This window comes from Plectropomus leopardus, chromosome 18, assembly GCF_026936395.1.
Source record: "Plectropomus leopardus strain MGB_pleo_1.0 chromosome 18, ASM2693639v1, whole genome shotgun sequence".
Taxonomy (NCBI): domain Eukaryota; kingdom Metazoa; phylum Chordata; class Actinopteri; order Perciformes; family Serranidae; genus Plectropomus; species Plectropomus leopardus.
In genome coordinates, this window is record NC_142193.1 from 5,957,613 (window position 1) to 6,076,578 (window position 118,966).

At 39.2% G+C, this 118,966-nt stretch overlaps 8 protein-coding genes and 1 pseudogene across 10 annotated transcripts; 6 read left to right on the forward strand and 3 right to left on the reverse strand.

The window, feature by feature from the left end:
• Positions 1 to 5,596: 5,596 nt before the first annotated feature.
• fus (FUS RNA binding protein) lies at positions 5,597 to 26,177 on the reverse strand. Its single transcript, XM_042505530.2, has 15 exons — positions 26,017 to 26,177; positions 24,660 to 24,684; positions 24,066 to 24,235; positions 23,788 to 23,965; positions 23,238 to 23,458; positions 21,639 to 21,831; positions 16,847 to 16,881; positions 11,751 to 11,786; positions 10,732 to 10,841; positions 10,011 to 10,140; positions 9,619 to 9,717; positions 8,902 to 9,034; positions 8,598 to 8,695; positions 7,839 to 7,971; positions 5,597 to 6,585 (listed from the first exon to the last, which is right to left on the reverse strand). Exons 1-15 carry the CDS (start codon positions 26,027 to 26,029, stop codon positions 6,546 to 6,548), a joined length of 1,614 nt encoding a protein of 537 aa, XP_042361464.1. The 5' UTR covers positions 26,030 to 26,177; the 3' UTR covers positions 5,597 to 6,545.
• Positions 26,178 to 27,351: 1,174 nt separating this feature from the next.
• LOC121956205 (uncharacterized) lies at positions 27,352 to 31,170 on the forward strand. Its single transcript, XM_042504340.2, has 4 exons — positions 27,352 to 27,794; positions 27,884 to 28,054; positions 28,870 to 29,062; positions 29,759 to 31,170. Exons 1-4 carry the CDS (start codon positions 27,645 to 27,647, stop codon positions 29,869 to 29,871), a joined length of 627 nt encoding a protein of 208 aa, XP_042360274.2. The 5' UTR covers positions 27,352 to 27,644; the 3' UTR covers positions 29,872 to 31,170.
• Positions 31,171 to 31,280: 110 nt separating this feature from the next.
• arl6ip1 (ARL6 interacting reticulophagy regulator 1) lies at positions 31,281 to 39,105 on the reverse strand. The gene is made up of 6 exons (XM_042505648.2): positions 38,943 to 39,105; positions 37,828 to 37,961; positions 36,757 to 36,876; positions 35,068 to 35,185; positions 34,486 to 34,570; positions 31,281 to 32,362 (listed from the first exon to the last, which is right to left on the reverse strand). Exons 1-6 carry the CDS (start codon positions 38,976 to 38,978, stop codon positions 32,244 to 32,246), a joined length of 612 nt encoding a protein of 203 aa, XP_042361582.1. The 5' UTR covers positions 38,979 to 39,105; the 3' UTR covers positions 31,281 to 32,243.
• A 2,353-nt stretch (positions 39,106 to 41,458) lies between these two features.
• On the forward strand, positions 41,459 to 55,658 carry srrm2 (serine/arginine repetitive matrix 2). Of its 3 annotated transcripts, none has more exons than XM_088091015.1 (14): positions 41,459 to 41,667; positions 43,085 to 43,336; positions 43,512 to 43,607; positions 44,267 to 44,452; positions 46,067 to 46,150; positions 46,230 to 46,298; positions 46,380 to 46,412; positions 46,775 to 46,891; positions 48,016 to 48,154; positions 48,319 to 50,450; positions 52,231 to 52,917; positions 53,207 to 53,281; positions 54,746 to 54,853; positions 55,142 to 55,658. In XM_088091015.1, exons 2-14 carry the CDS (start codon positions 43,089 to 43,091, stop codon positions 55,194 to 55,196), a joined length of 4,029 nt encoding a protein of 1,342 aa, XP_087947141.1. In that variant the 5' UTR covers positions 41,459 to 41,667; positions 43,085 to 43,088; the 3' UTR covers positions 55,197 to 55,658. The 3 variants fall into 3 exon arrangements, with proteins under 3 accessions (XP_087947141.1, XP_087947142.1, XP_042360678.2); XM_088091016.1 differs by having other exon boundaries at positions 54,746 to 54,817; XM_042504744.2 differs by having other exon boundaries at positions 46,233 to 46,298.
• A 1,967-nt stretch (positions 55,659 to 57,625) lies between these two features.
• LOC121956514 (ras-related protein Rab-35) lies at positions 57,626 to 71,870 on the forward strand. Its single transcript, XM_042504775.2, has 7 exons — positions 57,626 to 57,788; positions 60,516 to 61,433; positions 65,815 to 65,865; positions 67,785 to 67,908; positions 68,019 to 68,143; positions 68,521 to 68,645; positions 69,862 to 71,870. Exons 2-7 carry the CDS (start codon positions 61,379 to 61,381, stop codon positions 70,009 to 70,011), a joined length of 630 nt encoding a protein of 209 aa, XP_042360709.1. The 5' UTR covers positions 57,626 to 57,788; positions 60,516 to 61,378; the 3' UTR covers positions 70,012 to 71,870.
• Positions 71,871 to 74,883: 3,013 nt separating this feature from the next.
• Positions 74,884 to 78,220, forward strand: LOC148186425 (uncharacterized; annotated as a pseudogene).
• A 9,767-nt stretch (positions 78,221 to 87,987) lies between these two features.
• Positions 87,988 to 98,154, reverse strand: anapc2 (anaphase promoting complex subunit 2). Its single transcript, XM_042505132.2, has 14 exons — positions 97,757 to 98,154; positions 96,602 to 96,851; positions 96,208 to 96,529; positions 94,997 to 95,129; positions 94,621 to 94,903; positions 93,944 to 94,063; positions 93,255 to 93,372; positions 92,510 to 92,688; positions 92,283 to 92,424; positions 90,934 to 91,009; positions 90,460 to 90,663; positions 89,725 to 89,857; positions 88,525 to 88,766; positions 87,988 to 88,355 (listed from the first exon to the last, which is right to left on the reverse strand). The coding sequence occupies exons 1-14, from the start codon at positions 97,853 to 97,855 to the stop codon at positions 88,146 to 88,148; spliced, it is 2,511 nt and encodes an 836-aa protein (XP_042361066.1). The 5' UTR covers positions 97,856 to 98,154; the 3' UTR covers positions 87,988 to 88,145.
• A 738-nt stretch (positions 98,155 to 98,892) lies between these two features.
• Positions 98,893 to 105,234, forward strand: rnf25 (ring finger protein 25). The gene is made up of 10 exons (XM_042505201.2): positions 98,893 to 99,020; positions 99,298 to 99,369; positions 100,807 to 100,903; positions 101,787 to 101,854; positions 101,961 to 102,030; positions 102,167 to 102,238; positions 102,458 to 102,604; positions 102,679 to 102,768; positions 102,893 to 103,030; positions 104,304 to 105,234. The coding sequence occupies exons 1-10, from the start codon at positions 99,004 to 99,006 to the stop codon at positions 104,985 to 104,987; spliced, it is 1,455 nt and encodes a 484-aa protein (XP_042361135.2). The 5' UTR covers positions 98,893 to 99,003; the 3' UTR covers positions 104,988 to 105,234.
• Positions 105,235 to 106,000: 766 nt separating this feature from the next.
• On the forward strand, positions 106,001 to 112,579 carry kat8 (K(lysine) acetyltransferase 8). The gene is made up of 11 exons (XM_042505202.2): positions 106,001 to 106,440; positions 106,837 to 106,911; positions 107,120 to 107,298; positions 107,396 to 107,449; positions 107,694 to 107,858; positions 108,251 to 108,340; positions 108,511 to 108,651; positions 108,772 to 108,865; positions 110,050 to 110,200; positions 110,332 to 110,486; positions 112,353 to 112,579. Exons 1-11 carry the CDS (start codon positions 106,119 to 106,121, stop codon positions 112,415 to 112,417), a joined length of 1,491 nt encoding a protein of 496 aa, XP_042361136.1. The 5' UTR covers positions 106,001 to 106,118; the 3' UTR covers positions 112,418 to 112,579.
• The last annotated feature ends 6,387 nt before the right edge of the window (positions 112,580 to 118,966 follow it).

Genomic DNA, 118,966 nt, shown 5'->3' on the forward strand with positions numbered 1-118,966 from the left:
TCGAAACCTGCCGTCACTCCCAAATTAAAAATTATGACCAAAAAAAAAAAAAATCTCATGACAGCTGTTGATAACGTTGCCAGAGATGTAAATTAAAATCAGATCAAACCACACTAACTGTTTCCAAACTACTTTTCTTAATAAACTATTTCATGCTTTGTTTGCTGTGCTCATTAACATTTTTGAAAATTTCTGAGATCAAGTTTCAAGGTTTTGTAAACAAGAAAACAGGCTGATATTTTCAACAGTGATGACTTGAGAGACACACAAAAATATAAAGTCAAACTCGACAAGGAAATGCTCAAATCTAAGAAAAAAAGAGGAAGAAAAAAGAGGTTTTATATTCAGAACCAGCTCTTATTTCTTGGTTCACCATGAGGGAAAGACACACAGATCTGTCCCTGGAGGTAGATTGGTTCACCTTTGACCTTCATCCACTGATAGCTGGACAGAGACACTGAGGTGTGTCAAACAACAGACCTGCCGACTGCTAAAGAAATCACGTGGTCAAACTGCACCAGACTTCCAGAGAAAAAAAACAAACAAACCCTTGCCATTGTAAGTTTCATCAGTTAGTGACTGTTTGGGAACAGGAGGAACCGGTAAAAATTGTCAACAAAACTAAGACCAGATGCCACAGATAACGTCACTTCAAAAGTGAGGCGTGTTTTTCTGGTGAGGAAACTAAAGTTTGATGAGATTTTACTGATAAAAACAAACAGCTGCATAAATGATTTACTACACGATGACGTCAATTTAATATGAAATATAAAACCATCATTCAGAAAGGTCAGACATATTTCACTCAGCCATGATTGTAGACCGACCTCACTTTGGTTTTAATAAGTAAAAGTAAATGTTCATTCAGTCGCTATTTCAACATGTAGTCATTTAAACCTCCAACAGAATGCTGTTTTAACACATAAATGTCCTCTCACCTAATATCCTGCTGAGTAAATTAATATTAGATATTGATATGAAGCACACACCATGAACACAATATTAACTTCCTTCGTGGGACTGAGAATTACTATGATGACTGTGTATTAGATTGTGGTGCATATGTGGGGATAGTACTTTTATTTATTTAACTGATATTTGATTATTGATTTTATTTATTTATTTTGTTTCATGTTGGTATGTTAGCCTGTTGGATGCCTTTTAAATTTAATTTATAATTGGAGGTTTGTTTTATTTATTGTTTTTAATGAATTAAGTTTATATTTTATTTTTTTATTTTAATTTTAATTTATTCATACATACTGGGGTAATTGATTTGTAGACTAAAACATTGGTGTTGTGTATATGAAAATTCAATAAAATACTAATTTTAAAAAAAACATTTGAGTTTTACTCAGCCAACAGAAAGGCGGTGTGTGAGATTGGATATGTGCGGCCGGAGAATGTTATTAAGATGAATGACTGAGTGTAATGAAAAACTGTGCCATTATAACAAATATTCCTCTGGGAATGGGAGCACATCCAATCGAAGTCTGGAAAATCCTCTCCTGACATAAGGCACTGCATAATACTGCCTCGATATCTATCAGATTGCAAAACTACGGACAATTTGTGTCTGACAGCTTGTTTCAGGTGTGAGGAGACAGGTAGAAACCCTGTGTTTCTTACAGAAAACCTGCCAGCGAGCAGGTTATGTTCACAGAGTCAGTTACCATGGTGACTGACTCAGAGTTTGACTTAACTTTCTTTCTGGAAAAGATAACACAGAGTTTCCCTCATCTCAGGGTTAACATACTTTCACATAACCTGCTTTCTGGAATACCCCCCTGCTGTCTCTTTGCAGTGGTGGAAGAAATGCTCAAATCCTTCAATTAGTGTATCACCACAAAGAACAGGCGGGGAGCTGACTGGCTGGGAGAAAGTGAGGGGCAGGAAGGAGTAACCAGGCTGATGCAGGACAGCTGTGTAGATGGTAAACGAGGCAGCACAGGAACACAGGAGAGGAAGAACGCCACAAACTGAAACCAAAAAACCAAGAATACACAATCGTCCTCAATAAAAGAGCCACCCAAGTGAAAACAAAGACAGCCTAACCAAAGAAGGCAACTTCAATGACTTAAACTCTTAGTCCAGTCTTCCCAAAAGTCCAAAAGAATCAGGACACGGACTGTAAAAAGGTAAAGGCCATTAAACACTTGAAACTTAAAATACAAGACTAAAATGAAGAAAACCTTAAATGCAGAGCTAAAAGTAATGTAAAAAAAAAACCTTGCAATACAAAGCTAAAAGTAATGAAGTAATGGGGAAAACCTTTGAATAACCAAAGCTTTACATAACAGATAAATTCTTAAAATGCATAGATAAAAGCATCTAAAAGAAACAACTGAAATATAAAGCTAAAGGTAATTAAGTAATGTAAAAAAAAACAACAACTTTAAAAACAAAGCTTAAAAGTAATGACGTAATGTAAAAAAAAACAAAACTTGAAATACAAAAAAAATGAAGAAAACCTTAGAATATAAAGCTAAAAGCAATGAAGTGGAGAAAACTGAAAATTTAACTTAGGTTTTTACTTTGCATAGCAGGAAAAGGACAGGTGTATTTAGTGACATTAATGATGGCTGCATTCCACTTAGGGGACGTCCCGGTACGAAGTGTGCTGGCTCTCTGGAGTTCCTTACTGGGAAACTCAGTGGAATTAAGTCTTAAGAATTATTAATGTTATTTATTACCCCTGTGTTTTTCCTCCTATGACGCACTAAAACATCTGTGTAAGAAAGGTGATTTAGGTTTTGCTTGTGTACATCTAACGGCTGAAAAAAAGGTTGGGAAGCACCAACATGGACTGTTCCTTTGCCGTCATTGTTTACAGACTCACCAAAAGCTCCCAAATACAGTACGGGTATATTTATAATGCAAACAACTGAGACCCAATGATAGTACACAGGTGATTCCCATTGCACAAATGATGTCGAATGACTTCAAAAACCAAATGGTATGTCACTTTGTAGAGATCTATCTCTCTATTTATATATCTATTTATCAATCAAACTAAGATAGACGTATAGATTTAGCCTTTAAAAGGGACGTCAGAGGAACACTCAGTATAGCTGAGTTATTTTTGGAAGCATGTTTAACGTGATGGTTAAGGGGACTTTTTAGAGGGAGCATTTTTTGTCAACAATGTGTTTTTTCCAGGAAAGCACATGATGTGTTGCGAGGGCAAACTGGATCTGCCAGTTAGAGACTGCAAACATTCGGACATGTTGAGCTCAACGAAGAAGGTTTATGTTCAGGAATGCAGAAGTGCAGAATCATTTTGGCAGACTCCACACAGTGCTGGTAAATGACCGAGCCGGATAAACTTGTGAGACGATTAATGAGAAATGATTTGAATGAATCTGATAAACAGAGAGAGTAAAGAGCCGAGCGGTTTGTTTAGAGGTGCTGCACCTCACGGGTTATTTAAGGCCGTGCATGTGTGCATGTAAAAGCAGACATTTGAACTTTCTGGTGGCGCTGGAGGAAAAGTCAGAGCATTAACAAAGACACAACAATTCATCCTCTGGGGAACATAAATGTGTATAAAAAAATCACAATACACCCAAGAGTTGGTGAGATATTTGAGTGTTTACCAAAGTGGTGGACAGCTAAAAAACTACGGACATGTGACATGTAACCCTGTGCTGTCACCACACTGACAATGAGAGGCCGATATTTTAACAGGAATTTCGAGAACAAGGGGTTAAAAACAGTAAAATGTTATCCCAATAACTTATGGGCTTACTTTTATTAGCATCAGATCTTTGGATCATTGTTTTCTTGTGTTAAATGTTTTAATTTAAAAAAGAAAAGAAAAGAAAGAAAGAAAATAGGCAGACGCCTATGTCGCCTACAGGAAGATCCACCACTGCCTCGATGTGAGAACATCAGTGAAACACAATGATGTGCAATATTAATATTAAGTGAACCTGAGGCCCCGTTCCATCCAGTAGCCAATGGACCGCTGTCAGACTGGCTTTTTAGGTGAAGCACTTCATTGTTCATTGTGATGTGGTGGCTCAGTGATCAGTGTGTCCTGGAGTCATGGACACACAAACATGCAATATGCAAATTCTGTGCAGCTTGGAGTTTGTTTGCTTCCCCAATGTTCGTGTTCCTGTGTCTGCAGCTGCTGCAGCTTCATCACAGTCAATACGTCGAGCACCTGCATGTTCTTTTTATGAGACTGGGATGGTAAAAATGAAATTTAAAAAATAGCAGCATTTGGGCAGATTAACCAAGTTAGGCTACACCTCCCCTCCTCTGATAGGTATAGTGAAGACTGACAGGGTGCAGAGTCAACATGTAGTGACTGAAAAAAAAAAAAAGTAATTTCCATCCATCACAATCAGGATGAAGTAAGTTATAATTTAGCCATAACTCTTTTATAAAAGCCTATGACAATAAATGTGTGCTTTTCAGTCAGTACTTTTAAATGAAATATTCCTAATTTTTGTAGCATGGTTTCGCATTTATCTGAACTCATAATTTATTATTATCATAATTTTTAATAATAAAAATTTTACACCGTGTTGTCAGAATGCCAAAGGCAGATTTCCAGTTCACGTAAGGTTGTTATTTTTTAATATTTTCGTAATGAAACAGAAGACCAGAGGTGCTGTCAGATGCTTTTATATTTCATGTATTACTTTAAAGTAATTGAACACAACAGGACAAACCCAAAAATGGCTGCGAAGTATGTCACACTTGGTAATGTTAATTGCTGTTTAGTGCAGGTGTATTTGTGAACCAGCTGTATGACATTTACTGAAATAGAAAAGAAAACCCTTTTCCTAAGTGCACATAAATAAAAATTGCTGGCACTTATTCAGTCAAAAACTAAAAATCTATAATGTGCACTTTGAAGACTTTTGGTAAACTGTAGATGACTTAATTTTTGTGCCAAAATTCAACACATAATAAATTTGACCCCTTGACTAAAGTAGATTTTGGACACGTTTGTCCTCAGGACAACAGCTGGACTCACTCGTTTAGCTGACCAAAGTCACACCTAATGACCTCGTTGATAAGGTTAATAAAATCTACATGCTGTCTGAGAAAAAGTCAGGACACTAAGATTTGGTAGAATTAAAATCAGTCTCATCGGTCATCTCTAACAGTGCGCCAAGTTTCAAACAGGAGTGGCAGTCAAATAAACAAGTTTATCCAAAGGTTATTACCCCAGGGCCCAATGCTTACAAGAAGGAAGTTGTTCTGTAAAGAAAATCATTCTTAAAGCTGCTGATTAAATGTCTAACCTTTAAAAGAATCAAGATCTTCAACATTTCTGAGAATTATGAGGATTTAAATTGACTGATTACAGTTTCAGAGGAAACACCTTTCAGATTTACCATGAGCTTAACAGACAACTACCTGAAGCATTGGGATTTAAAGGCTCGTCAGTTTGAAAGACAGCTGAAACAACGAAGTAATCACAGTCAAGCTCTTCATAACTGTTTGTAACTGCATCGCTTCCTTTTGAACCGCGTCTGCAGGTTCTGTCACCTGAGCTCCACCAGAAACTGTCTGTGAATGTTCAAAAGCTGCACAAAACATAAACAAGCCAAAGTTATCAAGAACCACAGGTGCATAGTTTGGTTTTATCAACACTTTCATTTGAAAACCAGCACATGCACAATACAAAAACGGCTCATAAATAATAAATACACTAGTGAGAGTTCTGTCTGAACAAAACATCTAGAATAAATCTGCAGAGACATGAGGCCTCGTTTACAAATTTTACTGCTTTTAGAACCAGAGAGTGAACAGTAATAAAACATTTGAGTTGGATGTTAGCATCTCAAATAAAATCATTCATGCAGTGAATGTGACAGGAGCTCAATTTGTGTCAGTAGCTGACAGTAAAAAGCAAAAATGAGTTTCTGGTTTTGCTTTCTTTACAGTGTATAACTGCAGGAGAGACTGGTTTTTACGCCGCCCGCCAATCGTTGACATCTGAGCACTCGGCAACAGTGGAAGCTACATGATTACAACATGAGCCGTCTGACAGCTTTTTAAACTCCCAGGCTGCTAAACATTAAAGTAAAGCCCAACACAAGGGCATTTAAAGTGTCAGTTATAACTGCACAATACACTGTAAAGTTATGTTCACAACAGGTCAGAGTACAGCAGTAGCTCTGATGTTAACAGCATATTCAACTTTGTCTTTACTTTAAAACTAGAAAAACTGCTTTGATCCTCTGGATTTATTTTAATGATAAATTTTCTAAATGCTAAAATTCACAAATATTCTCACTTATTAGATAAAAGTGCCTGATTAGATTTATTCATGCGAGTACAGCAGTTCAAGAGAAATTAAAAATAGGACACATTTGCCGTGAATCACTCTTTCATATATGTATATATATAAAAAAGATTTTCTAAACGAGGCCTCACTGAGCAGAAGAAGGGAGCATTGATTGAAGAGTCACATGAACAAGAGCAAACACAAAAAACAGGGACAGTCACAGTTTTCTACATACTCAACACTGATCATGAGGTGTGGGGGGGGGTTGCTTCTGAGAGTTTGATTGATGGAAGATTTAGTAGGGACGGCCCCGTCGATCCTGTCTGTGGTCAGCCCTGGAAGTAAAAACACACTGATTATATCATCAGCAGCCAACAAATGAGCCCCAGCTACAGCGCTGACAGGTGTGTGTGTGTGTGTGTGTGTGTGTGTGTGTGTGTGTGTGTGTGTGTGTGTGTGTGTGTGTGTGTGTGTGTGTGTGTGTGTGTGTGTGTGTGTGTGTGTGTGTTTGAACAGTGACCTCACAGTGATGGAAATAGTATTCAGACCTTCAGAAATGTGATGACTAGTGCTAATCCCAATAGCTCACTGAGTTTCGTTCTTTTTTTTCTCTGTTTACTTCTCTCTAACACTTTGTTTTTAGGATTGTTCATATAATTAAATAAAGAGAAACTGAAGAGCTTTCTAACTGACAGCTTGTCAGCTCAGTCATTTAGGGGACAATAAGTGTCCACAGTTTATTTAAAAACTCTGCTAGTATGATGTCCTCCTGTCTCCTAACTGTGTAAACCAGCTTATCTCTGACAGAGGACCTTAAATAAAACTGGATGATGACTCACAGCTAATGACCTACAACAGCTTTCATATGTGAGAGCTTAATGACATACATACACTGATGCTAAATAAAGACCTACAAAGGGTGTTGCAACTGGAAAACAATCATCAGTAAATAAGTAAAAGTAAAGCTCAGCTGATTTCCATTTGGGTTCCTTCCTTATTTTATTCCTTCATTTCAAATTGTTATTGAAATAGGGATAATAAGAGTTTTTAAATCTAAAGTCTTAAATCTTTTTAATACGTAACGTGGTACTTTAAACCTCCTGCTTGTGAACAGTAGCTGGTACATAATTTGTGACTGGTAATTTGGTAACAAAAAGAACTTGGGGCGGCGCCTGGTGGCTCAGTGGATAGAGCGGGCGCTCCATGTATAGAGGCTGTGTCCTCGCCACAGCGGCCGCAGGTTTGATTCTGGCCTCGGCCCTTTGCTGCATGTCCTCCCCTGTCCCTCTCACCTTTTGTGCTGTCCTATCAATTAAAGATTTCCTCTTTTTTTGTCTAATTCAGACAGCTCAGGCCTCATATTTGTGTACTTTCAGATGACATTGGAACATATTTTCACTGTGAGGAATAACACTAACCAAAAATGGTTTCATTCTACAAATGAACATGAGTGTTGTAAAGACAAAGTAACTTGGATGTGCATCCCAAGCATAGAAATGTGTGGGAAGCTCTGTTACTGACCTTTGATATTGAGTCACTTAAAAGACACTCTACTTGAAAGACAGCTGTTTGTTTGAGTGTGTCTGACCTTGCGTCCATCTTCCCTGGGCCGTATCCTCCCCGATCGCCTCCTCGGCCCCCTCTGAAGCCCCCACGGTCACCACCTCGGCCCCTGAAGCCACCTCGATCAAATCCCCCTCTGCGCTCACCTCCGTAACCTCCTGTAACCAAAATAAACTACTTGGTGACAATTTGCAGACAGAAAGTGTCACCAGGTGACGCTTTTCGCATCATCCAGCAGATTTTTGCTGGCTCAAGGTTAGCTTGAACTACAGACTGTACCAGCTGCCATATAGTTTTCTGTGGAACATTTTGTCACCCACCACTGGGAGTGTTTATTGGTCCGGTGTGGGGCAATGCATTCTGGTAGTTTTTTCTCCGATATCTCTGATCATGTAGCACAAGTATTTCTACTGCATCAACAGATTAGATACTGCTTTAATTGCTGCCATGTTCAAAAGCACGGTGCTTATTAACGTCTCACAGTAATTATACATTTCCCTTCAACTGGGTACAGTAGAAATTAGTGCAGTGATTCATGACAAAGCTATAAATGCAACAATGGAAAAGTGTAATTAAATACTCTTTGATTGTCTGGACTGTGTCTCGATAGAAATGCCTTCCAATAAAACTCTCAAAACCCGGACATATGAAAACAGAAGTATCTGCATGACTAGACAATGTCAGAAGTATGAAAATATGATTTTATCTAACTTGGGTGAATAAAAATAAAACCAAAAGCTATATCCAATGACGGGTAACAACACACAGACTGCACAGGTCTAACCTCTTTCCATTGGGGACATCCCACCAGCGTCCTCAGGTTTTGGGGCCTTGCACTGATTACACTCGTTACGCCACGAGAAGTTCAGGTTGCCGCAGTTGCTGGAGAGAAATGTGCAGAAAGGACAGAATTTTTTTATTTTTTTAATTAGCACAAAACAGCAATTATTATCATACCTTTGTCATGCGCATTCTTTAGAGTTTTAGCACATTAATCTACAGAATTATCTTAAAATGATCATTTTGTTGAGATTCAAGTTTATACAGTATATATTCTACCAAATTTTTTTAAAAAAATCCTGACTCACGGGTTCGAACACTTCCAGTCTCCAGCTCTCTGCTGTCCTCCACCTCCTCCTCCTCCACTGCCCCCATTGCCTCCATTGCCTCCTGGGAAACCTCCACCTCGACCACCTCCAAATCCACCACGACCCATCGGCCCTACGCGGAGCAAAGAACCAAACCAGTGAGATCTTCTGTCAGCACAACACGCGTGACTGGTTTTTGATGGTTTAACATCAGTGTTTATGTTTAATAAGCTTCTTTATTCTTCATACTATCAGCTATGAAATATCCTTCACATGTGATTATATGAGAGACTACAAACAGGATGGTACTGCAGATGTAGAAACAGCGATAAGAGAAACATTTTATCAAAGAACGAGACATAAAAATTCAGCTACAACATGGACCTTCTGGTGAGACTGTTTTGTCATTTGCTGAGTCTGAAGTTAAGAATGAACTTCTAATCTTAAGTGTTAACATAACACGAACAAGACGCCCTGAAAGTGCTTAGAAAATGGAAATGTAAACATCTACAACTGTGGGAAACTTTATAGTGTAAGAGATACTGAATGGCTACAAAATGGACCTTGCACTGAGATGGTTTTACAAACTCAGGAATGATTTTCTTAATCTCATTTTGTCTTAAATGAGACAGGACGTCTAATAAAAACATATCTCATACTAAAATAACAGAATGCCAACCTTCAAAAACTAACTTTAAGTTTATAAGACAGACTCACCTCCTCGTCCTCGGCCTCCCCTCATGCCACCTCGGCCTCCGAAGTCAGCTCTACGGGTGGCAAATGACACCTTGATAGGATTTCCATTGAAGTCCTTGCCTGTGGAGGAAAGACAGACATCAAAAAACATAAGGAGCTGAGAAAAAAAGTGCTTTTCTTTTAGGATCAAAAGACCCTAAAATAAACTTTTTCAAACTCTCCACTTCTCTGCTGTTCCCTTTTCTTAATATGTCCCACACTCTCATATGTCAACCAAAGTCCTGTTAAACACAATTCCTCCATTCAATTCTTCAACTGTAATGTTTCTGAAAATATAATGTTGTCTTGTTTGCCTTTCGAGAAAGCTCAAACTCAGAATTATGATTGAGCCACGATGACGAAAACCAACTTACCATCAAACCAGTCGATGGCAGCCTTAGCTGAGGGGGGGTCATCAAAGGACACTGTGGCCTCTCCCTTCAGCTTCCCAGTCTCTCTGTCTGTGTACAGGTTGATCATAGGTAGGCCTGTCTTCTTGTTGACCTAATATAATGGACGGCAGGAGACAGGAGCAATGCAGTGATTGAATTAGGTCAAACAATAGCCTTAATAGAGAGACAAAAATAAATTATCCACTTGCAAAGAGGTTAAAATATCAATGTCAGGAGGAACAGTTGCTGATATGGTTGTAAAAAATATGCGAATTTGCACTTTAAATCAAGTTTTGGAGTTGAATTTGATCAAAGTTTTTTGAGACACAACACTTTTCTAGATGTATATTTTCCTCACAGTTTATCTGGATTTGAAGACATGAATGAGGTAATAACTAATATAATTTGTGCTGTTATTTTATGAAGTTCCTCTGCTTGTTTTAATTCCACTTGTCAAATTGTCCAAAATCAACATCAAATGATTTTTAAAAAAAAGTTGATTTTGAAATGAAAATCCCAGGACCAAAGCTCCTTCATCAGTTAGCCAGAGAAGGGCCACCATAGCCCATTCTGCAGTCTGTTACTATAAATTCAATACATAACTTTATACAGTCACAAATTACTTAAAATACAGACAATAACTTGACACACACACGCGCACACACACACACACACACACACACACACAGCACTGGACAGTTACCTTGATGATGCCGATCTGCTTAAAAAAGTCTGCCACTGACTCAACAGTGTAGTCGTCTCCCAGGCCTTGTACGAAGATGGTGTTATTATCAGAGTTATCCTGGTCCTGCACTGTTGAAGGATAACGGGAGGAGATGTTAAAAAGCAACTCAAGGCTTACAGGACAATGAACAGATCACTCTATTTCCAACCTATATGGCCTGATGGGGACCAAATCAAAAGAAATGCAAACTGATTCTGGCTAATGGCAATCACTTAGTATTAATACAGCATCTGCAGATTTTTCTTGGCTAATTAGAGCAAAGGTAACAAGTTGAAAACAACATATGTCATCACCTTGAAGAAAATATAATGCAAACAATCTGTTTTCAGATTCAGCAGACACCAGAGAAACTCTATTGTCTCATTGGCAAGGTGTTTGTATTCATATGATACATGTTAGTCAAATATTTGTTCTTTTGTCCTGGTTTGGTTTCCACTAACTCCTGAGAACATTTCTCTGTCACTGCTGAATGTTTCACTGTTTTCACCAGCTCCTTTCTGACTAATTGCTAAAGGAAAGATCAATGAATGTTCATGAATAACTGTCTCACCAAAATAGCTCATCAGAGTTTGGAATGTGTAATGTCAATATGTAAAGGATGCGTTCAAGAAAACCTATCACTTTTGGTCAATTATTGTCCATGGGAGGTGGACAAGGAAAAACTTTTTTTTGGACAATCATTATTCATGAAAAGAGGGTTAAGAAGACATTGCTTTCTGACAATTACTATGGGTCAAGAGAACTGAAGACGTTCAAACAAACACCTCTTGTGGATGATTACTATACATAGAAGGGGGGTTGAAAGAACCATTTCTTTTGGAAAAGTAAAATCCATGGCAAATTTTACAAAAATGTGGTAAGTGGTTGTCAAGAACTTGCCTGACCAGTGTTGACATCTGCACTAGTTAAAGTCGCATAAATGGCTGTAAAATGTCGAGCATAGACCGAGAGCAAAAACAAAACAATGCAACACTTACTGAAGCCGGGTCCCCCATGTCCCGGGTCCCTTGGTCCTTGAGAGGGCAAAAAACAGTATTTAATTGTGGAAAATAATAAACAATAAACAACACATAAACACCTCATAAATAATGCCAGTTCTTTATTTTATATTCTCTTTTTGTTCACACCAAAACAGTCCCAGTATTAAGCTTCTAGTTTCCTTATGAGTTGAGATATAATCTAAGAGTTTACCATGAGAGCCTGCATATTTGTCACAAACAAAATGTGCATATAGCCATCCTGTCTTTCAACTGTGTCATCATTTCATACCATCTTTCAGGATTTCCACACAGCACTTGTGCGCAGAGGACAATAAGCTGCTGATGATATCTTGATGTCCAACAAACACGCGAGTGAAACAAGATTGCTCAAATTATTGAGATACTGACTTTTTGTGCATCGCAAAAAAACAGCACACCTCTCACAGAGTACCATTTCACTGGTTTGGTTGTTTGTTGATCCAACAAGTGAACACAGCCATGTGTAATTAATTTTCTGACACTTCATGAAGCGCCAAACAGGTCAGGCTCTTGGATTTGGTGTTTTAAAACAGTCCACAAGTCGGTGCATTTGTGTTGATGCATTTCTTGATGCTCTATAGATCATTTCCTTTAACACAAGCATTACTCTTGGAAACCAACGCCACCACGTTGCAACACAATTCCTTTTTTGTTGAGAACATACACCTTCCCCTGACACAGTGAACCATGTCATTTACTCATTCCATTCTTTGTCAACTTGTGTTTTCACACATCCTAACAAAGGTTTCTTTGAAATGACCCACCATACTTGTTGAAAGTAGCCATGTTTGTCATTCTGGGACAGATTCCAATACCTTTTGTTATTTGTGACCACGGTTACAAACACTTCACCCATTCATAAACCCAAATTCCAATGTTGAAGTTTTAAGTCCTGTGATCTTTTGGAAGATGGACTGCAGTCCGCATCATGAGCAGCTTCATTTACCAGATTGATTTACCAAGTTTCACCAGGTTCAGGGAGCTAAATGGTTCCTGCTTTAAAACAAACTTTGCATTGCAATAAGAAGCCAGAGCCAAACCCCCTTTCATCAACACAACATCTGAATGACTTCAGATCTGGCAAGCAGTGACTGTTAAACCAGGCTAACCCATTTTTCATACCAACACATAGATTATAAAACTCAAGACTGATGATTCATCCCTTACCTCAAAAAAAAATCACTTAGTTACCTGATTAGGCTGCACTTATCTCTGCACACGGAGATGACTCATCCTTGTTCTCAAAAGTGACACACCTTTTCCACAATAATGCCATGTCACTGTGACTAATGTGTACGGTATCAAAAGTAAAACTCTAAATTTTAAACCTACTTGAATGTCCTCAGATGTCAAGTCTTAATTTCACCTGTGACCGACAAGTGGAATAATTTTGTGCGCAAGAGCCGTAAATGAGGTACAGTGTGACTACTCAGAGGTACAGAAACTGATGAGATGCTTTCTCATTTGTGTGGCCTTGATTGTAAAAGACAAATATTTTTTCAAATCAACAATCTATGTGCAGAATTGTCCTTACAACAGCACCTTCCTCCCAGGATTTTAACAAATATTTTACACCGAACTATGTCTATCACTATTGTTCTATGATATGTTATTGTTACCATTATTGCTGTGCATCTCTCCCCTCTCTCTTTCTCTTTCCTTTATGTCAATACTGTAACTTAATTGTTATTTAGGACATCTGCTGCACGTCTGTCCGTCCTGGAAGAGGGATCCCTCCTCAGTCGCTCATCCTGAGGTTTCTACCATCCCCAGCGGTTACAGGGACAAGGACAGAGGGATGTCGTATGCTGTAAAGCCCTCTGAGGCAAACTGTGATTTGTCCTAATGGGCTTTATAAATAAAACTGATTTGACTAGAGCTGTTAATGTAAAACGTTATAATTCTTACAAGCAAAATGTCTTCATTTTTTTGTTCTGTTGCAGCTTTTTAGAATTGATGTTTAATGAGATTCATGTAAATATTGAAGCTAGAGTCTCTCTGGGGGTCCAAAAGGTTGTTGACTGTGGTGCCCTTGAAAAACGAAGCAGCACCAACTAGTCTGAGAACTGCTCTGCCCGTAGAGCCCTTCAGAGTGGTGGACCCACAGATCTACATCAGTGAGAGCAGAACCACAACACCCCAGCAACAGAACATACCAACTTTTACACTCTTGAGGCCTTTGCACATGACAGCCAGGGAGAGAGGCAAAGGAGTCTTGCTTTTTACTGCAAATTTTTACAGGTTCACCAACTAGAATTGACCACTTAACTGACAAATGACCTTTGAGAACCAAAACCTAATCAGCTCATTGCTGAGTTCAAGTGAATTTGAAATATTTCCCTCAAGGCATCGTTGAGATACTGCATGCACGGAAATGGGCCGCACAGAGTGCACATATGAAAAGACGGACAGTCCACCCTAAAATGTAATGCATTCAGCAACAGCTTGCCGGAGCATGATAAAACGCATCGGACTCGAGCGATTTTTATCAATGATGGATTAAAAAGCACATAATAACAGACACAGATTTGGTCTGCAAAGGCCTCATGGCTTGTTTCCACACAGTTTGTTTTGTGTCCGTATTTCCACACAGTTTATGGAGAATGCCCCGTGTACGACACAAGGAAATGCATCTCTTTGTGGATGGATAAAAACGCCACTGCAGAAATGGCAGAAAAGTGAATTTTGAGCATTTTTCATCCACTAGTCTTGTGAAATATGTGCACGGAGCAGTACAGAGACAAAAGCAGGACCAATAAATCATGGTCACAAGTAGGTGGAGAGGTTGGCCTCCAAGGTGTGAAGACAGATGTATGATTCCCTATGCGTGTTCTCTATATGTTCCACAGCTGGCATGATACGAATATTAGCTAGCTCCTCAGTCAGTTACGGTCCATCAAAAATCTGCCACAAAAGTTCTATTTTTTTAATGTACTTGAGGCAAATTCCAGACTGAAAAAAACAAAAAACAAAACAGAGGTTGTGCAAACACATTGTAGATCACAGATTTCTCATAGGAATGAATGGACTTCTGGTTGACTCACATGCGTGCACAGAGCTATGTGGAAACAAAGCGTTAACTGTAGCCAGAAGTCCAACAGAGAGACATGTTGCTCAGCGCACCAGGACAGTGAATTCTGACCTCTCAATATCCCCCGCATTGTTTTACACAGTTTCCTCTGTGAATCATTAGACAATTTATATTTGCACGAGTGTGTTCTTTTATGTTATATTTTGCTTTACAACTGTGACATACTGTGTAGTTTAGATTTTTATACATGGAAAAAAATGTGCGCCCCATCTATACAATGGGCTAATAGATACACTTTTTTACTTAAAATACATTAAGTTTTTCATAGTTTAAATTTTGTTGTTTATATTTCTTTCTTTTTTTAAAAAAAAATTCTACTGAGATTGTTATTCACTAAACTTATTTCTGTGTATGTAACAAATAAAACCCTTGAATCCGTATTGCTGTTGCAGTTTAGATCTGCAACTGCAGAGATTTTTTTTTATCTCCAACACTCAACATGCTGCACTTCAGCTGCATAATTATTTATTTTCACAAAATTACTTAAGTGTATTACTTACATACTGTAAGCAACCCATACATAACACACTGCTTTTGGCAAAAGTTGTGATTTTGATGGTTAAAGAAACTAAAATCTAAATGTAAATGCTGAGTATCACGCTGTCCTCCCACAGACCTAAAAGTAAGCCTTCAGTCACAATTAAACTTTCCTACAGTACACCTGTGACATACAAGCCTACTAATTAAACCAAATGTGAGATTAACAACTTTTCGATGCGGTTTACCAAAACAATAGAGGGAATCATGTGATCACGCTGCAATATCACCTGGTCAATAGTTCCACATGGATTACCTATATTACTGAGAAACTTTCCTTCCAATCACAGCCCAACATGTAACGTATCAAGTTCCCAGTGCTTCACAAGATTCCTCAGTTGTACAATGAAACCATTTTTTTTTTCCCATTTAACCCTCAAGTAAAACTGAAAACTTCCGTCATTCTGGTATGGAGCAAAGTTTCTTTTGTGGTATTTGACAATCTACCCCATCAAGCACGGCAGGTTTTCTGACTCAGATAAGACCTGACAAAGCTCTGAACACTCAACCATCAGATTTTAACACCTTCAATATTCCAGCGACAGCAACACAGCCTTGCGAAACTACATGGGAAGCCAAAATGTACCATTTAACTCTCTCTGCTGGACACTCTCAACCACTGTGTGTGAGTACACTTTCAGTACTGTAGATTGACACCCACACCAAAGCACACTGAGGGTTCTTACCTGTGAGGCTGTTTTATTGAAAACATTATGCATCAGACTCTACCTTGCATAGCATATTGAGTTGCAATGACATTTAAGTCTATAGAAAAAGTTTGACCTCCCCCCGACATATTTGTTTTTCCATCACATATAAGCCTCAATATACTACACATAATGCTTTTATCTGTTGACACTAGAGCTGCAACAAATAATGGATTAGTTGTCAACTTTTGAATTAATTGCCTGTTATTTGTTAACTGATAACTTCATTGGAGTAATAAAAAAAAAAATGTAAAAATTCTTTGATTCCAGCTTCTTAAATCTGAACATTCCCTGATTACTTTACTCCTCTGTGACAGTAAACTGAATATCTTTGGTTTATGGAAAAAAAGAAAGACTTTTGAGGATGGCATCTTAGGCTTGTTGGACATTTATTTTTTTTTTGCCATTATCTGACATTTTATTGACCAAACAATTTATGAATTAATCAAGAAAATTACCAACAGATTAATCAACAATAAAAAAAAAAATTGTTAGTTGCAGCCCTAGTATACACTACTTTGCAATAATCAGTGCAGTTGTTTGAATTTTCATTTTCCAAGTAGATTACTATTACTTACTTAAATATATTACTTCAAAAACCACACACCCACTTCATGCTTTAAGTATATTTTCTCTCCCCGCTTTTTAGCTTTGATTCCTCAAACTCAACAAACCTTTTTGCCCAAGTGTTTTGTCTTTTTGTTTTTTTTGTCACTTACCACCAAACTTATTGAATCCTCCACGATCGCCCATTCTGATGAGGAGGAAGAGAGAAACGACACGCATTGAAGGCTGGTGCTGACAGCGATTTCTCTCAATGGGTTGTGGGTAACCTTCACTCTCACAGTCTCTCACTTAAACCCACCCCTCTTCTGTTGGCACTTGTCCTACTGAACCCCTGCTTAATCTTGAGTCTCTTGAATGTACCTCGAGGACAAGAGGCCAGTTTAAAGACCTTGTCAATACATGTTCACAAGCAATTGAAAATTGCCATTTATATTCTGAAGTTCTATCAAGTCTGACTTAAATGCACCCATTTTATTTCATCATATAACTTGGTTTTGTGTCAATTTATCAACCCAAACATTAACACCGTTGATCCTTGGATGGGTGTTGGGTATTTTGTAGGTCTCAGACAACCTTTACTCTTGGAGCAAATCCTAAAACATATGTCTCTTATGATCTCCCAAACGATTGGTATTTTCAGTCTTTTCTTCCTCAAACTAAAAAGACTACTATTAACTTTCTGTAGACTTCCCCTTTATGACAATTTCCCAAATGATGGCTTAAGAGCAGAAAGCCAGCCTGGAGAGAAGGTAAAAGCCTAGGAGAAGATTCAAAGATTGATTAAAGCAGAGTATGACACAGTGGGGGGCTGGTTGGGAAGGTGGAGGTAACAGGTGGAAAAGCAGGTGATGGTAATGTTTTGTGGTGTGTTAGTGAGGGCCACATTTTAGCTGCCATTTTTGCAAGTTATTGGTGACAAAAAATACACTTGTGAGGAGTGAGAAACAACATGTTGGCCTTGGACTTTACAGATTGTGAAGGCAACTTTCAATGCGTCAGGTTAAAATCAAAAATATGAATTAATTAGTTGTTTTGGGAAAATGTGTCTTTCACAGTGTCTTTCAGAGTTATACCTCTGTCTTTTGTTTACACTGAAACATTTTTTTAGTCTGTGCCTTTTTCAAACAGTAGAAACACTTCATTATACCAAGATATCAAATCTAGTGTGAATAAAAGAGGTGTGGTGGGAAACAAGCACCAATCGCTTTTTTTTAACTCACATCCTCATTTTCCATTTTCTCAAATCTTAAACCACTATCACCCAAAAACCATTTTAACTTGGCTATATGTAAATATAATAATATATTATCATTTCAAGGGTAACTTCAATATTTTTCAACCTGGACCTTATATTCTGATGTTTTTGTGTTAAAGTGACTATTTGGAACAGCAATGTTTGAAATTGTTACAGTGTTGACTGGGAGGGCTGCAGCCAGCAGTGGGGAAAAAGGTTGCAATGTAACCTCTTCGGGTAATTTACTTCCACTAAAAGTGCTTATTTTGGCCACTCACAGACTCAGAGTAGACTTGGGTGGTATCTACTTTTTCATACCTTTCATACGTTCCTGGAATTTCACAGGGGTATACTGTATAAGTGTTAGTGTGTGACACTACTACTACCAGCTACCTGGCCCACCAGCAGAGACTGACCTCTAGGGGTGTAAGTTATGCACAACATGCAGTTAGTCAGATGTTATTTTTAGTGTCTGACAGTGATCTTGCAGAGATAGTCATTTTTGGAAGAGCAAGATAATTTTTGTTCACCCAGAAACAGTGTCAAAATTGCCATTGCCAAAGCCAGATTCCATTTAGACAGACAGTAACTTTAGTGTGCATAGAGCCAGCATATGTTCACTTCTAACTGGGTGAAACCAAAACAGATTAACCAAAGCGAGTTGATGATTATTGCAACAGTGGAAAGACAAACTAAGAGGGGTTTTTTTTGTTTCTGTGTACTGTAATCAAAGTGTGTTTCACAATGACAAAATCACTGTTAATTTAAGTGAAGGCTGTTCCTGGTTAAGCAACAAAGATCTAACTTTTTAACAAAAAGGCCTTTCTCAATAGGTATACTTTCCATGACATTTAAACACAATTGATGGAATGGTTACATTGCAGGCTGTTTCATGGCTACAGCCCTTTCGCTTCCCATTAGTCACTTAGACACAAAAACAGGAAAATAGGGTTCAGGTTGAATTACAACAAAGTTGCCTTTTAACGATGCTTTTGTTAGGAGGTTATCAGCTGATCCGCTCTCAGTGCCATCTGCCTACTTAAAGGAAACTGTTATGACGCATTGGGGACTGAGTTGTAAATATCGTAATGTTGGGGAAGGCAATTCAAATACAGTCTATGATGGGTGAGAGAACATACAATGAAATGGCAAACTGATTTATCTGGCAGTTCATCACCAACATAATGTCACAAGAAGAACATGAAATATTATGCAACCCCTACAACAAAAACATCAACTTACCATATCAGTTTCTGCTTCACAGCTTCACTATTGTTGGAAAATATTTGTTCTCTGATTTGTCTCTGTTCTTTAATGGGTTTGTACAGTTTTTGCCCAACCCATATTTTTTTAATAACATTTACACCTTCCTTTCACAAAAGATTCATTCTCAACCTGTGTTTAATGCAACGTTTAGTTTTAGAATTTTTGTGTTTAACCGAACTTCTTAACAGAAAAAATAAGATTTTAAAAATCACTTTGATTTGTTGTTTTTTTACCTGTCTTAATGTAATGCTGAGATTAAATGTCATCATACCATCATTGCTATAGTGATGATGGAATGAAAGTTTTGGACCAGAAATTTGTTTGGTGAAGTACAAGAGAGAACCTGGCACATTTTTTTTAACTCATGACAGCGGCAGTGGAGTCTGCATAGAGTCTGCTGTACACATGGTTTTTAGTTTTTGTAGTGATGTAAAAGACGGCAACAACACAACTAAAAAGAAGATTTTACAGCTGTAGAAGTGACTACAGCATCACCACCATGCACCATACACAGCCAAATCAGCATAAAAACCCAACAGCCCATGGTTATATGCATTCCAGTTTAAAGAGGGTGTTAGTAGCTGTTGAGATCTCTTTTAGTTGAACTTTAACAATGACACCCTGATCTGGAGGCCCAAATGTTTGCTACAAAAAGCTTTATATTTGTGCTGTTGACAATCAGAAATGTAGCTTACAGGCACGTGTGGTAAATCAGTTAAATTTTGGCTCGTTCCTTTTCACATTTTTCTGTTTCAGTTGTATGTGAAGAACCATTAAGCCAATGGCCTTTCCTGAAATGATTGATAGTGAGGAATGCTTTTGACAAAAAAACTGTCATTTGTAAGATTTTGAACAGAAACAGAGATAGAGGCAAAATCTGTTAGCCATGGTTGGCCTGTTTGTTATCTGTTAGCAAGCAAACACAGAGATTTAACCTGGTTCATACTGTAGTACTTTCATCCAAGGATCAGTTATTAACGTTTCAAACAAGACAGCAGCATTCACTGCAACCTCACACAAGTGCTTTCATGCTTTTGGTTACGTAGACTTTGCACATTCAGTCTTTGACCGGCCATCAGCCACAAGGACCTTAAATCCAAACCCCTATATGATATGAGGTGATATGAATTATACCCAGTTTGCAAGCTCAACTCATCATTTGCATCACAACCGTTATGTTGGTAACCGTGTTTTGAACATGTACAATTTCCTTTGGTAAGCACTTGGGATTTATGTTTTTTGATCTAACACATCTGAGACATACACCTTCAGTGGTGTAAGTTTATCACCGGTACCTTCATATCATGATGATATGATCATACTGTGTTGTCGTTTGACAAAATTCTGTGGTTTAAATGAATAATTCCAAGAAAACAATCATTCATATAATCCTAAAATTAGTTTCCGATGTTTCTACAGCGCACACATAAAGAGTTTTTCTTGATGAAATGCATAACAGTGGAGCACAGTTCATTGCATGAACATCAATTCCCTTTTTTTCATTTTACTGCATTATACTTAATATTGGGAAAATATTCGTATTAATATTATTATATCGATTTATACCATATCTCCCAGCAACAGGATGCCGGCAATGATGGGTTTGTGTTGGATGGATGGATTGACACCATACCACCAAAATGCCAAGTCATGTTTTGTTTTTGATTGATTTACGAACACGAACATTTTTCTTAGTGCATGCACTCTGCATTTGCATGCGTGCAGCGATCCCCGCATTAGTTCAGAGAATTCACACAATTAACTAATATCTCATTAAAAATGTTGTTGTGTTTCAGCATCTATGTCTTAAAGTAATTACGTAAAAAGGAACACCAGGTGTTACCTAATCTGCCTACTGATGATGCTTTCACAAAACAAATTAATGCCCAATGGTTCCCTTTGTCATAGTACAGAAGCAGAATTCATTATAAAAAGTATTTGGATTGATATTTGTGATTCTTGCCCTGGTTTATTTGGTAATAGACCAAAAATGATTTTATGTTATTGCACACCTCTAGCAGGCACAAAACCTAGAGATGCAGAACAAAACTGAGATTGACTCTTTTGGCAGTTTAACTCAGGGAGTTGCTACGACACAGGGATTAACTTTTAACATGTATGTGTTCACCTAAAAGACTTCATGTGTGGCTTATAGCTCCAAAAACAGCCCAAGATTTGCGCAGTCTTCAGACTGAAAATTTAATGATTTTCTTTGAAAGCAAGTATGAGGGGACACGGTGTCATGCACCTCTCATCTGCTTCAGCATATAGCTACAAATGTGGAACAGTACACTCTCTCCTGTGTTATTTTTCTCTTCACAGTTCCACATTTAACCAAAGGCGAGGAAACACTTACATACATCACTGCACTCAGATTTAGTGCATTTTCATTAGTCCAAGAGACCTACTAACACAGGACTGACAAAATAGACAAAAACACTCACCCCATGCCTCCTCGTCCTCTTGGTCCACCTCGGCCACCTCGGTCAAAACCACGATCATATCCGCCACCACCACGGCCTCCAAATCCACCCCCACGGCCCCGGCCACCACGGCCATCTTGACCTCCATAACCTCCATCAGGACCACCATATCCTCCACCTCCTCCACTCATCGGGGGGCTTTCATCTCCAAATCCTGAAAGAGAGTTACAACAATCAGACCTCAACAGATGTACCTGTTTGAGAGGGATTCACACACTCTAAATGCCAAAACTGAATTATTCCATCCATCCATTTTCTACCGATTATCCGGGGTCGAGTTGCGGGGGCAGCAGCCTAAGCAGGGAAGCCCAGACTTTCCTCTCCCTGGTCACTTCGTCCAGCTCTTCCCAGGGGATCCCGAGGCATTCCCAGGCCAGCTGAGAGACATAGTCTCTCCAGCGTGTCCTGGGTCTTCTCCAGGGTCTCCTACAGGTGTTATGTGCCCTGAACACCTCACCAGGGAGGCGTTCGGGCCACCTCTTCTAGCTCGAGCTCCTCCCGGATGACCGAGCTTCTCACCCTATCTCTAAGGGAGAGCCCAGCCACCCTTCGGAGGAAGCTCATTTCGGCTGCTTGTACCCGCGATCTTGTTCTTTCGGTCACTACCAAAAGCTCGTGACCATAGGTGAGGGTAGGAACGAAGATCGACCAGTAAATCGAGAGCTTTGCCTTTCAGCTCAGCTCCCTCTTCACCTCGACAGATTGGTGCAGAGTCCACATTACTGCAGACACTGCACCGATCCGCCTGTCGATCTCCCGCTCCATCCTTGCCTCACTCGTGAACAAGACCCCGAGGTACTTAAACTCTTCTACTTGGGGCACTACACCCCTTTTGATGAAACACGTAAATGGTTCAAAGTTTTCCTTGCCCGGACGCGGGTCACCGAGGCCCACCCCAGTGCCAGGCCTGGGGGTGGGGCTCTGTGGCGAGCGCCTGGTGGCCGGGCCTTTACCCATGGGGCCTGGCCGGGCACAGCCTGAAGAGGCAACGTGGGACCTCCTTCCTGTGAGCTCACCACCCATAGGAGGGGCCAGAGGGGTAGGGTGCGATGTGAGTTGGGCGGCTGCCGAAGGCCGGGACCTTGGCGGTCCGATCCTCGGCTGCAGAAGCCAAAACTGAATTATAAAAATAAAAACTGTGTAATTGCACAGTCTGCTTGATTTATTTATATCCAAGTCACTCTAAAACTGTGTGGCTATGGTACACTGTGCTCTGCGACGAGTTTTAGGGCCACGTTGAGGATGATTTTTTTAAATTTGTAATGTTTCGCGAATAAAGTTGTAATTTTACAAGAAAAAATTCTGAATTACGAGATTAAAGTTGTAATTTTATGAGGGGATATTGTATTACGGACATAAACTTATTGCCAGTAAACTATAAAGTAAGCAAGGGGACAGGCAGTCTCCTTGAGACAATTGTTACCCAGGAAGCTGTCAAATTTTCATCAGTACGTCATTTAAATTTTGTCCCCTGTTGGATTCATGTAAACTTCATTTCATTTGAAAAAAATAAAAAAATAAAACGTCAACGTAAAAAGTTGATGTATTCTGATTCCTTACCTCCACCTTGACCATACTGGCTCTGCTGGCTGTAGCTCTGTGGAGGGGGCGAGTTGTAGCTTGGCGGCTGATTGTAATGACCTCCTCCGTGTTGGGATGGTTGTTGGTGGCTCGCACTGCCCCCATAGCCACCAGTCTGACCTCCACTTCCACCGTAACCTCCACTCTGTCCACCACTGGGTGGCTGGTTGTAGCCAGAAGATTGTGAGTTACCTTCATAGCTGGTGAAGTTTGGGAAAGGAGATGCATTAAAAAACTGGTAAAACACCTCCATCAAGGCCACACAACTGTAGCACTAAAGCTTGTTGGAAGAGAAACCTAAACCAGTAGTTTCCAAGACAGCTTATCGTGAGACTATGGGCTCTTGTGATCAGTCACAACTGCAGCATAACTGCATATTTTAAAAGGCTTTTCTTGTGTTTATAACTTAACCCAGAATGAAGAGGTTGGTTACAAAGTAGCATTGCTCATATTTCACCCTCCAGTAATCTCTACTCCTGCCAAGATGGTGCAAAAGTCGGTGTAAAAAGTAGAGAAGCAGGCGTCTCACCCTGCAGAGGATGAAGGCGGAGGCTGCTGCTGGCTGTACCCAGAGAAGGAAGACTGAGGGTTGTAGCTCATGTTGGAGGGTTGGTTGCTGTTGTTATAGCCTCCAGAGCTATAGGATTGATTATAACCACCACCACCACCACCACCACCACCCTGATTAGACGGTGGAGATCCATATCCTACATGGAGAAGACAGGAGACAGGACATGGAGTTAACTAAACCACAAAGTGTGACTGAAAAACTGTGTAGTACTGGACAGTTAATGAGTCTTTCTCTACCTGACTGGGATTGACCATAGCTGCCATATCCTCCTTGGCTGTAGGAGCCAGGGCTACTGTCAGAGCCCTGGTTGTAGCCTCCGTAGCCCTGCTGGCTGTAGCTCTGGCCAGAAGACTGACCATAGCCCTGGTTAGCACCACCACTCCCACCTCCACCATAGGACCCATAGCTGCAACAGGTTAAACCATATTTTTTCTCAAATACCAAACACAAATACACCACTTAAGCACTGAGAGTACGCATTTTTGTATAACTTTACAGGAATATCACAATCTGATCAATACATATTCAATGTTCATTCCATAGTTTCACATACTTTTCTCCACATTACACAAATTTAGGACCTGGATTTCATGTCCACAAAAAGGAACTGACGATTTCTAATAAGAATTTGCCACTGATATATGTATCTATCCTCGGTGTTTATATGAAAATCACGGGAGCTTTTTGTTAAGCATTGTGTAGATAGTATTTATACAAAACATACAAGTATTAGAAATCCCCTGCCACCCAATATGCAAATCCAGTGACCCCAAGTAGAGCCCTGACACCAAGGCTGAGATACTGTAATTTATGATTGAGGAATTACTTACCCCTGGCCTGAAGTTTGGGAATAATCTATGAAAGAAACAAAATGGAGTTTTAATATCACAATAAAGATTTTAAACAATATCAATCAATTGGGACTGATCCAAATCCCACAAAGCTTTATTCACATTACAATCACCCTCAAAATATAATTATATTTTAATGATGGTTTTAAAAAAAGAGAATCAGTGGGATGCTGGTTTATGTTGTCCAACATGGGCTGCAATCTAACCCATCAGATATAAGACAAGTTTTATTGTATGTTATTTCTAAAATTACACCGTCATCTTTTAATACGATGATGCGATGATAAACCAGCAGTGTAAAGTTACAGCTGAAGCTTTTATAATATGTGTTTTTTTGTTTGTTTTTTGTTTTGTTTTTTTTCTACAGAAGTGGCTTTTAATAATTTAAAACATTCTGTTTTGTTACATTCATTCAATAATTAAAAAAAAAAAACATTTACAAAGTGTAAAGTAATATCTCACCAGTGTTGGAATTAAAATAAGTACATTTAAAGTACTTATACTTGAGTATTTCCATTTAATGCAGCTTTACACTCGTTACTGTTCTGTAATCATGACATCTTTTGCAGAGCTGTTTTTCTCTGACACCATGTAAAGTGACTTTTTAGAGATACATGCGATAAAATGCAACATACACATTAATGCTGCACTAATATTATTGCAATATTATTAATATTATATGAATATAATATAATGGAACAGTGACAATTTACTGCACAATGAGTACTTTTTAAAGCACATTTTGCTGATGATAATGCTTACGGTTACGTACTTAGGTAATTATTACATTAAGATGTAGCCTATGCAGGCATTTTACTTGTAGTGGAGTATTTTCCAGTGTGGTTTAAGTACTTTTATATAAATAAACGCTGCAAACATCATACATCATTCCATCCCATCATTTTCATCTTCCAAATCACAACCCGCAGTTTGTGCTCTGAAAGGCGGGTCCGCTGTCTGAAAGTGGGTCAACGGCACAGGCGACATAGCTAGCTGACAGCAAAGTAGCCGTAAATGCTAACTGGATACACCGGTAGCTCAGTTAGCTGTGGTTAGCTTTGACAGCACAGCGATAGCTAGCCGGCAGGCTCCCCTCCGACCAGACAAGCTCTGCTGCTCTGCTGTGCGGTCCTTTTGTATTCTAACCGAGTAGCGTTAACCTGAAAATAACCTCAATGCAGTAAAATTCATTTAAACAGATTTAATTGGCAACTAAAGGTGGTTGTTTTATTGGTAACATAAGTCGACCTCAGCGTTTACCACTGACCCGCGTCTATCACTAGCAGGTCAACACATATTAGCTAACGAGCTTCTTGAAACAGCGCATTTTTCTTACCGTTAGATGCCATATCGAAGTGCGGGGAACAGCAGTTAACCTCTGGTAAAGCCAACCACACGGTGTGATGTGGACTGAACCGAAGAGGAGGAGGAGGAGCGTGATTGAGATGAAGATGGATGCACGAGCCCCTATACCAATATAAACAGTCCAGCCCCGCAGTTCCTCCTGCGGCCGCAGGGCGGCGCACAGCAGCCTATGTATTCTCATCATCACGTAAATAATAGATTATATTATTGAACATTTATGGTATGAATAATAATAACAAGGCAAAGACAGTACTAATATGGCACAGTTCAGACACGAATCAGTTGCAAGGTGCTTTTGAAGGGATAGATTGAAGAAAAAGCAAATAAAATCAGAAGCAGTTGATTAAATAATAATAATAATAATACAAATAAAAGTGATATATATACAGTTGTAAATGGTTACAGAAAAAATGGTTTTAAGAAAGCCTTATTAACAACGTTTGCCTTTTCAGAGGAAAATTTAAGTGTGTTTTTAGGCCTGAAAGAGTGTGGGGCTTTAAAAAAATAGTATGATGATAATAATAATAATAATAATAATAATAATAATAATAATAAAACAGATTTATTTACATTGTAAAGGGATAGAAGGGAGGCAATACTTATGAAAATAAAAAACAGTAAAATAAATGTGGCCAGCAGTGTCTTGGCAAAGTGCAATATTGTGAGCAACGGTCGACAAAATACATTTCACTTTAAGTACAAGGGTATAGGAATAGTAGCTTGCTTGAAGTTTCTTAAATAAAATTACTCTTTATGCAGAATCACCAAGGTCAGTGTTACAGAATAATATTATTGGATCATTGATTTATTAACATGTAAACTGTGCTTTCATCTTGTACCTGTTTGTTTTGGAGCTCATTTTAAATGCTTTATAGGCTACAATATACCATTGAATACTTTAAGCTATGACAATGCACCCCATTCTACAATCTGATCATATGATTTTTATGTTAAATCTTAATCTGAAGTATCTCTACCTGGTAAATAAAGTGGAGTAAAAAGACAGAAATTTGTTCATTTGACAATGTTTTTTATAGAGGGTATGACAAATTAACAAACACTTTGATGGTAAACTTGGACCAATTTCTAATGTTAGTGTTTGAACGGTGTAAATTCATTCTGCAGCAGTCGTGTTTTCTCGTCACCATGGCAGCAAAGTTTCCACAAAAGCAGCTCGACTTTTCTCAGGTAAGTAACAACACAGAGGACAATGAAGGTATCATCGCTGATTTGTCTTTTTATTTTATTTTTTTCTATTTCACTTGAGGACAGCCACTGATCTCTGTGATTTCTATTGATTTTTATCCGTGAAGCTTATATTATAAACTATATTTATCACAGCAGTAATGCTGCAACATATTTGCAGACTATGGCGAGGTCAAAGACATTAGTATGAAATACGACGTTGTGGTTAATTTCAGATTGATGCTAGCTTGAGATAATAAAAATCACGGATAGATAACAAAATCAGGTGTATGTCAGTGAATGAACTGAAGCTACATGGCGAGGCAGGAACTGTGAGCCATTTTTCTGTATTTTCTGGTTCATCTTCTCCAGACAAGCAAAGAAGCTGTCAGAGGCCTTGGCCGAGGTGTCAGCATGAACACTCTGAGAGATGGTGACCAGAGCTTGACCCACAATTGTTGTCGGTGTCACAATAAAGCAAAGAAGTCCAGACTGAGGCATCTGCATGAGAGCACCTTAAACTTAGGTGACATGGCACCCTGCTACACCACCACCCACAAACAGGTCAGCACACTTATGAATAATGACAAATGAATACACTTTCAGATCAGTCTGCGGTGATCTCATCATCATTCTGTCTGTTTCTTGGTCAGAATTATTCTGGACGGTCAGCTGACGGACGTCCTCTTATCTTCTATCTGAGAGATCCCAGCTTCCCCTCGCAGCATCAGAGTCAGCTAGATCTCAGCAACGACACCTCACCTCTGCAGTGCCCGCTGCAGTCACACACTCGAGACGTGCACAGGCCCATGCACACCGCTCCTGTAAGGTTGCAGCCATCACATCAGGAATATAATCACTTCGGGCATAGGTTTTATGGTTTGTTTTTTTATGGTTTTGGGCATATTTTGTGTTTTTTTAAGTTTTATTGGCTCCTTTTTATTTGATAATATAACTACTATGATTTTCTCACAGATTCTATAATCTGATTAATTCAGATTTTGTGGATTTAAGAAAAAATCTGTCTGTTGTTTTTTGTCTGTCACACGTTGTTGTAGGTGCCTATCTTTTAAAGATAACCTTTTAAAAAAATAATAAGTTAGTGTTGAATATTGGCTCTAATGCTTCAAGCTGCAAACAAACTGTGCAGCAATGTGCCAGAAAATGCAGAAGTAAAACTGCTAGCAAGTTAACTTGGATATAAACAATGTAGGTATTAATTTTTTGGGAAAAATCAGCTTGGCAAGGGTTTTATGAGGAAGGGAAAGTATTAATCACATCGGACATCAGGGAGAAGCACAGAGAGTTTTGGTGAGTCCGCTGTGGACTCCACAGGGCACCTTTAATTAGGGTGAGACTTTATTTATGATTAAAAATAGATCCGCCTTGATGGCCCTTATCTGTCTCTCCATTGATAGAATGTAGTGGTCAGAGATTATTGATATGTAGCTTTCTCTTTATTTATTTATATATCAACACTCTGGGGGCCTCTGTGTTTCTGTGGACCTTTATGAATTAATTTATCAGTCACTTAATTTGATAAATAAAAACATTTTTTTGTTGTTTTTGTTTTTTTTAAAGAACAAAATACTTTTTACGCCTTTGTCCCTCACACCCTCCTGTGTCTGTCTTGCTCCAGAGGGCCAACCCAAAGCTGGAAAACTGGACTCGGTATCGCAGTGGCCAGGACGTCAGAGAGATCACCAACCCACAGGATCCATCTGAGTACTGGACCACCTACAAAACAGAGCACAAACTCCAAGTAACTGACGGCTCGCCAAAGCTGGCCGGTGGGAGGCCAACGCAGTGGCACCAGCACAACATACTGACGGGTAGTGTGAATTCTGCATAACTTCATACATCAAAATGCAAATTCAGTTGTTCTTAAAACTAGCTTGTGTCTGCCTTGGCTGCACAGGAGTTATCAGAGGTTTAGTCATTTATTTGAGTGGGACTATTTTTTTCTGGTTACATGGTCAATCAATCAGACTTTATTTGCAGAGCACTTTTCATACAAGCAAAACTGTAACACAAAGTGCTTCATACAATAAAACCTGAACACACACACACACACACACACACACACACACACACACACACACAAATGCACAGTCATGGGGGTAATAAAGCTAGACTTTCTAATTAATTAGAGCACTAAAAAAAGAGTACTCATTAAAACAAAAACTAAAGAAAGGCTATCGTGAGGAAACATCAGAGGAAGGATAAAACCTATAGATAAATATAAATAAATATAATATTGATACTGAATAACTAACTAAATAAATAAATAAATACATAGGATAAACTAAATAAGAGATAAAAGGCAAATAAAAGTAACAGAGTAGCTCAGCTTTTACACTTTTTTTTTCAAAGAAATACTGTCATACTCTGGTGAAATGTCAGGAGGGTATGAAAAAATAGATACCGCCCAAGCCTAGCAGACAGAGCGTTGTTTGGACCTAATGCCTCTGATTGATTGTATAAAGTTGCATTTTAAAAACAATCACAACTAAACAAATTTTCTGCAGGTGAACAGAAGCAGACAGAAGGTCCAGGGAGACCCATCAGGCGGTCCAGAGACGAGCTGCTGCGGGCAGCCAGGCGCTGGGAGACAGACTGCTGTGCACTCAGACTCTACTGACACATTACAGCGATTACTGAGGGATGTATACTGCACCGCCTGACAGGAAATGACTGCACAACACCCCTCCATAAATATATGATCCTGGCACTTCCATGACTCCTGTCTGATTTGATGTTTCAGTAAAAGGATGAACACTGTAATGAAGGTAAAGGTGGGGAAATACCTTCTCATGTGTCGCTGCAAAGTGGCTCATTAGCAGAAGTCCTTAAATATCTGACTTCAATAGTAAAGCTGATTTCTCCTTTGCAGTACAAATCAATGAATATCCATGATAACTCGATAATGTAAAGTAATTTTTTACTGCAGGGTGTGCGTCAGACTTGCAGCAGATCACACTGGATATTTAGTCTGGCATGTCACCAGATATCTTTCTCAAAGAACTTCTTGTGGAAAGTGAGAACAGCCCTGGAGGGAAACAATGCTGAGTTTGTCATGCAAAATATGCACAAGTTACAAAGACTTTTTAAAGGAATACTTCGCACGCAAAGTGACTATTTGTCAACGGCGTGTTACATTGAATTTGTGATGTTTTCCCATGCCTCTATGGTGAATCAAAAAAGGAAAATATTCTTTAAGGATGAACAAATGGGGACTTCAAAAACAGAAAACCTATATCAGCTGTTTGCAAACTTTCACAGTACTCATACAGTATAGTCTTATTTAACCGGTTATTTAACCCGGCTTAAGAAGCACTCATATGCACGTGTGCTCAGGCACATTACTGGTAGGCAGAAGTGTTTCATATTGTAAAAGTTCTGGTGAAAAGGCATGGGTTTGGGAAGTACAGAGCAGACTACTGGATAAATTAAACTTGGATTATACTGTTCATAACCTGAAATTCATAAGTTTCTTCCATTTTCTGTTCAGTCTTGGGGAGTTGTAAACTACATGTAATTTAGTAGTATTGCAACATTTTGCAGCAGCTTGTAGTAAAACTTAAATAGTTAATTATTTTGCTACATTTATTACATTTTTTGTGTGGTTAAACTACTGAAACTACAATTTGGGGCCATAAAAGATAAAAAAAATAAATGATTTATTTTTAGTTAACTATTGAGTCTCTATCATTGCTGAACCCTCTTTAAGCAGCCACACCACCTTTGGCTTTCATTCTGACTGCTGTGAACACACGCAGGTAAAACATTCATCAGGCAGAATTTGTACAAGTTTGCTATTTCCAGTTGAAATGGGCAGGCCAAGATTTCCACACAAAACACATCAGATCTAACAGGCAGATAAGCATGAAATTCACTTATCCTCTTCAGAGGATTATTATTATTTTTAAATTCCAAAAACCTGACTGTCCTTATCAAATGAATGCTATAATGCTGTGAAAATACAGCTGCTAGTACAACAGCAGTCATCCGATTCAAACTACAGGAACAACCCACAAGAGGCCAGTGAAATTTCATTTAAACCAAACTTTATTCACTTCGTAAAGAACTCCAATAAAGACAAAAAATGAAATGAGTTTAAAGACAGTAATCAAACCAGGAACAATGAGATCAAGGAGGAAAGAACACGGATAAATAACGAGTACAGAAACAGAGGACTGACAGACACAGAGTAAGGGATAGGCCTATTTACACAGAGACCCCACACCAGAAACACACTGTGGGGTTTTATAGAAGAGCTAATAGACCAGAGTCCAGCTAGCAGCGGTACAGCAGTAGGCTTGTATCTACAAACAGTTGCACTCCTGAAGAGCTCTGCTTTAAATCCAGTTTTGTTTCAGCGTTATTTTAAACACAACCACAGCAGAATAAGCAAAAAAAAAAAAAAAAAAAAAGGTAAAAATTTACATGACCTGTCCTTTTGTGACAAAAGCTGTCCTGAAAAAGAAAATACTGTGAGGAATCTGAGAGATTAAAATGATGCAGTAATGCTACAAAAACTGCTCAGTAGTCACTTTGTCTATGTAGAGGGAATGGCTTAAAAGCATTACTGACATCTTAAAGTGAAGCACACTTAAACTAAGAAACAGAAGGAAGATTTCAGCTTTGTGTACATTGCAGGGGGAGTGTGTGCCTGTGTGTGACTGAGCATTTCAGTGCTGTGTATGAACTTGTAACAATATTTTAGTTAACCTTCATGTGGTGGCCGCATGCATGGCAGATAAATTCAAAGGAAATAAAAAAACATAAGTGGGTGATGAGGTTCAAATGTCAAAATGTGGGCGCGAGAAATGAAACTTATCAAATGTGTGAAAATAAAAAAAGTGTGTCTTGCTCTGGGGCAGAGACTGCGGAAGCAGGAGGCTCTTTTTTAAAACTTCTGTGCTCCCCTCCGTCTTTTCTTCAAACAACTTCCTTCCACCTTCCACTTTGGGTCGCGGATCATCTTTCAGTGATTCCCCTCCACACTTGCGTCTACTCATTCTTCTTCTCCTTCTGTTTCAGCAGTTTGTTAATCTCCCTCTTGGCCATGGATGCATACTTGGTGATAACACCGTGCTGGTTCAAGCCAGGCAGCAGCAGCAGGAAGCTCACTGCACAGAAAAACAACAACAACAAAAAAAAAAGCATGTAAGTGTCAACAGCTTAGGAGAGCCACAAGTTAATCTTTTAATCATGTCTGCTAACCACATGGTTAGCATGTATATATATATATATATGCATTTAAGACCAAAGACCTTAAGAGTACACTCAATTAGGTCCATGTTATTGTATTAACAGGGCTAGTTTGATACATTGTAAACATAAAATCTTTAACACACCATGCAGCTAGTCCCAGCATGAACTTTTTATCTAGACATATTAACTTTTGGTTATGTTTTTATGACAATTTTTTGCAACAATTTAAAAAAAAAACAAAAAACAGTAAAACAGTTAAACATACAGGATCTGAAAGCAGGTAATGTGAAATGACACAGTGGTCATACGATTATCATACACAAATCATACTGATGTAGTTCAGAACTTTAAAGCCCCATTCATGCATGCACTGCAAACTACAATGATCTACACATTACTCAGAGGAGCTGGATTTTAGAACGCACCAGTCTTGATTTAGTGAAGTCAAACATAAAAACAGACTTAATCCTGCTAACCTGTAATAACAGAGCAGGTAATTGTTGAGAGAATTCACGATGAGTGAGTAGGGAGTGTTGATGTTTCTACCATGAGGTTTTCTGTTGATACGGGCAAAATCCGAAATCGTCAGACAGACTAAAAGGAATGGCGAGACTGGTGTTTATGCCCAAATTAAAGCGGGCTGTGGTTTGGCAATGTAATCAGCATCATGTCGTGCCTCCTGCACGCTCTGGATATCGTCCAAAGTTTATATAAGGAAATGGCTTACTATTATTTGAGTAGTGTATGAAAAGCTGCAAAATAGAGCATTATTTATCAGCTTGGTCTTTTCCCCAAACTCATTTGTTCAACTATTTAAATTAACATTTGACAATCTGGTTTTAAATATGCAGTGTCTCAAACATTACAACAAATACTTATTTTCAGTGGCTGCAGAGATGATAGGACCCGTGGGACACCTATATTGCTGCATTTAAGAGAAACTTGCTAGTTTTTATTTTTGACAAGGAAACTAGTTTTCTTGGTTTTTGACAAGAAGGAGCTCAGCACATATTGCGCTTGGCGTTCAAAACACCACTGCTAGGCAACTAAAACAAACAGTTGCCAAACCATTGACAAAACTCCCTGATTTCTTATCAAATGGATGTTTTCTACATTCCAACACCACTGAGGAACCAAAGACATGGAAAGAGTCAACCGGGCAGCTGTCCAGTTAACTAAATGGTGAGTGGTTCACTTCACCTTCTGAGGGCACCATAAAGTGAATATGATCATTCATACAGAAAGTATTGATTGTGTGATTAAGACCTAGCAACATGAAAACAGCGTGTCAACTATGTGAACGTCATCCGAGATTAAAATAAAGAATTCTTTGTCATTTGAGAGTCATGCACCCCCTGAAGTCATTTCTAGTCCATGCTGTAACCTTAAGATGAATGCCTGACATGTCTCAGCTTATGTAACTGATGGTAGGCTCCCACACAGACAGCAGACCTGCTGATTCACCGACTGTCACTTTCCCTGAGGCACCGCTGTGCAGCTGTAAAGCTGACAGGAGTTGTCACAAGAGATGATTTCTACTTTCACTGCACTGTACTCCCATTTAGATTTTAGTTAGCAGTAAAAATGTTTCATTGTAAATCAATAACAAAATGACAGCACTAATTTAATATCACCATGACTGTAACAGTCTGCATTACTGCTGCAATTCTGAGTCACAGTACCAGGAAACCTGGTCATGAGGACAAGCTTCTCCTTAGATCAATGGATTTCATTTCTCATGCTGCTCTGTAATATGTTGACTTCAAACAGAAAAACTATGCAATTTTTTATTGACATTTTTGTGAAATTAACATAATCCCATAACCCTGTGTACTTTTCAAATGTTCACTAGATATGTTGGAACTGATTTAGACCTCAAATGTTCACCTCATCCAATGCCGTAGACAATGTAGACATTGTCATTTCACCCCCAAATTCTCATAACAATGCTAATCCAGAAGATTAGAGGACCAGCAAAGGAGGATTAAAAAGGGTGTTTTTCAAACAGTACAATGACTGCATGTTGTAATATACTCACCAATCAGGTAGGTGAGGAACAGGTTGTGCACCTGCTGTCCGATCCAGGCCACTGCCAGCAAGCTGCTGATCACTGAGGCAAAGTACTGTGGAGAGCAGGGAGGTCACATTACAGTCAACCCACAGTGGTTCAGCTACTCAAACACACAAACTGCATCCTGACTGCACACGGGGCATTATTTAATGATTTTAAAAGACTCATTCCCCTGCAACATTAAATATTTTTTTATTGTTATCAGAAGAACATATGCTGTCATTTTAGAGTAACCAACAAAGCAGTCACTGAATCAAAGAATGTGATTTAACAGTGTGTCTAACAGCGTAATAGCATGCTGTAAAAAACCCGTTTATCACAGCCTGTAACCCAGTTTGAGGCCGGCTAAGTGGAGCAGCAAAGCCAAATCAGCTGAGGATATTTTTATCTGGAGCACAGAAAAAGATCCCCATTGTAACAAATACATAGGAAGGCTCCATTTACTGCAGTCAGTGCAAGACTGCAGACAGCTCTCAGGCTGACGTCTACAGTATGTAATGGCTTTTAGTGACAGATTCAGCCTTTAAAAAACTTTTATATTGTTTTTACCATTTTGGGCTTCTCCTCCTTGAGGGCGCAGAGACGCTTCCACCAGCCCACAACACGACGCTGAGTCTTCACCAGGTTACCGCAGATTTCATGGAAACGCTGCTGCTGCTCAGTGGTCCTGTGAAAAAGGAGAGGTTCAGGACAAGGATGTGATTAAAAACACAGCACTAACTATATCCTAGCAGAAGAGTTATCTGTACAAAGGTCTGAAGGATGTTTTGATGGACAAATAATCACCAACAACAGCTCTTAATGTGGTCATCAATAGGTAGCAGACAAGTTCAGTGTGGTTTGTCACATTGAGACAGCTGTCCTTAGTTGTTAAAAGCTCTGATAGAGAAAACACCCTGTGCTTGTGTGTTGTAGTGCTGTAACACTGCAGAGATTCAACCCTGGCAAGGACAGCAGAAGGGCCTGACTGGAGGTGGAGAGGAGGGCAGCTGGGAAAAGTGGCCTTCATTTTCTGCTTAGCCATCGCCCCCTATTTCCGTCCTTGTTGTCAGGGAGCCAAACGTGGACCGTGACCAGAATTCGAATGCTCGATTCAAGCGGCCCTCACAGACACACTCCTATCTGGCTGACTCTGCTGTCTTGTAAAGCTGCAGGCTCAGCAGCAGCCTGAGCTACACAGCGTGTTCTAAAACAATCTTGATCAGATTTGACAGATCAATATCTAGAAACATAAAGCTGCTTTTTAGAAACTGGCACGTGAGTTGGTACTACCAATCCCCTAAGTAAATTTCCACCGTACCTTAACACTGACAACAGGCAAGTACTTTTAACCTACTCAGAGACCAACAAATTCAAAGCATAGCAAATAAAACCCCAATCATAACCATTTTTCTCACTACTATGACTGGACATGTCTGCTGCGTCTGCCTGTGGAATGTGCAGCAGTGCATAAGGGTCCAGGTCATGCTCTGCTGATACAGGGTTACATATTAAGAGGCTGAAAGTGCCTAGTGGAGGACAGACGTCCAACACCCTTTGCCAGCTGCAGGCTGTTACTCTATCCTGTCTTGGGTGTCTAGTTCTCAGCATGAAATACGCACAGCACAGTGAAGGGGCTGTTCGGAAACCACAGTGTAATGTCAAAGCTCCTTGACATGGCTGGACACCCTATAGGACAGGTTTCAGGTGGCAACATTTTGACTGTCTTCTTAGGTAAGGCAAAAGGAAGTCTGTCACAAAGAGACAAATCCCCTTTTCCTCCTAAGTGATACTGAATGGTTCTTTGGCTCAGATCAGCCCAAGAACATAGAAAATCTCCCACTGATGATTTGGTTCCAAATTAAAACCCCTTCTATTGTCTTGTGCCATGGCTATTGACAAGACAGCTAACAAAGCCCTTAGTTTCTATGGAGCCAGAGCAGTGACACTATTTTTTTGCATTGAAAAACAAAACATTGACACTGAAAAAAAAATCCATCAAAAAGGCATTAAAAGTGATTTTTCATTTAAAAAACCGACATTTGTCCAATCAGGTGTAGATGTCTATGTTGATATACAGTGTATTACAGAAAAAGCCTCTACTATCACTAAGCCTTCGAATAAAACACAGGGAAAATGACTTTGAATGCCAAATACGGTTTTGATAGCTTGTAAATAAATATATAGGAAATTATAATCTAGGTAAAAACCAATTTATTGTTTCCCCCTGCCAATGTGACTTTTTTGTCGTGCTCTTACCACTTATTGGAGCCAAAGACCCTGGGTGCGAGCGTAGGCACCAGGTAGTCTGCTAGGCAGAGCAGCATAACAGCGCAGGAAAGCCCAGTCAGCACTGATGGGTCCAGGTAGTAAATCAGCCTGAGGGAGGAGGAAGACAAAGTAGTCAGGCATGGTTAAGAACCAGTTTAATGCCATCTATTCTCAATGCAATGACACTGAACAAAAATATAAATGATAAACTTTTGTTTTTAGTTTTTTTTACAGTGGTCTTTTACTGTCACCAGTCCAAGACACACCTTTACAGCTATCATCAATCATACTGTTTAATCATCACCTTGATATGCCACACCTGTCAGACAAAATTTAAGACTAAAGTTCCAGAGAAATGGGCTAGAGCTTTTGTTTGAACATATTAAGTCTTAGATCAACAATTTATACATTTGATAACATTAATGCAGTAATAAAGTTTGTTGCTAACATCCTCTTCTCATCTTAAAATGGCTTCAAACTAGCTGCTTGTTGTGATTCAGCAATTCTTGCACATGTATGCTGTAGCCGTAATGTTAAAACCAATCTGCAGAGAGAATGCAAAAGGCCATGTACAAAGACTGACTGGGAAGCAGAGATTGAGAGGGAGGGAGTGTGCATTTTGCAACATAAAAAAAGGAATGCAGTGCACTGTGTTAGCCAAAAAAAAAAACGCACCCAGTAGCCAAACAGAAAACAGTCTCTTGGTGTTCTAGTTTGGATTATTCATCTACAATGTTATTCAAAAACTACTCTGACAAACAAAAGAACATTACAACTTCAGCTCGTTTAACCAGTCCAATCCAGTGTAATCTACATTATTTCCTTCTTCAGGCTTTGTCTTTCAAAAATGTGGGATAGCTTAGCATAACCTTTTGAACACAGGTTTCAGGACACTCATCCACCTGTGAAATAGATTCTGAAACAGAGCAGCTAAGTTATTGTAGATACCTCTGGTTACAGATATGTCTCACTGCTGAGTGCAATGAAATGAGTGCAATGCCAACTACGTGCCCAGCTGTGTGTGGCCCTGTGACGCAGTTCACAGTGAAATGGACTCACAGGAAAAGCACGGTGGTGGCGCCCATCAGGGCACCTGGGAACCAAGGCTTCTCCCAGCGCAGGACACGATCCCCGGCCAGGATCACCTCACCCCAGCCCTGCAGCTGCTCCTCCAGCTGAGCCGTTTCCTGAGCCTCAACACAAAAATATTCACATCACAAAACTAACATCCACAACTAATTTGTCTTATCTTGAAACGTGATAATAAGAAATATGTGCAAACTTTGGAGTGAACAGAAGTTATCTGCAGAAATTCATGAAAAGTAGTTTCTCCTGGATCAAGCTACTTGAGCTTGAATGTAAAACCTCTCCAATATTCACTCTTTAAAGGCCCATTTTACTCCACAAATGCAATAACCCCAAATCCCTTTAAAAAACTGTAAATGTAGGTTAATATGCGTTTACCTTGTGGCAAATATATCTGCAATTCAAAGCTTGAATTAAAATCTTTATTTAACTTAATTCTCAACCTTGTCAAAAGTTTAGCTTTGCTATACTTACACCTGTGTGGGGATAAATCAATTGTAGTTGTTAATATTTATAGATTATATTGAATGTACGAATATAAACTTAACTAAACCCCAAGTCGAGGTTGTGGGTGCCTTAAGCGATAAGCAAGGCAATGATAACTGCATTTCCTACCACTGATATGACTGTGCAGTATATACCTCGATGCTGCAAAAAGGGGAAATGAACAGCGCTACCACACATTTCTCAAGATACGTCGAGTGGAAATGTCATAACTCAATTTCGGGCTTTAAAGTTTTAGTTAGCACCCGCTAGCACGGTTACAAAGGGAAACCTCTATTCTGAAGCTAACTGGGTAAGGCGTATTAAACTATTAGCAAGCTAACTGGCTAGCTGGTCGGCTAGCTGACGTTAGCCGCGGCGACACTCTGACAAATAGATAAGCCATCAAAGCTAACTCGCTAGTTAGGCTGCTTGCTGCTTGGTGGGGCAAAGTTTACGATAATGGCACACATCTATAGAAAAAGGGGGAAAAAAATTGCGTGAACGCCACAAGATTGGCAGTTAATGCTAACTAACGTTACTGTTACAAACACGCCCACAGCAGACAGAATACCTTTAAATCCACTGGCAAACAAAATACTCACAAGCATATTTGCGCTTTTGTTGTCGCCTTCAGCCATCGTTTCTGAACCGCCGTCGGTTAGTTTGCTATCGTGAATTTCGTTGTATTTTAATAGGGAAACGACCCCGCAGAGCAGCAGCAGCAGCACACGCCTCCTGTACTGGCTTTGGCGTCACTAACGGTCGAACTCTGGCAGGATGTATTTATGTGAAAATTTGCGTCAAAATTAGCAAATGGCATTCTGGGAAATGTAGTTTTGTACTCGTTATGTGAGCAAGAATGTGGTTATAAGCCTACAAGGAACTTGTTTTGGAGCATTGTATTGATGCATAGCATAAACATTTAAAAGCAAATGAAATCAACAATAAAAGCAAGCATTGCATCAAATCAAGAGATAAAAAATACGATAGAAATCTGAAAAATGCTATAAATTATGTACAATATATCTGAATAAAAATGAGAGAGCTATGCAGCTTTTAGAAGTGGAAGTTATTGTGCAGAATGTGCAAAAACATTTTCCAAAGAATGTAAGGTACAGGAATGATAGCCCAGGAAGTGTGTGTTAATGTAACAGATTAAATAGATAAATATGTTAATGTGAGGTGTAGCTTCTATGGTCCTGTTGATGAGACCTGCTGCAGATGAAAATAAACTGTTCTGTGGTGTGTAGGTTTTGGTCCTGATGAACCTAACCCTCTTGCCATTGCAAGGGCCCACATTTTGTTTCATCATTTCGGTTGACACTGACACAGAGGCTGAGCAGTGGGTGTCCTCCCCTAGAAATTTTTGTCAAAAAAATGTATGTCAAACACTTAATTTTCTACATTCTGGTTATGCAACAGTTAATGGCAAAAATCTTAAATTTCATCAGAATCCCCTGCTCCTTTCATGTTGTTGTTTTTTTTGACTAGAGAAAAAATGACATTCTGACTTCATCTGTAAATTGATTCATATCTGCAAAGAAATTCAATAATTAGTTTGCATGCAATCTACAATGCCAAAAAAAATCATGCAAGACCTTGTTTTGTAAGGTAAATCCAGTTTGATTTCAGATTCATTTTTTTTGTTTGTTTACATGGAGTACAAACAACATATACTGTAGATTAATGATGAAACAATGGTACCAAGCAAGAACTGAGTGTTACATAAATTTCTTTAACAAATGTGGGCCCTAATTTTTCAAGAAGGCATAGAATCAACAGATAATTTTTGGCATACCCTGTTTGTTTATAATTTAAATGTAATTGGTTACGTTTAAATAGGCATTTTCTTAACTGCTAACCTTTCTGATAAGTAAACCTGGACTACTGATCAGTCTGAAATGCTAAACAAATATCATCATTGAACCTTCCTTTATATTTTTAAGGTTGCACTGCAGTTCTCTCCTCTGCCACAAAGGAGCAGTATTAACATAAGATGAACCTTGAGAAACAAGCCTGAGGCTGCTGATGCTCCACCAATAAAGATCAAATTTTAACCTCGAGATTCACTCTGAGTTTTTACATTCATAACTTATTTATTTTTAAATTCTGGACATCATCAAAAGTATAAACATCTTTAGGGTGTGATTTAGAGAACAATGTTGACAAATGTACACCATCTCAGGAAACACAAAATACATTTTCTTTTTAATTTCCCCTGAATTATATTGGAAGGTGAAAAAATATTTTTGCTTTATAACATCAAGACAAGAGAAAACCAACAGGGTGCAAAAAAAAACCAGCTCTGGAGCTCCTGAAACATGTTTTCCCAGCATATTTGGCTCAGATTCCTTAAACATGAACTAAAAGGCTTTTAAAAATTGGATAACTATCAGGTTTGCTGTATGATGGTTACTTAGTTTAGTTTAAAACAAAGTATTTAAACTATATAAGCATATTATCAACTGAATATTGATGTTGGAAGTATTAAAATTAAAATTTGACACAGGCTTTGCTGCAAGACAGGGCCTTGGAATAAGATTAAAAAAAGGAGAGGGGTACTAAACAATTACAAAGTAACTGCCTCACAGAGGACTCTGAGGCACTCAGGTTGATGATCATAATTTACTACTGTACTACTTGCATTAGTAAGTTAATTGAAAATCTAGTCTCAAAACACCAGTTAAAAACTTTTATTTTTGACACTTACCATTTACCTGCTTATATTTCTAGCATTGCATAGGTATATTTGCTTTTTGCACCTTCCTTTTGGACTTTACTGCTAGTAATTATTGTTTCTATTTTGTTTTTTTTACACTGTCTTTATTTGTACATTTTCCTACGCTGCAAATGCTTGCATAAAATCCCTCATGATAAATCGACCACACTCAGCTTTTTCTAATATGTAATTATAGCTATTTGATACATACACAGACTCAAATACTCAAACCCATTCATATTTTTATTTATTTATCATGAAATATAAATAGACGGCGTCTTGTGCGTAATCTATACTTTTTTTCTTAACAATTCTAGATTTGTATTAAGCTATAAGAAGTGTACAATTTTACCCCAACACCTGAACGCACCACAGTTTAAAGTTAGCGTCCCGTGCGTATGACGTCACTTGGTTTTCATCTCGTTCCTCCTCTGGTTGGGGATCAGACCAGCTAACAGAGAGCTAACTAGCCGTATTTACTTCCCCCCCTACATTTCAGAAGTCCCAATTTATTACAAGTTCTGTTTATTGTGTGATTTAACAGGATATTATTTTATCGCCAAATTCCTTTCGACGCCGTTTTCTCTCCGCTGTCGGAGAAAACACTGGTACGTAACAAATACGTTAGCTTGCTAGCTTAGGTGGGAATTGTTCGCTACGCACAAGTGTGGTTGGGCCTTTTTGAAATATGTAGCATTAAATTCACCGCTTTGCCCGTTAAATTAAAAGTTAAAGAAGTGACTTTCAACCAAATTATAGCCAAATATTCCAATGTAGTATGTGATGGTTTGGCTCAGCTTTGAGTCAACATATATATGCTGCCGTACAGTCAGACGGAGCAACAGGCCCGTTCTGGCGCACGTGTTAATGCACGATAAAATTAACTTTAATCATGAAAACATACCCAAGATATGAATACGGATACACAATTAGACCTATCAAGAGACACGTAGTGTTTCAGAATGTGTACAGTATCCCTATGATAAGTCGCAAGAGACCTGTGCCACACTTAAAAATTGCCGCCGCCTGAATAATAGTTAGTGTTTCTGTGGTTTCATGAAACTGAGTTTATCTTTCTGCAGTTTTGTAAGCCACCTTCATACTATGCACGATTTAAAATACAGCCATGTCAATGTTCTTGAAACACTGCTAGTCAATATGTCAGCCATCTTAGAATAGCATGTCTCTCAGGTTTTTGTTTTTTTAATTGTAGCTTTTGTTTTTCATCTCTATTCCATTGTATGTTTGTTAAGTTAAAATACATCATGTATGTTTGATGTCAAGGGTGTTGGGTTTCAGTATTAATGATTCGACTTTTTTACTCTGTATTTTGGAGACATGCCCATTTAAAGATTTGTGTTAAAATGAAATCCTGAAATCTTTATGCTTTATATAGTCACTCTGAACCATCTGTGCTTCATGATGACACCATACAATTACAGGACGACAAGGGAAACCAATACTGTATCCCATGGGATTGTTACTTTTTACAAACATTGATTAATGCCCCAATTTACAATGTTTTATTACCTAATACCTCTAGTATTATTTAATTTAATACGTTTTGATGGTGCCTTACCATGTTACCCATTTTTATTATTATTATTACTACTCCTCTTACACTGCACCTAGTACTATACTTTTGTACCACACACTTGACTGCTCTGTAGTCCTGTATCACAATATATACCTGACACAAAGTAATAGTGCGTAATCACAGTATTCTATATTATTCTGGTGTGTGCTGTTTACATAGGACTACACTCGCTGCTGTTAATCATATCACGTTACACTACCTGGGAACTTGTTACTTTACCTCATAACTTTGTCTTTGATTGCACTTGAGTGGCTCATATTTTTTTTGCTTCTTCTCTATGCTAGTATGCTAGTAGTAGTTATGCTAGTTGTATTCACCTCTTATTTTATTTTATTTTTTCATTTATGATATCTCTGTTTATCTGTACTTATTTTTGTCCCTGTGCTATTAAATTGCTGAATTCCCCCTTATTTTTAATTTTTTTGCAGAGTCATGTACAATGGGATTGGCCTGACGACCCCGCGGGGCAGCGGCACCAATGGCTATGTACAACGCAACCTGTCGAGCCTGCGGGTCAAACGGCCGCGGGATGAGCGTGGTGGCGAACGTGATGAGAAGGACCGGGAGAGGCTGGAGAGTCAGCTCAACAGGCAGCCCAACGCTGACATCCTGGAGCACCAGCGGAAGAGGCAGCTTGAGGTCAAGTGTGCCGAGCTGCAGGACATGATGGAGGAGCAAGGGTAAGACATCAACTGTATTTTCACATCAGACTTTTGGACCCTCGGGTTTTGCTGACATGAATGGTGATATCAGAAATGAACCATTTGTGCATTCAGTTCCAGACTGCAACTGGAGACAAATTACAATGGAGGTATGTGTACAGTGTAAAATACTTTTCTCTGTTTGGGCGGTCAGGTACTCAGCTGAGGAAATCGAGGAGAAGGTGAACAGTTTCCGTATGATGCTTCAGGAGAAGCAGGAGCCAGCTCCCACAAGCACTGAGAGACCAACGTAAGCACAACGCAAAAACAGACAAGAACAGTTATGAACAGACAGTTCTGATGTAATAAAAGCTATGTGATCACTGTGGCTGCATCATAAGGTATTATTAGTTGTCATTGGTGCAAACAAATACTACAGGATGTAAATATTGAGGGACTTCAAGGTCCCTTTTTGGGGGAGGGGTTATTACCTTTAATTGATAGGACAGTGAGAGTGTGAAAGGGGTAGAGAGAGAGGGGAGACATGCAGCAAAAGGCTGAGGCCGGGCTCTAACCCACGGCCGCTGCGATAAGGACACATCCTCTGAACATGGGGCGCTGCTCTATCCACTGAGCCACCAGGCGCCCCGATATTGAGGCACTTTAATATTAAAATGTTAAACCCACATACTTCTACAATCAAAAATATGGTGAAATATAAACATTTTTTCACAAGTGGGTTGCTCAACATGTACTATTTCAGCATGATTGAACGTGCAGAAAAATGTGTTTGAGTTCAAAATGCAATAAAATCTAGAAAACATCAATTGTCTTTATCAAACTTTGAAGGCTGAAACAGCATTACAAGTATGTCAAATGTACTGTGCCACATAAAGTTCCTTTAAAGCATTTGATTTATTTGAGTTATTGTAGAGTGTCAGTAATACAAATCTGTTTGTTTTCCTTCAGGGTGACAGAGACTCATGCTCTGGCTGCAGCCAACCAGCAGAAGAATGACCGTCTTCGTGCTGCTTTTGGCATCGCCAGCGACTATGTGGACGGATCTTCCTTCCATGCTGACCGCAAGGAGAAAGAGAAGGAGAAGAGAGAACAGGAACGCATAGAGAGGGAGAGGCTGCAGCAGCAGAAATATACGTGAGTAGGACAAAACACAGACACAGTGCATATCAAATTAATGGCTTTTTCATTTTAATCTAGCAAAGTAACAGCTGAATGATGTAGCTAAAAATGATTGTCAGCATTTTACAGCCTTGGTAAAAAGACTTTAAAAAAGACAAAGTGAACATTTAATATACCGTGAGGAAGAGCTTTGCACACAGCTAGAAGTTAACATGTAGTCAGAGAAAATAAACCACTAGTGTACAGTTACACTAAGCCCATAAAAATATATGATCCATGTTTTTTAACACGGATAAGAGCAGTGCATTTGATTCAGTGCTTTATCAGCTTTTGGAGATTTTGAAACTACTTGAGTAACCCAACCTGATGAGTTAATTTTCTAGTCCTTCACTCTACAAATTTATAAACTGTATTTTGCATGAAAATGCAGTTTTTGGAAAGGCCAGTTATGGTAGTTTTCATGGATGTAATTTATTCTTAGAGCATACAGACATTAATCTTAAAACAAGCTTCCAGCTCTGAAGACGACACAGTTGCCAAATTGTCAGCTGATGGAATAAAGTTTATGCTGCATGTCTGTCCAAAGTGCATCTGCTTTTTAAGACATTGTCACATGTTGAATTTTTTTGTCAATCACAAAACCACAGTTAACGCATGAACAGCACCACTATGGCAACCTTCAAGTCAAGTCAGTTCTTTTATTAATAAAGCCCCATTAACTGTGTGTAATTGTGACTTTTCTATCACAAGAACTGTAGGCTGCCAATGGGCAAAGTGCAACCTTTTTTAGAGACCAAGTTGTCGCTGCCAAGTTTGCCTCTGTCATCGATCAGTGTCTGCTCACATAGGCAGGGCTGACTGCTGAAATTCACTGGTACATAAATATCTCAGGTTCCAGCAGATGGGTCAAAAGCAGAGCCCCGAGTGACTGAAATTATTAATAACTTACAGAAACATTGTGCGGTAATCCACCTTGTCCTCCCCTCTCTCTGTCACTGTTTCTCGCAAACACACACACGCTGCAGCGATTAATCCTCTCTGTCCTCATTCTTAAAAATTGTGTGCTACTCTAAAGCATAAAGCTGGTGGTTTGCCGGTCCCCAACCATACTCGGCATGTCACATAATCAGATATTTAGTGGGTGATAACCAATAGCACTGAAATGCCATAATTCTCAAATACCCAATTTGACACTGTGGTAAAAAGGAAAAATAATCCTATGAATTTAAGCATACACTCCTTCATTATAAAATTTGAATCTCACTCATCATCAATTCTTTGAATAAATCTAGATGTCTGTCTGTTGGAAGTATTTTACTAAAACTAGATGTCTTTCCTCCTTTTGTCTGAAAAGTTCATGGCACAGTTTGCATACTGGTTTTTGCAAATTTATTATTAATCCCTGATGATCTACCTAGAATGCTAAGTACTTCGATACACGACTCTTTCTGGGGTTTTTTTTATCCTCCGTCCTTTTCAATCCTTGTTTCTCATAATGAAAAACTCCTCCCACTCCTAGAAAGCCTTTAATTGGGGGAAAAACACATATTACAGTGTAATATGTTCACTTTTCACCCAGCGTTATTTCTGTTTTTGACTTAAGATCTGTTGCTCTCTTTGCTCTCTCAGGTTGGTGGAAGATTCAGACAACTCAGATTCTCCTCCCAAGAAGCGCAGTCGGAAGAAGAAGAAGAAAAACAAGAACAGAGACAGGTGAGAAAATTAACCAGATAAAAGCGGAAAGATTCCTGATAAAGAGTAAAAGTGACAGTTTTTTTCTTCCTTCTGTCAGCAGCTCAGAGAGTCCGTCCCCATCTCCTAGGCGAGAGAAGAAGAAATCCAAAAAGAAGAAAAAGAAACGGTATTCCATCAGTGGATTTTAATGTTACTTTTAATTATTTTGCATTGACCGTGATTATTGACTGTAACATTTTTGTTTCAGTGGGGCATCAGAAGAGGAGGAAGAAGAAGACAGGTAGGTGTTTGTGTCTACCTATCGTATCTGTGTTGCTATATAAGCATTCAGTAAAGCATTGTTTCTTTGTTTTTGTCTTGGCACAAAAAATGTAGTTTTATTTTAGTTTTCCCAATTTTCCTGGCACATTTTATACTGTAAATAGAAAATTGTATCGGAAAGAGGCTTAGGTTTGGTCCTTTTTCCGACAGCTATTGTTGCAAAACTGCTTTTTGTTAATATTGTGTTTATTTGGAATTGCCAAGCCTGCTTTTGTAATTTACTTTTAACAAATTGGGGGATTATTTGTGGCAGTTGAGTGGTACTGAATATATGGGATTACATTTAAATTTCTGTCCTGTCTGACCCTCACCCATCCAAAGCTCCTCTGATGAGAAGCAGAAAGTGTCAAAGAAGAAAAGAAAGAAGAGTGAAAGTTTGAGTCCTCCAAAAGCAAAGGCAGCACGACACAGGAGTGTCTCCTCCAGCTCTGCTCACAGGTATGAGATTCTATGATAATGATTATGTAATAAACATATTACTTTATTGAGAATCTGCGTTTCAAAAATGTATCCCAATCTGATGACCGAGCTAGAGGTAAACACACCTGCATCTGTGGTATCTTTAGCTTTAAGCACTGGGATGCATTTTGGATTTAGTAACAAAAACAAGAGTGGAGTGTTGAGTTACTACTCTTCATCCATAGCCTGTTTTGTTTTAAAAGACAGGAGAAGTTAATGACGTTAGTAACAGCAAAGCAGAACGTACTAAAGACATGTAGACCAACCTCTGACATTCACAGAGTAGTGGTGGTCAGTGCGTATTTGTATGATTCAGTGACTATTAGCCGAGACGTTTGTGTAAACATTCAGAATCCTTTATTGGACTGTTTTGGGGTAAACTTGATAGAAATCCGTTTTCCAGGCAGGGACACCTCATGATATGCATCAGACGTCAACTGACTAATGGATTTGGCCAATAGGACGTGTTACAAATGTGTATCTGTGGAGCTGAAGAGGGGAGTGTTGTGTAGAATCAGGCAGAAAGGAGCTGATCACTGGGTACAGCTACAATTATTCACTGGACCACAAAAGCACGGACAGCCCTATAAATATGAAAGTTTGTGGCTGAGACCTTCTTACTGAGTGATAAAGTTGCACCATTAGTCACCCAATAACCGCCAGTGTGAGTGATGAAGTTACACCGGTGGTTGGCAGAATGTTGCCATTTCCTGTATCCATCTTAAAAAGCCCTCTAGCGTCTCATATGAAATCCAGCCATAAACTAGGTTTTGACCTGGTCTTGTTTTTATGAATCATTTTGTAAATAGAAACTTATTCCACTCTAATGTATCTTTTTTACAAATAACATTTGATTTTTTCATCCCTGTCAAATACCAATTACAAAATACCAAAGTCAGTAAAATATTTCATCTTTGATCACTGTTTTGCATGGAGGCTTCTTCCACAAAGTCAAGGTAATGTCATTGTGCGCCTGAGAATATCAGGTTGACTTTGAGGGAAAATGACAGCTCAAAAAAAAGTAACACGATATCAGCAGATTAATCAGCTCTCTGCTTTTTTATGCTTCAAACTCTAAAAACCTTTTTTCCCTCTTATAACAGCCAATCTCCAGCTCCGCCGAGATCACGTAAACAGGACCAAACTGCAAGAAAAGCTGATGAAGGTAGAAAAGGGAGATCCCCAGACAGGAGGAGACGAGACTTTGAGGAGCACAGCCCTCATCATCAGGGAGGAGAAGGGGTAAGGCTGAGGCTGCTGCACTGGACCACACTTTCTTTAGGATATGTGTCTTTTGCTCAAAGGTTCCCAAACTAAATTTAAAGTGATTCATTTGATCATATAACTATTATTTACATAGAATTGTGTGGAAAATTAAACCAGCAAATTTTTCCTCTGTTGTCTAGAAGAGGCCCAATCTTGACAGAGAAAAACAGCGGCCGAGTGAGATGGAGAAGACCTCCTCTAAGAAGAGACATGACTCCTCATCCCCTTCTCCACCACCACAGACAGAAAAAAGCAGGGAGAGGGAGAAAGGGAGGCATTCCAGGAGTAAAGAAATTGAAAAAAGGAGGCGTTCCAGGAGCGTAGAAGACGAGAGAGAGAAAGGGAGGCGTTCAAGAAGCAGAGAGATGGAGAAAAGGAGGCGTTCCAGGAGCATAGAAAAAGAAAGGGGTAGAGGAAGGAGTCCCAGAAGCAAAGAGATGGAGAAAGGAAGGAGATCCAGGAGCAAAGAGATGGAGAAAGGAAGGAGATCCAGGAGCAGAGACAACGAGAGAGGGAGGCGTTCAAGGAGCCGAGAAAATGAGAGGGAGAAAGGGAGGCGCTCCAGAAGCAGAGAAGCAGAGAAAGGGAGGCATTCAAGGAGCAGAGAAGTGGAGAAAGGCAGTCTTTCAAAAAGCAGAGAAACAGAGAAAGGGAGGCGTTCAAGAAGCAGAGAAAAGAGGGACAAAGGAAAGGAGAGTGTTCCTCAGAGGACAAGACATGACTCGTCCTCATCTGGTTCTCCTTCTCCACCACCTCCACCCAAACAGGAGGCAAGGAGGGGAAGGAGCAGAGACAATGTGCGGGAAAAAGACAGGAATAGACAGGAGAAAAAGACGAGACACGACTCCTCATCCCCCTCGCCTCCCCCTGAGAAGGAGAGGGCCAGGAGGGAGAGGAGCGGAGAGAGGGAGCGCAGGACTGACCGAGATTTGCACTCAAGGGCACCAAATGAAAGAGACAACAGGAGAGACACTGGCAAGAGACAGGAGAGAGAGGTATCCCCTTTCCAACAGAAAAATGACAGGAGGAGGGATGGAGGACACCAGTCCCGCAACTCTCCGTCACCACCCTCTCGCGCACCTATCACTAATGGGCGGCAAAGAGAAAGGGAAGACGAGAAGAGAAGAGAAAAAGACAGGGAGAGTGTTAACGAGAGGGACAGGCATCTGAACAGTCAGAGGGAACAAGACAGAGAGCGAGGTCAAGAGAGCGCCAGAAAGAGAGACGAGGCTGTGCGATCGACCGCAGAAAGTAGGCGAGATGGGTCGAGACCTGCCGAGAAAGGCAGGAGCGAAAGACCAGAGATAAACGAGAGGCAGGAGAGGACAAGGAGCCCTCCGAGGAAGGAGAAACGGGATGACAAAGAGAAACAAGCGGAGAAAAAAAGACAGAGGAGCAGCAGCAGTAGCAGCAGCGGTAGCAGCAGCAGCAGCAGTAGCAGCAGTGATAGTGACAGTGACAGCTCCTCGTCCTCCTCTTCATCCTCCTCTTCCTCTTCGTCCTCATCCTCTGAAGATGAGGGCAAACTGAAGAAGGCCAGGGCAGCAGGGAAGGAAAAAAGCAGTTCCTCAAAAAGTGCGCCATCTGCCATCGGTGCTGCAGTTCAGCGGTATTTAGCCAATGGTAGAAAGGAAAGCCCCGTCTCTGCTTCAGAGGGTGATGGGATTCGACGAGCTCAGAAGGAGAGAGAATGTGGAAGAGACAAACGTGAGAGGGACAGCGCTCCCCACAGAGCTGCTGCAGAGACCCGCAAAAAAGGTCAGGAGCGATATAGCCCCACACAAATGGACAGCCCCACTCCACCTCCTTCCCCCTCCAGCAGAGCCGACGCCAGCAGAGGCAACAGCAGATACTCTTCCTCTGAGGCCGAGGCAGAGCGGTCGAGGGTGGAGGCCAAAGCTGGGGAGAGGGAGAGGGGCAGGGAGAGGGACACAGCCAAGAGGCCTGCAAGGTCCAGCCCCTCTGCCAGGAGGTCACACTCTCCACCTCAGAAAACCTCCACCACCTCCCCAGCACGTCGCACTCCACCAAAGCAGTATCAGGACCCCCTGCCCCGATCCAGGAGAGCCTCTCCTCCTCCAGCCTGGTCAGACCGGGAGAGAGAGAGACAGAGGGACAGAGAGAGGGAGAAGGAGAGGGACAGAGAGCGTGAAAGAGAGAGAGAAAAGGACAGAGAACGCGAGCGGATCGCCAGGAGGAGCAGGTCCAGAAGCCCAAGAAGGCGCAGCAGGTCCAGGTCTAGAAGTCCAAGAAGGCGAAGCCCCCCCAACAGGTAATATGAAAACTTTCATCTTCATATACTCAGTCTTTGCTGTTCTATACACCTGGCTACCCCTGAAAGATATATTTCACTGATATAAAGAGAGTGCTCACATAAAACTCCTTTTCTGCAGTAGAAAGATGCAAATACTTTTGAGATAGCCGCGACGTGACCAGAGAAAACAGCTCAAGAGGTAGAAAGCCTACAACTACCAGAATGCATCACACCTTATCACATCTCCTGCTGGTGGATGACATAATGTGAACTGGTCAGAGTGAAACAATGGTGACTGTCTGGTAACAAACAATCTCGCATTACAGTTAAACTCGAATCTAAAACATGTTTCTGGAAACATTTGAGGTGAGAAATATACAACACAGTGACAGAATCTTTGTTTATATTTGTTTTCTTCCTTTCTTTTTTTAATTTTCAGAATTTTACATACAATAATGGCATAGCCAGTTTTTTTGCTGTTGATTACAAAGATTATTGTAATACACTTTTGATATAATTGAAACTGTTTTAAACCAGCATTACATAAATACTCTATTTAGAAATATATTTACAAGAGTAAATCAAATATAAAGCCACATATATATGTGTACATATGCGCACACACACACACACACTCCTGCATGTATATGAATACACATTTGCATATGTGCACATACATTCATCCACATGTACATATATGTGCACACATACATCTATATGCCTCTTACTCCCACATATTAAGGGGAAAAAAAGAGCACGTTAAAAGAAACAGATAAATGAATCATAGAAAATACAACATAAATAAGAAAAAAGTAAATAAAATCGAATCTTTGTTTATATTTGATCAGTGCTGCTTAGATTTACTGTCTGATCTTGTTTTCGGCTTCTGTTTTCACCGTGCAGGAGGCACCTTGGGCTCACTTCCTGTTCACAAACTCTCACTATTACAGCTATACGAGGCATTTAAATATGTTTCTGGAAACATTTTTTGCAAGAAATGGGCAGTGCGATAATATAGTCTTGAGCCAACGAAACTCCTTCAGATGACAGATTTTCGGGATTGGGAGGAGTTTCTCTGTGGGGGAAAGAGGGGACATCTAGGCACTGGTTAAATGGAGGGAGTTTTACCACAGTTCATTTACGCATACTACCCACATTGTTTTGATACAAAGCTAGCGTCAAATTAGCAAAATATCCTTTTTAAATAAATGTCATATCTGATTAGTGATACATGGGTTTGACGTGCAGATTACCAGTGCTGGGGAGCTACTTTGAAAGAATAGCTTTGTAAGCTACCAGTTACTTAACACTGAAAGAAGCTGACATACAGCAAAGCTGCAAGTGGGAGAAATCTATATTAAAACTAGTTAACTAAAGGTAGCTACTCAGAAAAAGTAGTTAAAACACCTGTGTGTAAATAATCAAAATGACAATGTGCATGTGATATGAAACTTTGACAAAATATAACAAAAAGTCAAATAATTTATTGCAAAAAGTCACTTTTTCACAGGTCATACACAAACCAATAACAAAATACCTCGCTTTTCACAGGAAAGTGCTGGAACGTCAGCTTTGGTTTTGTTTTAGAAGCATCAAATTATGATTTTTTTTAAGTTGTAGATAAAAGATTAGCTCTTATCAACCTCATCATTTACTCTGATGTTATCAGAGAGCTAATCTTTATGCGGGGGCATTTTCATCAGTTTTTTATTGGACAGTTTGACAGTTAAGAGATAGACAGGTAACAGTGTAAAAAACAGGGTATCTAAATCATCTGTCTTATATTGTCCTCTTCCAGGTCCCGTCGCTCTCCCTCCCCGCAGCGGCAAAGGAGGAGCAGTCACTCCCTGTCCCGAGAAAGAGCGAGAGAGCGGGAACAAGAGAGGATCAGACAGAGGGAGGCAGAACAAGAGAGAGAGAGGGTGAAGGAGCATCTGCCCCCAAAAGATGTCCCACAACCCCGCAGATCCTCCTCGTCCTCCTCATCTTCCTCTAGCTCCTCCTCCTCCTCTTCATCCTCACCATCACCACAGAGAGAGATGAAAGACACAAAAGCATCAACAGAGAGAGACAGGAGAACAGAGCGAGAGGACGAGAAGAGAGACGGAGAGCAGAAAAGTCGTTCTTCCTCTTCACATCCCTCCAGAGACTCATCCCATGCCCCAACCTCAGGTAGGAGAGGCTCCCAGTCAGACTCCAGGCGCTCTGATGCGCCCTCCAGAAGGTCTCCAGCTGGCAGCCAACCAGAAACCAAACAGCTGTCACGAGATTCAAGCTGGAAGCAGTCGCCAGTGACGGCCCCTCCGCAGTCAGACCAAACGGTCAGAAGAGAGAGCGCTGTAAACGGGAAGGAGGCGAATGCAAACAAGAAAGACAACATGAGCAGCAGCTCCAGCTCCTCCTCTTCGTCCTCATCGTCCTCTTCTTCCTCCTCTTCATCATCCTCCTCAGACAGCTCTGACTCTGAAGTGGAGCAAGGCAAAGGGTAAGCCGAGCTGTGTGAGATAACTGTCAATTTTACTTATTCTCTAGTCCGATATCACAACACAACACACATCTATTGCACAAATTGCACACATCTGTCGCACAAAATTGCACAAATTGTGCAATAGATGTCTTGTGCACGGGGTAGACCAACATACTAAAAGAGCACAAGACACAGAAGTATCCAGGACTCTATTTTTAAGATCAAATAATAAAAAACAATTGTTTTTACTGATAATTCATAAATTACTTCCCAGGTATTAATAATTACCCTTGTTGCTTTTTCACAGGAAGACAGGCAAACCTCAAAGTTCTCCTTCCTCGTCCTCGTCGTCAGAGAATGAAAAGGAAACTAAGAAAAAGAGGTAACACAAAAACAACTGAAAACTTGGAGTCGCTACTTCACAGAGCTTCATTTCTGGTTTTCTTGTCGCTGCTGTACATGGCAATGATGCTTTATGCTACATAAATTATTATTGTGAAATATCTGCGACCGGTTGTACAAAATCTCCATAGTTTTTCCACTTGACAAACACTCCACCTTTTTTAAGGGTGTTTTTTTTGGGGGGGGGGGGGGCATTTTTCCCAAAAAATAGTGGATAGGTGAGAATTTTAAGTGTGAAAGGATTTTTATACCTGGGTATGAGTTAAATTAGAAATGGTGTCTTCATTACATAGTTTATCCATAAAAAAATGGCTAACCAGTGACGGAGTCAAAGTCAAAATGTGACAAAACAGCGTTTCTAGTAAGTAATTAGGCTAATAGAGCACAGAAGCACTTTCTACAGTTGTTCCACCTTCTCCTCCTATCTCACTGCTACCTCTCTCTCTCTCTATCTCTCAAACACACACACACACACACACACACACACACACACCTTGAAGGCATTGCAGTGCCGCTTGTCTCCTTTTTAAGCTCGTGTCTTGAGCTCTCATTGGCTGTAGTTCTCCAAGTCTCTGACAGGTCCAGATATTTAACCTTCTAGAAAATCTGCGGTGCGTCCGTGCTGAATTAGTGAGCCTCTCGGCTTCATCAGTTCACACACAGCGCTTGAGAGCCAATTTGCAAGTGCTGAGCCGATGCTGATTTGCCTCTGATCTTTAGCTTTTGTCTGGGCGCTCCAAAAAGTGTTGGCAAGTGGAAAATCAGGGCTAAAGTTGTGCAGTGTCAACTTGGTGTAAGAGAGAACTAATATTTTTTTCACATTTTACTCTGTACAATGATACTTATGAAAACATTTCCTTAAAAAAATATAATTATTGTTAATAACGGTTAATATTTATTGTTGATCAAATTTTGTAAATGCAGTATTATTTATCAGCCCTAAAATAAAGTACTGGTCTGACTCAACTCACCCGTCTAAAATCCAGCATGATGAGCTCTCAGGTTTCCTCTCTGAATCACTTACCATCAAACTCCTTAATGACTTGGATAGAACCACAGCTTAAAAATACACAAGAGATTAATATATGTATGCATTGATTGAGGATCCTCATATCATGTATAACAATCCACTGTGGTATCATTGGGTCGAGCCGTATTGATTGTCCATGAATCAGCAGCTGGAATAGGACAACACTGAGGACGGCTCTCACATCAGCAGCGTTTAGCTTCTCATTCTTCCTTGTAAAGATTCTTCATGACGGGATGAAAATACTGATTGTTCAATAAGTAAATAATGTTTTTAAAACATTGATTTTGCCGCACTTACTACATCCCCAACTGATATTTGGCTATCAGCTTTTACCTGTGATGAAATTTAAACAGGACTTCTTCAGTAATGTTTTGCTCTGAGACTTTGATTGACAGTTCTGTTTCTCCCTCACAGTCCCGCCATGCCTCGCAGGGTGCCGGCTGATTCACTGAGAGATTCTCGCTCGCTCAGCTATTCTCCTCCAAGGTATATGAGAGCAGCACAGCACTCGCCGAGCCGCAGGTCTGTAGTCAGTGCACGGCTATTAAAGAGCGTGTCAACAGCTTTACCAAAGCAGTCTAGTTCCAGTTCTTATCATCCTGTGTGTTTCAAAGCAAACAGTAAAAAGCTAGCTTCATGAAGTTTATGTATCATCATGATTTATAGCTTTTTCCTGTTTGATGCTTTCGTGTTTGTTTATTGTTTGTTTATTGTTTGCTTGTTACAAAAATGTTTATTTGACAGTTCACCATTGACACCTTTTATAAAAAAAAAAAAAAAAATTATTTTCCTCTTTTTCCTTCCTCGTAGGAGTGGCAGCAGGCAGTCGCCAAGCCGCTCATCAAGCAACAGACGAAGGAAATGAGCTGTCAGCTTCAGGCCCTTCACTTCTCCTTCTGTGTTGTTTAAATGTTCACCTCCGGCTGGTTTGAACTGGACTATAACATGGACCTCACAGCCAGCGGTCAGTAGATAATCCTCCGCGAACGTCAGAGGAGTCGTTTTGGTTCTGAGCCACCACACAGTAATCAACAATGCGTTTGTTTTTTAAGCAGCGATGACCCGAGGCTGGCTTGTACATTTCTTTTTATGAGCTCAATAAGAAGCGTACACATTCACACACGCAAACACAGTTAAGTAAAATGTAACCCTAACAATGTTCCTCTGTACTTGTACTGTTTGTTGCGTTCTATCTGTAGATATGAGCTGTCTGTATTTTGGTTATTATCATGTAACAGACTCAGATTTCCATTTAATGTGAGCAGAAACTGAAATGTGGTTAATTTCTTTGTTGAAAATGGTTAATTAAAGGCAATTGTACATTTTATTTGTGTGGAATCTGTCTATTTGGTTACTGTGGGACATTAAGCGTAAAGTATAGGGTTTAGTGAAGAGTATTTTCCCTCTTATCAACAAATCTAATGAAAAGTACACTGTGTATTAAAGCCTGATTTATCTTCTTCCTCTGTGCCAATAGAGCTCCATTGCTGTCCAAAAACTATTAACACATTAAGTGACCATACTGATGCGCAGGGTGACATGTTTCTTCATTGATCTTTGACTCTATCTCACACGCAACTCCTGCTACCCCAAATACTCACTAGAGCACCAAATGTGGATCAATCCGCAGCTGAAAATAGTCCCCAGCAAATGCACCTTTTTCTCCTGTATTATTTTTGATCTTCAGTAGTCAGCTGTTTTGGGAAATAATTAGCCTTCATATATTTGCCAGTTGGTTTTAAAAATGTATGTGTTCAATAGGTTGAGAGAGACTAAGAAACTGTTAATTTTGGTTTTGTTGGGATTTGTTAAGTAAAAATGTTCGATACATTCGAAGATATTTGTGTTATCCCTAAACATTGTCAATGCTGTAGGCCCATCATTACAAATTTAACTAAAGTGATTTAATTTAGTTAAAACCCACAGCATGTAATTTGAAACTGCAATAGTAGATAGTGTTGCTATGCATTTTTATTAAACTCTGCAGTCATAAAACAGGCATCTTAGTATCTTTCTTGTACATCTTTAGTATTTCTTAGAGTAAACAACATATAGCTTAAATTAGATGATGAGAAATATGTATGTTTTTTTTCTAATTTTCAAGTGACTTTAAGGGGAAAGTTTAGGTCAAATTCATATTTAAAGAGGTTGTTACCCCAACTGAGCTGTGTGTATGTAATTATATGTATGAGACACATTTTAGGTATTGAGCAGCTTTAAATCTTGTACAAAGACAGGTATACTAAACTGTTTCTTTGGGATTCATTCTAATTCATAGCTTCTTATGTTTTTCTGACATTTTTACAACATGTCCAAGCTGTTTGTATGAGGGTGAACAGGCTGAAGACGGAAAGATTACTCATGTAAACTGTGACCGGACACTGGTTTTGGCTGATGTTGCAATTTTGAAACTGGGATGGCGACATCATTGTTAGGTGTGTCTTAACTGGTAGTTTCATTTCACACAAATCTCAGATAATACCAATTCAGCACTGTATTTTAGCGTTTGTGATTAAAGCTCAAGCGGTCTTGTGAAAGCGGTGTAAGTAAAGTGTACTAGATGCTTTTTTACCTTTTGGTGCAAAGAAAATGTAGAAAATGGTTCGGATCTTGTTTATGAATTTGTCAGAGCTGACATTTGCACTGTGTTTAATATAGGACAAGCCTTATCCCAAAATATCCTAAATCTATATCATAGACACTAAGAATTCATTAATTAAGTTCAAGTTATTTATCATTTTCAGGTTCATACTTGTATTTTCAGTTTCCACAAAAACATATTTACATGCATTAATGTTCAAAAACTTTTTTTTTACACTGCTTGTACTCATATTTTGTCGGAGCACTCTGTTTTAGGACCTGTCTTTTTAGTTTAGTTTGTAACATTCTGCAGTGTGTAGCAGACTGTACGCATGTCTCTGTGGGTGAGCTTTGACACTTTCATCGTTTTTATATAACACCTATACCTGCTTTATATTAAAAAGAAAGAAAAGAAAAATAATATCGAAACATAAATGGTGCACGCTAAAATAAGGGATGGAATATAGCGTAAATAAGATACAATAGATAGTAATTGCAAATTAATAAACTGAATCTAAAGAGAATGTAGTAAATCTATATACAGAATTACAAGCATAACTATATACATATATAGTTTGTGTTGTCATTTATTTTTATGACCTTCCACGAACAAAATATAAAAAATTCAAGTAGTGGGGCCTGAGTTTGTACCCACACAGCGGTTGTGTGTAGCGTTGGTTTTTTTCCCACATGACGTGAACGCAGCATCAGATGATGAGAGCGGGTCATCAGCTGCAGACAGTCAGGTGTGGTCGGCGGGGAGACATTCCGACCGGAGCGGTGATTTAGCGGACTCCACCGGAACAAAAACAACGTCAACCGCGGGTCCGTAAACATGACCCAGTGACCGAGTACCAGCAACAGACACGTAACCAAAGTAAGTTTTATTTATCTGTTCGTTTGTAAAAATGTCTCATTCCAAGTTTCGCCGAGGAGTGAGAAGTTTTCTGACGTCTTGGTGTTTGGAGCACGTCAGTGGCAGGCCGGGGTCAGGCCCAGACACCGTCACTCCAGACTTAATAACAAATCTGCGAGTTTTAGAGTCGCTTGACTTCTTTGCAGCGAGTTGCATCTTATTAAGCACGAATTTTCATTTTCTTGAATTGTCACGGTCTCGTTGCTACTCCGGTTAAAGAAGTCCGTGTTAAAATTTAGGAAAATTTCACTTAACTTTAATTCGCTGTTTCACACTGCTCAGGCAATACCACCAACGATGTAACGTTAGCTAACGTTATGTTAGTCAGTAGTAGCCAAAACCAAGGTGACAATGAACTTGTTTGACGCAAAAACAAACCCACATTTGTGCTCTTAATGTGTGCCGAATTGAAAAACGTCTCTTTTGTCGTTACTCACACATCCATATAACCAATTTAAAGGGTTAGCCTAGCCTCATTAAACTCTCTTAACGAAAAGTATAAGATTTTCCAAGGAAGCTTGGCGTAACATTCCCAGAACGTGTCCAACAAGATGAACTGTTGTTCACACACAACCCTTGCTTTAACGGCTCAACTACAACCAGATTAATAAACATTAGTCTCACGGCAGCAGGTCTTTCACAGCAGAAAAACATCTATGTAGTGTCGACCTTTTATTAAACCAGCGCTGTTTTGGATTTTTATTCGTTTTCAACACGGCCCGCAGCCGTCATTGTTGTCAGTTCGTGTTCGTAGGATTTTACGCCAAACTACGTTCAAAATCTTTGTCAAAAATCTTCTTGTCTATTGGCAAGTGCTTGTACCCCATAATTAATTAATTAAGACTCTTATTCTCAAACGATAAGAGTCATACTACAATTCGTCATCTCCAGATATGAAATGATGTACTGAAGTAAACATTTAGTAAATTATTTTCTGTACTCCACACAGTGTTGATGCAAATTCTGTTTGGGGGATTCAAACTAAGCCTAAATGACTCATGACCAAATCGTTTATTACGGCGTTTTCATCTTTGCTGGTATACAAATAATCATTTAATTACAAGCTTTTGAAGCGACGGGCAGCGTTATTTTCCTGGCATGCAAAACATAACGCACTGGAGCTAGAATTGCTCGCATTAGCAAAGTCCCACAGATTACTTTCAAAGGCAGCGGCAGCCTTTCCTGTTTTCATGGAAAACTGCCCCAACGTCAGCCAGCCATACTCCACTGTTTTAACATGACGTCCCTGTCCAGCCTTTAGTGCTAGCCATGCAAAAGCAATGACAGCTGGACAGACAGCGAGCTTTCATTGGTGCTACCTAGCTGTTCCCAGCTAAGTCATGGCAGAGACGGTTTAGAAGAGCATCTTTAGTTATAGGATGGGGGTGGATAAAGCAGGATGAGGAAGTTATATTTAGTGACTCAGCTGTTGTTTGAGGAGCTGGGAGGGAGGTAAGGAGGGGCACACAATGCATACAGCAATAAAAAAATAACCGATAAGCTAAGTGGCAGATGACTTAGTAGTAGACTAAGTATTTAGATCCTTTACTGAAGTCAAAGTAGCCTATTAATACTATAATGTGAACATATTCCAAGTAAAAGTCCTGCATTTACTTGAGTAAAAGTAGGCAAGTATTATCAGCTAGATCTATTTAAAGTACTAAAAGTAAAACTAGTTATTGTACAGCAAAATGTTCCTTGTCAGTGTTTGACTGTTATATATCATATATATATATATTTTTTGATTAATACTACTGTTGCATTATAATGTGTAAGTTGCATATTACAGCTGTGGATGTTTAAGGCTGTGCTCATATTAACCACTTTATGTACTGTCAGGTAGTTTAATCTACAGCAGTGCATTATATTCTATAAGATCATAATATGTTTGCAGCGTGGCTGTCCTGTGAGGATGTCAGAAAAACAGACTTTTTCAGCTTTGTCATGATGCATTTTCCAGCTGATCCAAGAGGGTTTTTAGAGATTTAATTCAGCTTAAGAAGAAGGAGAATTTTCTCAGTTAGAAAGGAACAAAACATTCAAAATCAACATATCTGGAAGGTACATGGTTTTCAGTGGACAGGATGGGAATGAAAAACTAATCTGCAAAGTAGCTAAAGCTTCTCAGTAAATGTAGGGGAGTAAAAAGTACATCATCTATCTCTGAGATGTAGAGGAGCAGAGGCATAAAGTCTCATGACTTGGAAATATTCAAGTAAAGTACATGTATTTCAAATTTGTGCTGAAAGGTTCAATATGTATATAGGATTTATCGGAATCTAGTGGTATAGAGTTTCAGATTGCAATCAACTGAAACTTGTGTGCCAAGCATTGAGAATAATGATGATGGTCGACACAAAAATGTAAATAGTCTTATCTAGAGCCAGTGTTTTTATATGTCCATTCTGGGCTACTGTAGAAGACCAACTCCATATTTAGATATATACGGCTCATTCTAAGTTAACGAAAACACAGCAATTCCTATTTTTTTTATTTTAAATCAAGGAAAAAGTAGTCTTGAATATCATACACTATTTCTGCCAATCGATGCACTAAATCCTATACACTGGGCTTTAAGTACAGTACTTTACTAAATGTACTTAGTTACAGTTGACTACTGCACAGTGGTTAGTCTGATTGTTGTGTTTTCTTTTAACCCCTTTATTATTTTCCTCTTTCTTTGTTTAGCACCTTGTTAAACCTGGGCTAAAGAGAAGCAAGAAGTGAAAACCCTCCTAATGTCATGAAACAGGGAACAGTTGACTTTTCACCCAACCACCAGAGGAACTGAAGTGACGATAAGGGATCAGCTTAAAGGAACCTCAGCATATGTAACCACTACTGAACTGCAGCCAAAAAGAGGAACATCTCAGTTTCTTGCTCCTTTATAAAAAGGGATGGTGTTAATGAGTGAGCAGTGGAGGAGTTCAGGGCAATAACTGGATTTATGATCAGCTGTCAAGTCACCTGCACATTTGGCTGCCAGAGCAATAACCACATAATGCCAAATTCCACTATTTTGGAGCCTTTCCAGTGTTTACATGCATAGACCTCTGTGAAGACGTTTCCTTAAATGTGGGACTGCATCCAAAGGAGAAACGAAGGAGTGTCCACATTGCACTGACACAACTGTGAACGTTCAAAAAATCAATGAGTGGTCACAAGTTGGAAATCCCCTCCTGGAGTGTCACTGGGTGGAACTGGAACCAAGGTGGAACCACGTGGCAGCTCTCGGCCATCAAGCATGAATCATAAATGCAGAAATCTTCAGAAACACTGCTGCCTGCTGTGGTTTCAATGTGAATCCAAAACGAATGATGTGAACATCTGAACTGAAACTCTTAAGGATAAACCAAAACTTAAAGTTGCAGAAATTCAACTGGAATGTGCTCTTATTGGCACAAGGATCCCTACAACTTTTGGACAAACTCTTGTGCTACACTGAGCTCGTAGCATTGGAAGGAAGAAAAACACAACCACTGGGGAGATCAGGAATCAACTCTCTTCTATGAAACTGATTTTACTTGGAAATACAGTGAGAAGCCTTCCAAATGGCAGGGAAGGACTACAATCATCTCTTTAAGCTGCTCATCATTGGAGACTCCAGTTAGTGCATCAGTTCATTCAATATTAATCTGAAATCAAATCATGTAGTTTATTGAGTCCCAGAAGTCACTAATGGCAATATTAGGTGACTTATAAGTGAATATATGTAGTCAGTAGTTGGCATGCTTAGGAAGCCCAAAATTCAACATTTAAATTGATTGACTTTTAATCAACTGGTAACAATATAGGTGAAACTAGTAAAAATAGAAGTAGCTTTTTATTGAAATAATATCAAGTACATGAGATCTCTGTCTCTTTTTAATCTTGTTGCATACTAGTTTGTAGGAAAATTAAAAGTGCACGTTAAACATTGCCCAAACCTGCAGAGTTTTTACACAAAAAAGAAACTTAGCCTGACCATTCCAGATCAGACATTATGACTTGTTACAGTAGGAAGTGCACTGGTTTCACTTGTCTTTGCCATGGAGAAATGTCCTCTGTGAAAATGGTTTGCATGGCTCAGCACTCCCCTCAGTTTTGGAACCACTGTTTTAAAGTTGGAGTGCGAGACTTTTAAGGCCCACTCACACCAAACCAACATCAGAAATCAAGTGGCATTGAAAGCCCCAAGCTGCTTTGCCTCACCTCGCTGTGTCTCTGCCAAAAAATGGCACATGAACAAAACAAACGGATAGCCAACTAGCACGTACAGTATGTTCCGCACCTGCATGAGAGGAAATACTCCTCCATACTAGCAGACGGCGGTCATCTGTACTCATCATTCATAAAGAGAAACTGGAAGACTGCCTTGATGCTAGTTAGCCAGTTAGCATATTAACAACACAATCCAATGTTGAAAGAACAAAGCATATTTACACAGGGCAGTGAACAACAACAGCACAGTTTTACACACCAGTTTTAAAGGGGTGACACAAATTGATGCAAAACTTGTCATCCAGTGGAGTTCTGCTGCTCAAACTACAGGCTGTACTTCCACATTTTCCTAATGCCTGCCTTCAAGATTCAGACCTGCCTTGGACTGAAATCCAATCAAACTAAAAAACGATCAGAGAATACAGATTATAGAATCAAGATTATGTTACTACACTGCCTATTTCTAGCCTTAAATGTTCTTGGAAACAAATTTCAGTGCCATTTTTAGCTATAATAGCATGAGTTTTTGAACAGAAAGTGGGGGCCATACTGCTTCCTTCACAGTGAATATGAAAGATGAAAATCAGAGATTAAATGATAAAAGCAGCGCTGATCAAATATAAACCAGAATTCTGTCACTGCATTGCAAATTTCTCACTTCAAATGTTCTCAGAAAAATGTTTTAGCTTAACGTTGAACTTTCATACAAGATTGTTTCTTGTTGGCTGGCTGCCTTTGTTTCACATGTACAAGTTCGCATTACATCAGCCACCAGTGGGAGCGTTTATCGCTCTGATGTGGTGTTATGTATTCTGGTAGTTGTAGGTTTTCCTTCTCTTGAGGAACAATCTCTTTTTTTCCTTATTTCTCTGGTCATGTGGCAGAAATTTCAAGAGTATTTGCGTCTTTCTACTGCATAGACATCCTAATTTTATAAGAAGGCCATTTTTCCAGCAGTGAAATACCTCTGAAAGTAATGATAGGGGTACATATTTGAGATGAATTTCCAATTTCTGTATCTTCTGAATTACACAAAACTAAGACATTAAGACATCAAAACTAGTTTTAGTAAGGAAACTGGTCTGAATTTGATCAGCACGTGTTTTCCGTTACTAATTTTGTCAAATTTAAATATACTTAAAGAGCTGAGTTTATATGAATACGTAAGGTGGTGAAGATGGTTATATGAACACGCTTTGTTCATATATGTTGTATCAGCAACCAAAGCTCGGTTTATTACAGTGACTGTGCCATTCACGGACAGCTGTCCTCCGCTCCAACACTTCTGGAAGTCACAAAGTGTGTGTCTGACTCAGTGAACTCTCTGATTAAGAAATGCCCCGCAAGGGTTCAGACCAGTTTCAAACCACCTACTGGCTGACTGTCTAAACAAAGCATTAACTGCTTCATATTTCAAAGCAGCTGTGTGCTTGTTTAAGCGAGTTTCAAACTGCACAAACTTCAGACTAGCTTCAAAGTGGGTTAAACATCACTGCTTTGGAATATTGAAATAAGCCGTACTGCTTTGATATCAGATGTAGTCACTGCTGTTTTCTGGGCAAGTGAGTTGCCTGCTCTGAGCTTAGACATTTTTTTAATTCTATCAATGTGATTTGTTTATGCTGATACAGATTCTTTTTTTTTTTTAATTCTGGCTTTGATTTTTGTCTTTAGTTGACTATGAGAAGTCACAAAACATCCGATTATTTTGGAACATGGGCCACTTCCCACTGGTTTTTACATAATTTATAAGATCTAGCATTAGGTTATTCTGTATAATTGTAAATATGATTTGGAACATAAAAAAATCTGTGCTTTTAGACCAAGAGCAAATTATTTTTTGTACAGTTATTCGATTGTATTGCATCAATCTGAGCATTTGGTGTCCACAATATTGTACTCACTACATGTGTGTTTTAACAGCCAGTGAGCAGTGGTGTAGATGGAAGCTCAGTAGCTCTTTTTTCCCCATCTAAGTTGATACCCTGCATTTGAATGGAAGAATTCAGTTGTGTCAGATGCTATCAGATGCCACTGGCGTGTAGTAGTGCCATACCTCTAAATATTTTATTGGCATCTCAACACGTGGAACTGCTGACTCAGTAAATATACTGCCCTGGACTTCACTGTACCACCAACTGTCATAGCCGCTGCAGTAGTGGGCTAATCAAACGTCTCATAAAATGGAAGAATGCTTGCCATGATTGGCTGCAAGCATAACCATACAAATAGTCATTTCCAGTTGCTACAGCATCACAACAGTTGGTATTGTTTTCACCTGGTGTGTGTGTTTGTTTGTCATCATGGCATAATCTGTTCCTGGTGACATCTGTTGTAACGGGAACTACCACAAAAGCCCTCTTGTGTTTTTTTACCAGGTGTTTTAGGTCTGTCTATCAGTCTTTCTGTGGAAAGATTTTGTGAACAGGATTACTTTGCAAATGTGCATGGTGCAGTCATGAAACTTTACAGGTGTGTAGTTAAGATCACAGTGAAGGCCAGGTTCAATGATAGGTTAGGTCCAGGAAAAGGAGCTGGAAGTATTGATGTAGGAAGTCAGGAAGGGGCTGTTCTCTACATCTGGGCACAAGAAGGCCTTGTTTGACTTCAGACGTTTCGATACTACTTGAAACTGGGTTACTTTTTGCAATGCCTTAAAGGTATCAAACACCGTACCCAGCCCTACTCATACATTTGGAAATGGTTCCAAGTCAGGACTTGTTCCTATTACTCAACCCTGTTCAGGGCTTTGTTTTACCTTTTTACTCTAGAGGATTTATTTATATGCAGGTGAATTCCCAGTGATAATATCATCAGGCTTTTATGTTCCTGTAGAGAACAATTTTGAAATGTTTCCTTGAAGAGTATGTCTGGAAATATTTCCTAATAACCCCAGCGTCATCTTTATCATAAGAAAAAAATACAGCTCCATCTGTTTAACTTTTGAATGGTCAGGGTGCACTTTTACCCGTTAAAAGCATTCAGTGTCAGGTAGTCAGAGAGTTACAGTTTTCAGTTTCTGATGGTTCGCATAAGTTTTGTTGTTATTCTGGCTTAACTGGGTTTGCTTAGCCTTGTTTTTAAAAATATGTAACAGTATTTACTGATATGTATTAATATTTTCTTACAAAATTCTTGGACTCGTCAGGCAGCCTGTTAGTGGTAGTTGTTTTGACAATTTTTGGACTCTATAGTAATGTAGATCAAATGTGATATTGTCATATATCAGGAGATTTCAGTGCAATTTGATTTTAATAGCACCATTACTTAAATATTTTTGTTGCATTTTTACATGCAGAAATGATCCATGTAGCAAATGCAAGAAATCTGTGCTTCTGGACTTGTATTTTCCTCTTTAGTTACACAGAAATTGTATTGGGTTGTTTTTGGGTTTATGGGTAAAACATGGTCATGGTTGAGTTACTACCACTTTATTCTGGTTTGTCAGGTCTCTTTTGACAAGTTTCCACTGGTTCTCTTTGGGCAATTTTCTGCAGATTATTTAGGACAGTTTTTTAAGGATAGCAGTTTCTCTTTAATCACTTATTTGTCTCTGGTAGGATTTCAACCTTTGCCCTAATTTTTGCTTTGTTTCACTTTTGTTATCCTGCCCTTATCCTGCATATTTTATGACATGCCTGGAAGAAGTCTGTCACTCGGGACTTTCTGATAGTAAACCTACAGTAAATATACAGTAACTGGCTTGCCTGTTCCTCATTGGTCACTTTCATTTCTCAGTTATTTGCTTGTTAATTTGGTCTCTCTGATCTGTCTCTCTCTCTCTCAGATGTGGGGAAAAGCAGTCTTCTGCTACGCTTTGCAGACAACTCTTTCTCTGGTGAGTTACCAAAGTTTGTTGCAAGTCAAATGACTCCAGAGTGACACACATAGTCTTCTTCGAGGCAGGAAGGAAAAGTATTTTATCAAGTCAACTCATCTTATCACCTGAAGAGTTACGCAGAGCTGTCCTAACCTGCTCAGACAACATGCTGACATTGTGAGGGAAGGATGGGCACATAAAACATAGAACCTTTGATTTCCTTAAATATATTTATGAGATTAAATTATCTGACATACAAAGCTATGTCCATTTGAAAGATAGCATGTTTCTTGCAATTTCCAGCAAAATCCATTGCATACCTCACAGATGCTTAAAGTGGCAATGAAGCCTGACTGTTGTGTTGCCTCACATCGACCAAAAAGTTGCTCTTGAACACAGTGCAAAGACTACAGCTAACGGCCTACTAGCACTTGTGTTCTGTGCATATGTCAGAGGAAATAATTTTCCAAAGCAGCAGGCGGCAGTAGCATATTTTCATTATTCACAAAGGGAATCTGGAAGACTGACAGGACAAATTTCAGAACACAGCCTTATGTTAAAAGAACAAATGATATTTACTGTGTGGTAACATACAATAACATCAACAGTTATGAACTGGTTCTGTTAAAGAGTTCATGGACAAAAAACATAATCTTACCTTGTACAACAAGCAGGGTTCCCACAGTCATCAGTCATGGAAAACCTGGAAGAGTCATGGAATTTTAAAATCATGTTTTCCAGGCCCAGAAAAGTCATGGAATTAGTAAAAATCAATTTAAAGATTTGGAAAAGTTATGTAAATTTTGTTTTGTGCACTGTGTAATGAAATTGTTCCAGTACTCTTCCATGGATTGTGTTCCAAGTAATTTAACATAACAGAAAATGTATTTTCTGTAGCTGTTGATGTGACGTTGCTCTAAATTTGACATTTTATTTACTGTCATATACGTTTCTCCATTTTTCCATTCCATCGTGTGTGTCAGCTACCTGAAATTTTTGAGTAGAATTTGAATCTAATACGTTTGAAAAAAGCAGTGAAAGTGGGACAAGAAAAAAAAAGTTATTAAAAAAGTAATTGAAAAGTTTAGAAATTTTGTGTTGGAACTCTAAACACGTGTGTGTTAATCTCACGCCAGCTGGACTTAAGTCGTTTGTTTGCTTTCCTCACTTTTGTTTCTCTTTGCGTGCACTGAGCTGAACTGCCAATCAGAGGGATTTCTCTCACCGATGGGCTCTGCTGGCTCCAGTGCCAATTCAACATGCTGGATCAAATGAAAAACGTTCAACAAGTGTGTGAACAGTGTGTGAACACTGGCGGACACGTCCCAAAACCTCAGGCAGCAGACACACCAAGCTATTGGCTGGTGTTCATTGTCAAGCCATTAGTGAGCTTCTGTTTTCATGAGTTTTCATGGTGTTTTCCTGCACCGTTGTTACTTGTCAGCCTTTAGCGGCTGCTTGGTCGATTCAGCATGTTGTCGGAACCGGCAGAGTGACATCTTCTCTGACTGGCAGTTCAGTTCTGTACACAAAGAGAAATGGAAGTTAGAAGGTAAACAAACTTTTTAAATCAAGAGGGCCTGAGGTTCAAACAAACTCGTGAAGTTTATTTTTCAGCCAATGAGCTCTTTATCAGAAACGGTTTGTAATTGATTGTATTATTGTTTGCTATTTGAATTGGTCAAACCACAAAAATGATGTCCCACATTGGGAAAAAAAGGAAGCATATTTCCTTATATATATCTGTGCTTTCAAGATGTAGCTACAAGATCTCACCTTGTTTGTGTTAATCCTGATCTGATGTAAATGCTTTTATCTGCTGTCTTCATCATGATGCTTACTTTTGATGCATGCAGGTCATGTTCCTGCACACAGATACAGTACAGGGTTATTGTGCTGTCTTTTTTTCTGATTTTTGTTGGTCCGCTGGTCTGCAGGCAGCTACATCACCACCATCGGCGTGGACTTTAAGATCCGGACAGTAGAAATCGATGGAGAGCGGGTTAAGCTGCAGATCTGGGACACAGCGGGCCAGGAGAGATTCAGAACCATCACATCAACGTAATTATCTCCAGACCAAAGCTGGTTTTATGTTCAGGAATTCTCCTCACTTTGACTGTAACCTGATGGCATATCACATGATTAATTCTGTTCCATCTTTCTCTCTCCAGCTACTACAGAAACACACATGGTGTCATTATAGTTTACGACGTGACAAACCCAGAGTCATTTGTAAATGTTAAGAGGTGGTTAAATGAAATCTCCCAGAACTGTGACAACGTCTGCAAGATCCTGGGTGAGTCAGCTGCGTTACTGTTTAGAAGAATTCGGTGTTTCATGTTCTCTGCATAGTGTTAAACATTCAGAGCGGCACATTTATTGGTTAAACAGTCTCATTGCTTCTGTGTGGCAGCTCTGGTGCAGGGACTTTTTATTATCCAGGAACCAAAATTAGAACAAGGTTTCTGTGGTTGAATAAAAATGAGTTTGAAAAAAAACTCTTTTTTTTTTTTCAAAAAAACAAGGTGTACACATTATATACTTAACAGGATAATGTGTTGTTGGTTTAGTTGGGCTTTTCCTGCATTTTGATGGAAATGATAAAAGGTTGAAATTGTTCCAGTTCTTAAAGAAAGTGGAAATAAAGGTAATTTTTCCTGCTCACTCCAACAGTGGGAAACAAAAATGACGACCCTGCCAGGAAACAGGTGGATACCCAGGATGCTGTGCGTTTTGGGGAGTCGATGGGGGTTCGGGTGTTTGAGACCAGTGCCAAAGAGAACATAAACGTAGAAGAGGTAACCCTAAAAGTCATCCAGGTTTTATTTGATATTTCAGAGTTTCATTCTGTTTATCAGATAATGTAACTGAGGTATAGATATATGTATAGATACTACATGATTTCTTTTTGTACAATTTTAGGGCTGCAATTAATAGTATATTCCAACATGTCCACTTTTCAAGCCCAAAAAGTTTTCTTCTTATGAATATTTTTTTAATAAAAGACTTAAAACACATAGTGAGTATTCAAATTTTAGATGTTATTATAGCCATTATACTTTAAAAATGACCTAAACAAATACTTTAGTTGCAGATTAAAGATGCGGTCAGGGATTTTAATACAATGCGCTTTTTGTCAAATCCAGCAAATGTAATCTCAGAATCTGTTTTTTTGTCCATTCTGTGTTTGCACTGAAAAAAAAATCCGGTGTTCATACACAGTCTACTAAATACTATTCCAGCCAAATAGCAACAGAAGGTGTTTGTGATCGTTAAGATAACAGAGGAGAAGAGGAAAAATCATTAGGTGGGTTTCCATTCAAGTTGCACAAATTTAAATTGCAAATACGAAATATGCCAAATGGAAAAACGTCAATTTTGGAAAGCTCCCATTTAAGTTTCTATGCTTGCATGAGATGGTATTTAAAAAAAGCCATATTTTGCAAAACTGCAATTGAAGTAGTAGGGACTGGCTCCCTCTGACATGATGCAGTAGGCGCCACAAGAGGTGTTACTGCATCACATAACTCTTTAAAAGTTAAGCCAATCATCCCGAAGGGCCTTGCCATTACATTATTGCTCACGTAACACGCCTAAGTTGCCTTCGATTGAAAATAATGACAATGTGCGGTGGCTGCATTAGAAATAACCCTGCTAATGTTTTGAACATCCATCACCATGCTTCTTGGAATGTTATCGCGAGAGGAGAAGTTGCATAACATCACCTAATGGAAACAGACATCTCGCAATTGTATGTTATCATATTTGAAAATAATACTTAATTTTTGCACAAATCTGTAATGGAAACCTACATAGTGATGTCCAAAGAGAAAGGCAGTGGGTACCCACTGCCTTAAATCTGTCACATGCTAACATGCTTACCTCTATGGTGTGTTATCTTCCTCCAGAATTGCTGACCCCACCTTTAAATTTCTGTCAATTTACTAATTGATGAATCCACCAATTGTTTTCCAGTCACTTTGAAGACTCAGTTTTGAATGTTGCTTTGTTCAGATGTTTATGGCCTTCACCCACATGGTGCTCCGGGCCAAGAAGCAGAGCCAGAACAGAGCCGAGAGGGAACGAGAGCGGGAGAAGGACACCGTCAATATCAACGCGCAAAGGGACAGAGATCGCAGGAAGAGAGGGAAGAAATGCTGCTGAGCCCCAAAACAGACTGCACAACCACTCATCGCTTACACAAAAAGCATTTAAAAACGATTGGGAAAATGTGCCTTAGGAGATAAAATGTTTCAGTTCTGTGTTTCAAACTGCAGATGTGAATGTTCGAAACTATGCCGGTCACTATTTACTACGCCAAGTTACAACCCAAGAGGCCGCAGGTCATTGAGGTCGGTTGTGAATGGAACTGAGGCAGAGGGAATTACAGTCTGTCAGCACTGACTGCATGGAGCAGCTTGGAGGTTACGTGAGTTAAAGGATCGTTTTTGTGGTGTTGTTTTTAGCCCATTTACTACAAATCAAATTTTAAAATGCAGCCTGTAGTTTTTTCAGATTGTTGCTCTTCTGGCAGTGGGGCTTAATGATGGAAAGTTTGATGGGTTCCCTCCAAGATATCTCTGCAGCTAACTGCCCATAATACCATGAAAATTCCTTTTTTAACATTCATGCTCCCCAGAGGATGAATCCTCATATTTTCACTGACCCTTGGACTTGTCATTGGTGCACAAAGATGAGAAATCTATTGTGACAGTTTGCCATAAAATTTAGAGCACATTCACATTCATCTTTAATATTGATTAATCATTTTTTAGCCCAACTAGCTACTATAAAGTTCTAAGAAAAGGCTAAAATATTAGTGTGTTTATTACTGGACTGCAGCTAGCAGTCTTTTTAATAATCTGTTAACTGGCTGATTATTTTCTTGATTAATCATTTTATCTATAAAACATAAGTGTAAAATGTCCGTCACAATTTCCAAAAAGATAAGGTGATGCCGTCTGTTTTGTGTTACCAGCAGCTCTAAACCCAAAAACATCTCAGGCAAGATATTTCAAGTATAGTTTCCACAAGTTTATGAAATGTTGTGTTGACATTCATGCTTGCCTGGGGAAGAATCGTAATTGTTTAGGCAATCTCCAATCTTTCCTTCGCTGCCAACTTTAAACTTTCCATTTGAACACAAAGAAAATATTTAGATTTATTGGGCATATGCCATGAAATTTATTGACCCTCTTCTTCCCAAAATGATGAACTATTTGACTCTATATGACTCTATCTATGACTCTTTCTTTAGTGCCATTCTCTTGGCAAACAAAACATTTTTAGCCCATCTCTGTTGTATTTGTATTACGGAGTCAGAACAACTCTGCTGCCTTTAGGGCCTGCTGTCTTGCTGAAGTGCGTTTTTTCCCGCTGTGCAAGCTTAAACATGAGATCTGGTTTAAGGCAATCCATCACAGACAGTCATGCAAAAGTGAAAAGTCTGCTCTTCATTTCCACAAATAGCTAACATAACTGAAAGTCAGCGCAGACGTGATGTAAATTAGCCTACGTTTTAAGTCACTGCAAGATGATTTCAATATTTTAGTAACACAAATAGAAAACATTTGATGCCTGAAAGGTTGACAAAAACACAACAATCTGCTTTGAATCATGGTGGTGAGATATTAACTGTACATGACTGTGGTAAATGAGCTAAAACGTACAAAAACTCTGCTATGGTCCTTTAACTTTGCACTAGTGAACCACTGTTATGTGCCGATGTTTTTGTTTTTGTTTATCTTAATACAGTGAACATGTTTTACCACTGAAAGGGAACTTGTTGCAGTTGTTACTGAATTGTAACTGTAACACACTAACTGGTGTGATGAGTGCAGTCCAATGTCTGTATGCCTTATTTCAGTTAAAATAAGGCCAGTAATAATTCAAGACTACAAAATGTGTGTAACCTCGACCCAGTACAAGCCCCAAAATGTTCAAGTCATAGGTATGTTTTTTTTTAATATAAATATCTGTTGCCTAGCAAATGTGTCCAAATGCAAATAAAGCAATAAATCCAGTCACTGTTTGTGTCTGAAAATATTTCATACTAAACCTTAAGGTGGAAATTAATGTAAAATTCAAAAATAAAAAAATAAGGGCATCAAAAAGCAGTGGAAACTGCCTCTCAAAACGAAATCAAAATTTAACACCTTCTACCTTGCATTTTAAAGTTGGATTTTTTATGTAAGGTGTCTTAAAGTTGGAAAAATAGTTTTTCCCCACTTTTTTCCCACGTCATACTAAATGCATTTACATGATGTACTGACTGAGTTTAAAGCTGTAGTTGATAACTTTTATCGAATTTTTTTTTCATATTTGTTGTAACATCCAGACATCCAGACAGTAGCACGTCTCAGATTATCTCCAATAATCAATAATAATAATTATTATTATTTGCAAGAATCAACTGCGACTTAAGTTCAATAACTAATCAGAGCCGATAAGTCTCAAACACAGCTTTCAATCATGTCAATCACTGCTCATGAACTGCGGTCAGAGTAGGCAGCGCGACCAAATATGAATCAAGATTCTGTCACTACAATGTCATTTTCTTGCCCCAAATGTTTTCAGAAACATAATTTAGGGGACTGTTTAGACTTCCTTATAATACATCCATGGTTTGGAAAGAATCTGACCTGGCAGCCATATTGAAAAGAATCGAGCCACAATCAAGCACCGCCCAACTAAGAGGAGCAACTATACTCGACCTGGGACTTGATAGCCCAAATTCATCACGTGTTTCTTGTGACTTCTGTCCCACCCATGGTCTCCCTAACCCTTCCCTTCCCTAACCCACAGAGACCAAAATTTCCATCACTGTCAGGAAGTTGCTCCTGTCATCTGTTCATACAGCAATTTCAAAGGGATTCAAATGCTGAAAAAGCAAAATGTTAGGGGAAACTGTGGCTTAGGAGAAAAAAGGATAAATGCGATGTGTCCCTGGTTAACTTAGTTCAGAAAAACACACAGGAGACTAGGGATACATGATAATATTGGCACATCACCAGTATCAGCATATACTGGCTTTAAAATAAAACATCGGAATTGGCCATAATGCGGATCTCTGCATGTTATTTTTAAACCTTTAAATTTTTTTTCAGTTGACAAAGTAAACAGGTACAAAACATCAACCCTAAATTGAGTTTTTGCACAATGAGTGAAATATTACAGACATTGAACAGCCTTGTTATTTATGTCTCCATCTGCTGCTGGGCCTTCACGATAAGACAATGTGTAATATGACTTAAATTCCATGATAGAAGACACTTGATAATAACTAAAATTAATTGGGGATAAAAGTAGATATATTGGTATTGGTTATTGGCCAAAATGAGTTGTTATATATTGGCATATTGGATATGACATATTTTACATCCCTACAGGAGATTCATGAAATTTAATTAATAAGCCAAAATAATAATAATAATTTAAAAAAAGTAATTTTATCTCACTCAACACAGGAGACACCTTACTGTCATATCAATATTTGATTCAACTCATCGTTTCCCAAACCTCCAGCACCACTTGTCCTGCATATTTTGGATCTATCCGTGCTGCAACACAGCTGGATTAAATGATGTACCGATTATTAAGCAGCTATAGGAGTTAATAGCGATTTAAATTAGCTGTGTTGGAGCAGGGAGAGATCTAACATACAGGAGAAGTGGTGCTGGAGGAGAGGTTTGGAAAATGCAGGTTTAAGTAATGCTACCTTTTGCGTTCAGCTGATTTATATATTTATTTCATATTCTACTTAATTGTATTTTCTTATTTTTTGCGTTTTAAAGACAAGACAAGCAAAATGCATTTCAGAGGGATGTGTGCGCGCACGCGTGTAGTGCGCATGTGCACGTAAGTGTTTGTGTGTGTGCGCCATGGCGTGCGCGCGGGCTCTCTGTGACGCGGTTAAAATGTGTGACGTATGTTCCATCTTGACGTCATAAAGTCGCGTTCCATCCATCATTCCGTCAGCTGCTCCCTCAGTGAACCTGCCAAAGTTACACAGCTGGTAACCACTGCTTCACACTTCAGAAACAATCTACGAGAACGTCTCATCCAATAGTGAAGGTAAATATTTGTTCCTGTCCGGAAACAAACACAGAGTAGAGTAAACAGAGCAAAAGTTCTCTGTGGTTTTTGTTATTGAGTATTTACATATGCAAAGTTTTTGGTAAATCATGTTCAGTGTGTGTGAAAGATTTGATATATGTGTGTATATGTAAATAGCACTTGACAAAATATAAATAGTCATAACCATTAATTCAGTTTTGTGCATCTCCTACAATACTATAAAGTTTCTAATTGTGCAAAGAAAACAAGAAAATCAAATCACTGATTGAATTTAGGGCTGGGCAATACATTGATATGGAGATATGAGACTAGATATTGTCTTAGATTTTGGATATCATAATGCAAGTGTATTTCCCTGTTTTTAAAGGTTGAATTACAGTGATGTAATGACATTTTCTGAAATTACTATTTTGGCTAATCTTTTTGTCTGCAGCCACTCAGTCATTGTAGCCACATTACTGACAATTATTTATTAAAATCTCATGCAAATAATTTGTGAAAACACCAATAGTCAACCTTACAATATCGCTGCAATATCAATAAAAAAAAAACAGATATTGGATTTTCTCCATATTGACCAGTCCTATTTACTTATTCAGGGCCATAACCGGGTTTAGAGTGGGGTTGGGGATAAAAGCCCTTAAATATCAAAGCAAAAGATACTTGTATGACTATGTTGAAGATATACATCAATCTTAATTCACAAAATGAACATGGTTGACCGGTTGATTCACCACGAACTACAACCTCAAAAATGACCGTAAAGTCAAATCAACACACCACTGACGCAGAATTATTTTTAGCTCCTGTGTGTCTGAAGTTTAAAACACTGACATGCACTGGGTTGATTCTGATGGAAGAAGTCTTACAATTAGAGATGTAACAGTTTAAAATGTATGACAAAACTTGTGTTGGCAAGTGACTAACCCCCTCCTCTGCTGTCTCGTTTTGTTTACAGTCATGCCACGAAGGAGCTCACGTTTGGAATTGGCAGGATACTATAATAGTGAGGGAAAGCCCACAGTAGCCTACAAGGAGACCATACAAAGGTAAGATAGCGTGTGCATGTCACGGTTTTACTGTATATGTATGTTTTGTATGTGTGAAACACACTTATTTGACTTCATTACACATCTTCAAAGCTTTCAGTCGTTGCTCACACATTTCTCATTATAAACAGGTTTTACAGAAGATGTAGAACCCGACCAAAGACAGAGGCCATCGACAACAGCAAAAACGACAACACAAGCTACAGTGCCAACACTAGTTACAGCACCACGCCGATGACCAGCTACAGCGCCACCACCAGCACCAGCTACAGTGCCACCCCCAGCACCAGCTACAGTGCCACCCCCAGCACCAGCTACAGTGCCACCACCAAAACCAGCTACAGTGCCACCCCCAGCACCAGCTACAGTGCCACCACCAAAACCAGCTACAGTGCCACCCCCAGCACCAGCTACAGTGCCACCACCAGCACCAGCTACAGTGCCACCACCAGCACCAGCTACAACACCATCCCCATCTCCAGCTACAGCGCCACCACCACCACCACCAGCACCAGCTACAGTACTAGCCACAAATACAGAAACGCTGGCAGCAACAACAGCTCCAGCCAGAGCTCCAGCCCCAGGACCATCAGCAGAAACACAGACAGCGACAGAGACAGCAACAGCAGGGTTCCTAGCGTTTTTAGACTTAGGAATTTTGCTCTTCTGCTGCTCGTACTTCCTCTGTGTTTTGGTAAGCAAACTCTCCTTCCACAAACAATCAAATCCAATTCATCAGCTTGTGTTTTATAGACTGTCTGCCTTTGAATAAAACATCACTGACCTGTTTATCCTATGCTTTGTTTTTCTCTGTATATCAGGAGTGGCCTACTTCATCCCTGCCCTGAGCCGTCACTTCCTGGATTCAGGACGGTCTGAGTCGCCGGTCTCGCCCACCAACGAGAACAAGGTATGACCCACAGTAGCAGCTTGGCTTATTTTATCATAAATCCTTCTTTTCAATCTTCCTGAGCATCCATAAACACAATCATGGTCCAAAGATGTTTTGAACATGCACCATTAAATTCATCTTTCACTTACAGGAAGCAAGGTACGACGCAGGATATGACGCAGGATACGACATCGCGAAGCACCTGAGAGAGCTGCAGGACGAGCTGCGGAGGTTGAGGAACCACATGGTTCCAGCAGCAGACACCTTGCCCAACTTTGCTCTGGAGTCTCTTGGTGAGACATCTAAACCACCCTGATCAATTTTCATTTGTCAGATTGTAACTTGCACATGTGCTTTTTAATTTTGAGATGGATTTCTCAGTTTCTTTGTGGTTGTTTTTGTGCAGGTGCTTGTGTTATACCAGATCGGTCCTCAGAAACGCACCAGACTCGGACGGGATACTTGAGGATTTTTGGGATACCTGTTTGGAAACTCCCATTAAGCCCAAGGACAGTTATTCAGGTAGGAACTGCAAATACAGAACACATCGCCATGTGGTGTGGCTATATGATATGATGGTTTGGATTATTTATACATACAGTATACCCAGTGTTGGGAAGTTTACTTGTGACATGTAAAAGGTTACAGATTACCCTGTTAGAAATGTAACAAGTAATTAGCTGATTACATTGGATTACTTTTTGATTACTTTTCTCACAAAATGTTTTAAACAGGGCACTAAAGCTGAAAATACCTAACAACATTAGCGCATAAATGTGCTCAAATTTGTGTCAGCGGCTTTGCTGACCTGTGTTGTCCAAAAATATGTCAATAGAAGGCATTCCTGAACCGCAAAAAGATGTAAAGCAACAGAACGAATATTTTATTCAACATATAAACTTTTTACTGGAAAGATTTTGTTTTTCATATGTAACCACCAACATTTCATTAGTAACTTTAATTTAATGACATATTTTTTTCCCAGGAACTGTAACTTGTTACAGTAATATTTATTTTGTCATTGAATTACTGTAAGTAGTTACTCTCCAGCACTGAACATGCAGTCTAAACTCTCTTTCTGTCTTCAGGGATGCTCATGTCTGGTTCCAGGACAGTGCTGGCCTTTTGCAGGAGAGCGTGGACATTTGGTCATCGCCCTGTCTTATCCAGTCACCATCAGCCACGTCACACTGGGTCACGTTTCCAAGGCTGTAACCCCAACTGGCTCAGTTTCCAGCGCCCCCCAAAAGTTTTCTGTCTACGTAAGTCACATATTTCAAATTCTCTTCACCGCAGATGTCCTTTTTTTTCACTTTCTCATACACAGAGAACAAAAAGATGTTCAATTGTATTCGTTTCTTTGTCTATTTTAGGGCATGAAGACTTTGGATGATGAAGGAGATCTGCTAGGAACCTTTGACTATGATCAGGACGGGGACCAAGTTCAGACTTTTAAAATACCAGTAAGTACTATGGCATAAAATGAAATACTTTCTTCAAAAAAATTCACTCACAATCTAATATATTGTTGGAGTTAGAGGTTTTCTGTCTTTATCATACACATTATATCCTCTATTTCCCATCCTCTCCCTCCTTTTTGACCGCCAAACTAACGTTCTGTTCATTTTTCTTCTCTCAGGATCATGTCAAAGGTGTCTTCAGCCACGTGAAGCTCCAAGTGGAGAGCAACTGGGGCCATCCTGACTTCACGTGCCTGTACAACTTCAGGGTCCATGGGAAGCTGGCGGACTGACGGACATGTGGAGCAGAAGGAGGACCATCGTCTGGGTGCAGAGGCGGATAAGTATTCTTTTACAGGTTGATAAGATTGTCACCATCTGTGAATAAATAGGTTTAATTGAATTCTGAGCAAATTAGTTAGATTTCTTTCAAAAACATGGGGAGAAGGCACTGGGGAACTTAAAAAGACATGGCCCAGAAATTAGCCACAAATTAGTTAAAGGGTTCGGGGTGACCTCTAGCTCACTGGGTAGGTTGTGCGCCCCATTTGCCTCAGGCTTTGAGTCCGGCCTGTGGCCCTTTGTGGCGTGTTATTCCCCCTTCTTGTCACCTTTTACTAATATCTTGCAATTTGTGGGACATCTCTTGCCAGGTTGCTCATTGCCTTTCACCCCATTTTTGAAAGAAATCAAACCACTTTGCACAGTTTTCAAAGGGTTAAATAGCTTGTGAAAGGCATTTTAACTCAGCACAAGAAACTTGATGACCTTGTGTTGTGGAATTTGCAGTCATACAAATATTAGCAAATGTATTTTTAGTGTGGTATGATCCGTGAAAAGTAGGAGAGTTTATTCCAGGGTTCTGGTAAAGAAGGCTCCGACCGATTATCTGACCTCAGATTCAGGAGGAACAATGTGGATCCCGTCCTGGTCGTGGAACAGCAGACCTGCTCTTTATCCTCGCAGGGCTGCTGGAGGGGTCGTGGGAGTTGCCCATACGGTCTACATGTGTTTGTGGACTTGCAGGAAGCCTACGACCATGTCCCTCTGGGAGTCCTGTGGGGGCACTGCTTGCGGAAGGCAGGGGTACCGGGGTGGTTGATATGAGCCATCCGGTCCCCGTATGACCAAAGTGAGAGCTGCGTCCGCATACTCGACGTGAAGTCAAGCACGTTTCCAGTTGGTGTTAGCGTCCACTAGGTTGTCCCTTGTCACCGAATCTGTTTGTGATCCTCATGGACAGAATCTCTAGGTGCAGCCGGGGGGAGGAAGGGGTCTGGTTTGGGGTCCACAGAATTGCAGATGATGTGGTTCTGTTGGCTTGTTCACACCGTGACCTCCAGCATGCACTGGGGCGGTTTGCAGCCGAGTGTGAAGCGGTCAGGATGAGAGTCGCACCTCCAAGTCTGAGGCCATGAAAACGGTGGATTGCCCCCTCTGGTTTGGAAGAGAGTTGCTGCCCCAAGCGAAGGAGTTCAGGTATCTCGTGGTCTTGTTCTCGTGTGAGGGTAAAACGGAGTGTGAGATGGGAAGGCAGTTTGGCGAGCGCCAGCAGTGATGCGGGTGCTGCTCAGGACCTTCATGGTGAAGACGGAGCTGAGCCGGAGGGTGAAGCTTTTGATTTACTGATCCATCTAAATCCCAGCCCTCACCTATGGTCATGAGGTGTTTTCTTGGTGACCGAAAGAATGAGATCGCAGATACAAGCAGCCGAAATGAGTTTCCTCTGGAGGGTGGCTGGGCTCAGCCTTCGAGACAGGGGGAGGAGCTCAGACATCTGGGAGGAGCTCAGAGTACAGCCGCTGCTCCCTCGTATCAACAGGGACCAGTTTAGGTGGTCTGGCATCTGATTAGCATGCCCCCTGGGCGACTCCCATTAGAGGTTTTTTCGGGCAAATCCAACTGGTAGGAGGCCCTGGAGCAGACCCAGAAAACGCTGGAGGGATTATATATCTCATCTGGCCTGGGAACGCCTCAGGATCCCCCAGGAGGAGCTGGAAAGTGTTGCTGGGACGTCTGGAGTACTTTGTTCAGGCTGCTGCCCTGCAACCTGATGGAACAGATGGAATCGGATGAATATGGATGGATGGGGCTGAATGGGTGGATGGATGGGTGGATGGATGGATGGATGGATGGGTGGGTGGATGGGTGGATGGATGGATGGGTGGATGAATGGGTGGTTGGCTGCATGGATGATATCCACACGAGTGCAGGGAGGACAGGGTGGGCGGGTGGGTGCTGGAGGGAAGTAAGGTGTATCGTGATGGTTCACCATACTTCCTCCCAGTGAACCTCCTCTCTGCATTAGTGTGAGGGGGACCTCACCATTTGCTGGTATTTTCTCTCACTCTAAATTCCAGAACACAACGTCTTCTATTTATTAACAGATGGTTTCAGTCTTCGGGCTGCACGGAAGCGCAGTGGTTAGCACTGTAGCTTCACAGAGAAAGGACTGAGTCCAGCTCTGGTCCTCTCTCTGTGTAGAGTTTGCATGTTCTCTCCGTGTGTGCATGGGTTTACTCCGGGTTGCTCCGGTTTCCTCCCATACACAAATATGCACAGTTTAGGTGAATTGGCTACATAAATGTTAAATATAATAAATTAAGATCAAGAAAAAAAAACATTTCTATATTTTTGTGGTTATATTTATTGTTTTTGTTCTTTTTAGAAATAATTCAACAAATATTCATAAAAAGGTTTTCACACATTGAAACAGATAAAAACATAACAAAAACCTACAATTATCATTTATGATGCTGAATAATATTCGCAGAGGTGTGAACTTAAGTCACGTAATCTGCACTGGAGTCAGACTCAAGTAACAAATTTAATGACTTTAGACTCGACTTGAGAAAATTTTAAAAAGACTTACAACTCAACTTGGACATTAATACCAATGACTCGAGACTGCAGTGAGACTTGAGTGTTTTGATGTAAAAATACTCAATACCTTCTGCCAAGCATATCGTTAATGTACAAAGAATGCAACAAAATGCAGTTTGCAAAACCTACAGGCTGAAAATTAGACGACGCACAACTCCCAGCTTCTAAGACACTTCAAGTTGCACAAAGAAATGTAAGTTGTAGCTAATATGAACATTGAGCAGCGTGCTAATGATTGGTTAACATTAGCTTTTAAGCTAACAAACTTTTTAACAAATCATAAATGCATTCATGATTTTAGAAAATGTAGAATTTAAGTATTATTACTTTCATTGAAGAGTGCATTATGATTTGATTTGGACTCAAAACTCAAAGTAGATATATTTGCATAAAGTTTGTACAGGGCGAGACAGGGACCCTGTTAAAGGACTATCAAAATGTAACTCTGGATCTGTAGGTAAGTATTTTGAATGAATATTATTGATTCTTCACACTACAGAGCAGATCATTGTCACTGTACACATATGACTTTGCTAATTCTTCTCTCTGCCCACAGAGTACAGATAGAGCTTTAGGAGCAGAGGAGATGTAGTGGGATTTTCTATTGTGACCGGGGGTTTTCTATATATTTCTATAAATATGTTATAGAAATATATAGGTCCCCATTGCATCAAAATAAATCTCATTCTCTTTGAATGCATGCCCTGTGTTCTGTGTCCATGCTTGAGTCCACCCCCTCAGCTCTAATTAATAACATCATAAACACAGCCAGGTTCTGGTGATATAAAATAAAATTAAACTTGGAAAAACTCACAAATAAATCAAGTCAGTCATTGTAAATGGTGCGTGCGCTCTGATTTCACCCATCAAACCACAAGACATATTGTTTGTGTAACATGCTTGCTTAAAAATAAGTTTTTTCAAAGGTTTTGGTTATTGCTTGTCACCTAAATGAAGAAACCCCCCCTCACTGAGTGCACATGCTCCAACACTGTGAAATATGAACTGTTTTAGAAAAATGTTAACATTTCTCTTTGGAAAAGAAGCTGTGTTGCTGTGTTTACGTACCAAACTGTGAAAAACCTTGCAACAAATACATTTAAGTGGTAAATAAAGGTATGTCACAAATGAATACTGCACACGCACAAACAAAAAAAAACAAGAAACTGCAACTTTCAATTTTTCTCCAATACGTTTCCCAACAACAACAAGTTTAGTTGCTTAGTACAAAATAGAAAAGGAAGGAAGGAAAGAAGGATGGAAGGATAGGATGGATAAATGAAGGAATGGAAGGGAAAACTGGATTTATTCTTTGTATTTCTTTATATATCTCTATCTATCTATCTATCTATCTATCTATCTATCTATCTATCTATCTATCTATCTGTATACACACGTATATATGCACATACATATACATACACAAACACATAAACACTATATAACAATTTTTCAGGTTATTTGCTTGTTACTTTTGACTTATTTCTTCTTAATTTCAGTCTTATTGCTTTCTCATGTTTCTTAAAGGAATCAGGCCAATTTTCTCAGTTTTCAAATGTAGTTGTTTTTTTTTTTTTAAATCACCAATCAAGTAATGTAACATCACAATACGTTTTATTGGCTAAAAATGTGTGTACTCATGAGGAATTTGACACTGGTTTTGCATTGCTGTCAATATACTTACATGGAAATAGACATTACAGCTAAGAAAAGGACAACAAAAGTGGACAAATAAAGGTAGGACATAGACAGGACTTTCATATACACAAGTATGTGGAAAAAATACATATTTATAAATGAGAACAAAAAGCACCAGTGCCCAGCAACATAAATACGAAGTATATTTCCATTTCCATTTGTCATGGTTTATGAGGTGAATTTATTATGACCTCAGAATACATTTTCATTATCACTAATTGATAAACACTGAGCATTTTTGTCTTTTTACCATTCCATTAATTACTTGCATGTTAAAATAGAAGACAAACCAACAATATTTACACTATTGCAGATGTTATACGCAAAAATTAGTATCAAGAGAGATCCTCCAGGTTTTGATAGATTATTTTTTTGGTGTTTTTGCCTTCATTAGATAGGACAGATCAATAGTGTGAATGGAGGAGAGAGAGGGGATGACATGCAGTAAAGGGCCATGAGCTAGAATCGAACCGACGGCCGCCGTGGCAAGGACACTGCCTTCATTCATGGGGCCCCTGCTTTATCCACTTAGCCACCAGATGGCTTGATACCCTTTTTTTTAAACGGCTTGTACTTTGAATTTAATGTAAAGATAAAAATAAATTAAAAAAATACTTATACTCCTGTATGTTTGAAGTAAAGGAGGAGGAGGGATCAATGAAACGAAAATGAAACGCTTTGATATCTAAACATTGACATTGGGGAAGATACCAGCAACCTTTACTCGACAAATATGGCTCAGTCTCGTGAGTATATTAAATAAACAGTGCTACTACTAGTATAAATCAGCTTATCATCTGCAGAGTTATTTTTACCTCTGTGTGTTTGACACTTTAAAAAAAGAAACTGATGTGATAACTGACCATCAAGTCTGACTGCGTGGTGAATGGTGTCAGTTACTGTCTAAGTTGAGCAGTGATGAGAGTTAAAGTTTGATCATTATTACGATTATCAATTGTACAGCTTTAATCATTTTTTAATTTTATCTTATTTTTTTTGTTATTCCTTTGTTTGTGGCTAAATTGAAAATGCAAAACTTAATCAACACTTCCAAGCATGGTGCCTTCATACTTGTATTTAAATGTATTTATAGATTTTTATCTTTGTTCATTTACACTATATTTTGCTTGGATTTGCACCTTATATTTTTATCTTAGAATTTTATATTTGCACTTCTTTTACTTTTAGATGCTACTACTTCACAGCAGTGTCCCTTGGGATAAATAATATTTTATCTTATATCACAGAGGGAGGATAATAAGGTTAATAATAACATTAATAAACTTTATTTGTATAGCACCTTTCATACAATACAGCCCAATGTGCTTTACAAGAAAGAAACTAAATACACCAAGTGCTTCACATCAAAACATAAAAGACATGATAAAACCTGTATGTAAAAATAAAATAAAATCAGAATAGAATACATAGAGCGCATCTTCAAATGGAGAAAATTCACTTGATAATATTTGTAAAAGTAAGATAAAATAAGGATAAAAATTTAGTGCACAGAATGCATAACATAAAATGGAAAATAAGATAAATAAAAAAATAACCGACTGACATTATTGATAAAACAAGCATAAAAATAGAGCATATAAAATGCATGAAATCAAGGAAAACACATCATTTGAACGATGTGCAACAGTATGCAAGGGCAAGGCAGAATGCAAGGCAGCCGAATCAGAGTTAGTTAAAGGCTAAAGTGAAGAAACAAGTCTTTAGTTTTCTTTAACTGGCTTCTCTGGTGATGCAGCATTTGTCAGTTAAAGCTCTGGAACACGCTGCCTTTAGTTATCAGTTTTCTTTTGGCTGTTTTTGGAACCTCCAACAAACCAGCAGCAGATGATTACAGTGTTCGTCAAGGTAAGTATGGTAGAAGAGAGTTAGCAATGTAACTTGGTCCTTGCCCATAAAGGGCTTTGTATGTTAGCAGAAAGACCTTAAAATCAATTCTAAATGATACAGGAAGCCAGTGCAGAGCAGCTAACACTGGCCTGATGTGCTCTCTCCTCTTGGTTCTGGTTTTGAGTTTTGGATCAGCTGAAGTCTCTCGGTGGATTTTTTTCAGTAATCCAGTAAAAAGCGCATTACAGTAATCGACTCGGGTACTCGAGTAATTCGGCTTGAAACAAAGGTATGAATCAGTTTTTCTTCATCTTTCTGATTTATAAATTGCCATACTTCAGCTGTGTGTCAAAGGTGGACAAAGCATGTTTTGGTCACCTTGTTAAGCCTTAGATGCATGAGTGACTGGACTCTACACTCTTCCATAAGTGGGTCAAAAATGACCCATGTTAGAATCAATGTGATTTTATGCCACTTTTGTCATTTTGGTTAAAATACTAATTTGTACTATATTTTGTATTTTATTTTGGTCCACACAAGAATGATTTCATGTTTGAAATATTTTTATTTTATACTTTTTTAACATTTTTAAAACATTTTGAAAATTGGAAAAGAAAATTACACAACAGCAACAGCACAATGTCAACATCCATTTTGTGTGTTAGCGTGTGTATGTGTGTGTGCATGTGTGCGCACGCATGTGTGAGAGTATATGCATGTGTGTGTAACTGTCCAGACAGTTCCTCTCTCTTTTCTTGCCATCTTGTCTCACCACTGTATGCAATTGTGACAAACCACCTGTTTCTGGCTGTCATCATTGCACACAGGTACATTGCATTTCCCACACCGACTGTTGACTTTTCGATCTTTGTTACTTGGGCATATCTGACATCTCTTTCTCTTTGGTTGGCCCTGTCCGCTTCTTTCCTGTGGCTTTTGTCACTCCACACTGTCCCATTGCTTCAGTGAGGGGGGGTTTACAGTTGGGGGTAACCTTCCAGTCGACTTCTCATATGTGGTGTGACAAGCTCCTTTGAGAGGTCATTGAGGAAGATCCGTCGTGCATTAGTGATGCCACTCATGGATTCAGGGTGCTAAGCCGTGAAAATGGTGTAGGCATTCAGTGTGGCGATGTCAAGTATGTTGTACCACAGCACAATGGGCCACCTGTGTGTTTGACACTTGCAGGTGTAGGTACCAACCATCTGGTCCATGAGATAGCGCATAGGGGATGTGTGCATCACAAACTCAGAAGATCTTTAGGCCATACTTGGTGGGCTTCTTTGGCATGTACTGTCCTCGCTCCCCTCTTCTACGAGAGCCTCTTCGACTCCCCCGACTCCTCAAAGTGCATTTGAGCAATCGGGATGTCCTTTCGTCCTTTGGTCTTGATCGGTTGCTGGGTCAAGTGATCGGGGATAGAGAATGGAGGAGTCGAAGGGGGATATTGGGAGAAACCCCTGGTCTGTTTGAAAGCACCCAAGATGACCAAACCCAAGGCGAAGTAGTGTGAGGTCACTTCCAGGTCACCTTGGGGTTAACCACACCAACTTCCTGGCTTGAATTTGGGTGAGGCTATATATACTACCCCTGATGCTCTCTCTGTTTCTCTGCTGCTGGTGAGCCTGTAGATTCCTGGTCCTGTTGAATGCCTGTTTTGTTCATTAAACCTTTTGTTTAGTTAACTGTTTTACTTAGGTTTATTTGTTTGATACTATGTTCTACATATTGCCCTTTATTTCATTAGGTGTCTACTGTTAGTGGTTTTTAAAAATTGTTTTTGTTGTACCCAGTTGGCCTTCCGGCACTGATTATTGAATTTTCCCCAAGACTAAGCGCATGCTATATAAGTTGTTTTATTTGTCGACATTGACTTCCTGCTGTGATCTCTCTAACGCTTGTTTTTTTTGTTCCTATTTGAGTGCTGTAGGTGCGGTGGAGAGCGTTCCTCATCTGTGCTTCACGCTCCCCGTTATCATGTGCAATTGTGCCCTTCCTTCACCATTTATTTTGCATTTCTTTTGTATGTGCTTTGCTATGTGTGTGTGTGTGTTTGTGTGCATGCAGGGCACTGGAGTATGGTGAGGTACTCTATCCCAGCAGAGACCATACGCTGGGAACGGGAGGGAAGACCTGATGAACCAAGGGGTAGGAGTTATTCAGTCCCTTCCTTTAGCGCCAGGCAGCCTTCTGAGAGCAGGGCACCTACTATTCCCAGAAATAGTAGGTGCTGAAGCATATGTTACAGAAACAACAGGAGCAGCTTAATCTACTGATCTAACCTACTACAGGAATCCTCCCAGCCCCCTTCTAGACAAAGACGCCAAAACTCTGTTACTTGTATGTGTTGCCAGAAACCAGCCTTAAGACCTTTAAAGTAGCTGTCGTTAAACCCCTCTTAAAGAAGCCCAATCTCGATCCAGAGGTTTGGACTGATATCTAATCTTTCCTTTATTTCTAAAAACCTTGAAAAAATAGTTGCTAATCAGCTTTATGACTTTTTTCCAAGATAATAGTTTATTCGAGGATTTTCAGTCAGGATTCAGAGTTCATCATAGCACAGAGACGGCACTAGTAAGAATTACCAATGACTTAGCGATTGCCCCTGATAATGGACTGGTCTATGTATTAATCCTATTAGATCTTACTACACAGACTGGAACATTTAATTGGCCTTAAGCTGATTTAAATCTTACTTATCAGATCGTTCCCAGTTTGCTCATGTTAATGATCAATACTCCGTGCATAATAAGGTCTGCTTCAGAGTACCACAAGGTTCTGTGCTTGGACTAATCCTTTTCACTTTATGTATACTTCCCTTAGGTAACATTATTAGAAATCACTCTTAAAATTTCCATTGTTATGCGTATGATATGTAACTGTATCTATCAGTTATCTAGACTACAAGTATGTCTTAAGGACATAAAAGTCTGGATGAGCCGCAATTTCCTGATGTTAAATTGAGACAAAACTGAAGTTATTGTTCTTGGTCCCAAACATCTCAGAAACTCCTTTTCTAAGGATATAATTTCTTTCGATGGCATTGCCTTGGCCTCTAGCACAACTGTAAGAAACCTCAGAGTTATATTCAATCAAGATCTATCTTTTGCCTCTTATGTAAAACAAACTTTCACTTGCATTACATTGCAAAAATTAGACATATCCTGTCTCATTGGGTGTTATTTTGGCTTAGTATGACCTGTGAACAAGTGGGCACTTGATGTAATAAACTAAAATAAATTGCCTTTTATTTGCTGGCATGAGTTATAATGGCTCTGTACCAGCAATAATGTCAGCCCAGAGGCATTATGTTTTCAGGTTTTCCATTCCATTCTTATGAACGCAACTTCTTAAGAACACCTTAAGAGAATTTCTTCAAATTTGGCCAAAATTTCATCTTGAACTGAAGAATGAACTGATTCAATTTTGGTGATCATAGGTCAAGGTCACTGTGACCTCACAAAACTATTTATTTGGCCGCTATTCAATGTCAGGGACAGAAGGGGAGACATTTGGTCAGACACGGAATTGGTGACCCAAATCTCGGATGTCCATCTTGAAACTGCTGACTGTATAGATCATCTGTGCTGCCAGGTTTTAGAATTTGTAGTTTCTTTGCAGCAACATCCATATTTGCGTATTCAACTGTCATGGCAACATATGAGTCTGGACTGATTTCACGATAATACATCCATGGTTTGGACAGACATGGATGTAATTGTAACGGCAGAGATTATATTATAATTTGGTATCACAAGTACATTATCAATTTGATAAGTTTTGTTTTTACAAAGTACTTTGAACTACCTTTGAAGCTTTATTAACCAAACTACATTTCTCCCTCGGGTGGAAAGTTCATCTTCTTCCAGTGTAACTTTCATCTTGCAAAGCTAAGCTTTCAAGATAGCTTCTCTAACACTGGTTGCACCAATTTGAAATTATGATAAATTGGTGCATCCTTACTTTAAATATTAGTCATCAACATCAGTAACCCTCACAAGGACTCCACTTTTGAATCATTATGCCTGCGTAGTGATGATAAAGAGAGAAAAAGTGCTTTTATTTTGAAAACCACACCAGTCTTCAAAATGGTGCTGCATTCATATCATAGGAAAATCCAGTATGATATGCTGGTGAATGTTCTGTTGGATTAACCTGAAAATGCAAAAGTTGCCCTTCTTTCAGCTACTAATACATACTTGTGAGTGATGTCAGAAAGAATCTAAAAAATGGGTTCGGTCTATAGAACAGTCTTTTATTGACAGAGACATTTTTGCAGTGTTCCTTCACAAAAGCTGAAGGCTGCATCATTTTCCTATATTTCCAACAGCACCTGAATCCAGCGTCACACTTGAACAGTTTGTCTTTGTTTGCTCTCATGCTCCTCTTCCATCAGTTGGATTTGGGGAGTCTGTAGACGCCTGCAGAGACCATCAGCTGATGTTCCCTGACCTTCCTCTGCAGGAAGGCCTCCAGTTCGTTGACATCCATCTCCGTGACGACGGGTCCCGTGGCAACAAACATCCGGAGCATAGAGTGGATGCGGTCCAGCGTCATACTGTCCAGGTTGGTCAACATGGCCTGGATGTAGGCCCAGAACAACTGAAGAGACAGAGGACGAGTGTTTTAAGAAGCTTCTTCAGGAAGTCATTTTTCATTGTTAACTGTGCTGTTGTATGTTTGAGTGTGTGTGTGTGTGTGTGTGTGTGTGTGTGTGTGTGTGTGTGTGTGTGTGTGTGTGTGTGTGTGTGTGTGTGTGTGTTGTGGGCACCTGCAGCTTCTCCTCCCTCTGTTCAGACTGGGTGGTGGTGTTGGAGTCCCTCTCCTCGTCGCTGTCGATGAGCATCACGCCTCTCTCCATCTTCTCTTTGGACGAGCCTGTCTCCACCACGTAGTAGCGGCCTCCCGCCTCCTCCCTCAGAACGCCGTGTTGCTGCCACAGAGCCAGCTTCCTGTGCACCAGCTCCTTTGGAGCGCCAAGTTTCATGCTCAGCTCCTCCAGCATCCAAGAACCTGATGAAGATCAAACAAGTAACCAGTCAGATCAGTGCTGTCCAGCTCTGATGCGATTCGACCCAAAGGGTTTGGGCTGGGCTGAAATGTAATTTCACATAGTTCCCCCGGGGTTGAATCAGACGTAGGTCTCAACCAATTTTCAAGTTTTTTTGTTTGATGGTTTTCAGAAATTAGCCATTTGCATGGGTAAATTGACTTTTAATAGATTTAGAAAGAGACTGCAGCTGAGAGAGGGAAAGTGATGGAACAACAACGCAGTATAGTGGAGAACGAGGGTAGAGAGTAGGGGTCGACAGATTATCATTTTGGCTGGTTATCAGGGCTGATATTTGGCATTTTGCCAATTATCTGTACCAGCATTTTATTCTAATTGTTATTGATTTTTGATTAGAGAGCTGTAGTCTAGTGCCTGGTGTTTTGCCTGTGTAATGACCAACACTGGATTGAAAGTGAGGGACTTTTTATAAATGCACTGAAATGTTATTAAAATATCCTCATTTTCTGGTAGTTGTAATTTTATCTTCTGGATTCAAGTTTAAGATGTTAAGGTTTAAAAACATCATAAATACAAATATTTTGCAGGCAAACCTGACAAATTGTTTTGCTTGCATTATTATACATAATCAACTGTGATTTTGACTGTTGTTTATTAATTTTAGGGATGTCACAGTGAGGCAGCTGAATGAAGTGTTTAAAGAGTCTGATGACTGCTACACTTAAATTTTAATCGGCTTGACCACTTTGGAGCACTTACGCACGTTGGTCCCTCATCTTGCACAGCCACAGCAGAAATCAACCCCATAATTAGATTATACTGTTATCTTAAATCCATATTTTCCATAAAGTGTGATGTAACTGATTTAGATGGCAAAAAATGATTTGTTTTAATGTTATGCTACAATATCTCACTTTTGATTTTGATAATTCTATTAAAGGCAGAGAATAATCACTGTACTTTTCTCCTGAAAGTGCAGGATGATGGCAGCGTGGATGGGGGAGACAGTGAGGTTGGTGAGGGTGCGGTCCTCCAGCTCCAGATCCAGAGTGACTGAGCCCAGGTGAGGCTTCCAGCTCAGCGTCCTCATGGCCTAAATCACAGAAGACAAACTGCTGGTAAAGTTTGAATCCAGATCGGCACAGCGGTGTTCTGTGGCGTCTAATGTAATGAAAATAAAACAGAAATAAAGTACTGACTGCTCAACTGATCAAAAAAAAAGGAACATGAAAAAGAATAAGTGCAACTGTGGCATTATGAGAGCAAAATCTGTGAGTGAGATTTTAAGTTTCAGAAATTTGACCACAAACAAAACAATTTAAAGCTTTTGTAGTGGTGTGTTCAAGGGCAGCATTTCTTATCATCGAAATCTAATCTTGTGCAGGCTATTAGCAAAGGAGGGTGAAAGCAATTTGGTGTTTATACCTTCTTGCATTTAAAGTGTTGCTGCACAGCAACCAAATCTGAAACCTTAGCTGTTGTAGTGTCCTTGAATGCACCATCAATAGCACAGGTTCTCAAACAAACTGCTTCTCCATGTGATACACCTAAATTTTACCTGTTACTTTTAAGATTGTATCAAAATTAGTAGAAAGAAATTTACTAAAAAGAGGCAATACACTTAAAAAACACATTAAAAAATAAAATATGCAAAGCCATCTTCTCCTAACAGAACATACAAAAAGTGAACTCCACCTTCAGTTTCTCATAGCGGTGTGTGTAGGCCTCCATGGCCTGGCAGACGAGTGGAGGGAGCTCCAGCTTCTCCTCCTTCAGCGGAGGCCAGAACTCAGAGGACAGGATGATGGACGACAGGGACAGTGGTGGCTGCTCCTCCTCGCTCAGCCTCGATTCCTCCTCGCGGATGTTGCTGTTGATCCTTCGAGAGTCGGCCATGTCCTGACAAGAGACAGAAGAAAGGTAGGTGTGAACACGGCTCGTACTGACAAAAGATACAGTTTTATTAGTGATTAATCTCACTATTGTTTAGATTAACTGATAAATTGTTGGGTCTGTAAAATGTTGAGAACTGGAGGTAAAGTGTTGCATGTTTTAAATGATCAACAGTTAAAAATTAAAAACACCATGTTACATGGTGCATGATCATTGTAGTGAGGGTGCTGCATGTTGAACTGTTTAATGGGGACTGCAGGGACTAAATCAGTTTACCTTCAGCATGACCTCGCAGTAATGCATGTGAGACTCCCCAAACCTGAGCTTCAGCAGCTCCACGTTACGAATTTCCCTGCAAACACAAAAGAAATCAAACTATATAAAGAACATCAGATTGATGTTTTGGACACAGCCCATGCCATGTTAATCAAACACAAAATACACACAAAAAGGTGCTAAAATTATCCAAAATACAAAAGTTCACTGACTTTTATGATCAAATTTTTCCAACAAGGTCTATAAAGCTCATAAAGTCATATCGCAGTTGCAGAAATGACCCGTTTACAGCCTGTATAAAATTTGTACATTATCTCTGCATTACTCTGTGGACTTCTGCACATTCCTGCACAAAATTGTTCAGGTCTTCCTTTTCAAATGTATTGATCTACAATAAAATTAATTAATAAGTACAAAGAAATAGTCAGCATGGGAGGAACTTTCACTTTGTAAAACCTGCAGGAGCTATTTTTATTTATTCATTTTTTATCTGAAACTTTCAGTTGATTGTATAAAAAAGGTTGCTGTGAACTTGCTGTATATGATGTTGAAAGTTTCAGTTTTGATTGTACATTTGCTGAAGGCATTTAAACAAAGTTTTGTGTTGGAGTTTGTTAAATTCCAAATTCTAAATACTGACAGAAAGATTTTAATTTTTATTGTAAATGCACATCGAATTCCAAATATCTGTTATTGATCTCATTAACTACTAATAATCAGTGCTGGTATCGGCCCTGAATATCAATATAGGTCGACCCTTATTAGTCATAAATATGACATGGAAACTCAGATACAGTGTAGGAAGCATTTTGGAGCAAACTGTGTGACGCCTCTTAACCAGCTTGTGGAGGCCGTTATTTTTCCGTCAATCTGCTCGGCTAAAATCAAGCCTTACTGTCCGCTGCAGGCCATGTTTTGGCCTTCACTGTTGCTCAGAAACTAAAATCCATAGAAGACTTTGGTCTCATCTTGAACCAGTCTGCAGATTAAATCCAAACCCAACATGTTATGATCCACCGAAGTTAGCTATGATACGAGATGAATGAATCCCCGTCGTTGTCATTTTTGGCACCGTCTTCACTGTAAGGGAGCTGGGAGGGACAATTGGGTGAGATTAAACTCTTTTTTACGATCTAGTTACGTCATGCATGCCCGCTGGACACAGGACCATGCCCCTAGAAACACCTTTCAATGACCTGCACTCTACTGAGGCCACTTTTCTAGTTTGTGTCTGTTTTGTATATATATGGAATATACTATGGGCTTTCTGTACTTAACTGGATTATGTGTACGGGCAGGAAAAGAAGAGAAAAGCTGAACTTTGAGTCAAAGTGTTTGTTCAGTTGTACCTGGCGGTGTTGTAGTTGAGCTGGTGCAGCAGTCTGTCGGCCAGCACGGCTCTGTACTCGTCTATGAAGATGTCTTTACTGCCGTAGATGCTGACCAGCAGGCTGATGATGTCTGAAGAACGCCGTTTTGAGCCCATCTTATCTGGAAAAAAAAGCATTCTTCTCTCAGTTAAATCCACAGGATAAAGACTAAGAGCAGAAAAAAAACATATTGTGTGTTTACTTACCAGGGACGGCATCCGTCGGGTCTGGGGTCCAGTCCTCCGGGTCGTTGCCTTCTTCATCGCTGTCCTGCATCTCCAGAGTCACCGGGTCTCCTCTGGACAGCTCGGACGCCAAGTCTGTGCAGCCCTCAGCGTCTCCGGTCAGACCCGCCACGATCTGCCTCACTGTGTCCTCTCGAGTCCTTAAACACACCACAGAACCCTTCAACAAAACTCAGCCATAGAAATGATCACAAAGGTGGCAACTTTCTTCCCTTCTTTTATTTTTCAAACAATATTTTCAATGAAATTTGCAAAAATTGCAAATTAAAATATGTACATCAATGTTCAAATATATATCCCCTCGTACAGTCAAACATTCCCCCAGAAAAGACAATAAAATTCCAATGACAATAATTATAATAATAACTGATTATAAATTAACCAATATAAATAATTAATTAGATTAAATAATAGTAATAATAATAAAAACAAAAATATTAATAACAAAAAATAAAACAATAATAGAATAGTAAGCAATATAAATTAGCAGCTTCCTAATTCTGTCATCTGTTTTTTTATATGCTCTTTTGGTTCAAATGTTTCAATTTTATTTAATTTTTCTGCATAAATAATTTCATCATCAGCCGGACGGTCTAACTTCTGATCAAACAGCATTATAGAAACATGCACAACATACAAATAATTTTAATCTTATATTAAAAAATAATGTTTGAAAAAATACCTGTGTGCGTATGGATGGACTCACCTGAGGTACTTTCGGATTGGTTGGCAGGCGACCTGCAGGATGACCATGGATGGGTCCAGCTCTCTGAGGGCCTTGATGGCCGAGATATAAACCGTGAGGATGTCTGATGTGTGGACTCCTGAGAACAGATGATACGACACAGACAGAATAATTAAATTCACTGTTAAGCATCTTCTTGTTCTGCTGTTTTAACAGAGCGCTCCAGGGAAGACGCTTGTCTGTTGGCTGACCTGCAAGATAACATCGACAAAAAGCCTTTGAGGTTTTTCCTTTGGATTTGGGATTATGGCGGACAGTACGCTCTGTGGTAAACAAAGGTTGTTGATACTAACTCGTTTTGTCTCCACAAAATAACACCACTTTCAGGATTTTTTAGGCCTAAATTCAATCGCTTGAAGAAAAAGCTAACATTATGCTATGAAAGACTCTCACTATGGTTACAGGATGATGCTCTGTAGTCTCATTTAACCACTTGTTAGAAACTGCTTTTTTTTTAAAAAGACAAATTAAAGCTTCAAAGTTCGCGAGCGGAGGATTTACTGACGAATTTTATATCGTAGAACAAAACAACTGACCTTATTTCAGGCTTTTAAGCAAAAACACATAAAAAAACACTGACTTTGAGGCAAGGGAACTAAAGGTTTGAAGGCTCATCACGGGGGAACTCTGTTCCTAAGTGGCCAACAAACCTGGGTGCAGCAGACGGCTCTCGAAAGCAGACTTTAATGAAGTGAGGAGCTGCTGTCTCTGGTTGGTTCTTTCCAGACAAAACTTCAGATCTTCAATTGCAGCTTTTGATTCTGGGAAATCTGAAAGAGAAATGTGAAAATAAAGCACAAGAAGAAGTAGGCAACCCATGTGCGTGTAGTGTATTAAACATTCTTGCTCCTAACTTAATTTCAGTTCCCTGATTTTAGATCACCCGCCTGCAGGTTTATCTGTGCGTGACCAGTATGGAGAAACAGTAAGTCCAGGATGTGTTTAGCATAGCTTCTTCTAAAAGTGTCTGCTAAATGAAACTGTAGATAGCTTTACACAAAAACTGGAAGCAGAGTGAAACTGCTAGCCTAGCACTCTCTAATGTGAAAATATACATCTTACAAAAGTGAGAAATAATCTTTGGAACTTTTGTTAAAAAAAAATCTGGTTTATGCACAAAATCTTCATTAGGAAAATACATTTTTAAAAATTAACTAAAATGAAAATAATAAATAAAAATAATTATTAAATGAATAAATATATAAACAAAAAAATGCATAAATAATTAAATTTAAAAAATTGATTAAGAAACAAAATAAACAGATTGACCTCCAAGTGATTCTGGGATTCTATCAATGAATCACAATAAAACTGTTTTATCTCTCGCCTCTGATTATACTGAAGAGCTCCTCGATCCTCATGTTGACGTAGATCCTGCAGAAGAACTGGTGCATGTGGCATCTCCACTGCTTCAGGACAGAACTGCTGCCAGTCTGCCCAAAATGAATGCTGGGACCACCTGGAGTACTGGGAACACTGGGAGCACTGGGAACACTGGGAGCACTGGGAACACTGGGAACACTGGGAGCACTGGGAGCAGGTACCACACCGTCTCTGTCTGCCTCGCTCGCAAACACTTTGCTCAGCCAGCCGAGCACCAGCTCCAGCCACTGCAACCACAAAAAACACAAAGAGCTAATGAAAGATTTATCCCGATAAAAACGTTACATCTCTGATCGCGGAGAGACGGACGGATGTTTCACCTCCTGGAACTCCAGCAGGAAGGAGCGTTCGTACTCGCCCCTGCAGTGCTGCTCCATGCGCTGCTCGATGAGCTTGTGGAGGATGGAGGTGACGGCCTCGGAGCTGACCCACTCCAGCAGCTGGAGTTTGGAACTACAACCACAGAAACCACATCAACCGTTCATCCTCACGCTAAACACAAAACACACACACAACAAGCACTCTGTCGTATTTTGATAATCTCGTTCAAAATATCACTAAAGAGTGCACGTACTGGAATAAGAAAAAGGTGCATGGGAAATTGTCAGCAGTGAGTTATTTTGTTTATTGAACCTTTGAAACCTGAGCAAATTGGCTTGATTTCTTTCAAAAACATTGGAAGGCATTGCAACCCAAACATTTGCAAGAATCTAGTAAAAAGTACAAGAAAATGTATTTAAAATTAGTTAAAAAAGAACAAAAACTGAAACTGTAAAGTGTTTATGTCTGTGAGATCAGTAACAGCAAACACACTCACCATAGTTGTATAAATCGCAGTTTTGCGATGCGCTGAAAAATATAACAGATATTTTTGTGTGCTTTTATTCTTACTTTTGAGTAGCCTAACTTCGTTTGGTTATTACGGTTAAACATTTAGGATTTGTTTAAACTCTGTATTTAACCATTTTTGTCTGTCGCCTCATGGACTCCAATGTAAATTCTGGCTGCCTTTGTAGCTGCTGTCACAAGATCTCAGGCATGAAAGTAGTCAGTAAAATGTTACCACGAAGCTATTTAAAGAAGACCGAGACTGTAACAAAGATGAGAAATGTTCTGTAACTTCCATAAACCTCTGACATAACATTTTTTTTAAAAAAGAAACAAAAAACAAAAAGGCAACAAGACAAACAAGACTAAATTATAATAATTCTGTGAAGTAATTCTAAACATGTAATTATGATAATTAAACATATAGTTTTCAGCTTAGTTTATAGCTTTTTACTTTTTTCCCTAGATATTTTTCCCTAACTTTTTAAAAATAGTTTTCTAAATCAACTAATTTCGTGAAATTTGTAGAGCATAGCTTACCAAGTTGTTCACTGCCTCTCTCCCATGTTTTTGAAAAAAAAATCGCACTAATTTGCTCAGAGTTCAAAGGGTTAAATATTGTGAAAGTCGTCTGAAAGCAGCACAAGAAAAGTGATGTCGCTCCAGATTCAAAGGGTTAAATGTCTTTATTGAGTCCACTCACAGTATGTGGCTGAGCTCCTGCAGCTGCTCCAGGGCCTCCTTACACCAGCACTGCTGTGTCGGGACCCCGCAGCCCGGACAGACCCCTCGCTCGTCGCCGTCTGGAGCCTCGGCCCCGTCCTCGGTCTGGCCCTCCTGGCTCATGTACACAGAGAAGGTTCTGCTGTAGAACTCCAGCACTCTCTCCTGGAGAACGGGGGAGGGGGAGAAGAGAAGGAGGGCCCTGATGATGGTGAAGGCACGCTCCTGGAGGCCCCTGGGCCCCGGGCCACAGAGACTGCCACGACCTTCGTCCTGCCACGTCCCCAGCCTCTCCAAACCACCTAGAAGATAAAATGATGTTAATATAATTCAGAAATCAGTTCTGAACTTATCGACTTGTTTTTCCCACTCACCCAGGAAAGGTTCCAGTCGGTCTAACAGAGTCCGAAAAGCAGTGAGGAGAACCCAGGCCCTGCCTCTCTCCTCCAGCTCGTTCTCCGGCTGTTTGAGTCCAGACCAGAACTCGGGAACCACAGTCGAGGACAGACGCATCTGCAAAGACTCCAGCAGCCAGCCGCTCAGCAGCTGGCCCAAACCCTGATTACACAGCAGGGCCAACGAGTCCGAGAGGTTCTGCTCCGTCACCGAGCAGCCGGGAGACACCTGAAAAAAAGAACAAGGTAAGTTATTTGTTACGACAGACACAGCAGGGCTGTCGTATGCAATCTAGAATCTCTAAATCTACTGATCTGTCAATGCTGATGTCAAATGAAAAAACACAAGACGCCAGGCCTTCGACATTTTATACACAAGACACTGAAAGGGTGTGTTCGAAGGGATGGAGCCACTTTAACCCTCTGACACCTGGAGTGACATCACTTTTCTTGCTGCGTTCAGACACCTTTCCCAATATTTAAACCTTAAGACCCTGAGCAAATTGGTGCAATTTCTTTATAAAAACAAACAGTGGAAAAGGCAATGAGCAGCTTGGTAGGAAACTGTCCACAGATTTCAAAAGATAAATATATTTAGTAAATTATGTTTTTAAAAAGAGGGAAAATATCGAGGGAAAAAAAGAAAAAGCTACAAATTAGTTTTTTTTAAAAAACCTAGGAAAGAAGCTAGGGAAAAAAAGAAGAAAAAATATAGGGAAAATGTCTATGAAAAAAAAGTATTAGATTTTAAAGCTCTTTTCCTAAATCGTTTTGATTTATTTATTCATTTGTTGTTTTTTTATTTAAACTTGTAAAAAAAAACTTGCAAGAATATATATTCTTGCAAGTCCTCTTAAAAATTTAAAACATTTCTTGCTGTCGACATATATTTACAACCGCAACATGAAGACAAATGAGTCGTAAAAGCATCATAATTTATATCCCGAATTTAGCCGAACGTCCCATTAATTAAGTCACTGCCCTATGTCATGTCCCATATGGTAAGAATCGATGCTACGGCCAAGAAAACACTAAATCCTAAAATATTTTAATGGAATCCGGCGAGTTCGGTTCACTCCATGTTGACGCCTGTGTCTTTTTGCTGCAGTTGTTGAGCTCAGAAAGTCCACTCACCAAAGCTGCAGTGACAGTTTCCCAAGCGTCAGCAACACCTTGTTGCGATGCGGATCCCGACATCTCGGCTGAGTCCGATTCCATCCCAATTTCCTCCATTTTTTTGGACTTAAGAAACAGCGAACTAGCTAGTGTAAATGAAACATTTCAACTTTGGATTTGTTTTGTAATGTTACAACATCGCGCGCGTCTCTGTATAACCATGCATCATGTCTAATATTTATGCGTATTTTGTATTAGTCTCTTTAATTATTTTTTGCTAATATCGGTACAATTCTTCTGCCATAAATATGTAATAACGTTACATGATTCTCGCTTGCCTATCGCGGGTTTACTTCTTCTTCGTCTTGTTCCTGTTCTTCTTCTTCCAATAACTTTGTGTGCCAAAGCGCTAACGCTGCCCTCCACAGGTGAGACCTTATAATACATCCATGGGTGAGACACTTACATACTGAAGTCTGTGCTGGCGACGGTAGTTTTATTCTGAAAGTTATCCGGAAGTGATGTTAACCTTAACACTAGTGAACTTGACGATTAGTGATTTTTTTTTATATTCATGGGCGCCCTTCTGTGGTCACAGTGAGGAACTGCAGCTATTAATTCATATGTGTGGTTTTACTGTGATTAATATTTGTGTTATTGAGTGTTAGTATTGATATTAGTGTCAGGTATGTTTGTCTGACAGTTAACCCTAGTAATCATGAGTGTTAACTACTTAGTACTTTACTACTTTACTGTATTAAGTGTAGTAAAGTTTCCGGTTAAAACACATCATATGAGTTTTACAGTAAATTTGGGAACACATTGTGGCCACTGAATAGCAATATAAACTGCGGGTTTTATAGCGTCATTTTGTTGTACAATGTATTAATTTCGCTACCGCGGCAGGCATTATTTTATCTGAATTTCTAAAACTAGAAACTATAATTAAACTAAACACCCCCTTAAAATGTATATATTTCCCAAAAAATGTTAGAGACAGCCGTGTGCGGGTAGTTCCAGTGAAGAAAATAAATGTAAAAATTTGGAACCAGTATCGATACATCCAGGTGCCTACATGAATAGAGAGTCATGCTGAGACCAAACAGAGACTCGGTTTCTGGTGTGGTCACGTTATTTTTAGCGTGTTTAATCGAGCAAACGTCTTTTCTTGCCGGTGACACTTTTGTTTTGAAAGCACCGTGTCGTACATCCGTTTTCAGGTAGCTAACTAGCTGAGTTGCTGCGGCTCTCACTGAAACACCATCATGGCAGCGGAGTGCGAGTGAGTTTGTTGACAGCATGATATTTGCCTTTTAAATCTCAAACACATTTCATGACAACCATTATATTTCATCCACGCATCGTGTATTCAGTGTCGGTCATTGTGCTCTAACTAAAATGGTGAAATATTGACCGTCTGGCGCTGCTAACGTTAACTAGCTACACAGTGTTTGAGCTAACAGCCTAACGCTAGCTTGATTTGTGTGAACGTTAGCCTGTTATAAAACAGCACAGAAAGACAGCAGGATAAAATAACGAGTGTCTTTATATCTCCCCAGTGTGCTGTCTGAAATTGAGGTGCTGCAGTCCATCTACCTGGATGAACTGCTGGTCAACAGGAAAGAGGACGGGTGAGACATATAGCTGCATTTCCATCATTTTGCCTGATTAGCTTTGGCTTTAAGTTATGATTATTTAGTGCCTTAACATTTCAGTACATGTCAGTATAGAAGTGAGGACTCATACAAAATGGAAAACTCTATATTAAAGAAACCAAATCAGAGTTTGGACCTGCACCGGTGCATGAGATGTTTGTGTTCTTCCACTGTAAAGCTAACCACATTTGAACATCTGGGTAATAATGTTGAATGTGGAAAGTACAATAAAATACAGCTGTCCTGGTTTAACACAAGATTTTGTGACTCAAATAGTATCTAGACACGATCACAAGTTTTAATAGCTGATAACCTAAAATGATCATGATAATCAGATATAAGAGTGAACCCTTTGGAACTTCATCATCATCAGTTTTCATGTGCTGTGATCAGACATCTTTCACAAGCATTTTAATCTTTGAAACACGAGTAAATTGGTTTAATTTCTTTCAAAAGCATGGCAATAAAGATATTACGCAACTTGGCAAGAATTAGTACAATGTGATAAGGAAATGACCGAGAAAAAATAGCTGAGAGACAGAGGAAAATTATCCAAAAAAAGGGGAAAATAAAAACTTTTCATTTTTATTGCAGTTATATAAATACAATTATGCTGCACAAAAATATGTATTCATTAACATCATATTGTAACACCTTTTGTTTTGTGTGTGTTTTTTAAAAACTTTTCTTTGTGCTGTTTTTCAGGTAATTTTCTTGTAGGCCTAGCTTTTTATGAAATTTTTTGCTCAGTTTTGGGTCATTTCTTAGGTTGCACATTGCCCTCTATTTATTTATTTAATTAATTAATTATTTTTCAGAACTCAAGCAATCTGCTCTTGTTTTAAATGGGTAAATAACGAGAGACACATTTTGATCATCATGATGATTGGAGCTGGAGGACAGACTGTTATTAAGTTGACATCAAAAATGTAACTAAAACTCTGTGATCTCATGGGAAAAGTATCATACCAGCCTTTATTGGATAATTTGTTCAATAAAGAGCAGTGCTTATCATATTTATATAGCTGTTAAAATTTGACCTAAGCTCCTTGATGGGCCACAACTAGTAAATAAATGAGTATAGCATGCTCAAACGTGATCATGAACCAGGTCAATGAATTCATATTTCACTCACACTTTATATTTTGGACATGGGCCAGTCTTTTTAACTAATAAATCCTTTCAGTTAATTAAATATCTCGTCTGTACTGTAGTGTTTTGCACTTAAGCAAAGAAACACTGAATTAACAGTCTCTCTCCCATAGCCTTTATATACAGTCTCTGGTCTCTACGCAGAGAAAATGCTCTGTGTAGCCTGTTTGGCACTGTGATGTTGTGTTATTGCATCAGGCTGGTTGATATCATTCCCAGACTCCTCTGGCCTCATTATAAACACTGTGCTGTGCCTTGCAGGGGCTGGGAGGTGAGCCTGGTCCTGTACCCTTCCACAGCAGAGGACTCTGTCTCCCAGTTTGTGCGACTCACACTGACTTTGACCCTTGATCAGCAGGTACGCACTACATTATCTTATCATGCTCCCTATAGAACTCAGTGGTGAAATTTTGGAAGTGAAAATCCTGTTTGTGGTCTGAATTGAGAACTTGACTATTAGCTATTAATGTCATAACTGTCCACGGTAGACTTACCACAAGCTGTGAGATTGTTAAAAATATGGTATGTACTCCTTTAGAAGCCACAAATCTGTATGACATCGACTTTTTTTTAAGAATTAAATGTAGGGATTAGGGGTTCGACAGGTTATCGGCCTGGTTGATAATTGGCATTTTGCCGATATCTGTATTGGCGCTTTATTTTACTGATTGCAGATAAGATTAATTAATGAAAAAGTGGGTATTACACTCAACCACCACGAGGGAAGACAGTCTGCAGTAAGATGAGACCACTCTGTCTCCTCATTCTGCAGTCGTACCTGTTATAAGAACAGCAAGGCGGCATAATAGCTGTTATTCTCACCTTGAATAGGCGATGTAAAAGGGGCTTCATTCTTTGTGTTGGGTTTTATTGATACACTGCCAACATTTTGTCTGCATGGCTCACAGCATCAGTGTATCTGTAAGGTATTATAAAGGAGAACACTGCTAGATTCTAAATCCCATTAAAAACACCAAAATCAATAATGTGTTCGTCTGTCTTTCAACGCTTTCTGACTTCCTCTCTGTGGCTCTCTGCTCCAAGCCCAATGTTTCCTACAGATTTCAAAAATATAAATCAGGCTTTGACACAGATAATACACATTAGCAGATATTGGTTTTGCGATTTGTTGAGTGACAGAAATAGCAAATATTACCAGACTTATCATTTAAGGCTCAGAAAAAAAAAAAACTGACCAACATAAGTGAAGTTTGACTTTCCTCCCTGTTTTGTGTGCTTAGTATCCTTCGTCTTCTCCAGCCATCTCCATTAATAACCCACGGGGGCTTTCTGATGACAAAATCAGCAGGTAACCAGCTGAAGCTGTGGACTGATCAGTATCAACACTTTCTGCTCAGGAAATGTTTGATTTTGAGTGTAAAATCCTGTAATTATGTGCAACTGCTCTCTCTTAGTGTCCAAAAGTGTCTTCAGTTGGAGGCTCAGTCCTGTCTGGGTTCACCTGTGTTATATCAACTCATTGAGGTCACTTTTTTTAAATCTATAATTTAAGAGAATATATGATTTTACTGGATGATTTTCTGTTGAGCTAATGGAGATAATTGTGAGCAGTACTGCTGCTTGAAGTCAAGTATCTAACTGTTCTTTTTTTCTCCTCCAGAAAGCGAAAGAAATCCTGACCGAAAGCAATATTCCTCATGGAAACTGTGTCATTTGCCTCTATGGCTTTAAGGTACACATGACTCAGCAATAAAATGCTGATACATAATAATGTGAGAAAATGTCAATGTTGTGTTTACAGCTTTCTCTGCTCCTCCGAGTGAGCAAAAAATCATTTAATGCAGGACTCTATTCTGCATTTTTCCAGAAATTAGTGAAAAATCTGTACCTGCTGAAAAAATCGATAAAACATTCATACATTCATGCTTCTACATACACTGTGTGTCCTCAGGAGGGAGAGACGTTCTCCAAGACAAGCTGCTATCACTACTTCCACTCGCACTGCCTCGGTCGCTACGCCAGCCACTCTGAGAGGGAGCTCCGGCAGAGGGAGAAGGAGTTAGAGGAGGACAAGACCAGAGAGAGAACAGACCAACAGGTCAGCCGAAGAGTTCGGGTCAAAGAAATCTTTGTGTCTTTATTTTCACTATTTAATCACGGACTCTCTCACAGGAGCTGACTGTGGTGTGTCCGGTCTGTAGAGAGCCTCTAACATATGACGTGGATCAGCTTCTGTCCTCCCCTGCACCCCAGCTGCCTGAGGTAACACCGCATTCTATTGCACACTTTTAAAAGTTGTGTCCAAGGTCGAGAACAAACTTTCAGGCTCGACAGTTTGACTGTTTGAAAAATGAAAACAGTGAAAGGTCTTGTGTTTTTCACTCAGCTGGACGAAGCAGCGATCGGTTCAACTTTTCAACAGAAGTGGTGTGAACTCCAGAAGCTTTTGGAAAGACAGAGGTCCAAAGGCGGGATCATTGACCCGGAGGTGGAATCAAATCGCTTCTTCATCCACACCAACGAGGTAAGAATGAATCTGACACCATAGAGGTCACATTTAGATGCATTAACACTCTTCATACCAGGCTTATATCTCTACAAGTAACCGAAGGTGTCACAAAGAGGTTGGTCTCAGCAAAGATCAAATTGTCTCTGATTCTTTTGATAAAGTTTGATATATGTTGCATGTCTCCATTTTCTGATGTTGAACCTGTCATACCATGAGTGTGTGGGGCCGATTTCATACGGCCATGCACACATTTAGAATGTACTGCTTATTATAGTAAGTTCATTAATTTCCTTTCTAACAGATAAAGGAATTGTCTTTTTATCGGTCATACTACGTATCACTGACTACATGCATTTCTGAAATTTGCTTCAGGAAAAGTGTTAAAAATACAGACTCAGCAAAAGGTAGAAGATCTTCTCAGTGTCTTCTCATTCAGAAAAACTGGGCTTAAAGTACCAAAAACACAGAGTGAGGTGTCGTCTATGATGGTGTAAAATCAAAGACGCCATAGGATTTTTTCCTCATTCTGTGCGCCCACTGGTAAAACCAACTGAATGATTTTCTTCACAACAGAGTTGGTTTAAGTTGTTAAATGTTGAAGTGTGTGTTGGTCAGCCGGTCTGGTTTGTGTAGCTGCTAATTGCTACTTTGCTCGGTAAAGTCTCTGGGTGATGGCGTAGAAAATATTTACAATACACTTCATGTTGATTTCAGAAATGTAATTATTTAGACAATGAATTAAAAAAAAAAAAAAAACAGACAGACCTCTTCATGAGTTCTTTTTTTTACCTTAGCCACACTTTGTGGAGTTTGAGTCACAGGTGGATAATTAACCTGTCGATGTGATCTGTGATGGATTAGAGGCCCTCTGGGCATTTCAGTACATTTCAGTTTTATGTCTGTTGAATAAATGTTGAATCAGTGTAGGTCAGAGAGGAACTGAAAAACATGGGACTCTATTAGGTCTCCAAATATTACATTTGTTCAAGAATTGATACACATCTGGCTGCAGTTTGAGCATAGAAACTTAAAACTTCTTAGGTGATATTAAGGGAAAACTAATATTTTGGAAAATCCTCCTGTTTGCTGTCAAACCCAGAATCAGATACGAAGATGGATATCAGTTTCATCTCTGTGCTGGGAGAAAAAACTGAAAGCAGGTGCTGCATGCCGAGCTCCATCAAAGTGTCAAATTACACCTACATACAGCTCCAAAGTTGCCTTATTAACACTGTTCCTCTATAATGTTATATAAAACACTTACAGTGATGCGTGTCAACTCCCACAGACTCCATCTGCTGCTGAAAACGGAAACCTGGACGCGGATGTCTCTCCTGGCCCCACAGTACCCTCTGCTTCTAATGTGTCCTCTTATGAAACTAGTGTCAGAGCGGACATGTTTGTTCCTGGACTGTCCCACTGCAGAGGCGGTCAGGGCCAGAGGCGTCAGAACCAGATGAGGGGGCCGAGGAGAGGAGGCAGATCCAGACCACAACACCGAAGAGCCGCCCCTATCACAGAGCACCTGGATAAACTGTCTCTGTCCTCAGACTGCACTGAAGGACCAATAAAAGGCAAAGCTCAGGGTAACCATGGCCACCAGGTGCAAGTAAACGCAGAATTCTGTCAGTCTGAGACAGGCAGGGGCGTCCCCGTAGAACAACAACGGACCCAGGTGTCTCCAGATGATCAGCCAGTGTGTCAGGCAGCTTTGGAAACTGAGTGGCCAAAAGATGCTGGAGACTCTACAGGGGGTCGTGGTCACCGTGGAAGGAGAAGGGGTCCTCACCGACCTGTTCCAGACACCAGTGGCCCTGGACCCGCACGCTACCACTGGGACGGGCGGGCTTCAAGAAGCAGGGGAGGGCCCAATAACCTGTACAGCAGAGGAGGGGGACCCCGCCGGGGTCACGGTAGGGGCTTCCAACACAAAGTGGTGGAGAGGGAGAGGGGAAGAGAGGAGGTGCTATGACAAAGGGCAACAGGAGGGCCAGTGAACAAGCGTATGTGTGCCTCCATTATCAGTTTGCATAGATTAAAGCCCTGCACCAGAAACAACATTCACCGTAGTATCCTTTCCTCCTGTACATTGCTGTTATCCTGGTCTCTGGTATGCACTTTCATGCACACTAATATCAGATACAGATGGTTGTTGCTTTTTGTTGTGGTGCAATATGACTTGAAAGAACTACAAATTAAATTTTCTCTGGATGTCAGTATGTTACAGTGTCTGTATTTCCTGTAATATTCTGTAAAGAGGGTTCATTCCAGTTCAGTTCACTAACTCTGACTGTTTAAGACTTGGTATATCTCTTTCTTAAGAAATGGTGCTGTAATGTGAAGCAGCTGAAATTTTGCAGGAAATATTAGCAGAGCAATGCACCAGACAGATAAAGGCATTTTTAGTGGAATTTAAGTAAATTTAATAGTAAAAATTATAATGCTTTGTGCATTTTACATTGTAGCATTGCAATTAGTACTCTGCTTAAGGATCTTAAATAGTCTTCCTTAACTGTAGAGAGGTAAAATGGCCAAAAGAGATTAGCGCAGGCCCACAGTCAATGGGGCTTAAGTGGTCAAACCCCAAACCCTGGTGAGAATATGGTTCTTGCTCTGAAAGGAACCATTTTGCCCCAACATATTACGGTTAAATTAAAGAGCAGCTCTGGACATATCGATATCTATCTATCCATCTATCCATCTACCTATCTATCTATATATATCTATATCTATATATCTATCTATCTCTCTCTCTCTCTATATATATATATATATATATATATATATACTCATTAATTTTATTACAATTATTTTACCGAATTTAAACTTAACTCTTTCTGAAAATTACTATTTGAAGAGTCATTGCTGGATTAGACTACATAAAAATATCACCGTTGTGCGAAGACTCATGGGAGATGTAGTTGTTGAGTGTTGAAGCATCCTGGGAGGAAGAGAGGCGGAGCCTACATCCATAGGCGGAACCTACGTACCACCGACGCCATCTTGGCAGTTTTTCTTCTCTTTTTTTGTGGAGGACCAGCCCCTCTCATTAATCTGCGCAGGATCGCAGAGGCGTGTTGTTGTTTTCAAAACGACTGAGGTTATGACTGGCGGGAGCGATTTTCACAAAAGCTACAACAACAACAATAAAGACTCTGAGCCCAGGATGGATGTAGACATGGATTCCGGTCATTTGGAAAGTGAGCGGGGTGAGCTGGACAGTAATATCCCGGCTGCGTGCTCCTCTAACGGCAGTGGCGGGGAGGAGGACGAGGTGGAGGCCGTTGGCCGTGTTAGAGAAGCCGGGAGCTCAAGTAGCCAGCACACCCCGGATGGAGGCGGAGTGTTCTGCGGCGGCAGGGAGCAGGAGGTGTCGGTCGAAATTGGGGAGACGTATTTATGTCAACGAGCCGACAAGACGTGGCGTGAGTGATCTGTTTATATGTCTGATTCAGTTAGCAGATTGTCAGTGTTTGTAGCTTGTACTTCTCGTTGTTTTCGGAAGAAATTCACACCAAATTCCATTGAAATATAGTGCAAACTCATATTTATTATGTTGGAACTGGAGCGATAAGACGTGGCTCGACGATGTTTGATATCGTAATGGCCAGCAGGACTTTGGCATGGATGATGAAAACATCAGCAGAGCGAACATCAAGCTAGCCAACTCTAAAAGTTGGTATTTTCACCGGAGTAACTGGGCTAACGTTGCTGTTTTGTTGAGGCGTCCTATCCAGAAGATATAAAGCTTACATTTGTACTTGATAAAAATGACTTTGTTGGAAAGTCTCATGAACTAACGTTTCTTGTTGTCTTTTCAGATACAGCAGAGGTTATTCAGTCCCGCCTGAATGAACAGGAGGGCAGAGAGGAGTTCTATGTTCACTATGTAGGATGTAAGTACAGGACTAGTTTCTTATTTGTTAATGAATGCTATTGTCATTATATATACATATATATATATATATATATATTATGTGTCCTCTCTCCTGTACCTGCTATACCCTCATTTTTTCTTGTATCTTTCTTGATTTTCCCTTCCCTTACGTATCCCTTCAACTACTGCTTTACAATGATCTTCATCGTCTTTTCTTTGGCATGCAGTCAACAGACGCCTAGATGAGTGGGTGGGTAAGGCCCGCCTGGCACTCACCAAGACTGTGAAGGATGCAGTGAGGAAGAGCACAGAGATTGGAGGCGTCGGTGACTTGGGTGAACAGCCTGAAAGGAAGATCACTCGCAACCAGAAGCGCAAGCATGACGAGATCAACCATGTACAGAAGGTAGAGATGTTTTTTGTTGTTATTTCATGCTGTTTGTGTGGTGACACTCATTTGTATAATATGGCTGATATTCATGTCATTGAGTTTTCCTTTGCAGACATATGCAGAAATGGATCCGACAACAGCTGCCCTGGAAAAAGAGCATGAGGCGGTAAGGTGGAGTGTGTGTGTGTGTGTGTGTGTGTGTGTGTGTGTGTGTGTGTGTGTGTGTGTGTGTGTGTGTGTGTGTTAGTTTCTCCAATTAAAGATTACACAAGTAGAGAAAAAACATGACTACCTCATGCTGCTGCTCTTTATGTTCAGTTCATTTCTGCTGTGTCATCTACATAATTTGGAATAACTGGCTTATGTTTTTAACTTCTCAAATCCTTCCTCCTCTCGTGCCTCCCCCTCAGATCACCAAAGTAAAATATGTGGATAAGATTCAGATAGGAAACTACGAGATTGACGCCTGGTACTTCTCGCCGTTTCCTGAAGACTACGGAAAGCAGCCCAAGCTGTGGATCTGCGAGTACTGTCTTAAATACATGAAGTATGAAAAGACCTTCAGACATCACCTGGTCAGTGCAGCTTTCACCTCAGTTTAGGATGTAGGGATGTTTGTGCCTCTCATGGAATCATCTTTTTTAAAATTTCACAACTTTTATGTTCTTTGCAAACAAAGATGTCACCAAGAAATAATAGTTGCTTGTCCATCCATCCTTTTGCCGTTATTGGAGTCTGAGAATGGAGGCGTGACTTCTAAAATTTAACTAACAGAGTTAATTAATATTTATTACTATTATTTTGTAAGAAAACTGTCTTTTTTCTGACTCAACCATTGGTGCATATTTTCCACCAGTGAAACCCAAACCCTTTCAAGTTTAGTACCACAATAACAGCAATGAAGTGATGTTCATCTTGTGCAGCCTGAGTGCAAGAGGTTTGACCTCTTTGACCTTTGTCTCTTCAGTCGAACTGTCAATGGAAGCAGCCTCCTGGCAAAGAAATCTACCGAAGAAGCAACATATCGGTGTATGAAGTGGATGGGCGCGACCACAAAGTAAGAACAGCTGGAAAAGTCTGCCACCTGAACAATAATATGGATGATCAATAATATGGATTCCTTCCCTAGCGGAAGTGAATCTGGACTTCTGATTAAGTTAAAGAAAATCAGTTTATTTTGTAAGAGAGATGTTTTTTAATATTGTTTGTCATTGTCTCTTTTTGCAGATCTACTGTCAAAATCTTTGTCTACTAGCAAAACTGTTTCTCGACCACAAGACTCTTTATTTCGACGTAGAGCCATTTATCTTCTATATCCTCACTGAAGTCAACAAACAGGGAGCGCACATCGTCGGCTACTTCTCCAAAGTAAGGCCTGTTCAACATTTAGAAATTTAGAAATGTTTGAATTCAGAAGAATAACATAGTAGCTGGAGAAAACCTCAAACTGAAATTGACTTTTTGTTTGAACTTGTGGTGTTTTTTCAGGAGAAAGAGTCTCCAGATGGGAATAATGTGGCGTGTATTCTCACGCTGCCACCTTACCAGCGCAGAGGCTATGGAAAGTTCCTCATTGCTTTTAGTAAGTGAGAGACCACGACAGTAACTGTAGTGTGTGTGTCCGAGTGAGAATCAGGTAGCGGTTGAATATATTTGGCTTTTTCTATTCATTAACTGTATTCATAATAGGTTAGCCCATAAACTGCCCAAAATGATAAACAATCGTCAAAGTTTACCCACAAATGAATCTTTTCTTTGGTGCCGACACCAGTCAAAAAATGTGATCACAACATTCTTCATTTGATAGTGAAGTTAAACAGAGAGAAAAGAAGTAGCAAGATGTCTTCAGATGTTTGTCAAATCTGTACGTCACTTTTAGGTGATGATCAGATGCATATTAGGTGCTCATCAACACAAGTTGTCGGTCTGATTTCCTGAGTAGTTTAAGCAGGAATCTGCGTGTAATTGTGAACTCACCGTGGTCTCATGTTGGTTTCATTTTGACTTTCTTGAAACTGTACATCGGCTGGAGTAACGTAAAAGAGCCAAATTCAGGAAGATCAGCTCACTCAAAACACAGTCTTCACATGAATGTATTTTCAGCAAGACACACGGCCTGTTGCATCATGGAATAGTCTCCCACGTAATAGGAGTTCAGTCAGAGGAAAAGCAGGTTTTAAAAAGACATCAAGATCTTAGTTACACGTGCATGATTTCATTTGAGCTTTTTGTTGTGTATGTTTGTTGGCTCAAGTCTGCATGTTTTTTTTTGGCCAGTTTAGACCGATGATGTTTCTGGGACTGTGTGTTGTCCTCTTTGAGCAGCTGTGGTGTGTTGTTGGTTATTGATATTTGGTTTGTTGTCAATTATTTTTTAATTGTTTGTTTAATGTTGATTTGGGTTAGATAGTTCATTAAATTAATTAATAAAAAAAAATATATATATATATATATATGCATCTTTTTTTATTTGAAATGGTTGATTGATGGTGAATCAATTATTATCTTTTAATTAATATTGTTAAGTAGTCGTATTCTTGTGTTATCATTATTATTATTATTATTATTATTTATTTGTTTACTTATTTTATTGTTTACTATTATTATCATTATTGCTGTTGTTGTAATGTTATGTTGTTTTGGACCTCAGGAAGACTAGTAGTCACTTCAGCGTCAGCTAATGGTGATTCTTCTAATAAACAATAAACCGCTGTAAGTGTGTCACCGCGTTTGCGTTAGCGTTTGTGTTTTTGCTGCTGTGTGTAGGCTATGAGCTGTCTAAGCTGGAGAGTGCAGTCGGGTCTCCAGAGAAGCCTCTGTCTGATCTGGGGAAGCTGAGCTACAGAAGTTACTGGTCCTGGGTCTTGCTGGAGATCCTGAGAGACTTCAGAGGAACGCTGTCCATCAAAGACCTCAGGTAGAGAAGAGACACACACACACACACACACACACACAGAGTACTGTAATAAGATTCGTAACAACCATCTTCTTAGCTCAAACTTTTAAAAGCTTCTGGTAAACCTTCCTCCCTCTTTTTTTCCTCTCCAGCCAGATGACCAGCATCACGCAGAGCGACATCATCAGCACACTGCAGTCGCTCAATATGGTGAAATACTGGAAAGGTCAGCACGTTATCTGTGTGACACCCAAACTAGTGGAGGAGCACCTGAAGAGCGCCCAGTACAAGAAACCTCCAATCACAGGTGAGCCCAGACCTTTGCTATTTCGCGTGTGCGCTCTTTTATTCCCTAATTCCAAACCTGGCTGTAACGTAAACAACAAAACCCAAATATAAATGTTATCAGAGGGTAAAATTAGAAAATGTTGATTAATTTGATATTGTAGCCCTGAGATAATGTCAGTGATTAAGACTGAAAATGAATTTTTCATATTTTGACATTTTATGTTTAGATCCCACAATTAACTGATTACTTAAATTTTTTTTTAAAAAAAGCCTATAAGCTGATAATGAAAAGATTTTTTTTAGTTTAAGCTCAAGTGAAAACACTTTGTTTTGCTTTAGACAACTTATGGATAGACATCATCACAAAGGCTTTTTGTACTCGTTAGCACAGGATGCCTTTTTTTGTAGCAAAACCATTACATCTATGTCAGCAGAATGTGTGTGTGTGTGTGTGTGTGTGTGTGTGTGTGTGTGTGTGTGTGTGTGCGCGCGCACACACGGGCGGCTCAAAGACAGTTACACCCTCTGCTGAGCTTTGTAATTACATCATTTGAACAGCCTAAATAAGTTGTGTTATTGTGGTAAGCAGTGTGCTAAAAAGTGAAACAAGATACTAACAAAGAGTGGGTAGGTCATTTTAAATCGAAGTGATTGGTGCACATTTTTGTATTTGTGCTTTTTGTAAGTATTTACATTTAATTGGCAGCTTTGCTTACTTTGTTGCCGTTTTTTCTCACAGTTCTGTGGTTCTTATCAAGTGTGAGATATTTTTACTGTCAGAAAAGACGATATCTCAGACTCGAAATTAATACTCAGAGGCTGATGTGAACAGTTTTTCATTTGGTTGCTTGTAGTTGCAGCGATAAACTGGTTTCAAGGCATGCCAGGGTGTGAAAATTGATGCTTATCATATCTTGTACATTTGCTTACCAAAGATATTGAAAAATGCAATTGGACAGAGAATCTCACCTTGTATTTGAGTTATTTTCAAATGGAGACTTTTTACACATACTTTAAGAAACATACTTAAAAAAAAAGTATTTTCAAGTTTCAACTATAGAAATAAAACGGTAGATTAACTGGAAAAAGACCTTTTGTTTTAATTCCTGTAAGGGTTGTTGAAACCGACAGTAATACTTACAAAAAACCTGGAAAAGTCATGGAATAAGCATTTTCGAGGCCTGTTTAAGTTTTGGAAAACTAAATGTACCCTGACAGGAATTTTGATTCACAAACCTGTATAATAACATGTGATATGGACCGTTGTAACTTTGAAAATCCTATGACAATTTCTGGTTTTACAGTTTCTGGTTTTGATAATTTGTGCAGTTTTTTGTGAATTAAAAAAACAAACAAACAAAAAAAGCCAAATAATGTCTTTAAAAAATCCCCCAAAAACATTTAAAGGCCCTCTTTTTAAAGACATGCCTTCCAAAAAATATTTTTAAAGACAAAACAAAAATGACAAGAGAAATTGCCAAAATGTTCTCTTTAATAATTGCCATAAACAAATAAATTTAAAAAAAGACTAAAATTTGGAAAAAGAACCAAAAAAGGAGTATTGATGTTTGTTTCAGAAATTGCATGGTCTTTAAAATTTGCCTCAAAGTCATGGAATAGTCGTGGAATTTTTTTGGTAAAAATGTATATGAATGTATATCAATAAATATTTCTGTGATACTGTGATACAGCAATATATACAGTATATTCTGAAACGGTAATCGTACTGTCAAAATCTCATATCGATGCTGTCCTAAGGGTAATACTGTCAAATATGACATGAACACGTCATCAGACAGTGCAGACAGTTAATGCAAGGAACACATTTTGTGATTGTCTTCATGTATCATCTTTCTCCTTTGTGTGCGTGTTGTCTCTTTCACAGTGGACACTATGTGTTTGAAGTGGGCGCCCCCCAAAAATAAACAAGCCAAGCTGTCCAAGAAGTGATGGATGGAGTCAGTGATGCCACATTTGTTCAGCAAGTCAATCCGCCAAGTTCCCCCTTTTCTCCTCAAGTGGCAAAATCTCTGCTGTTCTGAAAACTCAGTGTATATAGTCATTAGTAACATTTGTCAGTATTTTCTTAAAATATGAAAACAAAAAATCCCACATTTGTCTGTTGATTTATTCTTTCCTGAATATCAGCTGGTTCTAAAAGTCTTAAAAATCTGATTTTAATGTTTTTTCTTAAACAAAAGAGTCATTAATTTGTGATTTAAATAGCTTGCCATCAGCTCTTTGAATACAGGAGAATACATTGATATTTAGATGGGTAGATACCATTTTTACACCAACAACCAGAGTTTGAACTGTGTTATTTTATAATTTAGAGTCAAGATAAATAGATAAGGTGGTTTAAATATAATAATCTAATAATCTCGGTTGTAATTGAGTAGTTTTCATGGTTTATGTTTGTGCTTCTGAAAATCATCTTTATTCTTTATAGGCAAAGAATAAAGATGATTTTTAGATGAGACTTGCTGACCTCTGTAGAGTAAAATAATGGAAGGACTACAGACGTTTGTCAGAGCAGACATTGTGACGAATAAGGGCTGCAATCCATTCAGTTGTTTCAGTTGAAGGGCCTTGACACTCTGCATGCTCGGTGACGGGTAGAGCTAAACGGAACGAGGCCATACAGATGTGCTTCCTCTCACCTGAACCGCCTTCAGTGTCAAGTCAGTATGTCTGCTGTGAAGACGACGGGTGACAGACATGTTTTTTTTTTACTGAAGAAATGTAAAGTAATTCCCTCCAAGTTAAGAACAATAAAAGGATATTTATTAGAGCTGATACTGCTGAGAGGACAAACCGATAAAGTGGCTGGACAGAGGGATGCTACGCCTCCGTTGTTGCGTTGCGCAGTTCAGCAAGAGGTGAGGATTATTTTTCTTTTTTGTGATAGATAAATTGTGACAGTATATGTTCTGTTTGTGTGCTTCTCAGCAGCAACTGTAGCATTGGACAGCTTGTTGGCATTGGAAATAACCAGTATATCTTGGGAAGGTGTCTAAAATGAACAGTTCAAGTCTTTAAAATTTGGTACTGTTTATCTCTAATTTAGATACATGAAGGATTCACAGTTTAGTCAAATATTTACGTTTTTTTTCAAGTTTCCAAAACAGAAACAAATAATTGCCAGGCAATAAATCTCCAGACTTAACACAGATTTAACTGCTCAGGAAACCATTCACCGCTGGTCCATGGTTTTGATGTAACTACAATAATAGACACAAGGGGGCAGCAGCGCTCTGACTACTGATGATTTACAGCCATTTATTACAAGTAAATCACCCCAAAATGAACGAATTCAGTTCTATTTTAAAAGCAGCTTCTTTTTTCTTTAAAGTACCTTATCTTAAAAATCATGTTTCATTCAGTGATGTCTGATAACAAGTACACATTTGTTTTCCATAGAGGAGCCATAATTAATAGTACACTTTATTCCATAAAAAGAGAAAAACTGAAGTGAAGTAGGTTCCACTGAAAACCTCAGTTTCAATTTAGAGGTTTACTGGATTTTGAGTTTTGGCATATCAATATCTGGGAGTAAAATAATATATATATAATTGTTTTCAAGCGTTTTATTTCAGGGATCTATCAGACTTGCAGAAGATGTACCAAAGCAAGATATTTAACAGTTGAACAATATCAAAGATGACAATATCAAACAGTAATTACGTTTTGAACATTATGCTGTAAATTTAATTATTTTTATGGATAAAAACAAAGCAAAGATATACACAAAAGGCACCTAATTGTCAACTATTGCTTTGTTATTGTATGTGTAGATATCTGATTCTTATGCTTGGCCTGCCCTGTAATATTCTTTAGAGGCCACTTCATGCTTTTACAAAGAAAACCACATCAGAATTTCATCATGTTTTTTGTGCATTGCAGGACAACAGAGGACAGACCAGCTGGATGGTGGAGAGCCCGAGCTCAAATCTTGAATTAACTGGTGAGTCAAAAACACCTCTCCTCCCTTGTCTTAATTCTTGTTTGCCTAATGTTGTGTTCAGAGGTGTATTAACTTTTCGAAACAAATCAACAGTGATATCAGTTTTCAAACCATGACCTTCATGTTCACCCAGTAGGCAATTTTATTAGAATAATCAATTATGTTTATATGTAAATGAATGTTGTGCAGTGCAGATGAAGCTGATGCTAATTTCTACCTGAATCATCAGGAATGGTTAAAAGAATTTCTGTCTAATACACCCTAATAATGACTTAATACAACTTATCCCATCAAAATATAATGTTCGGAAAATGAAATATATAATGTTGCTGAATTATATTATAGGCAAACCATGTTATGAGATACTAATGATCTCATTTAATGTATTTTCCTTGTGGGAATGACTTATTGTGTCATAAATATTAGTCCTATAGTAACAATTAAAATTTAGTTTCTTATAATTTTAGATCATTTTTTTAAGTTTAAAAACTCCCCCACCTCAGTTTTTTCCCCCAGTGATTCCTGAATTTGTCCACCCAATATATTCAAATGTGGAAAACCAAAAACAACAAAAAGCAAATCAATAGATGAATAATCTGTTTTATTTATTTATCCCTAAAATAATAATGTTGTGCATGAAGCTTTTGAACTGGCACTTTTCATGTGAGTCTAAAATTTACTAAAATATTTACAAAAAAACGTTTAATCACAGCAATTTTATATAAATAAAAAATGAAAATATTCCAGAGCATCATTTTGGTTTAAAATCCGAGCTATGGCCCTGTACTCAATCCACCAGCACTTTACCTCACCTCAAGTGATTCTAATGAAATCTTTGTTTGTAAATTATTCACATTACTAACATTAATTTACACTTAAAATCTCTTGAAAACCATCGTTACTCAAAATTGGCTCAGAGCATGAATATAAGTTTCTCTGCGATCATGACAGAACATTTTATAGCCGAGCTTTGCACAAATGCGAAATAGTCACCAAATTCTTAGAGACTTGATAAAGTAATTATACCCCTGTCCTCTGTGTGGCTCTGTGCGTATGTTTAAAGTGATGGTCAGTCACACGCTGACGACAGTCGGACAGCGGCTATCTCTGCTGCCACACTATCATAATTAGCTCAGTCCCTGCAGCTGTGTGTCATCGATCAGCTGTATTGATGATTCCATCACCGCTGGCTGTCGCTGCTCTTCATTGCAGATATGGAGCGCTTGTGAAAGTTCAATAATGAAAATTTTTAAGATCTTTCCAGTTCAAAGTCAACAAGGAAGACCTGAGTCAGCAAAATCTAAAAAAACACTTAAAGCTGGTGAAGTTCTTTATTTTGATGTCAACAAAGCCCATAAAAAGACCAAAACCAACAACTTGTTAGTGCATCTCTCAATACTTTCTTATCAAAGGCTCCTATTGAAGATTTAAATAAAAATTAAAAAAGAAAGTATTTCATTTGTTAGGGACTATTTTCAGTAGTGGATAAATCCACATTTGGTGCTCTAGTCATAACCGTCCTGCTGCCCTACATACTCACTAGTCCAGGGAGTTTCTGGGGCAGCAGGACTGTGTGTGGGGGACTGAGTCAAAATAAACCACACAGAGTGTGTGCTCATGGTAACGAAGGGACATGTCACAGAGCAACAGTGTGGCTTATTGTGATTTTGGGAAAATAATGGAGCTCTGTTGCATAAAGAAGATATATTAGGCTTTGATATACCCACACTACACTTACTTGTAGATACATTCAGTTTTGGTTTTGGTCTTTTCGCACTTTAATGAGGATTGAATGTCACCAGACTTAAAAACCAAATGTCAGAATCGAAGCTGCAGATCTTCCAACGGTCACTGAATGTTGCTCCAAGAAAACTGACCGCGTTTAAGTGCTTTACATTATATGGTCTGTTAAAAGAGAGAGAGAGGACGTCTCTCCTTAATTCCACCCAGTTTGTGCCAATGAAACGAGATTTTCTGGCTCTATGATCACAGCAACCAAAAAACAAGACTTCAAAATGCCCCTCTGAAAACCCTATGATGACTTCACAAACAGTGCCGCCATATTATGATGTAATTTATGATCTAAATGTCTAAAATGAGTCTAAAATAATATTTAAAGCAAAAGTAGCCATTCATTTATGTAAAAAAATGCTTCGTGACATAAATAAAATTCCTGGATTATCTAAAAGTAAATTCATATTAAGTAGTCTTAAAAATCTACATTTATTATCAAAAGTAAAATGCCTTGTTAGGGAGAATGTTACACTCTTACACTTTACATTATTGGATAATTATAACTGATGCCATGATGTATGTTGAGAAATTTTCAGTTTAATTGCATCATTTTATAGGCCCATCATATGAATGATTGTATTTGAATTCTGAATCTGCAAAGTAACAACTAAATCTAGCTGTCAAATAATCTCAAGTGAAGTGTAAATAGGGGAGATCAGGGTTGGTTGGCACACTTTTCACTGTCTGATGTACTTCTTACTTCTTTACATGAAAATATTCTAACAGCAGCAAATTAAAGGTCAAGGTCTCAGCTATAAATTAATGTTTCAATGTACAAAAATTTGTAAAATAAGATGACACAACGTTAAACTTTACAGTTAGAACAAAACAAAGCAATGTAAAACATTTGAACATTTAATTCAAACAAAAACTAGAAAACGTGAGTGTGTAATAGACTTTATGCCCAGATTAAAAAACCAACAATATTTTTATGCTATTTATCTGTAGAAATGTATAATTACTTTTGCCATTTACCATTCAAAATAAAATTTAAAATCTAAAAATCTAAACATTGTTTTTTATCTTTCTAAATAATTTTAATCTCTTAGAATACCATTATTATTGCAATTATTAATATTATAGCCAAACAACTCCAAAATCTCAAACCACCCCGCTCACATATGACTCAGTTTAGATATATATTTGTGTTAACCAGCGGCCATCACTCAAATTTTTTATAAAATGTAGCCACTTCCTTTGTCTCTATCGTTAACAAAGCTTTTAGTCAACAGACCATTTTTTCCTTTCGATACATAAAACTGGAATGTCACCCTCACCAAAAGAGTCAGTGACTTTCAGGTGTTTTAACACAGAAAATAAGTGCAAGTAAAGAGAGCAAATGTTTTGATGTCACATTTTCTTTTCTGTGACTTTCAAAGGACCAGAAAATAGCTGAACCAACTCTGATCTCCCCGACCTCAAAGAGTAAATGTACTTACTGTAATTGCATTCCTCAGTTTCTTTGGGAACTCAAAATCTATACTTAATTTTATTGAGGGGCACCTGAAGCCCTCAGCGTTACCTGTTCATACATGAGTGTGAAATGAGCTGCACAGGGACAGAAGAAAGGGAGATTCAGTTTTATTTTCAAAATTTGTACTTCAAAACCACTAAGGTCATATAAGGCATTCACAACAATTCATTCTTGTTTTTGGACATTTGACTCGACAGTTTTTGATGCTTTCAGAGAGGGTTTCCTAAAAGAGGAGTACAGCTAAGGCACAGCACTACTCCCAGAGAGAGAGACAGAGACAGAGAGAGACAGAGACAGAGACAGAGAGAGAGAACGATAAAGGAACGCAAGAAAAAGAACGGGCAATAATTCAGAGATGGCACTGAAAACAAACAAATAAAGAATTGCTTTGTACTGGATATAAAAGAAACAGCATTTAAGCGTGAGGCAAAAATAAAAGCATGAAAAAAAAACAAAGCTCAGCTGGGATTTTTCCTCCAGAGTCTGAAGACTTTATCATCATCTTTATCTTTGACACCGTCAAAATCTCAAAAGAAAAAAAACGTTTGTTCTATGGCACCATCATCACCACACGGCGTCCAAAGAGCCGGACCTCTCTATTAACCTAAACTACATCATCTGAGTACTGTCCAAAATACTCATTCACAGCAGACTCGCTCGTCATATGAAAAATACATATCAGACATACAATGGCTCTAAATTTTCAATCAACATCAAGCAGGAACAGAAAAATACATTTTCATTCTTTGTATTTTTCCAATTTTTTTCAATTTTCAAGACTTTCTTTTAGACTGGCATTAAGCACAAATGACTGCAGACATATAAAACTATTGAAAAAATGAAGTGAAGTATGTACCCAAACATGAAAGCTGCAGACATTCATGGTTGCAATAATTAATAATGTTAAAAATATATATACTTAAAATCTAAGAACTGTTGTGAAAATGAATGATGCAAACTCTGATCCAGATGACCGACAGATTAAAACGTAACAAAAAACATAAATACTAAATTTAAATAGCAGAGATTTGTACCAGGTCAGGGTTTAACCATTTCATTTCAGCACAATAATAAATCTTTTTCAGGTCTGTGTGAAAAATATCTTAAAAGCCAATGTATCCCTCATTACACTTAGAGCTCATTATATTTTACAGCTTTGCTTCCCAATCAAAATATCTGCATAAATATAGATTCAAATCTGCACTAAAGTTGGTCCTAACTTAATTATGTTATTTTGTTCATAAAACAAAACCTGCCTTACAACTTT

What these genes read in the sequence shown, in the direction of transcription:
- fus (XM_042505530.2), bottom strand. An exon ending in TCCCAAACTTCAGGCCAGGG is followed by an intron (nt 24,236 to 24,659) that starts GTAAGTAATTCC and finishes AACCTGTTGCAG; the next exon opens with CTATGGGTCCTATGGTGGAG. An exon ending in CCAGGGAAGATGGACGCAAG is followed by an intron (nt 6,586 to 7,838) that starts GTCAGACACACT and finishes TTTTACTTCCAG; the next exon opens with GGCTGACCACAGACAGGATC.
- LOC121956205 (XM_042504340.2), top strand. Translation starts at nt 27,645, where the DNA reads ATGAACACTCTGAGAGATGGTGACCAGAGCTTGACCCACAATTGTTGT. An exon ending in ACACCACCACCCACAAACAG is followed by an intron (nt 27,795 to 27,883) that starts GTCAGCACACTT and finishes TTTCTTGGTCAG; the next exon opens with AATTATTCTGGACGGTCAGC. An exon ending in CCAGCACAACATACTGACGG is followed by an intron (nt 29,063 to 29,758) that starts GTAGTGTGAATT and finishes AATTTTCTGCAG; the next exon opens with GTGAACAGAAGCAGACAGAA.
- arl6ip1 (XM_042505648.2), bottom strand. Translation starts at nt 38,978, where the DNA reads ATGGCTGAAGGCGACAACAAAAGCGCAAATATGCTT. An exon ending in GTCTTTGGCTCCAATAAGTG is followed by an intron (nt 35,186 to 36,756) that starts GTAAGAGCACGA and finishes CCTTTTTCACAG; the next exon opens with GACCACTGAGCAGCAGCAGC. An exon ending in GTTCCTCACCTACCTGATTG is followed by an intron (nt 32,363 to 34,485) that starts GTGAGTATATTA and finishes TTTTCTGTGCAG; the next exon opens with TGAGCTTCCTGCTGCTGCTG.
- srrm2 (XM_088091015.1), top strand. Translation starts at nt 43,089, where the DNA reads ATGTACAATGGGATTGGCCTGACGACCCCGCGGGGCAGCGGCACCAAT. An exon ending in AAAAACAAGAACAGAGACAG is followed by an intron (nt 46,151 to 46,229) that starts GTGAGAAAATTA and finishes TCCTTCTGTCAG; the next exon opens with CAGCTCAGAGAGTCCGTCCC. An exon ending in AGGCGAAGCCCCCCCAACAG is followed by an intron (nt 50,451 to 52,230) that starts GTAATATGAAAA and finishes GTCCTCTTCCAG; the next exon opens with GTCCCGTCGCTCTCCCTCCC.
- LOC121956514 (XM_042504775.2), top strand. Translation starts at nt 61,379, where the DNA reads ATGGCAGGGAAGGACTACAATCATCTCTTTAAGCTGCTCATCATTGGA. An exon ending in TTCAGAACCATCACATCAAC is followed by an intron (nt 67,909 to 68,018) that starts GTAATTATCTCC and finishes TTCTCTCTCCAG; the next exon opens with CTACTACAGAAACACACATG. An exon ending in CAACGTCTGCAAGATCCTGG is followed by an intron (nt 68,144 to 68,520) that starts GTGAGTCAGCTG and finishes TCACTCCAACAG; the next exon opens with TGGGAAACAAAAATGACGAC.
- anapc2 (XM_042505132.2), bottom strand. Translation starts at nt 97,855, where the DNA reads ATGGAGGAAATTGGGATGGAATCGGACTCAGCCGAGATGTCGGGATCC. An exon ending in CCAATCCGAAAGTACCTCAG is followed by an intron (nt 92,689 to 93,254) that starts GTGAGTCCATCC and finishes GGTGTGTTTAAG; the next exon opens with GACTCGAGAGGACACAGTGA. An exon ending in ACTGCGAGGTCATGCTGAAG is followed by an intron (nt 90,664 to 90,933) that starts GTAAACTGATTT and finishes GTCTCTTGTCAG; the next exon opens with GACATGGCCGACTCTCGAAG.
- rnf25 (XM_042505201.2), top strand. An exon ending in TGTTATATCAACTCATTGAG is followed by an intron (nt 102,031 to 102,166) that starts GTCACTTTTTTT and finishes TTTCTCCTCCAG; the next exon opens with AAAGCGAAAGAAATCCTGAC. An exon ending in GAGAGAGAACAGACCAACAG is followed by an intron (nt 102,605 to 102,678) that starts GTCAGCCGAAGA and finishes ACTCTCTCACAG; the next exon opens with GAGCTGACTGTGGTGTGTCC.
- kat8 (XM_042505202.2), top strand. Translation starts at nt 106,119, where the DNA reads ATGACTGGCGGGAGCGATTTTCACAAAAGCTACAACAACAACAATAAA. An exon ending in AGATCAACCATGTACAGAAG is followed by an intron (nt 107,299 to 107,395) that starts GTAGAGATGTTT and finishes TTTCCTTTGCAG; the next exon opens with ACATATGCAGAAATGGATCC. An exon ending in TGGAAAAAGAGCATGAGGCG is followed by an intron (nt 107,450 to 107,693) that starts GTAAGGTGGAGT and finishes CCTCCCCCTCAG; the next exon opens with ATCACCAAAGTAAAATATGT.